Source organism: Lissotriton vulgaris, chromosome 1_1 (assembly GCF_964263255.1).
Source record: "Lissotriton vulgaris chromosome 1_1, aLisVul1.2, whole genome shotgun sequence".
NCBI classification, from domain to species: domain Eukaryota; kingdom Metazoa; phylum Chordata; class Amphibia; order Caudata; family Salamandridae; genus Lissotriton; species Lissotriton vulgaris.
In genome coordinates this window covers 226,374,401-226,500,482 of record NC_141685.1, presented here as the reverse complement: position 1 = coordinate 226,500,482, position 126,082 = coordinate 226,374,401, and the positions used below count along the sequence as shown (strand labels likewise).

At 46.5% G+C, this 126,082-nt stretch overlaps 6 non-coding genes across 6 annotated transcripts; 2 read left to right on the top strand and 4 right to left on the bottom strand.

Moving 5' to 3' along the window:
- Positions 1-4,708: 4,708 nt before the first annotated feature.
- Positions 4,709-4,780, top strand: TRNAC-GCA (transfer RNA cysteine (anticodon GCA)). Its single transcript has one exon. It is a non-coding gene; the product is annotated as a tRNA-Cys (tRNA).
- Positions 4,781-17,484: 12,704 nt separating this feature from the next.
- TRNAR-UCU (transfer RNA arginine (anticodon UCU)) lies at positions 17,485-17,573 on the bottom strand. The gene is given in 2 exon segments: positions 17,485-17,520; positions 17,537-17,573. It is a non-coding gene; the product is annotated as a tRNA-Arg (tRNA).
- An 18,191-nt stretch (positions 17,574-35,764) lies between these two features.
- On the bottom strand, positions 35,765-35,836 carry TRNAQ-CUG (transfer RNA glutamine (anticodon CUG)). Its single transcript has one exon. It is a non-coding gene; the product is annotated as a tRNA-Gln (tRNA).
- Positions 35,837-55,894: 20,058 nt separating this feature from the next.
- Positions 55,895-55,965, bottom strand: TRNAG-CCC (transfer RNA glycine (anticodon CCC)). The gene has a single exon. It is a non-coding gene; the product is annotated as a tRNA-Gly (tRNA).
- Positions 55,966-56,759: 794 nt separating this feature from the next.
- TRNAK-UUU (transfer RNA lysine (anticodon UUU)) lies at positions 56,760-56,832 on the top strand. Its single transcript has one exon. It is a non-coding gene; the product is annotated as a tRNA-Lys (tRNA).
- A 54,237-nt stretch (positions 56,833-111,069) lies between these two features.
- On the bottom strand, positions 111,070-111,142 carry TRNAV-AAC (transfer RNA valine (anticodon AAC)). The gene has a single exon. It is a non-coding gene; the product is annotated as a tRNA-Val (tRNA).
- Positions 111,143-126,082: the final 14,940 nt, after the last annotated feature.

Below are 126,082 nucleotides of genomic sequence, written 5' to 3'. Positions count from 1 at the left end.
CGTGTGTGTGTGTGTGTATACATGCGTGTGTGCGATATATATAGGGTGACCATACAAAACGGGCACTTTCAGTGCTTAATTTGAGCCAGTGGTTTCCGGTGCCTGCACTTAATTGTCCCCACAGCTACTTATGAGCCCAGCCTCATGCTGGAGCAGTCTTTCTCTTTCTGAAATGATCACACCGATAGTCAGGGCACACGTCCTAAACAAGCAGTGAAAATGCAATAGGTCTCACCTTTTATTAAGTTAAAGCTGTTTGCTTTGCTGTACAATACCATTAGCAAAGCAAACGGCTTTAACTTAATCAAAGGCGAGACCTATTGCATTTTCAATGCTTGTTTTGGGGAGGATAGGGCTTGGGGGTGGGATGGGGTGCAAAAGTGCCTTGTAGGTACTTCTCGGCAGAAGCCCCCGCCCCTTCAAGGCCCGCTCCCTCCTCACGCTGTGAGATTGCTCTTCCGGTTGGCAGGTATGAATCTTATGGATCGTCTCCGGAACCCTCAGGTAATATACAGCGCTCTGTTGGTTTATAGCTAGGTTCGTCCTATACCCATATATACATACATAAATTACTAAAAGAAACAAGACACTTGTAGTGCAAAGGTATACGGGACACTTTGGGAATGTTAACTCGTATTCAGTTGTTAAACTGATATCAATGAGGCGAAAGGTTGCCCAGACAGTATTAATACTCCTATTTGGTGGACTAGAACTCAACCTTTCCATAATTAAATACAGTTCAAACAGAGTAGAAATAATATCATGGTAATGTTTTGTTTCATTACTTGTGCACATTTTCTTTTATTATTAAAGTCTTGTGTCTTGAATCTTCCAACGCTTTCTAGCAAGACACTAACATTAAACATAAATAATGTACCCTCCTGCTCTGCACCTCGTGACTCAATTTGACACCTTTTGAAAAGGCTGGATATTGAGAGTAAGAAACCAGTGATCAGGCCAGGAATGAAATAATAGTCCATTCTGACCTTTGGCTCTTTATGTCAATCAATCAAAATTACTATATTTTGCAAGATTTCAATTGCATATAAAGTACAGAAGTATAAACAAAATTATCATAGATATCAGTTCTCCACTCGTTGTATCGTCCTCAGAACCAGGATTTGAACATGTGACCATGAGGGTGAAGGGAGGCACTTGGAATGGATGCATTTGTCCACTGAGCCATCATAACCTACTGAGAGATTGATGGCCATGGGCAGTCCTTGAAATGGAATCAGAGAAGTGCAGGTACTCTGTACCAGAGAACCTGCTTGTTTCTGAGAAGTGCCGGTACTCTCCAATGAAAAGTATAGCATTTCTCTTGAGAAGTGCCGGTACTCTCTCTCTCAAAATTAACAAGCATTGGCATAGCCAATAGGTCTCGCCTTTGGGACCTTATGTGTTTAGCCAGAGATATTGACTTTGTCTATGTTTTTCAGCTGTGCTGTACATTAGTTTGTAGAATGCTGCAAAGTTATAATAAAGAAGTGTTTAAAGAATTTTTGTTATTGAGAGAGAGAGTCCATGAGAGATAGCAAGTGAGTTAGAGATTTAGTTTGGAGAGAGAGAATCCGTGAGAGAGAGATGGTTCGAATTAGTGTTTTTAAAGTGAGTTAGATAGTGGGAGTGTTAGTGAGGGGGACTGAGTTAGTTAGTGAGAGAGTAAGTTAGTTAGTGAGAGAGTGAATTAGTGAGAGAGAGAGTGTGAGAGTTAGTGAGTTAGTTAGAGGAAGGAACATAGACCAGACCTCTTGTGACGAACATAACTCTGCAGTACACTACACATTTGATTTTATTGTTAACCGTTCGATTATTTAAAATCATTACAGTAAAAAAGCTAAAATTTAAACCGATCCCAGCCCTTGCCTGCCCACCTCTGCCACCCCCCTCCCTTGCCAACCTGTGAACTTTAAAAACCTAAATTCTGACAGTCAATCTTGTATTGCAAAGTCCCTTTTGCCATTAACTCCGGCAACCTAATTGTATTTCGGCAAAGTTCCAACCAAAGTACATGGAAAGACGGGCAAGCTCCTCTTTGCCCATGAATGTTGCAGGAGAACCTTGTTTGCCCATTAAGCAGTCTATGTGTCTCAAGGGCTCATGGTCAGACGTTTATGCACTTGCGTCTAAGGCCTGTCTAATATGGTGAGTTAATGTTGACGCTCTTGCGAGGAGGTAGGTTTTTATTTCCGAGAAGCACCAATCTGATGCCTCCCTGCATGTTCTATTGCCAAGATACCATAAGATGGGACGGAGCATCCTTTGTCGCTCACTGGTCAGTTTGGGGCAGCAACATAATAGGTGGAGCCAGGATTCCTTTTGGTAATTGCATAGGCAACAAGAGGTGGCGCCATCTGCACGTGCCCATGCTGGATTGAAGTCCACAGTTTTGAGCGCCATTATCCTCATAAAAAGGATTTTCCTGCGGTCCTGGGCCCATAGTGCTTCGCTTAGGTATGGTTGAGCTTTCCCCATAATGTAAGATTCATCCAATGCCTTGGTGAGGGTATTATGGCCAAGTGCGGATAGATCCAATTCAAATATAATAGAGTGGACCTACCATCTCATGATGTTTAACCAGGTATTGTGTGGGATGTTTGTAAGGGACAAGCTTTGGGGTTCGATGTTGAGGGTCTCTATTGCTTTGCTCAGTTTGATGTGCCAGTTTTTTGTGATCTTCTCTAAAGATTGTTACCAGGTGGTGTTTGGGAGCATTATACAAAGCTTTAATTACTCTAATATAATACTTAATTAGGTCCCCCTGGAGGGTCAGTTCAGGTCTGCCGAGCCATAAAGCCAGCTGTAGCCTGGTGTTCCTTGCATACCTAGGTGCTTGTAGCACGATTTTTTGGGCTTTGACCTGCGCTGCTGATATGAGTTAATCTAAGGCTCCTGGAAATGCCAAGTGACCATAGTTGATGGCCGAGATTCATTTTGCCCTGAGGACCTTCAGCATGGGATCAGCTGTTGGGCTGGTCAAGCGTTGATTTAGGCGTCTCATTGATAGAATTACACTCTTGGTTTTGGCATTTACGTGTTTTGTATGAGTTGCCAATGTTGCCCTCTCATGTAGCCAAACCCCAAGGTAATTATAGGCTGTGGTGGTACCAATTTGGAGATCTCCCAAATTCCAGCATGCTTGTTTCTTGTGGGGATATCTACCGAATATCATTATCTTTGTTTTACTCTGGTTGACAGTCTGGTGTTTTTCCTTGTTATACTTCCCCAGCTCTTTTAGTGCTCTTTGGAGGCCCACCCTTGTGTGATCCATCACTACAGTATCGTCTGCATACTGAAGAATTGCCAGTCTCGCCGTGTCAAATTTAGGTGGAACTAGGCTTGCCTCTTTTAGAGCCCCCCTCATGTCGGCTGTATAGAGGTTGAATAATGGGGCCAAGACCAGCCCTGCTTCAGTCCGGTGATGGTTTCGACTCTTGCTGATAACGATGTAGGGCTTATCTTCCCTTGTACCCTGGTCCCCTCGTGTAGGGATTTGATGGTTTTCAGTAGCTTTGATGGAACTCCCCAGACTGTCAGTTTTCCCCAAAGTTTGCCTCTATCAACTCTATCAAAGGCTGTGCTGTAGTCGATAAAACAGCAAAAAAGCGGCAGGTGCCTGTCTTTCACCGCTCGTTTTGAGAGATAGGCCAGGGCCATGATGTTGTCCGTTGTTGCGCTGTTTGTCCTGAAGCCGGTCTGATAGAATAGTAATATTTCGTTGTTACTAGCCCAGGCCTCTAATTCGCGGGAACCACACGGAGCAGCTCAGCGGCTCTGTTGTGGCTCAGCGGGCCTGTTTCTGCTCTGTTGCGGCAGCAACGGCCCAATGCCGATGCGGGCGGGCGAGCACGAAGTGCTGGGAGTCGAGCAGTGCTAACGCCAGGCATTAGTAAGCGAGCGAGCGGGGCTGTCCTGCTCAACTTCAAGCTTCCAGCTCAATCTCTCGACACTGTGCTCCGATCTCTGAACCTGCCAGCTGATAAAGGAACATAAAGGGTTTGAGAGGATAAGAGCAGAACACTACACATGAACATTGCAGTATGCACAGATGTCATGGGCACACAATTACAACTGAAGATCACTTCTAACTGTTACTCTATGTGGACATGGGGACGTTGCAACATGCCAGTAGCGAAGGGCAGTCAAGCATGCACGGCAGCTCCTCAGCAGTGAACTCGATGGATGACACACTCACAATGCACCACAAGTCATGCTTGGTACATGATGAATGTCCACATTGTGTCAAGGTGGCATTTCAGATGTCTGGTACATCTGCATTGACTGTATGTCTCTCATGGTTCGAGCTGCCACGTGACTGCTGGCCCGTGCCTAATATCAATGGCAGCCCACTTTGTGTCATTAAAACGGGTGCTATCTCCTTCTCTTCCTCCCACACGCCCCCTTTGCCCTCCAATACCCCCTCGCCCCCACCCTGTTAATCGTAAATGTGCACTGTGGTCCAGTCTCGTTTCTTTTCATACATGTCCTGTCTTCATTTAGCCGGATTTCAAGAGCTTCCAGCCTTCGCACAGGATTATATTCAAAAAGTCATTGTGAAAGAAAAATCAACATTGGCTACTTCTTGTTCTTCCACAATTCTGCACGGGTTACTCTCAACTTGAAGTGAATCTCTAAATGTGAGATGTAGGAGTGCAGGTGTACATAGAGGGTATGGTTTACTAAGATAAATGTATAGAAGTAAACAGCTGGGGATATAGCTCAGTGGTAGAGCATTTGACTGCAGATCAAGAGGTCCCTGGTTCAAATCCGGGTGTCCCCTTCAACATTTTTTTAAATGGTATACTTCACATTATTTCTTAATTCTAAAAAACACAGTGGGTTCCCTGCTTTTAAGCATTTCAAGTAAAATTTATTTTCAACAAATTAAAAGTGGAAACGAATCTGGCATATCACCTATCCGTGTTACCAATGTCGACATGTTAGTGGATTTTACGAGACAATATCATGCATAGCAACAGATCCAATGATAATGGTATAACGCGACTATAGGTGAAAGCCCGATTCTTGCGGCAGGCGCCTTGAATAGCCCGAGTTGTTAACAATATTAATGCATGGTTATTCCGCGCGGACACGTGGCGCGGCAGATCTCACGCGCACCTGGCGCTGTTTGGGAAAGCGCCTTGTATGGGAGTTAGGCGCTTTATGATCTGATCGGCTGTGATTGGAGGGGAGAGAGCTCGATCCAGACTGGTGAACCTGTGGACGTACTGAGTGTAACTTAGATTCAGTTTATAATCTAAAGCATCCACGTCAAACCCTTTCAATAATGACACGTCACTCTTATCTCCGTAGTGCTTCGCTTTCTTAACACTAAAGAAATGAAGCAGGGGCGTTAAATAACACAACTCTGAATATTTGACCAGTTGTTGGAAAATGTCATCAGAAACGCGGGTGTCTCTTTGAGAGACTGAATGAAAAAACTAAACTACTATTTAAATTCAGGTTTTCTTTTTGTTGCAAGGAAGTTTCAAAACAAGCATTGGCATAGCCAATAGGTCTCTACTTTGGAACCTTATAAGTATTTAGTTAAGCAGTACAATATCCTAGGTGCAACAACATCAACTGTTGCCTATCCGTCACTTATAAGGTCCCCAAGGTGAGACCTATTGGCTATGCCAATGCTTGTTCTTTTCTTGTAAGCACTCCACGAGAGTTCTTGTGTTCTCCTTAGTGTGCTTCTCATCAATTGGTTTGCTTTGCTTAAATTCTTGAGAAGGATTTATGGAACTTTAAAAAAAAATACAAATGTTAGGTTTTTAGATCAAAGGATGAGCAATACCTTGGGTGGCCAGGATGGGCAGTGCTGAGCTTTGCAGCTGCAAGGACAACATTTCCATTAATCATTAGCTTCGGAATAAAAACTTAATTTGTATAATTCACTGGTGCAAGAAAGTAGGGGTGGAATTTAGACAGGTGGGTCCACATTGCTTTTTTGAAGAGGGTCTGCAATATTTCTTCGACTTAGCTTAAGGCACGGAGGATTCCATTTGAAAACTTTGGTGGTAATAGTTCAATACATTTGCTTCATTTATAAACAGAATTTTGATCAGCACACAAGAAAAGTATACATTGAATAAGCATTCAAAACAATTTTTTCTCCTATTGTTGGAATTGCTTTTTTTGATTTCTTTATTTAATTTCTTTTCTTCCAAGACACCACAGTAGCCAACGCGTTTCGTCCTACTTTAGCCTATCGGGCTCCTTCCGTAAGGATAATTATGCCTTTTGATTTTGATCTAACGGATGAAGATATCACACACTCCTGTTTATATTAGGATTGATCATAACAAAATCCCCTTACTGAATACTGTTAAACAACGCAGGATTTGAAATTAATAATTGGAGGTACATTGAGAAATGTCAGGAAGTGTTGAGCTGTACAGAAGCCAAACTTGAGATTTAAGCCCTGAAGTCAAATTATTATTATTTATATTATTATTATTATTATTATTATAGCAAAAAGTTACAATGCATGGAGACCTCTCTCCCTACCACACACTGCATCATCAGCTTGGGGGGTGGCACCAGTTGGCATGGTTTTGTCACTAAGCCCAAGGTTTGGGGCCTTGCAGCTAAGAGGGGGTGCTTAAATGTGAAGAACGGGTGGGAGGAGAGTGGGTGAGTGGCATCTATGGGTGGGGAATGTAGAAGAGACAGATAGATATATCAATTAACTTGTTACGCCCAGACCTTGTAACTCCAACTTAGCCTCTCATAACATGAAGTCCATTTTCATTTCAAAACCCCACCCCATTAATCTGTTCCCACCTGCCTCTTCCTCTTTCAGGGAGGGGTTGAAGAGGGGCCAAAGTGGGTCTTACGTTAACTGCTTATATTGTTTACTTCTTCATCACAGTATTCAACATATGAGCTCTGGTCACTATGGAAGGTGCACTCTCATTCCTGACAGGCAGCCGAAATAGCTCAGTTGGGAGAGTGTTACACTGAAGATCTAAAGGTCCCGGGTTTCGGCAAGAAGCGTTTTTCTTTATCTACTTTTTCTGTAATTTAAATTTATTCCCCACTTTGCCAGTCTTTTCCCTGCTTTTTTTTCTTCCCTTCTTCGCACCTCTCTCAAACCTACATTCCTCCCTCTCTCACCCTCTGTCCCTTGTGTCAACCCTCCTCCCTCATTTATCCCTTCCTTAGTCACACCTCTGGACTTTTCTTCTTCATCCGTGCATCGCAAGAGATGTTTTCCTCCCGCTCCTGTTCTGCACTCGTCTTTATCAATAACGCACAGCAATATCATGTGTAACCCACCTCTTCCTATCCCTGCTCCACCCTGGTTTCCAATCCCCCATCAAGTAGTTGTGATACATTTTGGAGATGGGCAACAGGTTAAATTAAAAACTTCCCTTACCGGGTCCCACTTCACCTCCACTCCTGGCTGGGTCCCGCGTCAGGAAGCAGGCATTCTCCCTCCCCTCCCCTAAGCCAATAAAAATGCTGCGAGGGCAGCGTTGTGATTGGAGTAGATGGTGCCCAGCTGGATGCCCGTAGGGAGGCCATTTTCTCTATGTAGGCAGCAGCCTACATAGAGAACAAGCATTTGCAATGCAATTGGTCTTGCATTAGGAAAGTTTGAGCTATTGGTATTGTAAATGACAAATATTTTATTTATGTGTTGGTTTTGAAAATAGCGAAATTAACAGCTTTGTCATTTGCAATGCCAATAGTTTTAACTTTTGCAAATGTGACACCTATAGCATTTGTAATGCAATATGTGTTGTATTAACGTCCTTTAGAGGTATTGATATTACAAATAACAATGGCTTTTCATTTTTTAAAATAATTAATACTTAAATAAAAGTTATTGTAATTTATAATGGCAATAGCTTTAACTTTTGTAAAGAACTTTAGTGAACTTGTTCAGTGTATTTTATTGTGACGAAAATCCAAGAACAGAAGTGAAATATTAACATCTTTTTGTGACATTTGTAATAAAGCTTGAAACATTGAGAGAACTTATTTGAACCAGTTGTTGAATAGTTGCACAGATTGATGCTGTGATGGCGCTGAGTGATGTTGTGGTGGCGACGAGTGATGCTGTGGCGTTCAGTAATGCTGTTGTAGCGCATAGTGATTCTGTGGTGCCCCTGAGTCATTCTGTGGTGGTGCTGAGTGATGCTGTGGTGATGCGATAGATGGATAGAGTGAGTGCGATAGACAGATAGAGTGACGGCGATAACTAGATAAGTAGAGTGAGGGCGATAGGTAGATAGACAGATGAGTGAGGGCGATAGATAGATAGATAGATAGATAGATAGATAGATAGATAGATAGATAGATAGATAGATAGATAGATAGATAGATAGATAGATAGATAGATAGATGGTTGTATGTGTTGTGGTTGTGTGTGTGTGGGTTTGGGCGTGTGGGGTTGTGTATGTGGTGTTCTGTGTGTGGGGTTGTGTGTGTGGTTGTGTGTGTGGTTGTGTGTGTTGTGTGTGGTTGTGTGTGTTGTGTTTGGAGTTGTGTGTGGTTGTGGGGTTGTGTGTGTGGTTGTGTGTCTGTGGTTGTGGGTGTGTGGTTCTGGGTGTGAGGTTGTGGGTGTGGTTGTGGGTGTGTGTGTGTTTGGTTGTGTGTGTGTGGTTGTGTGTGTGTAGTTGTGTGTGGGGGGTTGTGTGTGTGGGGTTGTATGTGTGTGGGGTTGTGCCTTTGAGGGGTTGTGTGTGTGTGGGGGTGTGGTGTGTGGGGTTGTGTGTGTGGGGGGTGTTGTGTGTGTGTTTGGTTGTGTGTGTGTGTTTGCTCAGCGAGACCTAAAAAAGTAGACACTACATGTAAATTGTTTTTTCCGTTCTTCAATCCGAGATAAAAAATCCAAACTCCAATTTGTGGGGTAATGCTTGCTGGGTGAAAATAGAGTACCCTTTCCTCCCTGAAAAAAACGACGAATGGTAGGATTCTATTGTTAGATACAGTAAAATAATCAGAGGAACAGGAAGGATTACTTCCAATAAAGCGAGAAGGGCAGACGGACTAAGTGTTGACATGAAAAGAAGGCTCTTTGGCAGATGGTCAACGCCTTTAAAAAAATCCAGGTCAAAGAATGAGATAGGCACTCACAATACACGACGGGCATGTATCTGAAGGGAGGCTCTCTTGGAGGGGGAGGGTAGGAGTAGAGAAGATGTGAGCGGTAAAGCTCCATAATTGATACGTTTTATTCTGGCAGTGCAATAGTGTGCACATTCTTTCAGAAAGACATGCTCCAATATAACAAACTAAACTCAAGCATTATCTCAACAAGAGAGGGGCATACAATGGACCTGTCTAGTGCCTTATATCCACTGATGGCACTATAAAAATACAACTAACATCTGTATTAGGCATGCTTGTAAATTGTATAATAGCTCACAAAACAAAGGAGTGCTATCTGACACCTTCAGACTCATTCTAGCACTTTGTAGTTTTGTATTTTCTGTTGCAGGAATAGGCCTTTAAATACATGTTCTATTGGGTTAAAGAAAACAGGTCTGTCTGCATGTGTCTCACCTGTCAGGGAGCACTTGACATCAATGCAGAAAGAGGCATGAAGCAGCAGAAAGAAATACTACAAAAAAGAAGCTTGGAAGAGGGAAAGAAAGCAATGCAAGGAAGTGAGAACAACAAAAGAAAGGAGACGGGGAGAAAAAGAAGAGAGAGAAAGAGGAATAGTGAGAGATAGGCAAAAAGAGAACTGGAGAGTGAGAATAAGGATCTAGGGACAGGAGCAAAGGAGAGAAGTAAAGGGAGGTACACGGGAGAATGAAGACAGTGCGGACACTAGGGAAAGAGAAAGGAAAATAAAAACGGAACACAATGTGGAAGGTATGGGAAAACACCGAGCCAAAAAATAAATGGGGGCATGGAAAAGGAGAAAGAAGCATAGCGAGGCTAGTGAGAAGAAAGTGAGAAGTTGGGGAGTGAGAAATAAACTAGCGTAGGAGCAAAAGCAAACTACAACACTGGGCGGAAGAGAAACAACATACATAGAAAGAAGGACAAGCATGGCAAGGTGGTGGAAGCAAAATAAAGCAATTAAGACAATTGGGGAAAGAAAGAGCAGGAAGGCCAAAATGTCCATTGATCCAATCGGAAGAAAAATGTGAGGAGTAAGAAGAAAGAGACTGAGGGTGGGCCATGAGATGGGGAAAAAAGAGGATTTAAGGAAGAGATGTGGTGCAATAGGTAGAGGGGGATGAGAGCAAAATACAAATTGGAAGATGGTGGAAACTGAAAGAGAATATAGAAAGACAGACTCAAAATGGAAGAGAGTACGATCGCTAGAAAAGAGAAGATAAGGAATGGAAATAGTGAGGGATAGTGAGCAGGCGAGACAGCGCTTGCGCACTGTAATCGCCAGGTGCGACACCTAAAAATGGAAGCCTCGGAAGCCTGAAGCAAATCAAGCCTAGCCGGGGTTCACATTAAACATTGTACATAATTATATTAAGTTAATTGGGGAGAGGGGGGCTTGTTACGCACTACTTTCCATACTCATTGAAGCCACATAGCACTTAAAACGTATTTCTATATGAATGCAGCTTTCTTGACCCTGCTCACTTCCGCCTGCATTGTCCATTGCCACTGTCAGTGCTGCCAACTACAGTAACACAGCTACTAACCATCACACTCCTTCAGTCGTGAACATACCGTAACAGCGTATATTAACTCTCGCTCCTACTAATGTATTTAGATAAATTCAAGAGAAACATCCGCAAAACCCGTCTACCCCATGACGAAGTCGATGATTCACTCGCATGGATTAAAGTAGTCTTGCAAAATGTTGACATCATTAGATCATATCAAAAACTCAATTTTACAAACAGAAGGTTTCGTGCCCATGAAGTATGCGGAAAACTCATCCTACGAAACTACTTTCAACGTACACAGTTCAGTGCTGTACTCAGACGCCGGCCATGTGAATCTCTAAAGTGCCCATGCTTGCTTGTTAAAGAAATTAAAGTATTAGCATGGCATTAATTACTCGGATATGGTACTACTAGAAACTTTTCTATAGAAACACCGTGTTGTTTATCATAAAAGTACAAACATGACGCGCGCTGCTACTCTGACAGCAGACCAGTATTAATGTCCGTAATGTATAGAACTTTCTTATCGTGGCTGCTGTTGCGCCCATATTTACATTAAATAAAGAACTATATTTTTCTTTTTATCGAACACGGTCATGTGCTTAGACACAGAAGGTACACTAGTGCACACAATGTAACTAAGTGCATACAAGTGGCATGAACCAGGTTCCAATTAAAAATTCAGAAGTGAAAGCAAGCAGCAGCATGGCCATGTCAACCAGCACAGCGTGGAGCTCGGAAACGTCATAAGCTCCTGTGGTGTATTTACCTTGCAGCCTTAGCTGGCCCTCTCAAGCCCTTGGTTTCACCGCCACTGTCAAGAGAATGAACAGAGACGCTGGCCAGGGCTGCAGACCTTGCACAAGCACACCAGTACCAGTTTTTCAGTTGATCGCGCTCGGCCATCCGACACACACATGACTGAAGTGTAAACTCTGTGCCTCCCCTGCCTTGGGGCATACTTCTGGCGCATGAACCCAACATGTTGAACTAACCCACATGCTGCAAACAGAACTCACGTCTGTCAAGTGCTTCACAAAGTAATGGGCTTCCACCGACGGTCAAACTTGAAGCAGTTTTTACAAAAAGCGAGGGCTGCTGAAAATGTTAAAAACAAATTACAGTTAAATAAATCCTAGGTCAGATTTTAAAAACCACAACTTTGGTAGCATGTTCGGCAATATGAGATATCTGCATTCTGCAGCGGAAGACAAGAACATACAGCTGCATGAGGAGTCTTTACGTAATCGTGACAGCGTACCATTCGTAGGTGTCAAGCGGAGAGATGCCTATGTTGCTGAGCGGATTGTATGCCTTGAGCGCCCTACAGGCATCATTGAGGCCCAGGCGAGGAGGAATTGGCTGAAAACACAGGGGGTCTTGGCAACAAGAAGCTCTGCGGGGCACGAGACACAGCTGTGTGTCCAAGAAGGCCTTGGCCTCGCTCACCATAGGAGAACCCCTCATGTGTCCTGAGCCCGGTGATAAATAGAAAGAGAGTACCAAAACTCCGGCATATGGAAGTCCGTGAGCCCTCCCTGGTTCCGGTGCCTGAGCCACAACAGCAGGGCAGAAGCCATATGCAAATGTAGAGCTAGGGGAGAAGGAATCGCGCTAGCTGTCGCAGAGGAGACACTGATCAAAAGGTGCAGGACTATTGCGCCTCGAAGCAGAAGCGACATGCCGCGGAAACTGCAGATTTTTCCTAAACACGTTAACACAAGGCTGTGCCTGCGCAAGATCGCATGCTTTACTTTGTAATATAGTTTGAAGTTACAAAAGGCAGACGTTTTTACATAGCGACGCGTGGCACCATCGTTCTACTTTTAGAGCACAACGGGAGGTTTATAACAGATAGATAGAAAACAAGCATAAACGAGTCACGTTAGAGGGAGCAGAGCAGGAGGGGGGTGGGGAACAGAGCCTTTGAAGAGCGGAGAAGCAGATTGCCTTCAAGGCAAGTGTGAAGCAGTGGGCGGGGAAGCACGGGAGCAATGGTAAGGTCGGGTCTGATGCAATTATGGCAAGCGCGCTGGGGAAGCCTGTGGGAGGGAGGCTGAGGCTTTGATGTGAGGAAATGCGCGTGCTTGTGGTCACGTGATTTCACGTGAACTGTTGGAAATACGCACTCACAATCCGCCTGGTTTAACTTTCTGGTTTCATCCCAATAGGTCTCTCTGCGAGACCTAAAAAGGAGAGTGCGCATGACTGGTGTAGTCCGCCCCAGCATTGGGCTAGCCACTCCTCCCTGACACGCCCACCCGCCCGCACGCACCCAACCAGGCAAATGTTCTGCTTTCTCGCAGTGCGAGACGCAGTAACATAAAATGGTATTTAAAATGCCATTTTATTTTTCTGCTTCTTGCACTGCAAGAAAGCCGTGGGGCGACGCTCCTCCGCCCCAATGGAGGAGCCGTCCGTGGGTGACAGTGATGGGTTAACTATCCATGGGGCAGCCCTGAATATCATCTTGATCAATCATTTGCACCATTAAGTATCATCATTAATATGCACCATGATGCAGGATTTTGCGGCGCAATAGAGACAATGGTCGAAATTAGCAGTTACGTCCACAGCTTTGTCCCTGGTCAAGAGTCTGGAGGGGGCACAGGACACTGGCATCAGTAGAGACGGCAGAGGAGGCGGGCATCATATCCAACAGGACTGAAGATGCCAGAGGTTTAGCACTGGAGGGTCATTGGGCGGAGAATGAGTTTGAGGTATCTGGTGGAGGTTCAGGAGAACAGGACAGGATTCTTTGGACATTGGTCAGTCCCTGGAGGGTCAGTGCATGCGCTTCCCTTCCCTAAGTTCTCTTTTTAATGTAAGTCTCTGCAGGCTTTTCTTCATCTCTGCTGGACATGCAAGGATTGGGAGTGTTTGTGCCAGGCATTAAGTGTAAAGTGGCTTGACTTCCAGATCTGGGCACGCAAAGGGTATCACTCTTTGGGAGTTGACTACTGTCAAGTGTCCTGGTTGTGGAAGGTTGGTGAGGGTGGCAGCATGCTGACTGTAGGTGAAGAGCAAATTCATTCCTGAGACCTTCAATGAAAGGTGTACACGGGCACCCTCGGTTTAAATTGATCTTACAACGCGTTCACCTGCCCTTCATCTACATCTGTGTGAGACATAGGTGGTAAGCGCGTGTGTATACTGCATACATGTGGTAGGATTAGCATTGTGGGGAGTGTGTAATCCTGGCTCCTTGGGGGAAGAAATCCATTCTGGAACACTGTGTGCAAGTGGCCACCACGATGGAGATTAATAGTGTGCCTTGCCAGGCAGGGATGTGGATTGGAAGAAGCTTGGGCATCTTTCTGAGGTCCATTTGGAATGAACCTTGATCCAACGAAGGATGGGTGGGGTCAACCTGTCCAATCTAGAATCCAGCTTAGGGAAAAAGGATTTGAGGGACCATTTAGGGAGGCCGTTGTATTGACTCTGAAGGATTCTGTTTCTTTTGACTGGCGCCACCGTGGTGTGTGGTGTAGCCACAACTGAGAAACTAGTAATATTAGTTCCTAAAACCATCCTGCACTCTCTGTCCATCTCGAGAATAGTTACCAAATCCAGAACCTGTCTGGACCCCACTCTACCATCCCTGACCCGGCCCAGTGCACCCTCTACAGATAAGCTATTGTGCTTCTCTGGTGAAACCGCCCAAATGTCAAAAGACTACAGAGTGGAACCCTGTGTGCACAAAGTGCACAGACTCCCTCACTCATGTACAGCAAGGAGTGGATGACGCCCCTCCCTGCCCAGTGCACTCTACCCACCCAGCGCGCGGGCATATGTCCTGTATGTGAAGAGGAGTCAAACTTATGACAATCTGCCTTTCGTGAATCTGAATCTCAATAGCACTAGAATACGGGTCTAAACAATGATTTAAATTGAATACTTCGCTTTGGATACACCATAACTCACAAGGGGTCGCTGATCGTATTCCAATAATCCAAGTATATCCAGGTTCCCCCCAAAAACTTCACGGGGTCTCTTCATAGAACGTTTAGAGCTATTGCCCTAGGAATACATCATTTGAGCTTTGAAAAAGTCGTATTCACACGACGAAACACGTGTCGGCTGTGTGCTTTTCCAAAATTGCACTTCGAGCCAACGCCATCAAGACTCACAAGACGTCTAAAGACTGCTTGAGTTTTTTGTTGCAATTACCATCAACATCTGTTTTTTATTGATTCTCTTTGTGCATTGTTAATGAATTTGGGTTTATTAAAATCACACTGACTACTACGTCAGACATAAGACATGCAAGTGGTTGGGCTATGTTACATTTTGATATGTGAGGAGACCTCTGGCTGCGACTACACGATAGTGCACAAAGGAAAGATAGCACTGCATTCTGGCAGACCATAAGATCACCCCTCCTGGCCAACAACAGCGACCCTGACCATCTTAATGTGGCAATAACTGAGGAGGACTGGGTCTCCCACTTCTCAAAAATTTTCGGAACACCAACAGATGCCGTACCAATCATCCAAACACAGGAAGCCGAACTGGCGAAGAACAACATCTACCCGATCAATCTACATTTTACCCTAAATGAAGTCATAAAGGCAATCAAGGCCTCAAAAACAGGCAAGGCCCCTGGCCCAGACGGGGTTCCAATGGACTTGTTCCTACATGACGTCGACTACTGGTCGAAAATAATCACACGGGTCATGGTAGCAGTAGCCTCAACCGGACTTTTCCATTCATGGTCAACCTCGACATTATTACCCATCTTCAAAAAAGGTGACCGCAACGACCCTGCTTGCTACAGACCGATTTCCCTTCTGGACTCCACGGGCAAGATTGCAGGTCGACTGCAATCTTGGGCCCGGGAGAATAACATCATTACTGACCTGCAATATGGTTTCCAGAAGGGGCTCGGTAACGTGGAACAGGCCCTAAATCTCGTCCTTCTGGCTGGAAAATACGCTCGCGCTAAAGGAGGCAACATCTTTCTGGTCTATGTAGACTTAAGCGCGGCATTCGACTGCGTCCAGCATGCAAGGCTTTGGCAAATCCTAGCTCACCTTGGCGTAGACCCTCCCATACTAGCCTTTTTAAGAGAGCTCTACACCAACGCAGAAGGTCGAGTACGATTTGGCACCAGCGGTGAACTATCACGACCCTTTCAAATCTCGAGAGGAGTAAGGCAGGGATGTGTACTGGCTCCCTTCCTGTTCAACCTGTACACAAACGGGCTTGAACAGGCGATGTTGGAAGGGAGCCAGGACCTTCCCCAGATAAACCACCGCCCGATACCTATTCTCCTGTATGCCGACGACTCTGTAATCCTGGCACGGACCTCAAACCAACTCCAGCGGCAGCTTAATAAATACGTGACATTTATGGACTCACTTGGCCTTAAAGTTAACATCAAAAAAACTTTCACAATGAACATTGGCCCAAGGATAAAAGTCTCCAAGCCCATACTGATTAACAACAACAGACTAGAAAAAACCCCGGTGTACCCATATTTGGGCATCCTAGTGGATGACACAATGAACTGGCGCAAGGCAGTGGAAGCCAGAAATCTCTATTTCCGCCGTGCAACCTCTGCACTAATTGCTTTTTCGAGGAAACTAGGCAAACCAGCCCCTCCGGAACTGTTAGCCATATATTATGCAAAATGCCACAGTGTGGCCACTTATGGAGCTGGTATCTGGGGCCACGGATGTATAGACCAGCTTCAGGTCACCGAAAACGCTTTTATCAAATACATCCTAGCTCTTCCCCAAAGTTCCCCGATTCTAGCCTCGCACCGGGAGCTTGGCATGGAATACATTATCGACACCATCCGATGCCAGCCAATCCTACTGTGGCATCGAATATGGTGTAATCCTGAAAGTCATATAACCCGCTCCCTTATCACTGACTGTCTTGGCCTTTCAAATTGGCGGAAAATCCCGTGGCTCAATTATATTCATAAATTCTTTAAAGATCTGGACTGTGAGCGCTATTTCCTCGAACCACCCTCAACTGAAGATATCTCAAAGAAACAGCTAAAGCAAATATGTATGGGCCATTTAAGAGAACTCCGAAACCAAGCAGAGATCACCAAAACACAAAACGAGAAAACTTGCTTATTGCAGCCAGGAAAACTCATTCAGCCCTACCTGACATATTTCTTATCGAACTATGAAAAGTTTTTAATCACAAGACTCCGCTTCGATCTCTTTTACAGTTTGGTCTCATTCCCGGAAACGAAGAACTGGTCCCGTAATTTGATGAGTTGTCCCTGTGATGGAGTTTCCGTACAATCTACGATTCATGTCGTCCTCTTTTGCAAATATTACAGACTAGCAAGGAAAACATGGATCATTCCCATCCTCCGATCCAGTGAACTCAGACAATCGTACCCAGCACTCTCCCACTTACAATCCCCGAAATCCCCGCATGAAGCCAAACTGATAGCAATTTTTCTCAAAACAGTAATATCAACACGTCGCAATGTTTCTACCTAAATCAGTATTTCTCCAATTTTCAGAAACCACATCACCATTTCAAAAGTTTCTCTGTACAGTGATTTAAATTTTCGTGATTCGATTGCTTTATGTTTTTACCTTTTGTTCTATGTTTAAAAAGCTCTTTTTAAAATGTACTTTTTATGATTATATGAACTTATAATCGAATAAAAGTTGATGAAACTGAAACTGATATGTGAGGAGGAGTCTCTGACCACGCGTTTTGGCCCATGTGTGATGCCAACAGAGGGGGGAGGTTCAGGAGGGCTTCATAGGGGCTTCCAGGAACAGCATAGAGCCCCAGGGTTGGGCTGGGGAAACAAATCCAGCTCTGGAAAAACATGCAAAAACCAATCCTGATCCTTGTGCTCTTTCTCAAAAAGAATTCTTGAAGTCTTCTGCCACCATTTGTATCAAAACGACTCTGGTGGGACTCGAACCCACAACCTTTGAATGCCTTCACAGCCAGCCTAGAAGTCCAACGCGCTATCCATTGCGCCACAGAGCCACCTGTAGGAACACGCGCCTCTGTGTGAATTACAGATAGAATTGAGAAATACTGACGCTCGAGTTTGATCGCTTTCCCTTTAGTGAAAGTGCAAACACATCTCTAAGCACGAGAGGGACGAGGACTGCTCCATGTCCGGTCACAGGGTCGGGACGGGCGGGGCGGGGGCGTGGCGGCGACGGGGGGGGGGGGGTACTTTGAGGTATTTTAGGTCGGGTTACATTTACCTTCCGCCAGAAGTTTCTCATTGCTGGAGATTACTGTTAGCCTTCCAAACAGGATATGAACTCATGTTTACATGTATCATGATGTTGAGCCCGCCCCCCCTGTTGCTGTCAGTCACCATTACTGAGCGTTAAAACTTTGGCCCCGCCGACTCCTCCCTGCTTCAGGGGAGGCCACGTGGCCGCGAGGCGAGCGGTCTCACCGGAGCCTCCTGCTGCGCTCTCTGCTGGTTTTATTTCTGATAGTGAATTACTAACACACACAGTGCATCCGCGTTAGTGATCCGATTAATACGAAGGTCACGTGACACATCTTCCACAACCTGCTGCTCCTGCTAGACTAACGTGTGCCCGGGTTGGAAAGGCCAGTGCATTGTAAGCACTTTTCGTTTTCGTCGCATTACCCGCATAAAAATATTCCCTGTCATTCTTTCATGCGTCTTCTTTCCTTCTCAGCCTCAGCAAGTCCTTCTTTCCCAGCCACTGCCTCCCTCTCCCATTCTCTTTGTTCCCCCACTTTACCTCCCCCCCCCCTTTCCCGCCGGTCAATGGCATGACTCCTTATTTATACCTGTGGCTGCAAGAGTCGGAACCGACGTGAAACCAGCAGCAAAAGGCAACTAAGGCTGGAAATAAATAAAAACATCTATTTGTTTCAGAATCGGCAGAAGGCGGTTGCTGAGAAATGCGAGATAGCAGAGACTGAGGGAGACCCCCACGATACTCTGCAGGGGGGGGGGGGGGCATTTTCTGTCACGCCACTGGGGGTGGTTGCTCATGGTTCGACTGACTAGCTCTGAAATGGTTGATGTTGCAGGGGCGGCTCTAGGCTCATGGCGGCCCTGGGCAGGGAGCGTAGGTAGGGGGCCCCGGAAGAGGGGGTCCGGGCAGAGCACGGAGGCCAGTGAAGAGGGGGAGGTCAGGGTGTTTGGAAGTGGAACAGAGCCGCAGGCCGCCAAATCTCTGCCAGGGGCCGCCACACAAATATGTATCTATCCTCAGAGGATTATTACATTAAGGATATTTATTGGCGTGGTGGCCCCTGGGGTTTGGTGGCCCTGTGCAGGTGCACAGCTTGCACATGCCTACGGCCGCCCCTGTTGTTCTGTTTGGCTGAGAAGGGGCATTTGTGATATTTTGAGGTGGATCGTGTTTTTTCCTTTTGAAAACACCAAATGGGGGCGACAGCCCACGAAAGAGAGCCACATGAAGGGGGGCAGGATTGTTGGGTTGTAGGGGTGAGTTGGATGAGGTTTCCAGCAAGCTTCAGGAGGCTACCATTTTCCCCAACCTCCCGGACGTCGAAGTAACTCCATGCTGTGTTTGCCACTGACAAGGCTTGTTCGTGGTCAGGTCAGCTACAACGGCCTTTGTTCGACGCTGCACCTTGAGGGAACACCGCAGCACCTCCAACATACCTCACCAGTCATCCCGTTGTCAAGTTGTGAAATCCGTTACCTCGCCAGCACCGTCTAAGCAGTAAAAACTGCTCCCCTCAGCTCTCGGTTCAGTTCACCGGCACCACTCTGCACCCGGGCCCTACGAGCAGGGCCGGAATGGGAACCGCAACCGGCCCTGGCAAAGTGCTCGGCCCCACCCTCCCCACTCGGGGGTGTTGAAGGTGCCGCTGAGCTCTTTGCCGGGGCCGGTTTTCGGCCGATTTTGGTACAGGGCCGATTTTACAGCTATGTTGCAAAAACGCCCCTGTAACAAAAACGGCCTGCAGGAGTACAAAACCGGCCCCACCCGTGCAGCGCACCGGGGGATTGCCAGGTGCCCGCTATGGCCAGTCCAGCCCTGCCTACGAGGCAGGTAAAATTCAACTGACTGGCGTGGCCTGGTCCTGGGACCTGCACCACCTTATCCCCCTTTGGACTCGACCTGCAAGTGGCCGATTGTCGCAAGTGTTTCTCAATTGACTGCAACGTTAAAGTTTTGTTTTTGGGAATTGCACAGATTTATTTTTCCTTCTAAAATCCATAGCTCCAGTTATATTGATCCGATTATGCTCTTTTGGTGTGAGGAACTTTTATAAAAATCTGCTTATTACTTATAAATTAGTGTCGGACTTCTTTTGAGTCGTGTCAATTACTTATCGTCCATGTTGGTACTCTGGAACACTCAACACATGTTCCTCTAGTAAAGCCTGACTGCTCTGTGCCACACTACCAGAGCTAAGCTAAGGATTTATTAGTGCGAATCCAAAGGACCCCCTATGGGGCATTGTGAGAGCATTGCACAGTGAAGCCCTACTAGCCTCAATACATAGTGCTCCACTCCTCTACAGTTGAGTATTGATTGTGAACTATCAGCTTCTTATTAGTGGCAAAAGTGCACAGCTCCTGCCAAATTTATTTGGGGTTCTGGACGTCTTGGATTTATATTGGATATTTGATGCAGGCACATACACTTAACTTCCACTAGAAGGGGCTGTTTGCAGCATTTTCAAATGTTTTATACTGATCAGGATGCAAATGTAAATATAGAATGTGTTGAACTAATTCTGCATAGCTTGACTATACTTTCCAACTCTACTGCCGCAAATGGTGGGATACTGCTTTTTCAGCCAAACTGCAGCCTAGCTGTTGGAGACATCCTGGTTAAATTCAGGAAACTTCAGATTAAAGCTGGTAAGGGATCAAAAACAATTCCTTGAGCAAGGAGAGAATTACCGACCTCTGGTGTGATGTCTTTAAATGCTAGGCTTGAGCAGTCATTGCAGTTACTGGCTGAGAACTCTGCCTCGCTCTGGAATCTTTGCTAATGAAGATCTGTGTGAGTGGGATTAAGTGATATTACCGCTCCGCACAGTGCTCAAAGGGCATCATTTATGTTGAGTCATTTATTAGGTCTGCCTTTAGATCGATTTAGCTGTCTGCCTGGAACATGCCATCAACACACAAAAAGCACAGCATTGGCGGATGAGTCAGGTCCTTTGGCCAACATTAAAGAGTTATTCAGAGTCAGCACTACCCTAAGGTACAGCCATGCCGCGTTGCAGGCATCATTCATAGAGTCCAGACCTCGAACCTTGAAGGGATGACCAAGAAAAACTGGATTCTATTCTATTCTATTCTGGATTTGGTGAAGCGCAACAGCTACCCCGGCAAAGGGGTGTCCCGGCGCTAAGAACAGACAAACTACTCTGAGGTGGGGGGGAGGGGGAAACTAGGCGGCGGGGAAGAGGTGAGTCTTGATTGCTTTACGGAAAGCAGGGAGGGAGTCGATAGTGCGAATGCTAAGGGGGAGATCGTTCCACAGTTTGGGGCCAAGGACCCCAAAGGAGCGGCCTCCAGTTCGGCAGAGTCGAAACCTAGGGATTGACAGGAGGAGTTGGTTGGCAGAGCGAAGAGCACGACCAGGAACGTAAGGTTGGACAAGGCTTCGAAGCAGAGGGGGGCTTCCCAGTTTCACGATCTTAAAGATCATGACTAAGGCCTTGAATTGGATTCTGTGGTCCACGGGTAGCCAGTGGAGCTTGCGGATGGTGGCTCTGGCTGAGCACCTCCGTGGATGACTCACTAGTGGCATTTTCCATATTAAATCCTAAAGGATTTTGTGGTCCTCAGTGCGGAAAACAAAGGATGAATGGAATTACCCTAAATTATGCATCAATCAATTAGGGAATTTCGAGCGTGCTACTCACCCTTGAGGGTCTCAAGGCGCTGGGGGTAGAACTTTATTCAAAGACTGCGCTATTGTTGGCTTGGTGTAAATCCGTTGAGTATTTTGATAAATTATCACTTAAAAATGTGATATCCGGACCGTTAATTCGTAAAAGCCCCTTGAAGCTTGCCAAAGATAAGCAATTTGGTGCTTTGCCCCACACAATGAAGACCAAACAGAACTGGGGTTGGGCACCCACGAAGGTTGGAGTACAGGGCCTCAAGGAAACTGGGATACCAGGCCTCGTGTCCACCCTGCTGCACACAGCCATAGGCAGTGTGTAGTGGGGGTCTGATGACTGCCAAGGGTGGGGTGCAGGCCATGTGCAACACCCCGCTGCGCCTGGGTGATGGGTAGTAGGGCCGGACCTCCGCCAAATGTTGAGTTCAGTGGGGTTTGTACACCTGCGGAAGGTGGAGTGCAGGAAGGTGGAGTGTTGGAAGGTGGAGTGTAGGAAGGTGGAGAGTAGGAAGGTGGAGTGGAGGAAGGTTGAGTGCAGGAAGGTGGAGTGCAGGAAGGTGGAGTGGAGAAAGGTGGAGTGGAGGAAGGTGGAGTGGAGGAAGATGGAGTGCAGGAAGGTGGAGTGCAGGAAGGTGGAGTGGAGGAAGGTGGACTGGAGGAAGGTGGAGTGGAGGAAGGTGGAGTGCAGGAAGGTGGAGTGGAGGAAGGTGGAGTGCAGTGAGGTGGAGTGGAGGAAGGTGGACTGGAGGAAGGTGGAGTGGAGGAAGGTGGAGTGCAGAAAGGTGGACTATAGGAAGGTGGAGTGTAGGAAGGTGGAGTGTAGGTAGTTGGAGTGCAGGAAGGTGGAGTGGAGGAAGGTGGAGTGCAGGAAGGTGGAGTGGAGGAAGGTGGAGTGCAGGAAGGTGGAGTAGAGGAAGGTGGAGTGGAGGAAGGTGGAGTGCAGGAAGGTGGAGTGCAGGAAGGTGGAGTGGAGGAAGGTGGAGTGGAGGAAGGTGGAGTGGAGGAAGGTGGAGTGCAGGAAGGTGGAGAGCAGGAAGGTGGAGTGGAGGACCAGGCCTCTGGACAGGTCCTGCGCTCCACCCCTCGCTGCTCACGGCCAAAGGCCATGTGAATGGCGGTCACACGCCTACATTAGTCCTGCACTGCCTGCAAGACTTACCTGGTCTGTAACACCAGTGCAACCTCGCTCTCCCATTTTAGCCTGTTAGGGATTTGTGAACCACGTTTTCTGGCAGAGACCCTTGAAGCATGTCAAATGCTAAACCTTTTGGTGCCTGTGGTCCACACTGCACACAGCCGAAGGCCACACACAATTGGAATCAGACCCCTGCACAGGGCGAGGCACAGGTGCTGGTTGGAAGCCAGAGAACAGGCCCTGGCCCCTCTTCACTGAACATGGATGAAAGCTGTGTGGAGCTAGGGAGAGATACCTCAACAGCCGCCTCAACTTCTACGCTCCCAAACGCCAGCTTCGTTCGTCCAGCCACGCCCTCGCCGCCGTCCCCCGCATCCGCAGAGCCACCACAGGGGAACGGTCCTTCTCCTACCTCGCCGCCAAGACATGGAACTCCCACTCCACCCTCCTCCGCCTGACCCAGGACCACCTCGCCTTCAGGAAGCAACTCAAGACCTGGTTGTTCGAGCAGTAGCAGATCCCCCCCCCCCCCCCCCCAGCGCCTTGAGACCCTCTGGGTAAGTAGTGCGCTATATAAATACGATGATTGATTGATTGATTGATTGACCCTCACAGGTATGCCCTTCATGCCTTTATAGATACAGAAAGACTAACCCCATGACATACTTCTCGGTTCTGGAGAAAGGTAGTTAAACCATAAACATACAATAAAACTCCTGATCATCTGTCTTCTTTCTGAACAGCAAACTGCCTTAAATGATCTATGACACACACATTAAATCTTAAATGAATATTCATTTTATTTTCTATATACAAATTCTCTTAATAGTTAATTTATATAACTTAAAAAAACGTAAATCATATCAATTCATAATTTAACATTCATCTAGTCCTTCAATATTACTTTACAAACCACTCAAATTACCATTTTGTACTATTAAGCCCTACCCCTTACAGTATTCATGCTCTCCTTCACACCCTAACATCCTCCTTAAAATTGCTCAGTCTTTTCCAGAGCTCTGCATCCCACCCTGCCAGCACGCAGTCAAAGGTTGAGTGCAGAAGGGTTTGGATGGACACAGAGGGAGCAGTGCAGGCCCTGGTCTGCACTTCACACAGCCAAGGGCCGTTTGTCGCGGGGTTGAAGTATACGAAGAGTAAAGTGAAGGGACAGGCCAGAAGCCAAGCCCCACACAGTGGCATAACGAAACTTGAGGGGGCTCCCCAGCAAAGTACATGGATCAGCCCCCCAAGTTCCGGACCCAGTCAGGAGCTCTCAGGCCAGGGGCCCATGCACTGTGCGGGAGGGGGCCCCTGGAGCTTGAGGACCCTCTGCACCACAATTTACACCACTGGCCCCACACTCCATCTTATTCCCTTCTGATGTCAAATGCACTCCATCTCTTTGGGAAATTACAGGCATTTGGAACAGGATGCTATTTTGGCAGCTGGAGCCCACCTCATGGCCCCTGAGGTATGCAGAAATCACCTTGTTGGCATGTTTCTTGGATTTGTCTGATTGTAGACTAAACCAACCACAGACCATTTCCTCATCTGCCTTTCCTTTCTTTCTGGCAGACTTTCCAAAGGCTTCATTCATTTCAGATGAAAAGCAATGCCAGTTGCTTTGCCTCTATCACTCCTTTGGAATGCACAATCATTGCATACGCTGCACACATGTTGAAATGCCTTCCACAAAAGACAGAAGCTGATGCCTTTCGGTTCCATGGATCCCAATCCAAGTAATGTCCGCATTCGGGGCACCCATACCCTTGACAGCACCAGAGGGTCTCCCATTCTCACAAGCCCAATGGACAACGCGGTAACCAAAAATACAAACAGCTTCATCTTATCAACGTTGCAAGAGGACACCATATACTGCAAAGAATCCTCTTTGCACTAAGAGGTTTGGTGTTCTCCCAAAATACTGTGTCTTAAAAATTGCATTGTCAAGAAAACTTAGAAGAGAATACTGCAGGAAGCATGTCAAAATTCTTACTATTTACTAATATTGTTAAAAATATTGTGTATTATAATGCATCCTATGTCACTTTTAACTGCATATGTTGTAATTTTTTATATACGGTATTTTATAATGTATGTAATTTTTAGAAAAATAATTTTAGTACCGGGATCTTGAATTTTTAGGGGGAATAGATTTGGGAATAAATGTAATATTTTTTTATAAGTCTATTATATGTAAAATAATTGTACATTACTATTTACATTTTGTTAGTCAATGAGTGAATGTAAATGCATATATTTTTTATGCAGTTGAAGTTTTTTGCATATAAATAGTTTTTTAAATTTCGATACAGTTTTTGAGTAGTTTTTTAAACATTGTGGGAGCATGCTTTTGTTAATGTATTTTTTTTAATTCTTTTTTATTTCCAATCAAAATGCTTAGTGTTTATTTGAAATTGTCAATTATAATTAGATTTATTTCACTATTTTATATAAAACATATTTATGATAATGGTGTTCTAGTATATATTTTTTACATTTTTTGCATATTTAAAATGCAAATATTTTTTATTTGATTATTGCAAAAATAAATTGTGTACTATTCTGTTTTAATGTGTTTTACAATTTCCACTGTAGCACACTTCATTAATGTAACATAGAATCCTCCAAAGTATTATTTTTCAGCAGAATATGCATTAGAATTTGTTGGGAGAAATTATTTACAACACTTTCCCAAAAATGATCAGGTTTTGAATGTTATGTTATGTTATGTTATTCACACTTATACCGCGCACAGCTGCCCCAGCAAAGGGCCTTCCTGGCGCTTAACAAGGTACACAAAACACAACTTAGTTAAAAGCCAAAAAGAGGAAACAGCAAAGTATAAATAAAAAAGCTAGACAAATAAAATAGTCTTAATGGTACGTCTAAACTGCAGGAGATGTTCAAGAGCCCAAGTGTGGGGGGGGAGGAGAGTTCCACCACTTCGCCGCTAACACCCGGAAGGAGCGGTCACCGGCTCTACTCAGCCTGAAGTGCGGAACAGCTGCCAGGTTTTGGCCCAGAGATCTGAGGGTTCGCGAGGGTACATATGGTACCAACAAGTTCTCCAGTATCAGAACAGTAAATCCCCCTAATCACACCCCACCCCAAAACAAACAAAAAAAAAGCACGTTTCCCAGTGTGGTTAAATTTGAAGTGAAATTGTGAATCTAAAAAACCCCAAAGTCCAGCGCTTTCCTCAGAATGGTTACATTTGGAGTGAGCATTGTAATCCTGAGCCCCCCAAAAGTCTATCACTTTCCATAATGCTGTTAAGTCTAAAGTGGGAATAGTAAATGTGACCCCACTTCCCCTTAAGTCCAACATGTCCCCTCAAAGTGGTTAAGTTTGGAGTGCGCACAGTAAATCTGGCCCCTCCAAAGTCCAACACTTTCTTCATATAGTCAACTAAATCGGGATAAACTGGTCGTAGGTTGTTTGTGTTCCAGTTCAGGGAGAACCTGGGATGGCAGTCCAAGATGGACCGTTCCCAAGAGGAGCAGGGTAAAGACTGATTTGCATAATGGTGGGTCCAAACTGAAGTGGCATTGTGGGCGAAAAAAATTATGAATTAGGAGGCAACCCCAAGGGATTGCCAGTGGTTGAGATTCATTCAAGCATTCCATCCATCACCTTGTTGTTTTTGCTTTTGACGCATTAAGCGCACAGTGGGTATGCCCAGACGTGGGTCCGGGGCTCACTTTGCCACTAGAATAAAACCATGCCCAGCCGAGGAGCCCATAACAAGGGCGAAACCAGGCCTGTGCTGTTCGGGCTGGACTGTTCCCGTGATGAGCAGGGTCGAGACTGATTTACATATGGCTGGGTCCAAACTGAGGTAGCATTGTGGGTCAAAAACGATGGGTTGGGAAGCGGCCCGAACAATTGCTAGTGGCTGAGTTAAATTCAGGCACTCCATCCATCCATTCAATAAATAAAATAATGTTTTTATTACATTGACTCTAATTGGATAAGGACTTTTTTTTAATTTTCATGTTTCCGTAGTAAGCACTCTCCAAACCAAATGAGTTCTACAATCTCTTAATCTTTGCACCATTTATGATGTCAGTCAATAATACTTTTATTTGATTTTGTTAAAAATCATAAAAGAGTGGATAAAAACACTTAGAACAAAATGGTTAAAAAATGGGGGTTAAAAAGGTACAAAACGCAATGCTATCATGAACTAAATCATGGTGTCAGCTGTGGGTAAGAGAAGTGCAAGGTGGCACTGTGCTGGCCGTGCTACTCTCGATGGTGGGGTTGCGTGGTTTTTCTATAGGTGTGTCTGTATGGAAGGGGACGGCATGGCATGGACCCAAGCATTGTGTGCAATCAATGCTTGCCACTTGTTAGTTTATAGGCTGAGGGTGCTTAGTCAGTTGTGTCTTGTCACTTTCAGACTTCTTGATGGTGAACACTGCCCTGGAAAACATGCGGGAAAGGAGGTGGAAAGAAAGCTGGTAAGGAAGGTAAAAAAGAAGGGAAAGGGGGGTCATCACAGGGGGTGGAGGGAAGGAGAGAACCAGATAGGAAGAGAGGGAGGCAAGTACTGAGGAGGAAGAGAGGGGAAAGGGAGAAGAAAGAATGAGAGGAAGGAAGTCAGGAGGGAAAGGAGGAGAGAAAGGAAGGCAGGAAGAGAGGAAACCAAGAAGGAGGTGCCATTTTGAGAGGCGAGAAGGGACGGGCATTGCCGTAGGGACGGGAGAGAAGACAAGAGCCACTTGAGGCTGGCTTTTAAAGTCCCAGGGTGGCTGGGGTCTGGGTAATTCTCTTGTGTCCTTCCCGGGGTTTCTTATAGCAGACACTGCTAGGGGTACCATGTGGCTGCTTTTTTACTGGCCTGGACTGTATTTCAAGTGCAGCCCTGGGATTAATAATGGGAAAAGCAGCCAGATCCGGAATTGTATTCCTTTATGAAGCATTAACCAACAATTGCAAACACATTAATAAATGAAGTTAAAAAACGTGTGAGTGCCCTCTAAATTATTTTCAATTATTATTACAGTAAAGAAAGGGATAATTGCCATGTTATAAAGGAACCCTGACACTGTTACACAAATTAATATTCACCTACCAACTCTTGGCTATCCCAGAGGAGGAAACCGTAAATAAATGTCTGGTATGTTTTTTAGGACTCGCCTGAGACAGCGCATACGCTCTCTCTTCAAGACAGTTAGTAAGTGGCTTTTAAAAGTGCCACCTGAGGCTTTTGCTGGCCTACAGCTTGCGTTCGCGAGCTTGTGCACGTGCACAGCTGCCATCTGTGTTTTTATTGCTGTAATCAGGCTCCTCTGCTTGCACTACCCCCTCCCTTTCCCCCTCCCTCCTGGTCAGCTTCATTTGTGTCTTCTAGCTGTGAATCATGCTCTTCTGCTTGCACTCCCCCTCCCTTCTCCCCTCCTCTTCTTCAGTTTCATTTGTGTCTACTATCCCTGTGAATGCTCCTGCTTCCACCAGGCACACACACCATCAGTCGTCCACACGCTTTCACCAGGCACACACACCACGAGCCGTCAGTGCATGCTTCCACCAGGCACACACACCACCAGCCGTCAGTGCATGCTTCCACCAGGCACACACACCACCAGCCATCAGTGCAAGCTTCCACCAGGCACACACACCACGAGCCGTCAGTAAACGCTTCCACCAGACACACACACCACCAGCCGTCAGTGCAACTTCCACCAGGCATACACACCACCAGTCGTCAGTGCCCGCTTCTACCAGGCATACACACCACCAGCCATCAGTGCACACTTCCACCAGGCATACACACCACCAGCCGTCAGTGCATGCTTCCACCAGGTACACACACCACCATCCGTCAGTGCACGCTTCCACCAGGCATACATACCACCAGCCATCAGTGCACACTTCCACCAGACACACACACCACCAGCCGTCAGTGCACCCTTCCACCAGGCACACACACCGCCAGCCTTCAGTGCAAACTTCCACCAGGCACACACACCACCAGCCATCAGTGCACGCTTCCACCTGGCACACACACCACCAACCATCAGTGCACACTTCCACCAGGCACACACACCAGCAGCAGTCAGTGCACGCTTCCACCAGGCACACACACCAGCAGCCGTCAGTGCATGCTTCAACAGGCACACACACCACCAGGCATCAGTGCACGCTTCCACCAGGCACACACACCACCAGCCATCAGTGCACACTTCCACCAGGCGCACACACCACCAGCCGTCAGTAAACGCTTCCACCAGACACACACACCACCAGCCGTCAGTGCAAGCTTCCACCAGGCATACACACCACCAGTCGTCAGTGCCCGCTTCTACCAGGCATACACACCACCAGCCATCAGTGCATGCTTCCACCAGGCACACACCACCAGCCATCAGTGCATGCTTCCACAAGGCACATACAACACCAGCTATCAGTGCACACTTCCACCAGGCATACACACCACCAGCCGTCAGTGCATGCTTCCACCAGGTACACACACCACCATCCGTCAGTGCACGCTTCCACCAGGCATACATACCACCAGCCATCAGTGCACACTTCCACCAGACACACACACCACCAGCCGTCAGTGCACCCTTCCACCAGGCACACACACCGCCAGCCGTCAGTGCAAACTTCCACCAGGCAGACACACCACCAGCCATCAGTGCACGCTTCCACCTGGCACACACACAACCAACCATCAGTGCACACTTCCACCAGGCACACACACCAGCAGCCGTCAGTGCACGCTTCCACCAGGCACACACACCAGCAGCCGTCAGTGCATGCTTCAACAGGCACACACACCACCAGGCATCAGTGCACGCTTCCACCAGGCACACACACCACCAGCCGTCAGTGCACACTTCCACCAGGCGCACACACCACCATCAGTCAGTGCACGCTTCCACCAGGCACACACACTATCAACCATCAGTTCACGCTTCCAGCAGGCACACACACCACCAGCCATCAGTGCACACTTCCACCAGGCACACACACCACCAACCGTCAGTGCACGCTTCCACCAGGCACACACACCACCAGCTATCAGTACACGCTTCCACCAGGCATACACACCACCAGCGATCAGTGCATGCTTTCACCAGGCACACACACTACCAGGTGTCACACACTACCAGCTGTCGGTGCACGCTTCCACCAGACACACACCACCAGATGTCAATGCACGCTTTCACCAGGTGCACACACCACCAGCTGTCAGTGCACGCTTTCACCAGGCACACACACCACCAGCCGTCAGTGCACGCTTTCACCAGGCACACACACCACTAGCCGTCAGTGCAGCAGGCAGGCTCTTCTCAGAGTTTCTTGGTAAATATGTGTTTGATGCCTGGGAGGGAGTGGGCTGAGTTTCCTTAAACCATGCTCAGCATGCAGGTGCAGTGCATGAACTCCTGTGTGAGTAAGTCATGCTGCCTGGGGCTCACTCATTCTACACTTGTAAATTGCGCCTGCACAGGCGTTTTCTCATTTGCAAAGTTCGGCGCATGTGCACAGCTAGGCAGCCCCCACACCCCCAGGAATGACTGCTTCCTACAACCAGAATGGAAACAACATTCAGAGCAATGAAAACAAGTTCAATTGATGCCAAAAACTGTTAACAAAAACCATGTCCAGCTATTGTAGATCTGGCAACTTAATCAAAACAAAAAACAAACAAGATTTGGCATAGCCCATAGTTCTCGCTTTTTGGACCCTATAAGTATTTAGTTATGCAGCAGAATATCCTTGGTGCAACAGCACCAACTGTTGCATGGCTAAACACTTATCAGGTCCCAAATGCAAGACCTATTGGCTATGCCAAAGCTTGTTTTTTTTTTAATGGCAAATCTAGGCAGAGCAGAGGCATACGCAGACATAGAGAGGGGCGTATAAAAGAAATTAAGATGAGACAAAGCCAGCCAAGGAAAGTGTGTGGGAGGAGAGAATATAGAGCGGGGAGAAGGCGAGAGCTGAATATGGATGCACAAGAGAGAAGACAGGAAGGAGCGGCGGTTTTGAACAGTTTCGCCAATGTTGCTTTTGGTTCCTTGTCCAGCCCTGAGGATGGAGAGAGTGGGGGAGAAGAGAGATGTAAGAAGAAAGAACAGAGGAAGTCAATATGCAAGTGGATGAAATGATAAATTATAAAATCCAGTAACCTGCCTAAACCCAGAGCTCAGTTAGAGGCCGCTGTTGTGAGGCTCTGTCAGCTGAGGTGTCTCAGCGGATGAACCGGCTTGGCCATAATAAACAAGCACTGTCGTAGCCAATTGGTCTTTATTTTGGGACCTTATAAGTGTTTACCCATGCAACAGTTGATGTTGTTGCACCAAGGATATTGTGCTTGATAACTAAACACTTAGAAGGTCCCAAAAGCGAGACCTATTGGCTGTGTCAATGCTGGTCTTTAGAAATACAGGGAACCAGGGAACCTTTTGTTGTTTTTGTGTCTTATGTGCATAAATTGTATATGTTTCTCACACTGGAGAACTGCATTGCCTGCACTTGTGTTATTAACTAGAATATTATATGCATATATAATTCTTTGAAAAATAATAAAAATTCAAAGGTCAATTTATTGCACTTGCTTTTGTATGAAAGACTACCAAAGTGTGTAGGTACCACTTGGTGTATACAAGTAAATTAATTGAGTGTTCACTTCACCAAACGGATGGGAGAGGGTTGCTCATTTTTTCTAAAAAGAGTCCCACGGTGGATGCTGTTTGCATAAAAATAGTTTCCATCACTGGCATGTCACGCATACCAGAGGAAGGAGATGGCCATCCTGGGGACCTGCAGAAGCTCCTAGATAAGTTAAGGTTCATTGTGAGAATGATCCTGGCAGGGAGGGTGTTAGCGAGATGCCTCAACTACTTAACAAGGGAGTTGAAAAAGAAGCTCCTCCACACATGGTTAGGGAAGTGGTGAAACAGAACCTCAAATCCTGGATGGAACTTTAATGCAGTGCTCCATGTAGGGAAGTATGTGTGTCTGACAGTGCAAATAGTACTGTACACAGACGCATCTGGCAGCTTCGGGCAATTCTAGGGGCCAGCTAGTGCACAAAGAAGTGGCCCCAGGAATGTGGGTCCCAGCAGGACTGACTAAGAACATTACAGTTTTGCACTATTCCCCATAATAGTCATGTTGACAGTATTGCAGTGAAGGCTGAAAGACATGAAGCTAACATTGAGGTCTGACAACCAAGCAGTAGCGAATGCAATCAAAAGTGGGGCTGCCAGGTGCCCGTGGGTGCAGAGGCTCCTATGGTATATGGTAATGGTAACAAGCAACCTTAAGCTAAAAGTGAGGAATGCCCAAGGAGTCATCAAATAACTCTCAAGCAGATGCGGTCTCTTGGTTCCAGATTAACTAACTCTGGAGGCTGGCCCCCGTGGCAGAGTGAGTGATAATCCCCTTTCTGGGTGAGCTCTGGGCATTGGCAGATGCGACCGTCTACAGCTGATAGAGAATGCCATGGCCCCCACAACAGAACAACAAAATGCGGCATATGCTAGAACAGTAAGAAGGGTCTCTGGGATGGAATCTTTCAAGGGGCTGGGGGCAGATGAGCAGCAGGGATAGAAGAACAGTTTGTGCAAAAAATAGGCCTTCAAGCAGAAAAAAAGTAAATCCTGGGTCCAGGCTCACTTAGCATTGATATAGCACCAATAGCGAATTTCTCGAAGCTCGCCACCAGGGAGGACTCCACTGGCTCCCATTGCCTGAGGGCAGTGATGAAGGGCTTGTGGTGACTGGAAGGGAAAAGGCGAGACAGAAGGCTAGAAAAATATTGTGGGGAGGGTCAACAGGGCATGTTTAACGACCAAAACCACTTACGCCCTTACTATAACTGGCAAAACAAAAGGAAGTAGCCTGGTCCAAATGACTGTAGGTGTGCCGTATTGAATCTAGAACCATGAGTCCATTAGTAGCACTAGAGTGATAGCACTGGGCTGGAAAAAATTCCCATCAGCCCACCCATCTGGTGGAGTCTCGTCACGTGGGAGATGTATCATCAATCCAAATCTCAACCAATGCACCTAGTAATGATGCGGAGATGGATAATAGTGATGTGAACTCAGACCACAGTGCTTCACTGGTGATGCTAATGGGGTGCAGTGCAAGTGAGAAATTGTGTGAGGAAAGTGAGGATAAAATTGACTCCAAGGACCAAAAATAAGTTTAATAGGTATGGTACTAGGGTCAAAATTAAAAATGCCAAAATAGTTTTAAATAATAACTATATAAAGGCAAAGTGTGTGGAGGTCGACATGTTTCAGCTAGATGGACTATTGGTCCAAGCTTTCTTCAGGACCAAGTGAAAACTGCGACTGCAAATCAAAAAATAAAAATAGTGACTGTGCACACTACATACTGGATAAATCCTACCAGCTCCTCTGAGCCCAGATGTGTACTGGTGGTAATCCAGGTCTTGCAGTGTCTCCTAAAGAGAAAAGAGAAGTGTACATCAGAAAAGAATATAGTGTCTAACGGTATCACGGATACAGGAAACAAACACTAAGCACACAAACAGTGCGGTGGAGAAAATGTCTCCCCGCTAGCACAGTAGACAATAAGTTCTACCGGTTTTGACGTGTCTACAATCACAAACAAATAAAAACGGACTGACTCACCCAGCGTTGTGTGGGATTATACCTCACCTCACCCGGCACCCACTCGGGAAGAAGGAGGCCCCGCTCTGTTAGGATGGAAATGTAATAAAGACCTCAGAGAAATATCAGAGGTACTTATATGCAGATAATTACACATTTCCAATATTCTCCTAGCAAAAACTAGTTGTGTAAAAAAAGAGACTCAACCTCATTTGAGCAAATGACTAAGACCATGCAGGGAAAGGTCAAGAGAGATTCAAGACTAAAAAGACTCGGCTTGGCAGTATGATGACTACGAAAAAGGGGCAACACAATGAAATGCCCTACCTGTCCGTCTGTACCTCTACACCAACATCCGAGAGGGAGTGGAGGTAACTGGCTGCTGAACGCGCATGTCCTTTTATACCCGTATTGATAGAATAATTGCCTACGGCTGTGGCAGGTGTTGTTAATCGACATTTGCGCTGAATCTGTCGCTAGTGTGCGCTTGCGCCGTGTAAGATGCTATATCGGCTGCGCATGCGTAAACCAAGGGACAAACAAGTGTGTCAACTCCACGCATGCACCATGGAGTTATTGTCCATGCAGCTCTTCACCGAGGGCGTCAATTTAAGAGCGATGTATGTAGCTCATTAGAGAGATGTGAAACGACTCATATAGTTTGGAAATGTAAGGTTCTAAATCCCAATGAAATTATTGTTTGAAAAAATTATTGTCTGAAAAAAGACACTCATGAACAACGATATACCGAGACTAGGTATTTACAGTGATGTCCACGGTATATCGTCATTGAGGCCCTGAATGTGGCTTTTCAAAAGAAAAACCCACTTCTGTTCCTTCTTGAATAGAAACTTAGACACATCACTAATGTGAGGGGGAATGTATGGCTGTTCAAGGATAACCCACTTCATTTCGTCAGTCGTGTGTCTGTGATCTAAGAAATGGTTTGTTAGTTTGGTGGCCTGTTTACGACATCTAATAGTACTTTTGTGTTCCCCGATTCTCAATTTGATTTTACGAGTGGTGTAGCCGATGTATCTTAAGGAACATGGACAGGTAATCTTATAAATGACGTTGTCGGTGTTACAGTTTGTGTGTTTTTTAAGACAGAAGGCTATACACACTGAACACGACACACTAGCACAGCTGGTGAGGGCCCTGGAATAAATGACTGTGCATACCCTTAAAGTCAATTCTATGTAACCCACCTTTACACTGGTATTCTTCGGGGCGTTCAGGGTTTTTGCGCTGGTAGCCCCATCCAAACTCAAGGCAGGAGAAGCCTGTCTACAGGCACAGGACACACAGGTGGTCCCAAGTAACGAGATACTACTGAGTAAGTCCGAAACAGACCAACAGGGTGAGGCGACACCAATAAAGCTGCAGTGCCTTTCGAACCGGAACCTATGCCCAGTGTGGTAGATGCACGAACAATGAGCGACGTGCTCCACCGGGGAGTGGCCCCTCTTTAGACATCGAAGCGGGGAATGCCTGAACAGATTCCAATTCTAGGCACTGCTTGAAGACGCTAGGGAACAGGGCAGTCAGCAGCAGGTTTCAGCACACATTCTGTTCACGTAGGGGAAGTGACAACAGCTGCGTGGCTGGAGGTCACAGCAGAGAGGTTCAAGCCTTTAGGGAGGTGGTGCTCCATGGCTGAAAGAGCTTTGTCAGAGTCCAATAGGAGGAGGGGTTTTAACACAAGAACCCCCCCACCCCATGCCTGGAACAAAACGCGCAGTGGGCAGGAAGCAGCAAAAGCTAAATATTTGAAAAGGCTTCCCATGGCAACAGGACTCAGGCGTCAGACAATGGGATACTATGTGCAATCAAAAGAAAGTTCAAAAAACAGTTCTTCACCCCCCATGACCACGTGAATCGTACCCTCAACTGAAACAACTTGATATTAAAAGGCTAAATAGCATTAACCGTCCATGTTCAGCCTCCTGTTTGCCAGCTGTGAATGGTGGAGCAGCGCCCCCCAGTGGCTGCAACGCCTTATGGCATCATGGCAGCACGAAGTAAGATAAAGTGAAAAACAGGTGCTTTTTGCTGAAAACAAACAATTCTCTGCCAAATGTCTGTAACAGGTTGCAAAAGTGAAAGCGGTTCACTTGCGAGAGCAAGCAGCGCCAGGAGCGATAATTGCTACCATATGGTGCCGTGCGCTCCCGCAAGTGAATCGCCACACGGGCATGCGTTGCCATTGAAGGCAATGGGACGCGTGCATGTTTTTGGCTGAGAAGCCAATCAATTGCTAAAGGTCTTTTTGCCTAAACAGCCCATGCGCTGCGTAGACAAGACCTAAAAAGGCAAGAGCCAGCACGAGGCTCGGTGTCCAGGAAGAAAGTAAGAAATCAGAGACTCCGTGGAAGCCAAAAGCAATTCATATCTGTCTCAAATCACACATGGCGGCCTAGAAATTCCTTTCACACCATTTCATAAAACTCTCTCTTTTAAAAATATGCGCTCAGCTTCCAGCGAGATTAAAAATAGACCAGATCACACATTAACAGGGCTGTCACTATTTGCCGATTATTTTCCAACACTAAAGTCAGATAAAGTGCAATTTATTAATGAACAAATAAAAACTTCAGGTCCCACCGAGATTTGAACTCGGATCGCTGGATTCAGAGTCCAGAGTGCTAACCATTACACCATGGAACCGGCTGGAAGCTCCTCCCCCACGCGGAGGTTTTCTTGCTGGGCTGGGGGCGCACGGGCATTCTTTCAATTTTCCACTTCTGACTTCGCTCATTTGAAGTCTCCCCCACCAGTCACTCCAGGCTGTCAGTCACTGCCCCCTCCAGACATAATATGGTATATTCAGAGTCGTGACCCTCATCATTGGGAGATAAATAATTTGCCTCCCTGCCCAGAGGGAGGCAGCTCTCGCCAGCTGCCGTCGTTATTTCACCGATGCTGAGATGGCTTCAACTAATCGCAAACCTCCTTGTGTTTTTTTCCCAACTTTTTGGCTGTGTGGGAAAGGAGGCAGGGGGTTTATTGCCGCGCTAATAGCAGGAAAGAGAGCGAGAGTGGGACGCCCAGAGACACAATAATCTTCAGCTGCCCTGGGTAAATAAATGTAAATAAATACAGTTTCAGCACTGAGGCGCTCGGCCTGGCTCATGGAAGCAGGCCTCAAGGCGCTGCACCCCTCAGGCTTCTGTGTGTTGACGGAGCCGCCGTTAACGAGAGACGCGTATGAGGCATTGAGGGCGATCCCCTGTCTCAAGCAGAGCCCCTCCCCCAACTCATTGAGAGAGAGACGACATCCCCCGCCCCCTCCAAACGAGAGAGCACGGGGGCTCTGAGAGGACCCCTTTACTGGGACGCTCGAGGCGCCAGCTGGGGGCTTTGGATCCCCCGCGCCTGCTGTGCTCACTGCAGGCTGCTCACCCCTTGGGTGGGCGGGGTTTGCTCTTCCACAGGGCACCTCTTTGTTCTGTGCATGGGGGTATCTGTTTCGGGGGAGCGTTCATGTTTGCACATTATCAGCGCCTTGAGTACATTTGCAATGCAATTTGAAAGTCCCCCCTCCCCCCTGTTAAACCTTTGAACGCCCCCCTTCAGAATCTTTAAACTACTCACAGAGTAGGCCTCTGCGTGCTTTCGTAGTGCGCCCCCTACTGCCAAGGAGCAGAGTCGCTGCAGAGGGTGGCCAGGGAAGGATTAAATCCAGAGCACTTTTCGAGAGACACATTGAAGTGTTTTGATTACAGTTGATTGGGAGAAACACTAAAGGTGGAAAACCACAAATTATAGGTTGTTTTCAACTTTATACTACTGCCAAGCAGCTCAAAGTCTTGAGGTGGGCCATCCGCCTTTCCTACATTTTCAGCCAATGTTGCATCATCAGGGGTTTAGTGTTGCATTTAAGGCAGCCAATAAGATAAACAAATCGTAAACTTCACCTTGATAGAAGGTAAAAAGCAAGGACGAACCAGGTCCCGGAGTCTGAGCCACACTCTACTGACTTTGACCCGATCTAGCGTGGCCAGATACTCAGCCGCTGCTTGGCGCTTTTATGACGCTATAAACCACAAAGAGCTTGAAAAATCATCTCTCCTGCTCCGTTTTTGTCCCTTTCGTGTCTATTTGAATATTCATTTTCACTATTTTATTATTAGTACTGTCTTTTTTATTTCTTTGTTTTTTCTGCTAAATAACTGGTACTAATAATTGTTTTACACTTGTTTCTCCTAAGTCAAACTTGTCTGTCCTGTGCTACTGCTACCAATGGTTGAGCTCATGTTTAAATTACTGAGACCCAGCTGGGCCCAGTGAGGAATAGTGCCATTATTACTTCAAGAGGACAACAATCCCCTTCAACGAAAAATCCACCATCTCACAGAGTTAAAATGTTGGCTAAAATACTCTCAGATAATCATCATCTACAAAAACAGACTTTAGACAAATGGGATTTTTTTCTAATCCAAGTATGTGAAAATCTTAGAATTTGTTTTTTTTTAAAACAAAAATGACGTGTGTTTATGGGGGCAGAGAAGGTTTTTTTTTGTGTGAAAATTGTGTGCAAGATATGCCTTTGCGCACATATCCACGCGCAAGTTTAACTATATTGGCTGAAACCAAATCTCTTGCACGCAAAAATAACAGGTAAGTGTTCACAAAGCAGAAATTATTTAACATGTGGAAAGCATGCTAATCTGGAATTCTACTTTAATTATGCTTTAAAATTCAAATTTTTTCTACACACAATCTAAACTATACATAAGTACACAAAACAACAATTTTAATTATAAAATTATGGATATATTTTTCTCCCAGGGGTTCTGGGTGGCCTTAAATAGTCAACAAGAGTGAAACACGAGTTGTCCATGATGTTGTTCAGAATCCAGAGGTGAAAAACATCCCTGTAATCACTTTCTATTCATCTATAATTGTATGTCATGTATGGACTCCAAAATCAAGCCGGAGTCTGCTTTCAACTGCTACGCAGTGACGAGGAGTAATGGGGGAGCCACATATAGCACGGCCTCTGGTATGTATCCCTGTCGCAAAAGAAAAAACAAAAAAAATCCTTACCTGCCATCCTTGACCAGTCCCCACCACTGTCTCTGCCTACTCCCCCCTCCTGCTGTTGGGCTTTCTGCTTTCATTCAATGCAGAGTAGCAGAGGTGGGCTGACAGGCACTCAGAGAGGGCCGTCAGCCTGGAAGGCACAACAGTGGGTATCCAGTTTTGCTATAAACTGTTGTGATTTCCTAGATTATGAGATACCGAAACTGAAATAAATCATAGAGGCTCACAATGAGAGCCATACATAACAAAAGGAATGTGAAATAGTGGTAGGTGAACTCTAAATAGTCTTTGGCAGTGTGTCTACTCTTAACCTGTGGTCCAACGATCCGTGCGGCTTTGCAACACCTACTCCGGGGTCCACAACTGCTCAGAAAATTAAATAAGATTAACAGATTGCTATGGTGTATATAAATAAGGATGCTAAATATAAGACTCAAAATGTTAAAATGTTCTGTAAATGAGAAGGAATTTGAATTGGAGACTACAAATAAAGCTTGCATCCTCAGCTTAATACTGTGGAAGATGAGTGTTTAGAAATGCTCCAACCTTCCCATTGAAAATTACATATTTGATTTTTTATATCTGTTTGTGAAATAAATAAAATATTTAAGTACTTGTGTATTTATTTGATGAATGCTTATTTATATATGTTTGTGCATTGTTTTATGGTTCAAATCCACAAAATTGTTTAGGCTTGGGTCACTGGATTCCCCAAATTACTCTTGGGGTGGTGGTGGCCGACACAGACAAATACAAGTGGGGCTTGTGGAGAGGGTGCCAGGGCCAGTAGGAGGAAAATGGGGGTAGTGTACAGAAAGGGAATTAATAAGAATAATCTAAAAAAAGACACTTCACTGGTGCTGCTGGCTGCCTCACGCTCCTCTGCTGCCAGTTCTCGGTCCCAGAAGTCCCTGGGACAGCATCGAGGACTTCCCATCCAATCCCCGCACTGCTCCAAACATGAGAGCAGCGTGCGGACTGGCCTGAGCGGGTTGGATCAATGCTCGCTCAGGCACAGGGAGTCTGTGTTGTTTTTCCCACCCGGCGAAATCTGGCAAAAATATCCACTGTGATTGGCACCCTTCATCTCCTTGCTAATTCCCACTCCTCTTCTTTAGCCTGAATGTCTCTGTGGAGTAGCTTAAAATTGTCCAAATTCTGTTTTCTCTTTGGTCCGAAACATGTGACCCTAAGGCCATAGCCAAACCCATATATGGCAACTTCTTTGTCTGATTAGCGTCCTCCTTCTCCTCATCTCCCTTTTTAACCCCCCTTTCCCTTTATCCATCATGCCATCACATTGTAGTTCCCTATCACACCTACATCCTTCCTTTGTTTTCTTTGTCCCAACTGTATGGTCCTCGTTCATTGTGTCTTTTTCCCTTACCACCTTATCTTTCCTATCAATATTGATTACACATTCACCAACCCCCACTGATTTTGTTGTGAATTTAACAGGTTCTTGTTAGAAATGGGATCCCTGGCTGGCCAGGGCTTGCGCCAAAGTCAGTCAGAGACCACCACTCCTAAGTCAGGGCAAGGTAGTTACACGCCAAGATTACCCCTGCTCACCCTCTAGGTAACATGGCGCAAGCAGCAAGGCTAAACTTGGAGGCGATGTGAGTTAAGTATTTGCGCACGCACCCCAGCAACAAAACCCAAGGCCCACCACAAAGGAAACTCCACACAAGGTTATATATAAAAATAGCCTTTGTATTACACCAAAACACATTAGATAGAAACACACACTTTACAATGTGCCAACAGGCACGGGCAGAATTTACAGGGGATATGTACAAGGCAGGGCCACCTGGACCACTGTCAGGAATCAGCACTTTTAGAACTTAGAATACAATACTTGTCAGCCTAGAACTTGGAACATAGAGCCTATCGGACAGTACCTTCCGTCCTGGTTGCGCGGGATAATGCGAGTGATCTCCTTAGTAGGCTTGAGTGGGCGTCCGGCTAGCTACAAGCGTCTGTCTGGGGCGACCAATGTGTGCGGCTCAGAGGAGGAGGGGGAGGCAGGATGCGGGCGGCCCAGCGAAGCGGCGCGGCTCAGGGGAGAGCGGCGCGGCTCGAGGCTTGGACGGGCGGCCGGCACGAGCTGCCGAGGGGAGTGAGCGAGGCACACTTCAGCGAGGCCCCAGTGGCCCAAGGAGATCCGACAAGTCCCAGCAATTTGTCAGGGAAGGCACCATAGAGTCCACTGGTCCTGGGACTCTGGTCAGGGAGCGAGCTCAGTATCAAGCCCTTGGAATATCACTTAGAACCAGTGGTCGAAGTGGGGAAAAAAAAGTAGGGGAACTGTGGGTAGAGAATCTGGGGGCGGGAATAACGAAGATTAGATCATTGGGCGGAGTCAGGGGCGTGGCTTGAAATAGCAAAACATACCAATTTTTAGTATGTTTAGCATTTCACTGACCAGTTACAGATTATAACGTTATTTAATTCAATATAAACATGTTTATTTGAGGTTTAATTCAGAAAAAAGCAAACACTCATACGGAATACAGAGTTATGTAAAGCGTGCAAAATATAAGCAGGAACAACATGTTACCTTAATAATGCTTTTACTCTCATTGTTCAGAAATCCATGAGTATTTTTGTCTCAAACATTGAGGACATGAATACAGGGCTCCTCCTGTACACATGTGTTAAGCAGGGCTTAGAAGAGAAAGGGACACTTCAGGAAAATCTAGACTCACGGAAATCCACAAAGGCTCCTTCATATTCCTGTCAGCCAGCTAGCTGCTCAATCATAATATAGCAAAAAGAAGAACTGGTGGACAGAATGCAGAACAATGTCATACATTCACCCCAGTACAGAGATCTGGGCCTAAATCAATCGTTTTTTTGCTCACCATGTCATTCCAGTTTGTACCCAGCCATATGCAAATCAGTCTTGATCCTGCGCCCAATGGGAACAGTCCAGCCCGAACTGCCAAGCCAGGTCCTCCCTGGACTGGAAACAAGCATCCTAGGACCAGTTATGGGGCTTCACTCTTCATCAGCCAGGATAGCTTGACTCCAGTGGCATGGAGAGCACGGGACCGAAGTCTGGGCATACCCGTCCCCCTCGGGGTGACAAAAGCAAAGAAAAAATACTGATGGACAGAATGCAAAATAATGTCATACATTCACCCAAGTACAGAGATCTGGCCCTAAATCCATAGTTTTTTTGTTCACCACTCCTGTCCGTTCACCTCTCCTGTCCGTTCACCGCTCCTGTCCGTTCACCGCTCCTGTCGGTCTACTGCTCCTGCCCAGTCACTGCTCCTGCCCAATCACTGCTTCTGCCCCGTCACCGCTCCTGCCCCGTCACCACTCCTGCCCGGTCACCTCTCCTGCCCGGTCACTTCTCCTGCCCAGTCACCTCTCCTGCCCAGTCACCTCTCCTGCCCCGTCACCTCTCCTGCCCCGTCACTTCTCCTGCCCCGTCACTTCACCTGCCTGGTCACCTCTCCTGCCCGGTCACCTCTCCTGCCCGGTCACCTCTCCTGCCCGGTCACCTCTCCTGCCCAGTCACCTCTCCTGCCCAGTCACTGGTCCTGCCTCTGCCCCATCACTTTTCCTACCCCGTCACTTTTCCTGCCCCATCACCGCTCCTGCCCATTCACAGCTCCTGCCTGTTAACTGATCCTGTCTGGTAAGCACTCCTGAACGACCACCCCTCCTGTCCCATCACTTCTCCTGTCCCATCAGTTCTCCTGCCCCGTTTACTGCTCCTATCCGTTCACTGCTCCTATCCGCTCACTGCACCTGCCCGGTTACCGCTCCTGCTCATGCCTAATCATCTCTCCTGCCCTATCACTTCTCCTGCCCCGTCACTACTCCTGCCTATTACTTCTCATGCCCGGTCACCTTTCCTGCCCCATCACCTCTCCTTTCCTGTCGCCTCTTTTGTCCCAACGCTGCTCCTGCCCTGTTCACTCTGTGTACAACATTGACAAATTACACAAGGGGGCAAAGTCCCCGCAGTACTCTGGTTAGGGCATGGGTACTCACAAACTTTCTCTCGGGGCCAAATTTACGGTGTGGTTTGTGTCCGAGGGCCGCACCGGTGGGGGCAGGGTCAGTGGGGGAGGGGCGGGGCTAGAGCAACAAAAGAAAACTGTGACCATGAGGTTGATCACAGGTCCCTGCAGCGGACGCCTTCGTCCACTGAGCCACCAGACCCGGCATACACACATCTCTCTCTGTCTCTTTCTCTATCTCTCTCTCGGTCTCCCTCCCTCTCTCTAGCTCGCTCTCTCCCCCTCCCTCCCTCCCTCCCTCCCTGTCTCACTCACTCTGACTGTCTCAATCCCTCGCACTCCCTCTCTCCCCCTCTCTCTCCCTCTCTGTCTCCCTTTGTCTCACTCCCTCCCCATCCCCCTCTCTCTGTCTCCTGTCTCCCTCTCCCTCCCTCTGTCTCCCTCCTTGTCTCCCTCCCCCTGTCTCCCTCTGTCTCCGTCCCTCTCCCTCTCACTCCCGCTCCCTTCCTCTCCCTTGCTCTGTCTCCCCCTCCCTTCCTCTGTCGCCCCCTGACTCCCTTTGTCTCCCTTCCTCTGTCTCCGTTCCTCTGTCCACCTCCCTCTGTCTCCCTCTCTCTGTCTCCCTCTCTCTGTCTACCTCTCTCTGTCCCCCTCCCTTCCTCTGTCTCCCCTTCCGGTCTCCTCCTCCCTTCCTCTGTCTCCCCCTCCCTTCCTCTGTCTCCTCCTGTCTCCATCTCTCCCTCTCTTTGTCTCCCTCCTCCCTCTCTCTGTCTCCCTCCCTCCCTCCGTCTCCCTCCCTCCATCTGTCTGTCTCCCTCCCTCCATCTGTCTGTCTCCCTCCCTCTGTCTCTATCTGTCTGTCTCCCTCTGTCTGTCACCCACTGCCCACTAGTCTAACATTACGTGTTTTTATTATTTACACTTTTGCATTCGAGAAATGTGAGGGGCACGAGAGGGACCATGCGCCTGTCAACTCACCCGCTTTTTAATTATGTTCATCCACTTGGCAAGCAAAGGGGCCTCTGTAAATATTAATGCAATCCCCAACTTTTCAAACCCATATCACCCTCCAAAAAAGTGTTGAATTCCCCGTGAAACTTAATCGGATCACCTCTTAAACCTCATTTTGAATCAAGCGGCTGGCAGGTACAGAGATATTTTTTTAAGTAATATAGTGAACAAGAGTTATTTGTGCTGTATGAATTAGTATTGTTAATGCTGCAAGTGTCAGCAATTCAACTTGTTGAAAAGGCTTATAAAGTTGTTCATCTGCCCACGCTGCAGACGGTCGAGCCAGGAGAATTGGACTCGAAGCCCCTGTCCCCAAATATCCTGGAAACTCACTCCTTTTCACCTGCCGCTTCTCCTTTATTTAAACCGGGGGCACACAGAGGCGTTTGTTTTCCCAATATTTTATTAGGGGAAAAAAAATTAATTTCGTTTTTTACTAAAACTGGATTTGTTGCAGAGTGTAGCAATATACTACATACAAAGTTACAAGCAAGGCTGGCCCCTCCGCTACCAGCAGGCCCGGCTCCAGGAATTTTTATTTGGGTGGGCCACGGGTGCATTTGGGTGGGCCTCTGTGGGCTTGATTTGTTGCATATATGTCTAGGAAGGCCTGCTTCCGGGCCCTCCTTTATCTCTTCTTAGTCTTACAAGGCCCAGTAAAACTCACTCTTTTCCAAATCTCTTTTTAATGTTATCACTCTCAAAAAGTGTTTTTCCATGTAATGTTACTTTGATGGGTAGAGGAGGTTTCTGAGGTGGGAGTTTCAGGCAAGTGACACTCCTCGGGCTCTCTCTGTGCGAGCCTTCAGGGAGAATCCCTCTTCATTACTACCTCCACCTGACCCCGGACTCTGCAACGCACTCCCTTACAGGCTTGATTATACTCACTCCTCTCCAGTGCACCTTATCGCACACCGGACCTTGGGCCCCAGCCCCATATCAGGCACCATCGGGCTCCACTTTCATTTTTTCCGGTATAAACATTAGTAAAATCACCTTCATACTTAAAACATTGAATATAGCAGTAAATATAATTAGCAGGCACTTTAAAGTATATTCCACAGTAGCCCTTATGGCCCAACTGCTAATTAAATAAACAAAAACAGAAAAGCCATGACAGGGCCGGCTTTAGCGCTGATGCGAAAGTCTTTTTTGGTGCCGCACCAATAACATCTTTCTCCGTAAATTCCTTTACTACCACCTTCCAACAGTGCCCCTCATCCCTCCATGGCCCCCCCATTGACCTCTTCCTCGGATTCCCTCAATGCCACACGCCACAAGTGCCCCTCATCTCCCCATAGCCCCTCCCCCTTATGACCTCCTCCTCGGATTCCCTCAGTGCCACCCTCCACCAGTGTCCCTCATCTCTCTGTAGCCTCTCCCCTCATGACCTCCTCCTCAGACTCCCTCACTACCACCCTCCATCAGTGCCCGTTCATCACTCCCTAGCTCCTCCCTCCACCCCATGACCTCTTCCTCAGATTCCCTCAGTGCCACCCTCCACGAGTGCCCCTCATCTCTCTGTAGCCCTCCCCCCTCATGACCTCCTCCTCAGACTCCCTCACTACCACCCTCCATCCTCCAACAAAAAAAGCAAAGTTCTAACTATACCATTCATGTTTGTATGCAGCTCTTTGGTGACAGTTCATTGGTCACTGTCCTATGTTAGGATTGTAACTTCTGAACTGCAAGCAACACAAGGATCTCTGTGAGGGAGGCAGTAACCCACTGAGCTATCCACATAAAATACAGTTCATCTGCATTTAAAAACTATTAACAGACAAATGATTGCTCTCCAGAAGGATCATTAATCACCAGCATTTTGTAGTGTCTTATTGCTGTCCTGCATTGGCCATGATAATGATAAAAACTGTTTAAATGAAGCACACACGAAGGTGCTGGGCCTGTGCAGATTAAAAAAAAATATATATAGTAACACATTCTCTTACCTACTAAATGACTCACCTTTGTGTCACAGCCTGATGTGATAAGCCGCTACAGGGGTCAGGAAAGGTGACTAGGAATAAACAAACTTATTTTTTCCTGCACTGCATAGTTAAAGAAATATCAACGCAGCAGGACAGTAGGTAAAGGTTACCAAAGGTTATCATTGTCAAAGAAAGGATTTGTCGCCTATCACCATGCAGAGATGAAGGGGTGAAAAAATAAACAAAGCCTCATTCACATTTAAATGGTCTTTAAAGACCTGTGAAGTACTCGGGTGCGGCTGCAATCATCTGTAAAACGGTCTCGGTGTGTGTTTGCCCGGTAAAACACGACCTGTGCCTTGCGCGCCTTCCTTCAAGCCCTCACTGCGAGGGCCAAGGCTCCTGTTTGGCTAGAACCGGGCCTGGCTCCCAGTAGTAAAAGTTTCTAAGATCCTCACCTCCTCCCAAAAAATCGAATGAGGGAAAGCTTCTCGGAAATCACTAACTAAGATCTAACTGGCACACGATATGCTAAAGGCAGGGAGGGCGCATTGTCATTCGAAAGGGGGTCTGCCCTCCGTCTGTGCGAGCTCAGGGAGGGGCGGCTGCAGCCTCTGGAGTCAAGAGAAGTGCGAGCCACAGCAGGAAGCCAAATGAAAAAGATATTGTTTTAAAGTAGAAATATTCATGCCGTCCCAGGATGCCTTTTTTGGAAGACAGAAGTAGGGGAACGGACTAGAATATTTTTTTAAAGTAGGGGCACGCCGTGCCCTTCCGTCCCCGCCCACTTCTACCACTGCTTAGAACATAACAGAAAATCACTGTAGCACAAAATAGCACACAACCAGTAACTACTGGTAATCAGGTAAGTACCACCTATGCAATCCTAACCACCTTAGGAACAGGTCACGTAGGGAACCAGGACCTCACTAGCTCCACCTGTACTAGCAAGAACAACCACCTAAGTATCACAATACAAGTAGGGGAATAGGCACATTACACATGATGCATCATTATACATTCAGCGGTGTAGGGGAGGAAAACACATGATGCAGAACCTACATTCAGCGGTGTAAGGACAAGGCACATGATGCATCTACAACACATTCAGAGGTGCAGCAAAAAACACTTCGCATAAATTACATTAGCACAGAACTTACATCAAAGTCCAGGGTCCAGATTGCGCAACTGCGCCAAAACCTAAACGTAGCAGCTGCCCACAAAGTGCTGGGTAGCTGGATATGATGGGGCAAACACGATGTGGGAGCCTCACAGGCTCTGTAGAAATGACTGTCCCCTTTTTGGAGCCTCGCTGGGCTCTGAGTAAATAAATGGCCCCTGAGCCTCTCTGGGCTCTTAAAGATACTTGTGGCGCCTGAGCCCCTCGTGGGCTCTCAGTAAATCAAAATGCCCCCTGCAGCCTTTCAGGCTCAAACACAAAATGCGGCCGTCTCTGGAGCCTCTCCGGGCTCTTGAACGAAGGAAATGCTGCTTTGAGCCTCTCTCAGGGCTCTAAGGGCAAATGGCGCCGCGAGCTCTGCTTAAATATGGCCCCAATAACGCTGGCGTCCCGCTCGGGGGACTCAGAAGACAAATACTGCCCCCGGAGCCTTGCAGGCTCTAAGATAACTGTGGGGCCCTGGAGCCTCTCAGGGCTCATAGTGCAAATGGCGCCTTCCTTGGAGTCCCTCCCAGACTCGAGACAGCCAGAGAATGCCCCAGAGAGCCACCAAGGCGAAGCCCCACTCACCGGCTTCCTTGGTGCGGCGGCTCTCCTCTCATCGGCAGCTGCAGGGCTCCTCTATGCCGGTTACCACGGCTCTCCCTCACTCCTGGGAGCCTCGTGAAAGGCGCCGGCAGCAGGACTCTCCCTCCCTCCTTCTCAGGGCGAGTGAACCGGGGCGCAGGGTAGGCTCCTGCCTGCTCCGGTGCTCAAAACAGCCGCGGCTCTTCCGTGGGAGGCGGGGTAGGCTCCCGCCCTCCTACTTCCGGTTTCCGGTTGTCCCGCCCGGCCTGCCTGACTTCCTGGTCGCAGGCCGGAGGCGATGTTCGGTTTGTCCCGGGCTGCGGCGGTGATGCGGGGGACACACGAGGGGTAGGCTCCCTCCAGAATTTAATTATAAAGCGAGGTGACACTCGCTACAAGTGGAAATACGCCGCAATTTGGGCCAAATGCCGGGTGGGCACCGGCTTGGAGCACCAAGCGCTTCAACGGCAAACACAGCGCTCTCAAGCGCTAAGGAGGCAAATCCCGCGGCCAATGCCGGGTGGGCACCGGCCTCCTGCAACAAAGCGCTCCCAGGCGCTTCAGGGAAATGAAGTGCTCCCAAGCGCTATAAAAGGTGAATACAGCGCTCCCAAGTGCTATAAAAGGGAAACAAACAGTCCAGCAAAGTCCAGGCAAAGTCCTTCAGGTGGGCAGGGGGCAAGGCTGGGCCCAGAGTCAGCTCACTGGGTCTCCAGGCAGGGATACAGTCCAAGTGGCAGGATCCTGGAAGAGAACTATTTGTGTGGGGACACAGCCCCATTTTTATACACCACATTCCTTTGTCTGTAGGCGCAGGGTGGGGGAGAAACCAGTCGCAACTGGTTTTGGAGCACCCTTGATGTGCTCATCACCTCACTCTATTCACTGGCAGGGCTAGGGTCATCAGTCGCACCACAGGGGGCGGAGCCAGCATTGTGTGGGGAAAACCCAGCCTCATTCAGGACACAGGTGCACTCCTCCCCAGCCATCAACATGCTAATCTCCCACTCACCACCGGGCAGACCCATCCAGCCTTCCTGGAGCCAGGCTCACCAGCCAGCTCCAGCCAATCACACGCCAGGCATATTTTACATTAATATGCCAACTCCTAGAAGTGGCACTTCCGCACAAGACACACTCATGCCACATACATCATTGCGAAGCATTCATTCTCATGAGTTCGCACATACCAAATTCGAGCATGCACACCTCACACATCAGGAACTACTAGGGACACAGACATTCCCCATGCATTCCTATGGGAGGGCAGGCCAACCTCACTCCACGCACTCAGAGTGTGCACGCACCTTCCACTGGGACACACTGAAAGGGCGCAGAACCCAAAAATCACCATCACCAGGTCACCATTAAAAGCAAAAAGTTTAGGGGTGAACCTGCCAGAAGGGCCAAGTCCAACAGTTCTTTATCATGGACATTCCATACCGACCACCAAGAAAGTTTCTTTCTTTGCTCAGAAGGCACTTCCCTGCTCGCTGACCAACTCCCTCCTGCCACTCCTCCGCAATAAGTGGTGTTCCTGACGTCAGCTCCTGATTACTGAAATGCACCAAATCTTCCTCTGTACACCGTTAAACTTTAAGTCCCTTCAGTCATAATCTTCTTCCTCACCTCTCCCCACATATTACCACTTTCCTTCAATACACCTTCTTCCCATGCATAACTGTCATCCCATAATCCATTTCTAAAACATCATCTCCCTCTCTGCCGTACTCACCCCTCTTTCCCGGCACTGCTACGTCTCGTACACCACCACCATATAAACTCCACGCTCTCATTGATATGGGCTGTGGTGAGTCAACTTATTCCCCCATAGCAGGGTCAGCAGCCTCAGGCTCGCCCTGGGCTTCATGCTAATGTCCAGGAGCTTTATTCTACTCCATTGGTCTGTGAATACAGTCTCCAGACCTATCCGCTGGTAGCAGATCCGTCCATATAAAGCCTCCAGAAGTCTCCGCTCCGACACACTACATCTGGGAGAAGTGCCCAGACTCAAGAGAACCAGAAACGGGGGTAGACTTTTTTTAAACAATGCTGCCAAACTTTGGAATGCTCTCCCGCTTCACCTTCTCAGTGAACCCATCCATTCTATCTTCTGGAAACACTTGAAGACCTGACTTTTTTCTTAATCTCTGGCTTGCTCCCTCTGGTTTTTCCGCTCAGAGCTGGGTTTGCTCCTGAGTAGCCATGCGCTTTATAAAAAGCCATTCATTCATTCATTTAGTGCAGATGACACACAAATATTCCCTCAACTGGATTGCACCAATTTTCAGTTATCTCAGAGCCATGGATCAATGGATGACGTGGAGCCATCTTAAATTGAGTGCTTCCAAAATGGAAATAATCACATGTGGTGATTGGAAAAATTATGACCTCCTCGCCACCTGCGGTACAAAAGGGGGTGGTAATGGACGGAGCATCTGAACCAATCAAACACACACACCCAGTCAAAAGATCTGGGTTTAATCCATCACTGTTCTTTAGCCCACTCTGCCACCCCAGTTCAGACATGGCTATATGCAAATCAGTCTGACCCTGTGCCTCATGGGAACAGTCCAGCCCGAACTGCCAAGCCATACCTACCCTGGACCGGAAACAAGCTTCCAAGGACCGGTTTCTGGCATTCCAGCCGTCTTCAGCCCGGCTTGCTTGAATCCAGTGGCAAAGTGAGCAAGGGACTCACGCCTGAGCATACCCTGCCACACTTATGGTGGTCAAAAGCGGTACAAAAGGGGGTGGTAATGGACGGAGCATCTGAACCAATAAAACACTCACACCCAGTCAAAAGATCTGGGTTTAATCCATCACCGTTCTTTAGCCCACTCTACCACCCCAGTTCAGACATGGCTATATGCAAATCAGTCTGACCCTGTGCCTCATGGGAACAGTTCAGCCCGAACTGCCAAGCCATACCTTCCCTGGACCGGAAACAAGCTTCCAAGGACCGGTTTCTGGCATTCCAGCCGTCTTCAGCCCGGCTTGCTTGAATCCAGTGGCAAAGTGAGCAAGGGACTCACGTCTGAGCATACCCTGCCACACTTATGGTGGCCAAAAGCGGTACAAAAGGGGATGGTAATGACGGAGCATCTGAACCAATCAAACACTCACACCCAGTCAAAAGATCTGGGTTTAATCCATCACCGTTCTTTAGCCCACTCTGCCACTCCAGTTCAGACAAGGCCATATGCAAATCAGTCTCACCCTGTGCCTCATGGGAACAGTCCAGCCCGAACTGCCAAGCCATGCCTTCCCTGGACCGGAAAAAAAGCTTCCTAGGACCGGTTTCTGGCATTTCAGCCGTCTTCAGCCAGGCTTTCTTGAATCCAGTGGCACATTTAGCCATGAAATACATTCTGTGCCAACCTCATAAGCCTAAACATATTAGACCATCACCTCCTAAGCATAACTCACATTAGGGGCATAACACACAGTAGAAAATAATCTCTCTAGCATAAACCACAGTATACAAATAACCTCATACACATAAACCACAGTTAGAGGCATAAAATAGGGTGCGTAAATCATAGTATATGAATCACATTTCCTAGCACCACATAAATCACATTAGGGCCTGGTGCCCTACAAACCTAACAACCCCCCAGGCCAACTGGCCTTCTCAGAGGGGCTCAAATGCCCTATGTCCAAAAAGTCAGGGCGGCTGCCAATGCAGCAGAATTCGCAAGTGTACTAATGCGCAGACCTAAACGTTGCAGCTGACACTAATTGCTATGTAGCTGGGAAAGGCACTGGCATGACTGTGCCCTGAGTCCTCCACTGGAATCTACACAAATGGCTCTCGGACTAATATGCACAAAACGTTGCAGCTGCCAGCGCTGGTGCGGCGCAGCTGTGATTAAATCAAGTAAAGGGGCCTGTCACATCTATGCCTCTTCAGCCCAACTGGGCCTCTCAAAACCAAATTGCAGCTGCCCTCTAGCAAGTGGGGCAGCTGTAGAAACTGGTTAAACTGGTAGGGGCACGGGCCCGTTTGGGCCCTCTTAAAACAAATATGCCCCTCGTAGGAGCGGCCCACAACGGTGGGTCCGCTCAGAAAATCGGCACTGTCCCTGTGCCTGGAAATAAAGTGCCCATCATTGGAGCGGCCCTCCATCAGGCGGGGCAGCTCGGGAACTAGGACTGGCACTGTGCCTCGATCAGCACAAACACTAGCACAATGGAGAATCCCCCACTCACCCGGTCTGCGGGGGCAACTCCTCCTCTGGTACCTTCTCCTTTAAAGCACGCTGGCTGCCCCGCACCGTGGGAGAGCCCCCACTCCTTGGTGGCTTTCTCCTCTCGTGCTCCTCTTCGCAGCATGCAAGGCTCTCTCCAGGCATAAGAGCCCTGCCAACATTGGACCGGGCATCTTCTCACTTCACCTGGGCCCCCACCTGGGCCCCGGGACTTTTCTGGGCATACGCGGGCCTTCCCTCTGCTCACGAGAACCCCATGAGGAATTGACGGTCTTTCCGATCGTCTTCTCCCAGATGGGGGGGGGGGAGAGGAGAGGTGGAAGTGACGCTCGCAAGTCCACCCACAGTCAGGCGGACGCGCCTGTCTTCCTGGTCGCACTGGGACGCGGCAGTTATTTCCCAAAAGTAGAACGTGGGGTGGGCTCCACCTAAGGCAACAAACGCGGGGTGGGCACCCGCATTAACAACAAACAAAAAGCGTCCATGTGGGGTTGGCACCCACTACTCACACAGGCAATGCGAGGGAATCCCTACATCGGGGATTCCTTCCTCCATGGGCAGCTCAGCGCTGCGGAGCCCTCGTGCTCCCTCTGAAGGGGAATTTAAAACAAAGCGCTCACAGGGTGGAAAAATGCAGCAAAAAGGTCCAGGCATATAAAAAAACAAAGTGCTCACAGGGCGCAAAAGGTCCCAGCAATTTCTTCAGGTCCATGGGGCATAGCTGGGCCCAGGGAGGCCAGCACTCAGGGCCCTCCAGCGGGAGGTAAGCCCCTGTGTTGGTACCTCCTGGGCCCCAGCAGCAGCAAGCCCCCAGCACAGAACAGAAGCAGAACAACTTCATGGGGTCACAGCCACTATACTTATACTCAGATTCTCTTTGTCTGTAGTGCAGGGCATGGGGAAACCAGATGTAAATGGTTCAGGGGAGAGTTGGAGCACTTTGTTTTGCAAGCTACTCTTCCCCTTTGTCAGGTGGGGGCTAGGTGATCAGCCGCACCACAGGGGCGGAGCCAGCATTGTGCAGACTGGGCACAGGCCTATTCAGGGTTAGGGGATTACTCCTCCCACTCCTCCCAGCCCAGATGTCCCATGCAGACTAGCGCTGACTCACCCTGCCCCTCCTGGAGCCACACACACCTTCCAGCCCCTGTCACTCACAAGGCAGACGTGCAATTAACATCAGGTAGGCAGACACACAGCACACAGAAATGCCAATTTCTAAAAGTGGCATTACTAAAATAGCTTAAATAAATCTGCGCACACCATTGCGCACCATTTATTCTCACAATTTCACACATACTAAACATGACCACGCTGCCCCTCCCATTCCAGGATTTACCACAGTCACACTTAGTCAGGGAATCCCCAATGCATTCCTATGGGAGGGCAGGCCAACCTTACCAGATGCACACAAAGAGCGCACGCTCTTTACACTGGACCACAGCGCTAAAGTGCCCAGAGGCCTAAAACCACCAACACCATGTCAGAGCTAAGGCAAAAAGTTAAGAGGTGAACCTGCCAAAAAGGGCCACGTCCAACAACCACTAATCCTTTATGAGTTTTGGAATAGCGTGATACTCGCCTGAAAACTGATTTGACGCCTAGTCAGGGGTAATAAGCGCTATACAAATGCAATTGCAATACAATACAAGTGTATTAAGTTATGTGTATATTTTTTGCGATAACCCTTAATGTGATTTGCCAGAAACCGCCACTGCTTCTGCCCCTTGAAGATGAGTACGCCAGAACAGCAGCAGCTACTCCATTTGCCATCAGCCTTTAGGGCTGAACCATACCTACCCAAGCCTGCTCGAGAGCAAAGGGCCTTATAAAGTCGGACCTCCTGGCTGTAATCCTGTTTCTGGTGCAAATGAAAGTTTGCACCTATGAAGGAAGTGCCTAAAATGTAGGGTAGTCAAGGCACAGCCTGCAATGGGGCTTTTTTGATCATACTACAGGGTTGTGACTCAAGGAAAGGAAATACACATCTTAGAATCTGAGAAAACAGTTGCTCAACCCAGTTAGTATTAGCTTTTCTATTTAGTTGTAACCCAGAAACCAGACGTACATGAGCAGAGAAACTGTAAAGACCTCAGCCCTAACCAGAGAGCCATCATCTTGTGTGACATGTACAGCATCTACAGTGAACACAGCACATGTACAGTTCACTCCCAACACGCCGGTCACATGTAAGTATAGTCGAACCACATATATTCAGGGTATGAGAAGAAGCTCAGTTACCGAGGAATGATCGGATTTTTAAACAAGCATTTGCAATGCAATAGGTCTCGCATTATTAAAAGTTTGAGCTGTTGGCATTGCAAATGGCGTTGGGGAGAGGATGTAGCCTAATGGCTACAGCGGTTGACCTCAAAGTGGGGAACCAGGTTTGAGTCTTGGCTACAATGCGCAACATCCTGTGAATCTGGGCAAATCACTTAATCTACCTGTGCCTAACAAAAAATGAATGTGTCGTTATGTAACTAAACTGGTGCTCAGGTAAAGCGCTCTGATATACAATACACAAAAGAACAGACCAGGTCTAGGAACAATGTGTGGCTATACCAGTCACCGTGGCCACACGTAGTGCATGTGCAAGTGGAGGTTGCTGTCTGCATAAATTCATTGAGAACACATTTAACAACAATTGTTAAACAGAAGCTAAAGCATTCCCATCAGACCACCCAATTTGAGCCAGGTTACTTCACACTGGTTTGCAAAGATTCGGTATGTCAGTTTTCAAAGCGTATTTCCCTTTGATCACAATAGCGTTATGTATTGACGCTACAGCTGGGCGTCTACGTTTTACTGCGCATGTGCGATGCAACAGCGTTTTTTTGCCATCGCGCATGCACGAAAAAGTAGTGCTCTTTCTTGCACTCGCTTCCGCTGAATTTCCTCACAACAACATGCATCCAATTACCGGTTGCTACTTAAGGGGACAGGGCGGCACCACCCACACCTCCACTTCCGCTCGCTGCAAGACGGGAGGCACCGACGGATAGGTGAGCCGCCTGCTGTCCCGTTTGTTACCTCTTTTTTTACTGGTCTCTATTTTTTACATGTTGGGTCCTATGAAGGAGATAGGGCCAATACATTTACTTTTAGGGAATAGGACGTGTAGCAGAGATAGGGTCAGCACATTAACTGTAAGGTAATGGGATGTGTAGTAGCTAGTATGCCCTGTAACTCCTATTCTGTCTCTATTCGGATTGTTCTGTCGTTTATGCTCCTTAGTAATGAAGGAACAATGTGACTATGGGTGTCATAGTTGGCCACCCATTGGTGCCTTATAGTACCCCCCACTAATGTCGATGCACAGTGGCCTCAGGTCAGTGCACAGACCTTCTGTGTCACTGAAGGATAAGCTATCTAGATATGCACACAAGTGCTTATACGATACCCTGTGAAATGAAAAACATTGCAAGATGCATGGTCTCCATATGTTTTATGGGACCCCCTTGGGTGTCAGTTCTCTTGTTAGGCAGATGGATTGCTTTCACACATCTGTTGGGATATAAGTGTAGAGTTATTGGACTGGGTACTGGGAAGGTGTGTGCTTACTGTAACCCTTTTTCTACACTACAGAGCGGGGCCTCATACTCCCGAGCGGTCGCCGGGTGAGGTGAGGTCTTCACCCACACAAAGCTGGGTGAGTATCATCGTGAGGAAATGCCTCAGGGTGATGAAGCTAGTATGCTTGTTTAAAAATGTTTAAAAATGCAGAATGCAAATTATTCTTGCAGTTGTGGCCAATCGGTCTCTGTGTACATATGTGGTTGTTTGTGTATAGTTTAGTGTTGTCTGACCAAATGTTTTCATGTCTTTTGATAGGAAGAAAACACATTGATCTCCCTCCAGTGGACACTTAAGTATTGAAGTTCCTGGTAGACAAATAATTAATATATTGTTTTGTAGTACACTTTGCATATCTTCCACTTTAAGGTAGGTGCAGTAGCCAATTTATGTTTAAAGGTCCTGAAGAAAGCCGGGGTAATTGCCCCTATGGCTGAAACATGTTGACCGCTCTGCACTGTGCCAGTAGGTAGTCTTACTACTTGGCACATTTTTAACCTCTGGCACATGGACTTCTGTTTAAACCCTTTTCTGAGTCTGTGTAGTCATTTTTTCCCATCACCATCACTTTAGCACTGCACTTTTTCACCAACACCACACTAGGATGTTTATTATGACTACATTACTGTTATCCATTCCCACACCGGCACTACATGGTCGGACGGAATGTTCAGCAATCCCCACATGACGTCAATTCCACCAAAAAGGGTGGTCTGATGGGAATTGCTTTAGCTTCTGTTTAACAATTGTTGTTAAATGTGTTCTCAATGAATTTATGCAGACAGCAACCTCCACTTGCACATGCACTACGTGTGGCCACGGTGACTGGTATAGCCACACATTGTTCCTAGACCTGGTCTGTTCTTTTGTGTATTGTATATTGGCATAAGGGGTATGAGCAGACAGGTCGTTAAAGATTCCCCTCGACCCTCCACACACCTGTTTTGTTTTTTAAAGCGCTCTGATAGCCAATGTCTCAAAAAATAAAATAAAATAAATAATAATGCAACGTCTATTGCAAATGCCTGGGCTACTTGCTTGAAGATGGGAAGGGGGTTGGGAAATCCGGGAGATGGGCTGTTAGTCCTGCATTCTTTTCCCCATAGCGCTCCCGCGCTCCCCCCACCCCACCAAAAGAAAAATGCTCCAAAATAGCATATATCTCTCCACCTTGGTCTTCACTGAAATATTCGTCCTAAAACATTGAGTATTTTCAAGCAAAACATACATGCGCCAGCCGGGAATCGAACCCGGGTCGCAAGAATGGGAATCTTGCATGATACCACTACACTACTGGCGCGGCTGGCATACTCAGATAGTCTGTGTATCTTATACTGGACTGAAACATAGCGCTCCCAGAGGGAGGTCACCTTGTACCTGCAGCCCTCTTCTGGACACCCAGGGTTAACATAGAAATGTAGGAATAAACCCCGGCTTCAGGTAGAACCACAAGACACGTATAAACGCTCTTCGCGAGGAAAGGGCAGCGCCGTCGAGGAGCCGTGCGCCCCGTGAGCAGGGACCCGCGCTCTGTGGCATAACGAAGGTTTCCGGATCACTCCGGAGAGACACGAAAGGCGCCGAGTCCTGTCTACTACACAGCGCTTGGATAACATCTCACCTGCTTCTTACTGCACGTTCAGGTTCAGCAGCTTCCGCAGAAGCCCGCAGAGAGACAATAAGACAGTTTGATTCAGCGACTTCACAGAGGGGGTTTAACTACCACACCCCCCTCCCGCACATGACTTGCTAAGCACCCCCTCCCCACCCCCAGTGGTATACTCAACGCCAGCAGAGGAGCTCTCGCAGGAAGTAACTCATACAACACACGGTCCCCGGACAAAATCGGCGCAGCAGTATCACCGTGTGTGAGTGCTGTGCTGTAACATAGCGCCTGGAGCCCAGGCAGGAAAGAAACTCGAAGAGACGAGAGCCCCGCCCGGCTCTGTGCGCCACTGAACAGGTGAATGGTGCAGCCCTGGGAGCGTGGGAAGCGAGGGCGAGGAGGGCTTCTGAGCACTGATCTTGCAATACGGTAGTGACATCATGTCTCCCATACAATATCAGATCTTTAGAACACTGTGGAGCTCAGAAGCCCGGATAGCTCAGTCGGTAGAGCATCAGACTTTTAATCTGAGGGTCCAGGGTTCAAGTCCCTGTTCGGGCGGGTCAGATCTTTTTTCTTTTTTAAATGCAGTTATCTGTATTTTATATTTTCTTTGCAATTGAGACAATTTTCTTTTGTCTCCTTATCAGCAATAATCAGTCCGTGTTTCGCTCTTTGGTGCTCTCAATCTGTGTTTGTGCTTTGATGTTACCAGGTGTTTGATAAAGACTCAGGGGCGCCACCTGCTGCCTGCTCGAAATTATCAGTTTCTCAGATGACTTTCCGGAAGCACTTTGTGGAGGACTGGGAAACTGTGGTGAACTTGTGATAGTCACTGATTGACACATTTTAAAACATCAGACAGTTACCAAGCTTCATAAGAATGCAATAATTAGGAAACTACTGCATCACATCATAAAAAAACCTACCAAATATTGAATAAATGAGTGCATTTCCGATAAGGTGAACCTATTTTTTTAAACCAGAAAATGGGACAATGAACAAACATAGAGGCAGGAGTAAAGTTTAGCATCTACATATGGGCACAGAACTTAGGAAGCAGAAACAACGAGGCATTTAGGGTAATTAGAGGCAGCTTTCACACACAATATTATCTGTGAATTGCATTATTTTCAGGTAAGAGTTGCTGGCTAATTCTGCATCAGGTCACTTGCTTTACACCGGAGTTAACTCGACCCTCTCTGCAAACCGGGACACACGAAGGCCAGATATATCAATATTTAACCTGCTGCGTCAAACGGAGCGGGGTCTCCCTCTGTGCTGGCGCACTAGTGTCTGACAAGCAGACACTCAGGCACCCTTGCACCATGGTATAAGGGTGTCTGTGTTGCAGGCAGGGTGGTTTTTGTGCAGGAATGGACCCTTTCCTACACAAAAATAATCATCTGAGGAATTTCCCTCTTTTTATGTGTGCTGCATGGTGCAAAGAGGACAAAACAAGGAGAAATACACATATTTCTCCTTGTTACGCCTCCCCTGGAAAGCTTAGCATTTTGACGTATTCTCCGGTTCACTAGTGTGAGTAAATCTGGGAATGTGCGGAAAACACCCACGCTCCACCCATGGAACGCCGTCCTAGGGCAGATTAAACCAAGGCAGCTTGTTTCCTCCTGCCCTTGCGGCTTCCGTCGCATTACTCTAGATTCGCTGAGTCATGCCGGTCCTCACAAGGTGGTCTTGCGTGGCTAGGTACATCTGACAAAGATTGCGTTGCTCTTGCATTACCCTGCGTGACGCAATGGTGACGCAAGCCCTTAGTCAATCTTGGCCTTAATTTATTAAAATTTCTCTAAGAAAAAGAATGACTCTTCTGGAAAACTCAAAAACTCTTAGTCACTCTGATCTCCACCCACTGCTCCTCATCCAGCCATCATGCCTGCCGCGAGATGGAGGTGGAAACGGCTCATGTATGGTGTGTTACTTCCTTCTTGGGGCTGGTTCCAAAACGTCAACATGCAGGAGAGGTGCAATGTGCCTGGCACTTGTGGTCCTTGCAGCACTTGTGATGTTGCAATGCAGCATCGCAGTGCTTTCTGCATCAGTTCAATGGAGAGTTACCCCTACATCACACACACTCTAAACCACCAATGGACTCTGGGAAAGGGCTGCCAACTTATTGTTCATATCTTGTTGTTCCTTTTTCAATGTATTTGCGGCTCACATTCTCCTGGGACACAATATCATGTTAGAATGCCCTTCTTTGACCAGGAGTGTTAATGCTACCCCTTAGAAGTGAAATGTTCCTATTGGCATTTTAAAGGCTCTCTCTGCCCTTTCACTCACTAGATCGTTAACCCTCAAGTCAAAAGACAAAAAGTCACAAACCAACGCCCTATCCACAGGCCATCAGATAGTCCATCGGGCACACAACATGATGTCCATTATCCGCCAAGAGAGAATACTAGCTTTGTTCATGCCAGACCATTTCCTAGACAAGCTCAGAGATGCCACTAAAGCCCTAGACCCCATCGATTGAAGGTGCAAAGATTCTAATTGCGCCCATGATGGGTGTTCTTATTATAATAAACATAGATACTCTCCAGCTCCTGGGTTAAGGGCAAAGGTAGTACAGGTGCCATTCATCTTCTTTAGCAGGCCACCCAGGAGAACAAAAAAACTAAGGGCTAGATGTAGGTAATTCTAATTTACAGATTCAAAAATATCGATTTTTCTCGATTCGGTATTTTGGAATCGGTTAATGCAATGTAGATAAATAGTCGCTAAAAAATACCGAATCGTTAAGATTCGGTATTTACCGAATCAGTATTTACTGATTTGGTAATTGACATTCATTCCTATGGGCCTGGAGGCCCATAGGAATGAATGTCAATTACCGAATCGGTAAATACTGTTTCGGTAAAATTGTGAAAGAGTCAAGGGTGGCAGGGTGTCACTTTGATACCCTGTTGCACCCCTGAATAGTGCTGGTGTGCACATGTGGCACCCATATATGCCCTAAGGGCATGTATGTCTGTCACATGGCACAGGTTAAATGCACAGATTTGCATTTACACAGTTATTCGTTATTTACCACCAACGAATAGTTGGTGGTAAATAACGAATCCTTAAAGCACAAAAGCACTCTTTAAAGTGCTTCCTACATCTCATTTACCATTCGGTAAATACCGAATCAGTAAATGATGATTTGGTAAATACTGATTCGGTAAAATTGTGAAAGAGTCAAGGGTGGCAGGGTGGCACTTTGACACTCTGTTGCACCCCTGAATAGTGCTGGTGTGCACATGTGGCACACATACATGCCCTAAGGGCATGTATATCTGTCACAGGGCACAGGTGTAAATGCACAGATTTGAATTTACACAGGTATTCGTTATTTACCACCAACGAATAGTTGGTGGTAAATAACAAATCCTTAAAGCACAAAAGCACTCTTTAAAGTGCTTCCTACATCTCATTTACCAATTCGGTAAATACCGAATCAGTAAATGATGATTCGGTAAATACTGAATCGGTAAAAACAGATTTGTTATTTACTGAATCAGTAAATATACCACCTACATCTGAAAAGGCTATTACCGGTCGGTAACGGTCGATTTCGGTCCGCTCATGGAAATTTATAAAGCCCAGGCAAGAGGGGGAGCTTTATGGTTCAGATTTATGGGGTCAAGTCAGTGCTGCCTCCCTATCACTCACTGAGAATAGTTTTATCAGGCGTCTTCTGAGACTCCCTATGAGTACCCCCTGACCACCCTTTGGCTGGATTTAGGTTTGGTTCCTATCGAGGAGATTGTCTCAAATCGTCCTCTCCTGTATTGGACACGTCTATGGTCAACCCCTGAGCTCTTGAGCTATAGGGAGTATCTGGGGGATCTTTTGTCCAGGGGGAGCTTGGGGAAAATTCATTGGTTAAACCACATCAAGCATCTTTGCCACTCTCTAGGTAGGGGGGACATGTGGTCGTCCCCCGATGAGACCTGTGCCCTGTATTCCAAAAAATCATTGAGTGTGGCTCTCAAGCGCTACCGAATGGAACTCATAATGATAGGCTCTTCCATGTGTCGGATGACTAACACCTTCCTGGATATCAAGGTCCACCCTCACTTTGAGAAATTTTTGGATGATATCCAGCCTCCCCTGGCTAAGAAACTATTTATCCAGTTTAGACATGGTTCATTGCCTCTTAGGGGCGTAACACAAGTGGTCAAATGCCCTATATACTGCGAGTTCCTGCCCAGGGTGTGCGAGTAGCAGAGAGACAGATCTCCACGTTCTGCTCTTCTGCCCCTTCTAAGCCAAGGCAAGAGCGAAATGGATCATTCAACTTTGTAAGTCCAGTGGCCTTAGGGACTACAGGGAGGCATTCAGAATCCTTATATATGATACCACCCACCTGAAAGTGTTTGCAACTGCTAGATTTCTTTTGTCCATGTGGTACTCGAGGTGTGCAAAATTAAAAACTGAATGTCCACGAATCACTATTCCTGCGGTAGTATAAACATTGTAAGGAATGTGGTTCCTTATATGCACTGTGGCTAGGGTTTGCTCACTGGGAGAGCTAGTTCTTTTTTAACATAGTCAATCAAATTTTATGATTCTCTTTTAACTACTCTATGAATTTTCTGCGTGCTAGGACTGTAAGATATGATCTTTTAAACATCCTTATTTTTTAGCTGGAATTGTGTATTTTATGTCTGTAATTATGTATATATGTCTTTTTATGGTATTTTACCGATAATAAAAGCTTTTGACTGACTGACTGACAATAACGGTTCTTAGGGACTGACCTTTTACACTGCATTCAGAACGAGGGATTTTTCCAGGTAAAAAAAACTCATATATTATGCATGAGGATTCTTGGAAGCACAGCAGGGCAAACTTCTCCTGTATAATATTTATGTACAAAGTTCATTCTCGACATCAGCTTAAGACCGACAAAGTAATAGAGTGAAGTGGATTGAGCTTGATTTTCTCCTTCCGCGTCGTCTTTTATTATGCCTCTGCCGATTTTTCTGTTTCTTGGGCATAGAATTTGTCTTCTGTCCTGGTGTAAAAAATCAAGTTCCTCAGCTAAAGATAATTTTTTTTTTTTTTTTTTATCCTCATTTGTGTGCATAGCTCCAATCTATCAAAACCGAGAGAAAAAATCCACCACAGAGCGAATAGTCAAAAGGTCATGTACTGTGCCAACTCAGCCATATAGCTGGTGAGGGATTTGTCTATCGAGGGGTACGGCCAGTTCCCATTTGGCACTAAATACAGCGACCAGTCTTAGACTCGCTTAGGATGTTACCTCAGTTGATAGTGCCCGAGTCATCGAGACCCCCTTGGAATGTAGACATTAGTCTTGATAGCCAAGGTAGGCAATGCTCACATTAATCATCGGACCTAGGGAAAAAAAAAAAAACAAATAAAAAAAAAACCCCAGGTAAAGGTCGCAACTAACCAAGCATTGCCCAGTATGCTCTAGTGTTCGGGTTTCCTACCCTAGCTAAATCAAGTTTAGAAATTTGGAGGAGGGATGTTCGCCATTCATGCACTGTAGGTGGTAGCGCATCTTTCCAGTGCCTACATATCTCCCTACGTGCTGCAAGGATAGAGTAAAATATTAATCTTGATGCATCATGAGTTTTATTTCTTAAACCAAAAATCACAAGCTCGAGGTCTATTGTGATGTTTTCGCCCACAGAATGCGACAACTTGTTTTTAATGGCTTCCCAATATTCTGATAAACTTGGACATTCCAAGAACATATGTGTATCGGTGGCAGCAGCTAGCCCACATCTAGGACATGAAACTGGGCCAGTTAATGAGAATTTTGTTAACCTATGGGGGGAATAATATGCCCTATGCAAAGTAAAAAGGTGATTCTGACGAAGCCACGATGGTTCAAACTAAATCCCAAAGCAATGAGCAGGAAGCACTCCAGAGCTCTTCCACTTCAAGCCCCGGCATTAGTTCTGCCCATAAATTTGTTGGTAGTTGAAAGCTAACATCTATTTCATCTAATATTTTGTTATACCATCGGGAAATTTCTTTTTTCGCCACTGAGTTGTCTAGTAAGGAAGTTATCAAGTCACTGATGCCACCTATAGGCTGCTTGCTACGTCTCATAGACTGACCATAATATGTCTGAGCCCAGCTAGAAATCTGAATATATTTAAATCTTGACAACTCAGGGCCGACTTTGTTAATAAGATAGTCCCATGGGAGTAAAGCCCCATCCATGAACAAATCGTCCCAACACTCAATACCAGCTTCTAGTAAAGGTTTATTAAGGGCGTCTGTTGTCCATAGGGGGGGGGGCAGGTAAGTTCCATATCGGTGCCCTAGCTGAATAGTAGCCAATCTTTATCGCTTGTCTTATTTTGTACCAAGTAGATACACAACCTTTTAGAATTTTCAATTTGATTTTTTTTAAAGAATTTGGGGTCGCTGAACTTAAACAAGAAACCGGAATGATTAACTCCCTCACTGAGCAATAGGGTAGAAAAAAGAGGGCCCATCCCAGTAGATAACGGAGTTTTGAGCAACATACGCATGTGCGATAGTTGAAAGGCCCATGCGTATATTTGAAGGTCTGGTCCAGCTAGGCCTCCCTTCTCTCTCCGTCGTCTAATTTTTTTCCACGAAATTCTGGCACTTTTGTTATTCCAAATAAAACTAGTAATAGCACTCTGTAGTTTAGAATCAAAATTAAGTGGAATTGAATTAAATAAAAAAGAGACTTTCGGTAGGATACTCATCTTCACCAGATTAAGCTTTCCCAGAACAGAAAGCGGGAGATGAGACCAATCTCTCATGAGTTTCCTGCACTCTGCAGCGACTTTATTGAAATTGAGAGAGGCGATTGCATTGATATCCTCAACTATATTCACCCCTAAATATCGAATTTGACTTTTAGATGTCCCGTTATTGTTAGTTCTGTTGCAGTTCCAGGACATTGATTCTGTCTTAAGAGCATTGATCTCATACCCTGAAACTTTCCCAAATGTATGAGCCTGTTCAATTATTTCTGGGTACGCCTCTTCGTAATCTGTGGAAAAAATCATAATATCGTCCGCATAAAGTGCCACCTTCTTATCCCAGCCACCAAAAGTAAAAGGTTTAATGAGTGTATTATCCCTTAGGATCTGAGCGAATGGCTCTATATATATGTCAAAAAGAAGGGGGGACAGGGGGCAACCCTGTCTGGTTCCTCTCTTGATCTTAAAAGGTTCTGTCAGGCCTCCATTAATTAGTAGGGAAGCAGAAGGGTTACGATATAGAAGCTGAACTGTCCTCCGAAATCCATCTCCTATGCCAAAGCTCTTCAAGGCCTCCGATAGGTACAACCAATTCACCCTATCGAAGGCCTTGGTAGCATCTAGAGTGAGAACAACCAGTGGAATTTCCTCCTTTAAAGCAATATCGATTGAACCAATCAATTCGTATGTAAGCTCACAGAGCTGTCTCCCTTTTATAAAGCCCTTTTGGTTCGGAGCAATTATATCCGGAGCTACCTGCCCCAGCCGGTTTGCTAAAATTGATGTAAAAATTTTATAGTCGGCATTTAGTATAGAGATGGGCCTATATGAGCCACAGTCTGAGGCGGTTTTACCAGGTTTCAGAATTAGGGTTATAACGGCACTGTTCCATGACTCCGGTGGTGTTTTGCCCTCTCTAAGAATTTGGTTAAACAAAGTGACTAGCACTGGTGAGAGTTCCGAGATAAGTTTTTTATAAATCTCGCTAGGCATACCATCTGTACCAACCGCCTTTCCGTTTTTTGATTTCTTTATAGCCTCCTCCACCTCCGCTATAGTAATTTCCCCTTCTAAGTAGCGAGACTGTTCTACTGTTAGGGAGGGAAGAGGTATGCCCCCCAGCCAATTAATTACGTCACCACGATTCGGCTTGAGATCATCTTGATATATAGTTTCGAAGAACTCTCTAAAAACTGCTCTGATTTCCTCATCTCTGGAGAAAGTACCTTCCGCTGAAATAACTGAACAGATGTTATTTCGTGTCCGGTCAGATTTTGCTTTCCAGGCTAGTAATTTACCTGCCCCCTCTCCATATTGAAAATGGGCAAGCTTACTTGCTTCCCATCTCTGCATGACCCGCTTCTCCAAAACTGCTGACAATAAAAGTTTCAGCCTACTCAATTCTGCTTGTTTAAGATCAAAGGTTGGATTTTCTATGGGATCAGTGTTATCCATATCATTTTGTACTCTCGAAATGTCTCTCTCAATAGAGGTGACTTCTTCTATATATTGTCTACTGCGGAAGGCTACTTTACTCTTAATAAGGCCTCTTAGAGTACACTTGAATGCGTCCCAAGTAATCCCTATTGGAGCAGAATCTTTATTAGTGCTAAAAAAATGCTTTGTCTCTGATTGTAAAAATACAATATCCTCTGTTGAGGAGAGAAGAGATCTATCAAAGGACCATGTTTTAGTGGGTGATGTTGTGGCTAATTTTAGTACTAATTCAATTGCAGAGTGGTCAGAAAGATGTATTGGGGTGTATTGTGTTGAAATAGTATTTTCAGCAAAAGCTCTACTTATAAGAATGAAATCAATTGTAGACCTGTGTCTATATTTATGATTTCTGAATGAAAATTCTTGCCTTTGACCCTCTTTAAACCGCCAAATATCTAAATAGTCATATTGACGCATCAAACCTAACAGGCAGTTTCTAGATTTAGAAGTTGTTTTCTGCCTGCTGTTGGGGGTTTTATCTAAAAGCGGATTCAGAGTAATATTAAAGTCCCCTGCTATTATCACTGGGTCTGGGAAACTAAGCAAGTTGTTAAATAAAGTTTCCAGTGTTGAGGGATCATCTATGTTAGGACCATAGTATCCCACGAGTGTTAACTTTGTGTCCCCGAATTCTATTGCCGCAATAACCCATCTACCTCCGGTATCTACTTTCTGCTGCTTAACTTTGAATATGACAGATTTTCTAAAAAAATATCGAGACCCCCCGTGTGTTAGAGCCTTGTGTTGTTGAGATTGATGATTCTATCCATCTGTTCCTACGGACCAAGTCGAGTATTTCACTCTCTACTAAGTGAGTCTCCTGGAGGATAATGATTCCCGCATCAGTGTCCCGAAGGTACTGCATGATTTTATTAGCTCGTGGTTTGGTGCGGAGGCCATTGACATTCCAGGACAACATTTTTAATTTACTCATTAGATTGTACAGTTATGACGTTTATTAGGGGTGGCTGTGACAGGAAGATGATAGAAGATTCAAACAGATTGTTACTTTGTGTCTTAAGATGAGAAAAAAACATTGTGTTGAAGAAAAAGCTATTTACATATAAGGATTGCAGCTCTTTACTAAAAGTGTGATTTTGCCCCCTTACCCCCCCGTGCCCACCCCGACTCCCACCCTGGGAAAACCCCGTACTCACCACCCGGAAAACTTCCGGAAGTAAGTGCTCCTAGCTCTTCCCCGTCTCATCACCTCGTGCCCATACTATTTAAAAGTGACTCGCTGAACGTGGCTGTGTAAAACGTATATTTGTGTTCGTTAGTTATATATATATATATTTTTTTTTTATCACACTTTCCACCCATTTTTTATTTTTTTTTCCCTTGGTCATTCCCCTTATGACTCGCTGAACGTGGCTGTGTAAAACGTATATTTGTGTTCGTTAGTTATATATATATATATTTTTTTTATCACACTTTCCACCCATTTTTTTTTTTTTTTTTTTTTTTCCCTTGGTCATTCCCCTTATCCCTTCCTTCCCTTCCTTCCCGTTTTTTTTTTATATTCCTTGTATTTATTTATTTATTCTTTTTTTTTTTTTTTATCTTTCATTTCTACTTTTTTTTTTTTTTTTTTTGACTTTCGACCACACACACAACACTATTGGGCGGGGAAAACATGGCGGCAGTCGGCTGACTGCGGCAAGTGCTCCGCTCCGTCTCGCCCTCGCAGATGCCTGTCCGCTAGCAATCTGCACCTGACTCGGCTTTAAACCATCTACGTTATCTACACGGCTGTTTAGCGAGGGTAAATACCTTTTCTTGCCCAATGTGCCGAGTTTATTGGATTTCTGGCAGCATCCAGCAAGGGCGCAGTAACCTCGGTAACCTCGGTAACGCCAGCGGGGACGAATGCGGAAGTATTCACGGAAGAACTCGCCCTTCGTGCAAGTTGCTCTCGACAAACACCAGCAACCGCGAAGACGAGGGTGAAGGAAGAAACCGTTCTCCGAGTGGGCTGCTCCCGATTGTGAGGCTTCAGCCCTGGAAACTAGCCGCTTTCGAGTTGCACAGGGTAAAACACCTTCAGTGCTTTCTAGGCGTAGGAAGCACCAGGAAACTTAATGGAGCCTCTGGTATGTGCAGTTTGAAAGTTGGATACACCGCGCAAGGAGCAAACAAGGTACATGGTGATAACTCTTCCCTGCACGTGAGTACTATATCGATTGGTACACCAGAAGGCGGGTCCCCCGGGGGTTCTGAGACTTCCACAGTAAGTACTGTGTGCGTTTTGAATGTAATAAAGGGTGTTGATGTGCTGACCAACTGCAAAGCATCCAGTGCGCCCTTCAGCCAGAATTTGGCACACATGAGTGCTTCAGACCCTGTCAGAAAGTTAAGGGGAAAGAGCGTAGCAAGAAATACAGCAGGTGTTAGTGCATCTCGAAAAAAGAAAGCAAAGAGTGCACTTCAAGCTATTGAGGAGGAGGTTGTTAAAAAAGTGTCTAAACCAGAAAAAAGTCCACAAGTAGATCGGGAAGCATCTTCATATCTCTCGGTTGAGGTGAAAGCTAAAAGGGGAAGAAAACGTGCCAAAGCAACCCCCGCTACAGCCCTCCCCCCTAGAGTCACCCCCTCGCTGCGTTCATATTTTAAGGCGATACCTCAAATCTTGAACCTAGGTAAAGAACAAGTTCAATCTGGTAATAGCAATAGCATTTTCAAGTTTGGCTCTGAGACTATGGAAACCAACCAGCTAGAGGATAATCAAGCCGCTAATCTTGATTTGCCCCATACATCACAACCAGAGGGGAGTACATTAAGCTCACAGAGAGAGTCTGAGGCGGAGATTTCAGTCCACCAAGCCACAGCAGACTCATTAGACGGAGATACTTTAAAAGCAGGGGGTGATTCGTTATTTTCTATTTTTCCGGTAGATGGCACAAATTCTCTCGAGAGTCCTAACGCCAATGCTAACACTGCAGACAACTATGAGGCTGATATATTCGCTGAAGCCCCTCGGGAAACTCCTCAAGATCAAGATTTATGCGATGCGGCTGGCTCAAGTGCGGACACAATCTCAGTTGCCTCAGTGCAAAGAATGTTTGCGGAACTGTCTGCAGAAATTAAGCAAGGCTTCGCTGAGTCAGCCTCTAATCAGAAAGAGATAAGGTCCTTCTGTGAATCTCTCGACGAGAGATTAGGTAACTTGACTCTAAGAACACAAGCCCTAGAAGAGACGGTGGGGCAAATATCAATGAGAGCTGAGGGCACCACGGAGGACATTGTTAAACTAAGGAAAGAAAACCAGGCCATCTCAGAAAGAATGGAGGTTTTAGAAAATAATGCAAGGCGGAGTAACATACGCATTTTGAATATTCCGGAGGGGTCTGAAGGTGCAGACATCAAGAGTTACGTAATCACTCTTTTGAAAGAAACCTTAAATCTAACTCAATCCAATGAGGAGCTAGCAGTGGATATTCAACGTATACACCGGGATCCTTTCAGGCGCAATATCCAACGGTCTAAACCTAGGAAAATTCTCGTAAACTTTCACACTTATACACTTAAAGAACATATCTTGAACCAGGCTCTTAAACTTAAGTCACAAACATACAAAGGCTACAGCTTCCAGATCCGTTCAGACCTGTCCCACTTCACTCTGGACAAACAATGGGAACTTGGTAAAAGAATGGACGCTTTTCGAAAATTTGGTGCCACAGTACAAATGGGGTTCCCTGCATCTCTTAAAGTCATGTTGGACAATAAAATGCACAATATCAGATCAGTGCAAGCTGCAGACGAACTCTTGTTAGCCTTTGGCAATAAGAAACAAGGAGAGTGACAATAGATTTCATAATTGAGGAAAAGAAGTACTGCCATTGACCCTTAAACTTAGACTTAGAGGTGGCAAAGAACTGGAAAAGAATATTGAAACGGCTAAAGATAATTCTTGTTTAAATTTGGCTGTCTCCTTCTCGGTTTGTTTCTGGCTCCGACTCGCTCTCCAAAGCGGAGCTCAGATCTGAGGCTGTTGTTGTGGCTTGCGAGACCTTGTTGCTAGTTAATTAGAGAGTTTCTTAGAGATTCATATTTCCTTGAGAAGGTGAAAATGTGTTTATTCTCATAATCAGCTTTGTCTCACTGGAATTTGTGCGTTTCGCTGTCCTTGATTTTATCCTCTTCTCTCCGCAATCTGCCCATCATCTCTTCCCACAATTTGAATAGAGTTTGAGTGGACCACATTTTTTCATTAAGTGCACCAATTTGTTTTTAGAGTTCAATACGGTCGGTCTCAGTGTATTTGATCAGAATTTGGACAAGCCTCCTGGACGATTCTAGATTACATTCCGCCCATTCTTCCATCATTTTGGAGTTCAGATTCTCATAGCTAGGCTCTATCATAATTCTTAAACCCCTTGGGATCCTGCCCACTTCTAGATACCGTTATAAGGACTTGTGATCCCACCATTTTGATTGTTCATGTTTCATTAATTTTTCTACTTTAAAAAATGCATCCTTTGCATTGCCAGGATTTTCTCTCAATCCCGCAGCATGCCCACTGAAATGTTTGTATTTCTGAATGAGTGATTAAAACCCCCCACCTGTCGCACAGCCCACAACCTGACTTAGCTTGATTTATGCTTCGGACCTCTCCATACATTGGCATCTTCGGGTTCTTCAACTCGAGTCACGCTGCACACCATGGAGGAAACAGGTTTCGTGTTGTCAGGGGCCACTGCAGTATTTTCTCCCAAAAACACCACCACTTCCGATACGCCGCCTGAGCCGCCAAGGGACCCAGAGCTGTTGGTCGGATTTCAACTCCTGTCCACAGGGTATGCTTTAGGGATTATGATGTACTTTTCCACCAACCTTTTCATGGCGTGTAACCTGCCATGCAAAGGGGATAGAAAGGGACTTCCCCCTTGCCCTGAGTTGTGGTGGGCGCCTGTGGTGCTCCTCTACAGATCCCTGCACAATGTTGCCTGCCACGTATTGCAGGGATATGTAATGTCTCCCCTTTTGCACCCGCCGCAATGCAAAAGATAGGCATTGCAACCGCCGTGGTGGCGGTCGCATCGTAATGCCTATCGGGCAGTCCCATTTACTATAGGGTGGCGTGCGGACAAAGTCCGCCCACCATCATAATCAGCCACACCATTTTTTAAATAATTTAATTAAAAGATTTTACAAATAAAAACATTAATAATTCTAAATACTATTATTTTATAAAATAGTGTATTGCAGAGCACTACAATTAATAGAACAGTAGAAAAACGTTTATATTGCAGAGATATAACATTTATCATTCCCACTTGTATTGTATTGCATTGTTGTTGAATTTATAGGGCGCACAGCTACACACAGGGGGTCTCCCGGCGCCAAAGAAGTAGGGATTACACATCGCAGTTGTTATTGAGAAAAGAGCCCGGTTTTAAGGTCTCTGCAGAATTTCAACAAAGAAGATTCGAGCTTCAATGTAGCCTGAAGAGAGTTCCATAGCCTGGGGGCAGCACAGGAGAAAGAGCGTCCGCCCATTCTCGTCAATTTAAAGCGTGGAATCAGAAAGTTGCCATGACCTGATGATCTAAGATGACGGGGTGGAGAATATTGTTGGACGAGGGCCTGGAGGTAGACTGGAGCTGACCCTTGCCTGATTTTATGCATAAGGCAGAGGGCCTTGAATTTGACTCGGTTGGCAATGCGGAGCCAGTGAAGGTCTCTAAGAAAGGGGGAGATTGGGGATCTCCATGGGAGCTTGCCGAGGAGGCGAGCAGCTGAATTCTGAACCAGCTGAAGTCTCCTCTGAAGCTCCAGGGTGGCTCCGAGGTAGAGTACATTGCCGTAGTCCAGGCGAGAGGTGATTAAAGCCTGGACCACCGAGCGTCTAGTCCCCACTGGCAGCATCTATAGGATTTCTCGAAGCCACCCCAGGATGGAGAAGCACGTGGCTGCCACCTTGACCACTTGATGCCGCATGGAGAGCGAGTCATCCTGGACAAAGCCAAGGTTGCGAACCTGGGTCACTGGAAGGAGTGGTGGGCCCATTTCTGAAGGCCAGTGTGCAGGGCTCCAGAGGGCTTCTGCTTGCCCAGAATGAGCACCTCCGTCTTATCTCCATTCAGCTTCAGGAGATTCGCCTGCATCCACTCTGCCACTCGGCTAAGTCCAAGTTTAAGAGCGGATGGAGCGTTTGCTGCGGCTGAGGAGAGAGAGAAAAGGATCTGGGTGTCGTCAGCGTATGAGTAGAGGGATAGGCCAGCGTCTTCCACAATGGTGGCCAGCGTTCTCACGTAGATATTAAAGAGCATAGGGCTCAGTGAGGACCCCTGCGGGACTCCATACGCAGATGAACGGACAGAGGAGGAGGAACTGGAAGAGACAACTTGAAAAGTGCGATTATTCAAGAACGAGGCCAGCCAGGCAACAGCAGGGCCGGTCACTCCAGCCATTCTCAGAGCTCTCAAGAGAATGGGGCATGAGACCTTGTTGAATGCGGCGCTTATATCTAGAAGAATAAGCGCCGCGGTCTCATCATGAGCGAGACGAGAGCGTAGGTTCTCAGTCACCCCCGAGAGGGTTGTTTCGGTGGAAAAATGGGGTCGAAATCCCAACTGGGATGGATGTAAAAAACCTGTAGTCTCCACATAGGAGGAGAGATGGATGTTAACATGCCTCTCCAGGATTTTAGAGAACATAGGCAGCAGGGAGATGGGCCGAAAGTTGGCAAGCATCTTGGGGTCTGCACCGGGTTTTTTTAAAAAAGTGGCACTACCAAGACTCTTTTCCATTCATCCAGGACTGTAGATTCCCGCAATGAGGAGTTCAGGAGCTCTTGGATGACTAATAGAGCGTCAGGAGAGAGCTGGCGGAGGATGTTCATAGGAATTGGGTCCAGGGGGATCCTGAATTGACCTTCGTCATGTGGGCGAGCAGCGTGATGGAGTCTAACAGGGGCCATTCCGAGATCTGTGTTTTCTGAGGTAGTAGGCTCAGTGAGTCCGGGGTGGGGGGGTCAGGAGGTGGTTTAGGGGGAACTGAGGACAGGGTATTGTAGGTGGTTTCAACTTTAGATATAAAGAAGTCCGCAATTTCATTGCATTCCACTTCCCCAAGCATGGGTGGAGTGGGGGCGGTATTTGAGCCTGCTAGCTTTTTAACCATAGAAAAAAGGGCTTCCGGCCGGTTAATGGCTTTTCGATAGACTCTGAGACAAAGAGGGCTTTAGCCTTTCTACAGGCTCGATGGTATAGCCTGAGTGCTGAACGATAGGTTAATTTGTCCTTCAGGGCGTACGTTTTTCGCCAGGATCTCTCCAGATGTTTGCATTCAGATTTAATAGCTTTCAGATGGTCCGCAAACCATGGGGCTGGGGCAGGATGAGGGATTGGACGTCTGGGACGTAGCGGCAGGTGATGATTGATGTTAGAGGTAAGCCAGTAGGATACTTCCTGAGTCAGGGAGGTGCACCCAAGTTCGGTATCAGGGCGGGTGGCAGAAAGAGAGGCATTAAATGCAGAGACATTCAGTTTAGACCAGGCTCTGTGATTGCCCATAGTGCCAGGAAAGGGCATGCCCTTAGTAGTATCCGCAGGCGGGGTGAAATAAATGGCGAAATGATCGGATCAATCAAGGGGGAGGGCAGGGGAGGTGCAGTCAAACAGGATATTAGAGATGATAGGATCAAGAAAATGGCCGGCCTGATGGGTGGGTCCTCGGTTACGCAGTATTAGATTGATGGCCTCGCAGTCGGATAAAAACGTTCTGCTTAAGCCATTCTGCGTGTCCTCTAGATGGAGATTTAGGTCTCCCAAGATCGTAAAATTAGCTGCCTTTATAACGTGGGGAGCAACGTGCTCAGCGAATGAGGCCAGCCACTACGTGGGCTTGTCAGGGGGACGGTAGATGAGAATGCCCGATAGCGTCAGTCGGGGGGAGACCGCTATCTTGAATAATGCAGCTTCAAAATTAGGAAAAGGAACAGCGTTCAGAGAGCAGGAATAGATGTCCTTAAAAATGATCGCTGTCCCCCCACCTTTCCCGGTGGTTCGATCCTGCCTAACTATGACATATCCAGGTTGCAGGGCACTAGCCACGTCTGGGCCGGAGCTCGCATGGAGCCAGTTTTCCGTTAGGAACAGAGCATCTGGCTGGGTGGAGGTTAATAAGTCGAATATATGGTCTCTGTTTTTAGGCAGAGATTGACAATTGATACTCAAGAACTTGTAGGGGGGGTTTAGAGGCGCTAAAGGTGTGGTGTTGCAGGGGTATGCAAAGTTGCACTGTAGGCATTTAGATGGCTATTTGAGCGAGCAATCAAAAGAAGTGCAAGAGGGGAGTGTGTAATTCAGGCGATGAAGCTCCTCAGAAGAGTAAGTGATTGAGCTGCGGAGTATTGGCCCAGGGTGGGCAGAGTTTCTGGCTGCCGGGTGCCTCAGGGCACGAACGGAAGCAGACGGGCTTGCCTTTGGCGCGCCCGCTGCGCCCGCCCGCTGCGCGGACGGGAAGTGGTGTGTATTATATGGGGCGGAAGAGGGCGGGGCTCATCTCAGCACAGGTGGGCGGAAAGAGTCAAACCCCAACAGCGGCAAGCCCTGCCTCCAACGCGTCAGATTCAAATCGTCTGCGCGAGGAGTGGCTGGGCAGGGTGAGTGAAAGCTAGTATTTTAAAATGACACAAATCAAATCACAAGTTTTTTAAAGTGCAGCAAAAGTAATTCCCACTTAAGTGTAACAGTAGGGTGGTGTATTGCAGAGTGGTCAAATTTACTATTCCCACTCCATTGAGTGTAACAGTTGGGAAGGTGTAAGATTGTGGAGGGATACAATTTGCTATTCCCACTCCAATGAATGCAAAAGTTGAGAAAGTGTTGGATTGCAGAGAGGTCAAATTTAATATTCCCACTCCAGTCAGTGCAACAGTAGGGAAAGGGTCGAATTGCGGATCAATAAGGGGTCATTTGGACTGGTGCCCACTAGAATAGTGGACAGCATATGCCAGGCCAACTTCTCACAACGCCTGCCCTCGGGTCGGTTGTGACAACGGCAATCCCTCACCTGGAATGGCTGCACTGGAGAATCTACTTCTTTCCTCAGTAGAGGAAATGTGGAGCGTTGTCTCAGTCGGGGCCTCACTCTGCTCCTTTGTCCTCTCCGGCGTCAGCATTGCCCAGCAGTGTGGGGCTCTGGTCCAGGGCTTCCATCACATCCCCGCAGCAGAGGCAGCTCACACCATTGGTGGAGGAGTGGGGAGATCACTTCCATCTCCAATCTCTTCCCTCCGCTTCCCTCTCACACCAGGGACAGGGCAGCGCTTCACACACTCCAGCAGCAGGGATGGCAGACTGCGCTCTCCACACTCAGGGTAGCAGGATAAAGGGCTCTAGATGCCCTGTTTCTATTAGAGTGCTCCTGGGAGACAGGGAAAGAACTCTCCATGTTGGTGTCACAAAGGAGCGCTCAACCCATGCTTTATTTCCAAACACAAGGGTGAAGGACAGTCCAGTCCTTTTTCTGCTCCAGACAGGAGCAGCAACTGCAGGTCAACCTACCCCACACACCAGGGGCAGCATTCCTCACACAGTTCCAAGCCCTCATTCCAGGCAGGTTACTCTAGGATCCTGCAAGGATCTGTCTTGAAATCTTTTAACTCCTTAAAATTTCCAACCGGAGGAAAGCACACACAAGCCCTTGGAGATTTTTCCCAAGCAGGATACCATTGCAGGGCAAAAAGGGTCAGTCCTTTTCCTCCATCACAGACTCAAATGCAGGTCAAGCCACCCGTCACTCAAAAAAAGAAGCACTTCTCACACGGTCATTCCAATCTTCTTCTTGGCAGGGTACTCTAGTTCCTGAAAATAATCTGAAGTACTGGGGTTTTAAGTGAAATACTTATACCCTATTTTGTTATTGTTGTCCTTGTGGCAAGGGTCTCTGGACCCAGTCCAAACCAGTCCTGTCCTCCTTGGTGCAGCATGACCACAGGGGGTGAAGACAGCATTGTGAAAAGGAGACACAGCCTTTTCAGGTGTACGCAAAACCACTCTCACCACATTAAATGCAGACTAGGGCTATTCAGCCCAGAGATGAGTCACCCAGGCAAAGCAGGTACACCTCAATGCCCACTACCTCCCCAGTGACTGTCTAGAGTGAATGCACATCCTCAGCTCCTGTCACTCAAACACCAGATGCTGAATACACAAACAGCCAGAGGCACACAGGATGGTAAAGTAAAAAAATGTCCACGTTTTAAAAGTGTAATTTCCAAACACATAATTTAAAAACCACCAGCCGTCAAAAACCTCACCACTCCACCAGCACTGACAGATTTGCCCTAAGCAAACCCCCCAAACCCAACAGATCCTGCAAACAAGCCAACTGGTACACCTCGGAACTGAGAACCTTGAAACACAACTGCAAACAACTGAGAAGGAGATGGCGTACCACCAAGGAGCCCACCAACCAGACTACCTTCAAGACAGATCTCAGCCAGTACCACAGACGTCTGAAAGACACCAGAAGGAACACCCTTTAGCCAACCATTTCAAAGCCAGCTCCAACCACAACAAAGTACTCTTCATCCTCATCAAGGAGTTCTCAAACCCCTCACCCACTGAAAACATCATCATCTCATCCCAGGAACTCTGCGGCACCATTGCTGGCATCTTTCATGACAAGATATCCACATCTACAGAAACTTCAAAACCCAACCCACCACCATCAACACCCTCAGCCTCCTAGTCTCAACATATGCCACTGCCAACAAAAGGATCACCATCTGGAACCAGTTCACCATGCAGAACACCACTGACATCATGCACTCCATTCACTCTTGAGCACCCATGGACCCTGGCCCACACCACATGTTCAGCCTCAGTAACAACACCATCAACATCAAGCTCACAGGCATCTTCAACGGATCCATCCCCTCAGCCACCAACCTGGGCAATTATAAACATGCCGAGATCAAACACCTCCTCAAGAAACCTACCGCTGACCCTAAAAAGTTGAAAACTACAAGCCCATCTCCCTGCTCCCCTTTCCTTCCAAAGTCCTAGAAAAGGCCATCAACCAGCAACTCACGGAATACCTCAAGGAAAATGATCTTCTGGACACATCTCAATCTGGTTTCTGCTCCAACCACAGCATAGAAACCCTGGTCACTGCCACGGATGACATCAGAATCATCCTTGACAAGGCAGAATCAGCTGGCCCGATCCTCCTCAAACTGTCAGTGTTGTTCAACATTTTTTTCCACCACACCCTGATCAAAAGACTTAATCAGATCGGCATCCAAGAAGATGCTCTCAAATGGATCATATCCTTCCTCTCTGGAAGAACTCAAAGCGTCTACCTTCCTCCTTTCATCTCAGAGCCCAAGAAGATCATCTATGTCATCCCTCATGGCTCATCCCTCTGCCCCATCCTTTTGAACACCTACATAAACCCCTTAGAAACCATGAACTGAACATCTTCTCCTATGCGGATGACACCCAGCTCATCCTCTCACTTTCCGAAGACCCCTTCACCAAAAAGGCCAACTTTCACCTCTGTATGACCAGCGTCACCAGACAATTGCCTCAAACTCAATGCAGACAAAACAGAAGCTCTTATCTTCGGGAACACTGACTCACATGCAATGGTGCATGTTGGGCCATTGATCTGGGATCCCTCTATCCCCAAGGACCAAACCTGGAACCTTTGCATTAACTTGGAGAGTGAATTCACTATAAAAAGCCAGATAAACACAATCTCCTCACCCTCCGCATGCTGCGAAATATCTTTAAATGGATCCCAGTCTTCATCAAATGAACTGTCACTCAAGCCCTCATCCCCATCCACTTGGACTATGTCAACACACTATATGCTGGAATCATATCACACTTCGTGAAGAGACTAGAGACCATCCAAACTCAGCAGCTGGATTATTTCTTGACCTACCCAGATGGACCCACAACACCCCTCACCCGAAGAAACTCCACTGGCTCCCCATCCACAGAAGATGCCAATTCAGGTTTCTGACCCTCGCCGAAAAAGCAGTGAACAACCACGGACCAGCTTATATCAACCACCATCTGAGCTTCCACCTTCCCCCAGACTCCTGTGCTTTACCTTGCTCACACCCCGCATCTGCCACAGCAACAGTGGAGGTCATACCTTCTCCTGCCTTGCCGTGAAATCCTGGAACAACCTCCCCATCCACCTTCGACCTCAACCTCCCTTCAGGAGTTAAGAAAGGGACTCAAGCTCTAGCTTTTCGACTGCAGCCCCCAAGCTGCCCGAACCCAGCACAGGTGTTTAGCACACTCTATAAATCCTGATTGATTGATTGATTGATTGATTGACTGGATTTGAAAGCAAGCTTTCTAGCAGGAGAATAAAGAGGGTAGGCCCAGGTGTCAGTCTCACCTGCCAGTGACAGGGGAGGACCTTTTGAAGTTAATCAGCAACTGGGGCATCCTGTCAAGGAGAGAAACTCCTTCCACACACCAAGGGCCCTTTGTCCCCTGTCTGGGAGCAACACACATCTCCTAAAGGGAATCCACCCGCAGTCATGTGACAATGAACACTGGCACAGTGGCACTTTGGTTTTAGGCAGGAAAGAGAAAAATGTCTAAAGGAGTAATTTCTAAAATAGCAAATTAATATCAGACTAGCCCAATATTTCCTATGGAAGCAGGCAGCCTTGCTGCAGTGACTTGCTTTTTGGTGATATTTTACCAAAAGGACTTGTACCACATTAATTTCTACATGTCCTACTTTTAAATATCATGCACACTGCTTTAATGGGAAATAAGGCCAAATTAAGGGTGACTTATTAAAATTTAGAAGAAGGTATTATACTGTCAAAAAGGGTTATATTGATAGGTTGAATTTGGCATTTTGACTAACATGAACACTCTACATTAGTATACAGGAAAAGCCTAAAATGTCCTTATTTTGGCAAGAGAAAACTCAAAGCACATAGGGCACATTTTTTATTTTTTGTTCTTGAAGGGAGGCCTTTTGCTTCAAATGTCTTTCTTTGAATAAAAAGTAAAAATGTATATATCATGTGATCAAGCCCAGTGCAGTGGGCGAAACGCGTCATCCTGTCATGAGAAGGCAATAAAAGGAATGTCAGCACTAAACTGGTTACCGCATCCCGTTATCAGCTGCCAAGCGATGTGGAAATTGTGTCTTGATATATATATAGTCCAAGGGAAGGGGGGGTTGGGGGGGGCAGCCGACCGGAGGGAGGTCCCCCCCCGGGGTGTTTGGGAGGGGCACATGGGGGGGGGTTTGGGAGCAGGCTCTTTTTGGGTTTATTTTGGGCTAGTTTTGGGCTAGTTTTGGGCTTCCCGGTTTTCCTACTGAGGGAGCCCAAATATATAGTTTCCTGTCTCCTCCTCCCGGCCACCATTTTAGGCTAGGTGACCTGGTGGCCGGGAGTCCGTTTAGCTTAGTTATAAAACATTTTTTCTGAGTGTAGTTTTAGTGTGTTCTGTCGACATGTCGGGTGAAGACTATCGTGTGTTGGAAGCCATTCGGCTTTTGAGCGAGGCGGGACGTCTAGACCTTGTTATAGGTGACGCAGCTGGGCCGTCGTGTCCTCAGCGACAGGCCTCAGCTGGTGTTTCCGCAGTGGTCGCGGCTTGTATGTCTCCGAAGCGGTCTCGCCGGGAAGCGGTAAGTGAAAGGGGCCGCCCGCGCTCTAAGAGAGCGGCCCCTGGAGCTGTGCCGCATTTAGACGCTGGAGCGACTTTACTGCGTCAGGCAGGAGTGGGGGAAGGAGAGGCGTTGCCGTGTTGCCCGCGGTTCGTTCGCTTTCGGTCCCCGCTGCGAGAGGCAAGCGGGCTGTTAAGCGTGGAGGCAGGAAGCGCTCTGTTTCTGCCTCCGTTTTTCCAACTAATGAGCCGGCTGGAGGAGCGCTGGCGGTTGACGCGCATGCGCAGGAGGCACTTGAATTACCGGCTGAAACGCCGGTGGGGCTTTTGTACGACCAGCTTGCACTGGGGGCCCCTGGTGTTTTAAAAAATGTGGAATTGTTGCCAGCACAGGGGGGGGCTGGGGGAGCATGTTTTTCGACGCCAGTTCGCGTTTCAAGTGCGCATTTGTGTGGGGCTGATGGCATTAACAATAAGTTAGAGGCTGGGCGCTTGGTTTCTGGGGGTGATTTTGTCCCTTTTAGCCCCCTGTTATTTTCGCCTCCTGTATCTACTCGTGGGGAGGTGTTTTCTGTGCTCAGTGGCTCTGTGGGTGAGGGAGAGTGGGCGCAGATGGAAGGGTTGGCTGGGGAGTTTTCACATGGACAGGATTCTTCTCATGCTATGTTGTGTACTCCTTCGCATACTTCTGGGTCAGTTAAGGGGCTAGTTGAGAGTGCTGTGGGAGGTGATGCTTTTTCATCTTTGCATGGGAGTGGCAGTAAGCAGGTGGGTGCTAGGTCGTGGGAGGGTCTGGATGTGTTTCCTTCTTGGGCAGAGGGGGTTCGCAATGCGGGCGCTGTTAAACCTATTAAGGGGACTGATATGTTGAGTGGTTTTGGGGCACTTTGAATTTTCCAGGCTTGCCTGTTAGCGGTAGACCTACTGGGAGGGTGGAGAAATCTTTGTCTGCTAAACAGCAGGAGGGCCAGAGTGGGCAGGTTTTAGGTCCTGCGTCTCGGATTATTCAGGAGTTATTGGATTGGAGTAGTAATGGTGAGGAGGTGGAGCCGTCTCCTCCTCTGCAGGTGTTGTCCATGCGGCCTAAGGGGTCTGTTTTGCGGCAGGATGGTCAAGCACAAATTCAGGAGTCTAGGTCTTGTGTAGCTAGTGGTATTGATATGTTTGGAGGTTATGGTGGTAAGGGCCCCGACACATCAGTCCAGCCATTTTCTTCACAGGTCAGAGAGTGTCGTGGAGCGGCGGACTCGGTAGGGCAAAGTGCGACCCAAGGGCACCGAGGAGAAGGGAGGGTGGAGCCTGGCGCGGCATACCCCGTACCGGCGAGGGATCCCGGCGCGGTCAACATAAGCAGGTCCGCCGCGGCCTCGTTGGCCCCAACATCTTCATCTCAGGATCTCGGGGCGGTCAGCAGAAACAGGTCAGGCGCGTCCTCGCTGGCCCAAAGTTCTTTTTCTCAAGATCTCGGCGGGGTCAGCAGAAGCAGGCCCGGCGCGTCCTCGCTGGCCACAACGTTTTTTCCTCAAGATCTCGGTGGGGTCGGCAGAAGCAGGTCCGGCGCGTCCTCGCTGGCCCCAGAGTCTTTATCTCATCATAAACGAGATTTGTCATTGGATAAGGTGCGCAAAAGTGGCCAACGTTTGGGGGAGTACAGACAGGTCCAGCCGGCTCCCCCGCCTAGTGTTTCAGTCAGGGCTGGTAAGGCCCAGGTTCGTTTTCAAAATCCGTCAGTGGTGTTTGCCCCTCCTAGGTTGGAGGAATCTTTAGTGCTGGATTATGCTGATGACAGCCCTGAGGAGGGCGAGTTACGTGCTGAGGGCGCAAGGGGGGGCATTTTCATGTTTCTGATAATGTTTTACAGGCACCAGTGGTGGTGTGTCCGCAAACTGCAGTTTCCAGACCTACTCGAGAGAGCGGCCCCTCGTTGAGGGTTCCTCGGACGGTCGACGATGTGGAGCATCTGGCATGGAGAGTGCGGCCGGCTCAAGTTCCTTTATTAAAACCAGGTGAGCGTTCTGTGCCACGGGCCAAACCAACAATGGTGTCTGTGGGGACGGGTGGCGAACCAGTTTCAGAAGGTTTGGACATTAAGCTCCACAAAGGTCGTTATGTCAAAGATCAAGGGGTGGGTACGAGTGATGCAGGTGTGGGTTCCAAGGTTGATTCTAGCACTGGTACTGAGCCCATGGAGGTAGGTAGAGATCCCCCACATAGCAAGGAGCTTAAGATAAAGAAATTACCTTACATGGGCGTTACGAAACCTTTGGGCGCTCATTTAATGTTAGCTACTAAAGAAAGAATTTGGAAGGGTGAGTATGTAGAAATTTTAAAGCTATTGCACAGGGAGGTTCGCTCCAAGGAGGGGTCTAAGGAAGAGGAATATGAGCTGGCTAAGCGCCCAAAGGTTCCTTTGACGATAGAAAACTGGACGGCGGCATTTCTGATATATGCTAGCGTCTACTGCGAAAAATTTCCCGAGCGCTGCGTTGCCATTTTTAAGTATATGGATGTGATTAGAAAAGCGCAGATAACTGGCAGTGGTTTTGCATGGGCGCAGTATGATGAGGAATTCAGAGCACGGTTGGCTTGGGATCCTGAGGCGAAATGGGAAGAGTTGGACACAGATTTATGGCAACACACTATGGGGGCATCGGCGGGTGGAAAAAACATTTTTACAGCTAGCGGTTTGCCGTTAATTTACCGGCCCTTTCAGGGGAAGCCCACCCGGGGAGGGGTGGGTACAGCAGCGTCAACACAATATGCCAATGGGACCTGTTGGGATTTTAACAAGGGTTACTGCCCCAGAGATTATTGTAAGTTCAGGCATGAATGTTCTCAATATGGAAGGAAACATCCATTGGCCAGGTGTTGGGGTCCTCGGATACCAGGGAATCAACAATGGCCACAACAGCCTACCAACGCCCCTGGTCCTGCACAGCAGCCTCAGCCTTATAGGGGAGGAAAAAGCACTCCGGGAGCTGGGCCCAAAGGCTCGTACTCCGGTTAAAGTTTTTCAGCTAGCAGTGGCCCTGAGTGATTATGGTAATGCGGATGCTTGTAAGTTATTGCTGGATGGTTTTTGGGAGGGTTTTCGGCTTGGCTATACAGGACCGCGACTGCGGCGGTGGTCCAAAAATCTATTGTCAGCCGATGAACATAAAGCTGTAGTGCAAGACAAATTGGATAAAGAAGTGCGAGAGGGGCGGATGGCAGGCCCCTTTGATGATTGGCCTTTGGAGAATCTTATTGTTTCCCCCATTGGTGTAGTCCCAAAAAAGGAGTCTGGGCAATTTCGTTTAATTCAACACTTGTCATGGCCGGAGGGCTCTTCGGTTAATGACTTTATTGATGAAGAAGCTGCTTGAGTATCGTATTCTTCAGTGGATGTGGCCATGGCCCTGGTTGTGTCTGGCGGCCCTGATGTGCAAATGGCTAAGTGCGATATAAAATCTGCATTCCGTTTGCTACCAGTACATCCCGGGGATTGGGATCTTTTGGGGATTCAATTTCATGGGAAATGGTATGTTGATAAAGCTTTACCAATGGGTTGTTCCATCTCCTGCGCACTATTTGAGACTTTCAGCACTTTTCTCCAATGGTTTTTCACTGATCGTTCAGGACACCAGCTAGTAACACACTACTTGGACGATTTCTTTTTTGTGGGCGCTCCCAATTCCCCGGCATGTCAGAATGCTTTGCGGACAATCCAGATTCTGATGGATTTCCTAGGTGTGCCGTTGGCACCGGAAAAGACAATGGGCCCCTGCGCGACCATGTCTTTTTTGGGTATTGAGATAGATTCTCATGCTATGGAGGCACGTTTACCAGTGGAAAAGAAGGCTAAGATGTTGGAACTCTTACATTCCATGCTGATTAAGTCAAAAGTGACGGTAAAAGAGATCCAAGTGCTGTTAGGCCATCTTAATTTTGCCTGTAGAGTGGTCAGGGCAGGTAGAACCTTTTGTAGGCGTCTGGGTAGGGCTCTATCAGGACACTATTTACCTCACCATCACGTTCAGGGGTTAAGGAAGATCTGCGAATGTGGGTAGCCTTTTTAAATTCTTTCAATGGAATTCCTCTGCATAGAGAAGAAGATTGGGTCTGGGATGTCCAAATTTTTTCTGATGCTGCAGGCTGTGATGGTTTTGGTCTTTACTGGCAGGGCAGATGGTGTGCAGAAAAGTGGCCTGCTCAGTGGAAGAATGGAGGCAGGAGCATTGCATTTCTAGAGCTGTTCCCGGTGGTGTTTTTCCCTTGACTTTGTGGGGTCATGAGCTTGCTCACAAAAAAGTCCTGTTTCGCATTGACAATAAGGCTGTGGTGGACATTATAAATAGGCAGTCGGCCAGGGATGCCCAGATTTTGAAGCTCTTGCGGGTGTTGTGTTGGGGTGCCTGAAGTACGACATCAGTTATAAGGCCTTGCACATTCCTGGTGTGGACAATGACATTGCGGATGCTTTGTCTCGTTCACAGTGGGAGAGATTCCATGGGCTAGCCTCGGAGGCAGACAGGACGCCGACCCCCATGCCAGAACATCTTTGGACTGAAGGCGAGACAGGGTCTTTCAGCTGGTGGTAGGTTCACTGGCAGTTTCCACTAGGGCAGCATATGAATTAGCCTGGAAAGAGTTTTTGGAGTCTGGGGCTTGCTGGCGCGTACCTGGTTGGAGACGTTCTGAGGATGTGGTTCAGTTTATTCTTTACTTGATGGATAAAGGTCTGACTCGTGTGACAATTGCAGGAAAATTGGCTGGTGTTGCGTTCATGGGCAAGTTATTTTGAGGCTATTCTCCTTCTGCAGGGGAGGTTGGTAAACGCATGCTGGAGGGTTGGTCCAGGGAGCTGGGAAGGGAGCAGATGGTCCGACAACCTTTGTCCTGGCAGACCCTGGCCCGTGTTTTGCAAGCATTGCCATCTGTTTGTTTGGATGAGTTTGAGGTTTGTCTCTTTTCGACTCTCATGGTATGGATGTTTTTCGGTGCTTTTAGAGTGTCGGAATTGTTGGGATCTAAAGTTACTGTTGGGGTGGGGTGGGGGGATGTTCAATTGTCCGAGACGGGATTGCATATTTGGCTGGCTCGCGCGAAAACTGATCAGAGAAGCAAAGGGAAGGGTATTTGGCTGGAGGCGTCTTCTCCTCCGGAGACGTGTCCTTTGCGGTGGGGTAGGGGTTTGAGGGCCTGTTCGGGGGCGGCCATTGAGGGCTCTGTTTTTCAACATTTGGATGGTTCTAGGGTGACTGAATATCAACTGCGCATGGTGCTGCGGAAAGCGCTGCGTTTTCTTGGTTTGGATGAAAGACATTATGGTACACATTCCTTCAGGATTGGGGCGGCAACGGAGGCTCATAATAGGGGTTGGTCGCAGCAGGATATTATGTCTTTGGGGAGATGGTCTTCCAACTGCTTTCAGCGCTATGTGCGGAAGGATCATGGTGCTGCGCTTGCGTCTGCTAATTTTCCTTAAAATTTGATGCTGCTTTTATTTTTGCAGGTTCTGTGGCCGGCCCCGTTCAGCTGTTATGACGATCTGGATTGTGGGGCATTCCTTCATAAGGCGTGCGGCAGCTCAAGCTCAAGAAAGTTATTTTGGTCCTATGCTTGGTTTTAATGTTCGGTTGTTTAATGTTGTGTGGAAGGGTAAAGGGGGTATGATTTGGAGGGAGCTTATTCCTGCTTTGAATTCCTGGTTGGTAGGAGGTATTTGTCCGGATGTCTTGCTTTTACACCTCAGTGAAAATGATCTTTGCGGGGTGAAAGGGGTTGTTCTTTTGAGAACTATGAAGAAAGATCGTTCCCTCATAAAACAACAGTGGCCAGGCTGTCATGTTTTGTGGACAGAATTGGTCCCCCGTAGAACTTGGAGGGGTGCGATTAAGCCTAGGGCAGTTGATAAGGCGCGCAGGAAACTGAATTTAGAGGTCTCTCGTTTTTGCAGAGATCTAGGTTTTGGGCGGGTGTCCCATAAGGACATTCGTTATGACACTTTGGAGTTTTTTTCGCAGTGATGGAGTTCATTTGTCTCGAATTGGGATGGATTTATACTTACTGGAATTGAGAGAGGTACTTTCCAGGTGCTTGAAGATTCAGAATTTTCTTGGTTGAAGCTTAGGTGGTCGTTTTGTTTAGTTCTTGGGGGGCAGAAAGAGAGGGGTGTAATTCTTTCCCCCTCTTTTCTGGGTGGCGGAAATTGGGAGTTTCTTTGCCAGCAGGGACATGAAGGTTGTTGGGATTTTGTTAAAATGGGGCTATGGCTGGAGAAGTTGAAATAGATGTTTTGTGAGGTGGTTACACTGTTTTGGTTAACGTAAGTTGTTGGTGGGCAATTTGGGAATGGGCGTTATGCTTTTGGGATGGGATGATGTTTAAATGATTATGCAGGTTTTGTATTTGTTTGAATTGTAATTATGTTGTGCAGGGTGGGGGCGGGGATTGTGACGTATTAGGGGCGGGCCTGACGTTTGGGGTTTTAAGGTAATAATTTAATTAGTGAGGATTAGTTTTGTAAGGCGTTTGCCAGGGTTGTATTGTTGTGAATATGCACCTCTTTCAATAAAGCGGCCTTTTTCACACTCTCAATTGGTTTGTTGGTCTGCTCACCCCCCTCACCCCTCCCTCCCAAGGGGGGTTTGGAGGGGGCAGCCGACCGGAGGGAGGTCCCCCCCCCCGGGCTGTTTGGAAATGGCACGTGGGGGGGGGTTTGGGAGCAGGCTCCTTTTGGGCTTATTTTGGGCTAGTTTTGGGCTTCCCGGTTTTCCTACTGAGGGAGCCCAAATATAGAGTTTCCTGTCTCCTCCTCCCGGCCACCATTTTAGGCTAGGTGACCTGGTGGCCGGGAGTCCATTTAGCTTAGTTATAAAAAAAATTCCCCCCCTTTTTTTTTATAAAACTTTTTTCTAGCTTAATTTTATTCAGTTCTATTCGGGGTTTTTTATATTCTTTTATTTTCAATTTTGGTGGTCGTCTGTTGGAACAGGTGGATATGGGTTATATTTTGTACTTTGTCGCTTGGAACAGGTGCTGTGCGGAAATTGGGGGTTTCTTTGCCAGCAGGGACATGAAGGTTGTTGAGATTTTGTTAAAATGGGGCTATGGCTGGAGAAGTTGAAATAGATGTTTCGTGGGGTGGTTACACTGTTTTGGTTAACGTAAGTTGTTGGTGGGCAATTTGGGAATTTGGCGTTATGCTTTTGGGATGGGATGATGTTTAAATGATTATGCAGGTTTTGTATTTGTTTGAATTGTAATTATGTTGTGCAAGGTGGGGGCGGGGATTGTGACGTATTAGGGGCGGGCCTGACGTTTGGGTTTTTAAGGTAATAATTTAATTAGTGTGGATTAGTTTTGTAAGGCGTTTGCCAGGGTTGTATTGTTGTGAATATGCACCTGTTTCAATAAAGCAGCCTTTTTCACACTCTCAATTGGTTTGTTGGTCTGCTCACCCCCCCTCACCCCTCCCTCCCAAATCCAATACAGGTACAGATTTCATCCAGGCTGCAAACACAGACACGGACCCAAAGTAGGCACAAGTGAATTGTATTGTTCTTTTGTGTTCTCAATCGCCATGACGCGTTTTTGCGCTACCCGAGCGCTTGATCACATGACACAGCTTACTTAAGACATTGGTTTAACTACATTTGTTTGTTGGTCACATGTTATAGCCTCTAACTACAATAAAAACAGAAGAGTTCCGCAGTTAAAAACTACAAACACATTTCCTAATGTTTGTCTAATGCAGTATAAAGTGCATATTTCATGATGTGGCTAAGAACATGTGAAAATGAACCTATTTTTATATATCAAACCATGTCCTAACAAAAACGGCAACTAGTGCAACACAAGTGTGTGAACTTAAAATTGACATAGAATTGTAAAAAGTGCAGCGTTACAGATCGCAAACATTTTGATTTAGGCAGATAGTGCAGTTTTGACCCATTGGTATCAAATTGGGTACAGTTTAACAAAATATGTCTCAGAATGCCAGAAAAGAAACCATCTGGGTGTCAATGGAACCCCATTGTCATTCGTGTCTCTGTTTTCCAAATTTACTGAGACAGCGTTAAAGTGCAGCGTGCTTAAAGCCCTAAGTTGGGGAGTTTAACAATAGGGTTGAATATCGGTATGAATACCAGTTTTAACCCGTACGTCATGGTAATCCCCTCCCAAGTAATGAGTGGACACTTCTTGAATAATATCGGTATGAATACCAGTTTGGAGTCCCCTCTGGTGAAACCTAAGTTTGGCCAGGCCTAGGAGGTTATTCTTGAGTTTATGCGATAGGCTACATTGTGGCATGAAAAACGTAAACTTTCCATAATGAACACACAACCCTTAGATATATATACATAAGCAATCAATGTTTCATAAATACGCCAATCAATTAAAACCTTAAAATGGTTAAATAGTGACTAAAAAGATGAATTCATTGTTATAGTATATAAATCACAAACAGTTGAAATGTGTAAAAACGGGTAAAAGTTTAAAATGTAAATAAATATTAATTAATAAATATTTATCTAAAAAGCCCATAAAAAGATATTAAACTCAATACATCTCCTGTAAGCATTGTCAATTTATCAACTGTGGCCCTTAGGGAAATGACCCATTACAAGCATGTGTACAGATCCTCTGTGATGTTAAGACCAGAGGGATGCTTGGTGCTAAGCTCTAATATGTAACGGGTCTCGAGGCGGCGCAATTTGTCCTCCCTGTTGTCTTCCCGTCGACTCGCCGGAACACAGTCAATTACAAAATATTTTAAATCTTGACTTCTGGAACCAAGTTTGGCTTTAAAATGCCTTGCCACAGTTGGTACCACCGGGTGGTCATTTTTCAGTAACTTGTGTTCTTGTCCTGTTATGAGGCCTTCCGATTTCCATTTCGCTAGTTTTCTGTAGCAGTTGGCATACATTATCTTCAATTCTATCCCAGTAAATTTGGTATAACATTGTTTGTTGTTCAATTGTGCATAGGCTTCTTTTAAGTACATGTCTCTGTGCATCAGAACAATATTCCCTCCTTTGTCTGAGGCTCGGATCATCACTTTTTTGTTTTTCTGCAGCTTTGTTATCAGGGTTCTGTAGTTAGCCGATTCTTTGTTGTACTTTTTTCTACCCCTATGCACTTTGATGTTAAGATCTTTTAGTTGACTGGTTACTTGGTCATGAAAAAAGATCAATGGCATCTTTCAACAGTAGATTTTGCTCGAAATTGCGTTAATGGTTGTTTTGTCTGGGAAGTAGACGGGATAGCTCCTATTGAGCTGGCTCTAGGCTGATTTTGGTCTATACCACTATCATTTATCGACTCCGCCTCCCATAGCTCATTTATTTCTTCCATTAGCATTTCCGTGGTTTGAGAGCATTCACCCACCCTCATGTTAGTACTGATCCGTGGTTGCGTTTGGTCTTTGCCATGTTTGTTAAGAATGAAATAATTTTGAGTTTAAGTTTGCGTGTACTTTTGAAAATGTCCAATCTTGTAGTTACATAGTTAAAGTCCCTCCTGGGGCAGTATGTCAAGCCTAGACTCAGTATTTCTTTTTCATTTTGGTCCAGGTCTATCCCAAATGGATTGACAATGGTTTTGTTCACATCTATGCAGCCATTACTTTCCTCTTCCCCAACCCCCTCTTTTCTTGCGTATTGCCCCCACGTTTGTTTGCTTTCCTCCGTTCTCGCCGCTTCTGGTGAGAGTTTGTTGTTTCATCAGAGGGCGCAGCGTTTGCCTTCGGTCCTCACAAAAAAGGGTAAGTTCCTCATCAAGGGAATTTTTTGGACCTGCTCCCGAGCTTGCTCTTCTCTTTCCGAGTCACTGTCCGGACTCGAGCTTACTTCCGAGACAGATGTACCTGATGAGGCAGTATCCGGTCGTGTTACTTTGGCCTTTGCAGCAGGTTGCTTGCTGGTTTGTTTGTTTTTTCTCAATGCCTCATATTTTTTTGAGAAGGTAAAAATTTTTCCCGTCTCATAATCCGTTTAATCTCGGAAAAATTTGTAGGTTTTTCTGTCCTTTATTCATAATATATAATATATATTACATCACGGAGGCACGGAGACAGTTAGCTGATGGATCATGCTACCAAAAAAACACATTTAAGGAGTATAATTTGGCAAGGGAGAACATCAGAAAAATGTTGTATCGATGGATAAGGGAAGGAATGATTTCCTTACAAAAATTCAAATTCCTCGATGTGGAAAATCCAGTCATTACAAGATTATATCTTATTCCTAAAGTGCACAAAACCACAATACCGGTTCCCGGAAGACCAATCATCTCCGCCATCGACAGTGTTGCTAAACAGATCACACAATATGTGGATTATTTTCTACAGGATCTAGTGAGCAGTTTACCCACGTACATCAAAGACACTGGTGACTTTTTGAGAAAGATAGACAATATTCCATGGATAGCTGATTCGATATTCATCACTTTGGATATCAAATCCCTTTACACTAGCATTGAACACTCCACAGTATTAAGGGCATTGGAATACTTTTTGGGTACCAGACCTTTGCAATGCTACAGCCACAACAAAATGACCATGGAACTGGCAACGTGGTGTCTAAACAACAATTTCTTTCTCTTTGGAAATGACATCTTCCTGCAGAAGAGGGGAGTGGCAATGGGGCCTGCTTTTCTCCCAGCTACGCGTGGTTGCACGTAGGCTGGTGGGAACAGCAGGTCCTCATGGGGAGACACAGTGATGTTTTTTCTAAGCACGTTGTGCAATGGATGCGTTACATAGATGACGTTTTTTTGATATGGAGAGGCAGTGAGAAGAGTGCGATTGAGTTCATTAATCAAATTAACATAAATCAGGAAAATCTAAGGTTTACTTATGACATCTGTAAACACACTTTCTGGATGTTAAAGTATTCATCAGAAATGGCAAAATCGCAACTACCCTCCATAGAAAGAGTACGGCAGGGAATTCAATGCTCCATGCCCGTAGCGTAGATCCCAAACACATCATTGACAACATCCCATTTGGTGAGCTACTCCGTTTAAAAAGGATCTGCAGCACTGAAGAGGATCTAGCTATATGCACCACTGAGGCCCTAGCAAGGTTCAAACTGAGAGGCTATAGCGATAGGATCCTTAAACAAGCTGTGAACATGAGACAGACCGAGGGAATCATTGATTAAAACATCAGAAGTGTCTACATCAGACACCACTGTTATGGAGAATGAACCTATTCCTCGGTTCATTACCATGTTCAATTACCAGGAAAGAAATATCAGGGCAATTCTGACTAAAAGTTGACCCATCCTGCTAACCGATGGGGTGTTGGCACCACAACTTCCTAGTAGTCCCACCATTACATATCGTAAAGGACCTTCGACACGTACATACATTTCCAACACATTTCTGGAATTAGGAAAAGGAAACACGTGATCACAGCCCCAGTCGGGGTTTGTTAAGTGTTCCAACTGCAGGGCTTGCAGGTTTGGAATAAACAACACAAAATATGCTACCCTGTTCAACCCTGAACCGGTCCCCATAAAGGGCAGTTTCAATTGTAAGACTGATTACGCTGTCTATGTTCTGACATGCACCTGCGGCCTTAGGTACGTGGGAAGTACCAAGCTGTAGGTGCATGTCAGAATTCTTCAGCATCTGCGAGCTATTGTCAACAACGACAGTGCCTATCCTGTCGCAAGACATTTTAAATCAGTACATAACAACAACTTACAATGTCTTAATTACTATGTACTTGACGCCGTCCCCAAACCCCGTAGAGGGGGAGACAGGGATAAGATGCTGAGATAATTGGAATCCAGGATGATTCTGGAATTAGACAGTGAAGTACCTAACGGGTTAAACACCACAGGAGATTGATATAATTTCCTTTAAATTAATTCCAGTAGGAGGCATTATGCCACTTTAAACAATTATAACTCATGAATTTAGGTGTCCGATGGCCGCCCGCCATGCGATATATTCTAACTGTTCTTTGCTACATTTTTTGCTTACCCTATTTTTTTAATATGAATACAATTATGAATTACTTTTGTTTTTCTTTTTACGAAATAATTTTCACTTAATTTGGGTACCTTAATCACTGAGTCACATTTAATACTGGCATACAAATATGAGTTGTATTTGCCATTTATGATGACATTTGCTTGAGCGATTGTATGGTTGTAGCGCTTATTTGAAACCTAAGTCCGCTGTGTGATTGAACTAGAAAATTTCACCTGAGTATTTTTAAAATTGGAAGCCTGTTCTACGGACACTCCCCAATGACATGCGCTGAAACGACTGAATGTTTATAGCGCAATCTGTGAAATTTTTTAAACAGCACTGTGTCGATTGATTTTAAAAATTGCACAGTGTACCCTGTTAAACTGCACTTTGTATAGCACTCACCACTGAGGCACTTGTCGCCCCTGCAGCCCCGGTCCACCGCAGGCGCTAGGCTTGCTTGTGTGGAGGGTGCAGTGCGGTACCTTCTTCCGGCTTCCCTCCCGGGGCAGGCACTGATTGGGCGAGTGTGTGGAGGCGGAGCTGATGACTAGCCCATCCTCTACATAAACCTGATGCCCTCTACGACGCGCAGCGAGTAAGCGCTGCGCCCGCATCAAATACGCAGCAAAGACCAGCCTAAGACCAGCCCGTCTGGGCCCGTACGGGTCAGGACGGGGCACGGGCCAGGGAACTATGCCTTGCTGGCCCTGCTAAACCCAGGTATGACCTCTGAGAAGTTAAGGGCCTTACGTCCTGCTAAACACGGCAACTGTACTACACTTAGGCCTTCGCTCATAGGAAACACCACCTGCCCAAATTGCAAATTGACTCTCACTAACTTCCAACCCTACCCTGACCAAAGAGACTGTAATTCAAAGCAGAAACAGCTCCCCAGGCCTAAGGCTCAAGATTTTTCCTTTTATAGCATTAACTGTCGATCTCTACCGCAATACAAACTAGACATTTTTAATCTACTGCTTGACAATAAACCCAGTGCACTTTTCCTGACAGAAACTTGGCTACATGACTGCGCTGGTCCCGATGTATCAACTGCTCTCCCGCCTAATTATGCTATTGCCAGGAGGGATAGAGCGGGTAAAATAGGCGGTGGTATTGCAATTATCTTCTGCAGAGAACTCACATGTAGCCTTGAGTCGGTCAACATCCCTGAATGTGAAGCTGCCTTTTTTAAAATCACCCTTAATCCCAATTTCACGTTCTCCGGTCTTCTGATATACAGGCCCCCCGGGAATGCTAACATGTGGGCTGCAAATCTAGCGAACCACATCACACCGTTTCATCGTGCCTCCAACAACTTCTCACTGATTGGAGACCTAAACCTGCACTTTGACGATCCAGCTAATGCCTCATGCACAAACCTGCTGGATGATCTGACCTGACCTGGTCAGAGCCGGTCGCTCCACCCGCGGCGTGGCCCATCCTCGTGTGCCCGGTCTCCATTGCCGCCGCCGGTATTGTATCCACTTTTGTGCCCCTGATCTCGCTGTTGTGCCAGTAATTGTTTTCTTTCTACTGTTGTGCCCCTGATCTCGCTGTTGTGCCAGTAATTGTTTTTCTTTCTACTGTTGTGCCCCTGATCTCGCCGTTGTGCCAGTAATTGTTTTCCTTCTCAACTGTTGTGCCCCTGATTGTTTTTGTGCCCATACCACCGTTTACCCCCGCTGCTCCACCCCGCTCCCCGCTCCCTGCCGCTGCTCCCCCGCGACCTCACCCCCGTTCCCTCCAGCATCACCGCACCGCTCCCCTCCCCACTCGCCACCCCGCTCCCACCTCCCAGCTGCTCCTCCCTCGCTACTCCCCCCCACTCTCCATTTATGGCAGAGTCCGCGAGTACACGCAGCAATCACGCGCAGCGGGTGCGCCGATTGTGCACCGAAGGCGCGCCAAAGGCAAGCCCATCAGCGCACGTCCATGCCTGGCCCGCGCTTAGCGCTAGGACCCCTGACCCCTGCCATCGCCAGACCACACGACGGACATACAACGCCGCCACCCTCAACGCACTCAACACCGGCCGATCGCCAGCATGCTACCGAGCCACCCCGAAACGCACCCACGGACCCTTCACCTGCCAAGCCTGCAAATTCACCGGCCTCCAGACTTGCACCGCACCCACCAAGCCAAACACCAACAGCAACCACCTCAAGTGCATCCTGCTCAACATCCGCTCCATCCACAGACACGCCATTGAACTCTGGAACCTGCTTGACACTACATCACCAGACGTCGCCTTCCTCACGGAAACCTGGATGAACGCCTCCTCAGCGCCCGACATCGCCATCGCCATCCCGGACGGATACAAGATCACCCGGAGGGACCGCGTCAACCGGACTGGAGGAGGCATCGCCATCGTGCACAAAAACACCATCCGCATCACGACCAGCTCTAACGACACTTTCACTGCCGCCGAACACCTCCACTTCCAGATACACACCGACCCAAAGACCACACTCAGAGGCACCCTCATCTACAGACCCCCAGGACCACACACACGTTTCAGCGAAGACATCACAGACTTCATCAGCCCGCACGCCCTCTCCTCCGTTGACTACATCCTCCTAGGGGACCTCAACTTCCACCTGGAGAACAACAAAGACAGCAACACCACCACCCTGCTGGACAACCTCGCCAACCTCGGCCTTAAACAACTGATGAACACCCCCACTAACTACGCCGACCACACGCTCGACCCAGTCTTCTCTTCCAGCAAGCACATCTCCTTCAGCCACTCCACCGGACTTCATTGGACTGACCACAGCTGTGTCCACTTCAGCTTCAGAAGAACCATGAACCACCACCTCCCGCAACAGGTTCCCCGCAGGAACTGGAACAAGATCACCACTGACCAGCTCACCACCTCCCTCAGCCAGAACCCACCTGCCAGCACAACAGACCCCACCGAAGCAGCCAACAACCTCACACAATGGATCACCAACTGCGCAGACGTCCTCGCACCACTGAAGACCCCTCCCAGCAGACACAGCAGCAAGAAAGCCTCTTGGTTCAAGGATGAACTCATGAACTCCAAGAAGAACTGCCGCACCCTCGAGAAAGTCTGGCGCAACGACCAGACCACAGTCAACTGGACTGCCCTCAAGCACGCCACCGGCAAACACCACCAGCTGATCCGCACCACCAAGAAGACAGCATTCAAAGAAAGACTGGACAACAATGCCCACAACAGCAAGGAACTCTTCAGCATTGTCAAAGAGCTCTCCAACCCCAACGCCGGAAACAACGACATCACTCCCCTTGCAAGACCTCTGCGAATCACTCGCCTCATTCTTCCACTGCAAGATCGCCGAAGTACACAACAGCTTCGGCGCTCCGACTACGCTCCCTACCACCAAACCATCGCCCCCCACCACCACCCTCAGAACCTGGACCCCGGTCAGCACCGAAGACACCATCCGCACGATGAACGCCATCCACTCCGGATCCCCAACTGACCCCTGCCCCACCACGTCTTCAACAAAGCCAACTCCATCACGCACCCCAACTCAGAGACATCATCAACCCCTCCTTCAACACCTCCACCTTCCCGGAAAGCTGGAAGCACGCCGAGCTCAGCGCCCTCCTGAAGAAACCAATATCGGACCCCACCGACCTCAAGAACTTCTGACCCATCTCGCTCCTCCCTTTTCCTGCCAAAGTCATTGAGAAGTCCGTCAACAGACAGCGTTCCACCTTCCTCGAGACAAACGTATCCCTCGACCACTTGCAGTCCGGCTTCCGAGCCAACCACAGCACCGAGACCGCCCTCATCGCAGCCACGGACGACATCAGATCCTTGCTCGGCAACAGGGAAACAGCGGCCCTCATCCTCCTGGACCTCTCCGCAGCGTTCGACACCATCTGCAACCGCACCCTAGTGCAGCGCCTCAGGAACACCGGTATCCAAGAGAAGGCGCTAGAGTGGATCATCTCGTTCCTCGCCGGTAGAACCCAGAGAGTCCGCCTCCCCCCGTTCAGGTCCGAGGCCACCGAAGTCATCTGCGGCGTACCACAAGGATCTTCACTCAGCCCCACCCTCTTCAACGTATACACGAGCCCCCTCGCAGCCATTGCACGCCAACATAACCTCAACATCATCTCCTACGCAAACGACACCCAGCTGATCCTCTCCCTCACCAATGACCCAGCCTCTGTCAGAACCAGCCTACACAAAGGGATGAAAGACGTCGCCGAATGGATGAAGAACAGCCGCCTAAAACTGAACTCAGACAAGAAGGAAGTCCTCATCCTGGGACCATCTCCCTCCGCCTGGGACGACTCCTGGTGGCCCGCCGCCCTGGGCTCCACTCCCAAGCCAATGGACCACGCATGTAACCTGGGCTTCATCCTGGACTCCTCCCTCTCGATGACCAGACAAGTCAACGCCGTATCGTCATCATGCTTCAACACCCTGCGCATGCTCCGAAAGATCTTCCGTTGGATCCCCACTGAAACCAGGAAGACGGTCACCCAGGCACTCGTCACCAGCCGACTGGACTACGGGAACGCCCTCTACGCCGGTACCACGGCCAAACTTCAGAAAAGACTCCAACGCAGCCAGAACGCCTCCGCACGGCTCGTCCTGCACATCCCCTGACACAGCCACATCTCCAGCCACCTAAGAGACCTGCACTGGCTCCCCGTCAGCAAGAGGATCACGTTCAGACTCCTCACCCACGAACACAAGGCTCTCCACGACCTGGGCCCCAAGTACCTCAACGACCGCCTCTCCTTCTACACGCCCACCCGCCAGCTACGGTCGACTAGCCACGCCCTCGCCGCCGTGCCACGCATCTGCTGAGCCACCGCCGGTGGAAGATCCTTCTCCTACCTGGCTGCCAAGACATGGAACTCCCTCCCCATCCACCTCCGGCTAACCCAGGACCATCTCTCCTTCAAGAAGCAACTCAAGACCTGGTTTTTCGAGCAGTGGCGGCCCCCCCTTCACCAGCGCCTTGAGACCGCCCCGGGTGAGTAGTGCGCTATACAAATGTCATGATTGGTTGATTGATTATGATCTAGCGGCATTGAACGTGAGACTACTTAACTTTGGCCCCACGCACAAGGCAGGACACCTGCTGGACCCTATTTTTTCTAACATTCCAGAATTTAGATGGCGAAATATTACTCCCATCTGCTGGTCAGATCACCATCTTATTCCTTTAGTCTAACACTATCAACACCTACCCAGCTGAATCCTGTATGGCCAGCTACTTCAATGAGAAATTGGAAGTCGCTTGACCTTGAAAAACTGAATGAAACTCTAGCCACAAATCCCCCAACTCCTGGCCTCGATATGGAAAGCATTGCGAACACGACACACACTTGGCTTGGAAACGCCACAGATGGCTGTTTCCCTTCCTTTCACACAAAGGGAACGTTCACTGCCCCCCAGCCCCCTGGTTTAACGAACTCCTAAAAGTGGAAAATCGAAGTGCAAAGCGCTTGAAAGACAGTGGAGCAAAGATCACGCACACAAACAAAAAGAGACATACCATAAAGCCAGGAATAAATACCACTCTACCTGTATTAAAGCTCGAGCCCTTTATGTATCAAATACGATCAATACAGCACCAAATAGGGCAAGAACGCTCTTCAACTAGCGGGTGCGCAAACTACCACAACTGCCTGCCCTCTTAACATGCAACAATGTCAAGATCTCGCTATTTTCTTCACTGAAAAAATCGACAAGCTCATTATTGACATAAATAAGAACACCACTGCAAATGACCCACAAGATGACATGGTTCCCATGCCGGCTAAAATGAACACTTAGAACACTGGCCTCCTATTACCCTTGAGTCACTAAGGTCCACCCTCAAGACCATCAAGTCAGGCTCCCCCCGTGATCCGATACCCATTAGTGTCTTGAAAAAACTGGACGCTCCATCCCTGAACATCATCGTCGACACTCAAAACTCTTCCCTCCAACTCTCCACAGTCCCTACACTCTGGAAACACGCCATGGTCTGTCCACTTCTGAAAAAACCCACAGCCAACCCCGAATTACTAGCCAATTACCGACCCATATCTCTTTTCCCAGCTTTCTCGAAACTTCTAGAAAGACACACCCACTCCGCCCTCACCCTTTTCACTAAAGAAAGTTCCCTCCTTCACCCGTCACTGTCCGGTTTTAGAGCAAGTTTCTCTACCGAAACTGCTCTACTAGGAGTAACCAAAATCATCAGGAAACTCCTAGATGAGGGTCAAACAGTCGCACTCATTCTGTTAGACCTGAGTGCGGCCTTTGATACCATCTCACACAATAAACTACTTGCCACGCTCAGTAGAAATGGTATCTGTGGTGCCGCACTTAAGTGGATCAGGTCTTTCCTGACACAAAGGACGTTTCAGATCACATCTTCCCTCGCTTGCTCAGAAACATTCCACGCCCCGAATGGAGTACCCCAGGGCTCTATCTTGAGCCCACTGTTTTTTAACCTTTACCTCCGACCCCTGTAAATGTAAATGTATAGGCATTTATATAGCGCACTACTTACCCGGAGGGTCCCAAGGCGCTTCGACCGCTGCGAAACCCTTCTTGGCTTCCCTGAGAGATGGTCCCTTAATGGGTATCTCCAGGGTGAGACCAGGCATCCCCGGCGGTCTGGTGGGGCCGTTAGTGAAGAGGAGGCAAGCTAATGCCCAGAGTTGCCGAGTGTGAACGCTGATCAGAGTGGGCACCGAGGCGAGAGAATTATCGAGTCTGCTGACGCTGGTCCAGAAACCTGCCTCGCCGGGAATCGAACCCTGGTCCCGGGCCGTCCTCTGCTCTCGGGTCTGCCGCCTCTAACCAGTGAGCCACACTACTTCACCCCTGGCCGACTTAGCAGACAGATCAGGACTCACCCTCATGACTTATGTGGATGACTCGCAGATCATCTTCTCACTGTCTGAATCTAATCTCCTAGCCCCATCCCTTCTCAGACAAGGGCTCCACAATATCTTCAGCTGGATGTCTACCAACCAGCTGTAATTAAATGGTGAGAAAACGGAGATCCTCCTTCTGGGGAAAAACAAACACCTATGGAACTCCTCCCACTGGCCCTTTGAGTTAGGAAACCTCCCCATACCTGCCACCCAAGTAAGAAACCTGGGGGTCACTATCGACAATGCCCTCTCCATGAAACAACAAGCCAACAAAGTCATAGGCCTCTGTTTCACCATCATGAAGTGGCTGAGGAAAATCCTCTGGATGCTGCCCTCTGCGACCCAAAAGACCGTAGTCAATGCACTTATTATGCAAAATTCCGAAAACCGCCAGTGTATCGAAACACCTGAAGGACCTGCATTGGCTCAGGGTTGAAAACCGCATCAGGTTCAAAGCCCTGAGCTACATGTTCAGGATCAAAGCCGGTACGGCACCGAAATACCTGCAAGCACTGGCCTGCCCTTACGTTCCTGGACGGAATTTGCGCTCTCAAACTGCAGCAAATTTTGGGGTACCTAGGTTCAAACTGGCGAGAATGGGAGGGAGGTCCTTTTCATTCCTAGGGCCCACTCTATGGAACACACTCCCTCCTCACATTCGCAAGGAAGACAACTATGCCAGGTTCAGGAAAAGCATCAAGACCTGGCTTTCCGAGAAATAACTTGAATGATCAGCTCATCTCATACCTCCATTCAGTGATATGTCTCGCCGCCAGGAAACCCTTTTACGGTAGCTGTGCGCCATACAAGTGTAAAAAATAATAAATAATATTAACTTAGAGGTGCTGTCGTCATTTTTTTCGTACTCCAGATGAGGCCAATAGTGAGAAGTTGTATCTAGTACAAGTTGTCCCTTTTTTTCCAATACATTTAGCAGACATATGATTTGTAGTCCTTGAATATAGATCCATACTAGAATTCATATCATCATCTTCTGTATAGGGCCAACTTTCATCAGTACCCCTATTTTTTGATACAATATACTAAAAACAAATACAAACCTTTTTTGAACATACATATATTTGCGATATTTTGCACAGAATGGTAATTCATGGTCAGGACATATATTTTACATATTTATACTGACACCAATTATAGTGGATGTCAGGTTAATCACCTTAGATTAGGAATGTAATTTGTCCTGGTATGACTATTACTTGCATATTTTGCACATAGTGATTGTTTACACATAAGAATGCTGATTTGCACAGGTACAGCCGCCTGCAACAGAGTATGTGCCGCGTGAAGTACAAACCTATGTTTATAAAGGTTGAATCTTTATGTTGTATATATGGTCAGTATGAAATAGAAAATGTCAGCATACATGGACTTGGGTTTGCTATATGTATATGTTTTATAAGGACAGAGCTCTTGACGTGTTAATTGAAGATACCGTACAAGCATTTATGCTGGTATTCACTGTGCCACACTAAAAATGGTTCAAATAGTCATTTATTTTCAATCTGGAACATTGTTTGGTTATGAGTTTTTAACTTCATGAATTTATTCAGGAAAGGTTTTTTTAAACGATGTTGTTTTGACAGTTAAATTGTATCACCTCTAATTTCTGCACATACTGATGACAAGGTATGCAGTATTTCTTTTGTGTTCACTATCACATGGTGTTACCATTAGCATATATAAAAAATGGCATTTAACATGTACGACGATCTGTGAGCAAGGGCAACTGCCCGAAACGCGTCAGACCGGGAGTTTCTGTTAACTTGGCTGAATAAATAAGATCTTGCCTGAAATTTTGGGATTCTGAGTGATCTCTGTTCACCGTGCTGCTGCAGGAGGTGCAGGGACTGTTCAAACCAGATTGATATATCAGTTATGCCTGTCTCCATATGGGCTACTGGGAGGAACAGGTCCTCCTACCATCTTACCCGCACATATTTGCTACCAAGGTCGTCAAATGGCTTCGCTCTATCGACGACCTCCTGATTATTTGGAATGGTTCTGAGGAGGAGGCATCTACCTTTATCACTGATTTAAATTGTAACACTTTGAATTTGGGCTTTACTAGTCAGATGAGTTGTACCTCGATATGTTTTTTGCTTGTGGAAATTTACATTCACAATCTGGAAGTACGCACTAGACTCTTTAGAAAGCCGACTGCCGGCAACGCTGTGCTTCACGCATCTAGCTATCATCCAGCCCATCTGATATGCAGCATCCCATATGGTGAGATGCTGCGTATTAGAATGATATTTAGCTCAGATCTGGATTGTAGATTAGCCCAGAATGAGTGCAGGGCTAGGTTTTTGAGGAGGAGATATCGGTCAGAGATTGTGGAGAAAGCCATGTGTCGAGCAAATACTGTGGGAAGGGTGCAATTAGATCAGTTGCCCGCACAGACACCTCCCACATCTCATGATGAGAGCAGACTGATTTTGACATATAGCAGGCAACATCAGGCTATACGTAAAATTATACGAAAATATTGGCCCTTGATTTCCAGTGACAATGTCCTGGGGCTTCACTTGCGCACCCCTCCTAGTATCACATTTAGAAAGGCTAGATCTATGCGTGATAGTCTGGTTTCGAGTAGTCCTGAAGTCAGAGTAGCAGGAAATTGGCTATCTGGCCGCAAAGGGTTTCTCAAGTGCCTGGTGTGCAAGGCATGCAAAAATGGTATTAACAAAAGCGAGTACTTGATTCCCTTCAGTGATAAACCAGTTCGTATCCGATCCAAATTGACTTGCAAAACCGAGTACGCGGTGTATGTGCTGGAGTGTCCGTGCGGCCTACGTTATGTGGGCAGCACCACACTACCAGCACATAAGAGGATACTCCAGCACCTCCGAGCCATTACCAACGGCGACACTGCGTACCCGGTTGCAAGACATTTCGAGGAAGTGCATAACAAGAATCCAGAGCGGTTGAAATATTTTTTAATCAATACAGTTCCTCGGCTTAGAAAAGGGGGTGACCGAGAGGCACTCCTACGCAAATTGGAGACACGCCATATAATACTGTTCGATTGTAAGATCCCCAATGGTATGAACTCTAGTGAAGACTTTTTTACCTGCTTGTAAATATTCCTGAAATTTGTAGAATTTATTGCTGACATATCTGTATTTTTGCTGCTCTTCCAACCAATTGAATTGAATTGAATTGAATTGAAAATTCCATTTATATAGCGCATAACCACCCGAAGGCCTCGCAGCGCTAGGGACTGAATTCTGTGTGCGACTGCAGGGAGAGATTAATGCGCTTTTGAGAACAGATGGGTTTTCAATTCTCTCCTAAATGACATCAGGTTGCTGTTTTCCCTGAGGGACAGGGGTAGGTTTTTAAACTTTTTTATGCATTTTTGGTATTAGATGTGACACTTTTTTAAAAGTAATTTTACACTTGGTTTTGATATTAGCGTGCTAGTATTCATTTGCAAAGTTTGCACACATACATTGCACTAGATTGCTATTTGCACATTAGATATAGCCCACATGGGCTTTATTCTTTTTGAAAAATGCAATGATTTATATAGGCGAGTAGGACGGGAACGAATAAAGGTGGAGGAGACATGAGAAAGGGTTCAATTTTATTTATAAGCTGGGCCATGTTCTCCACCTATGTCCATGTTGAGCTTTTTGCATGATGGATAATAACACAGTAGCGAAATGATTGGACATGTTATGTTATGTTATGTTAACACTATTTATATAGTGCACAGCTGCCCCAGCAAAGGGGCGTCCTGGCGCTTAGACAGATACTATTACATAACACGCAGGAAGAGAGGAAAAAAAGGGGAAGCGACTACTCAAGAACAGGAAACAAAAAAGTTTTAATAGCACGCCTGAAGGTGGACAGGTCATTCAGAGCTCGGATGTGCACCGGGAGCGAGTTCCACAGCCCCGCGGCAAGCACCCGGTAAGAGCGGCCACCCATTCTACTGAGTTTGAAACGGGGGCAGACCGCCAGATGAAGAGCCTCCGATCTCAAAGATCTCGAAGGGATGTAGGGGGTGAGCAAGTTGGCAAGAGCCGGCGGCGAGGAGAGCTTCATGATTTTAAAGGCCAGACAGAGCTCTTTAAACTTAATCCTCTGTCTGACCGGCAACCAGTGAAGGGCAGAGATAGTGCCGGAAACAGAGCAATGTCTGGGAAGACTAACAATGGCCCATGCCGCAGCATTCTGTACCCTTTGAAGCCTGGATGCCTCAGCCTGTTTTACCCCTAACATCAGCGCACTTCCGTAGTCCAGCCGAGATAGAACCGAGGCTTGGACCACGAGGTGCCGGGTGGGAGGGTCGAAGAACTTAAGGACCGGTCTTATGCCTCGCAAGATACCGTAGCAGGTGGCTGCAACCTTCTTCGTGTGACCTGTGAAGGTGAGCGCTGGATCTAGCCAGATCCCTAAGTTTTTCACTTCGGAAGCTGGGATGGGAGTAATGCCCAACTCTGGAGGCCACCACTGGTCTCCCCATAGCTCAGCATGTTTCCCCAAGACCAAAACTTCAGTTTTAGTGGCATTCAATTGTAAGCAATTGGTTCGCAACCAACTTGCTACTGCCACAAGTCCAGCTCGGAATCTGGGGGCCTCCACTTCCGGGTCTCCACTCAGTGTCACCGCCAGCTGCGTATCGTCAGCATATGAGGTCATCGTCAAACCCCACTGTTTGACGATTGCAGCTAGCGGTTTCACATAAAGGTTGAACAAGGTGGGGCTCAACGAGGAGCCCTGTGGGACCCCCAGGTCCAAAGGATGAAGAGTGGACTGGCAGGGTGGTATAGCCACCTTAAAGGTTCGATCTGAGAGGAAAGATCGAAACCACTAAAGGGCGGTTCCTGCTACTCCAGCTTCCTCCAGACGCTGAATCAGTATGCGGTGGGACACAGTATCGAAAGCAGCGCTCAGATCCAATAGCAGGAGCGCTGCCGTACGTCCGGAGTCAAGCACCAGGCGTAGATGCTCGGTCATGTAGAGCAGAGCGGTCTCGGTACTGTGTCCTGGCCGGAAGCCATTTTGGCTAGGTTCCATTATCTGATTACGGGCAAGGTGATCAGACAAGATAGAATTAACATGGGCTTCGGTGACTTTAGCAGTCCACGGGAGAAGAGATATAGGGCGGTAGTTCTCAGGCAAGAGAGGGTCTGAATTTGCCTTCTACAAGACTGGGGTAACTACCGCCTGTTTCCACGAGGAAGAGACCGTCCCAGTTGACAACGACAGGTTGATTAAAGTGAGTATCGGAACTCTACACAGCGGTGAAAGTGTACTGATGAGAGCTGGCTTCAGCGGGTCCAGAGGAGAGCCTGATTTAACGCTGAGGCTCAGTTTGTCAAAAGCCTCTGTAGACAGATCAGGCAAGAAGGTCATGTATATATTGAATTTAACTAGAAACTGAATTTATTCATGAACTAGTTTTTACATGTTTTTATCGATTGCACTGTTCTTTAAATCATGCATATCAACAGCCGTTTTATAATTGTATTTTACAGTTATTGTCCCTTTCATTGCATTGAATTCAAGTGTATATTTCATAATACAGAGAGGGAGACGTTAGTCTGTCTTCCATGCTTATGCATTTTTACTAGCACGCTAGCACTTTAAAAGGGTCACCTTACCTTTTCAGCGTTTGTCATGTGATCAAGGCCCTTCGCGGGCTGAAACGCGTCATGGTCGACTTGGTGTTTGGGCTCGAATAAATAATTTATGCACCAGCTAAGGGTTCGTCTCGTCTTTTGCCCAGCAGCTTTTAAGACGTTGTGTGCCTTATATATATGTGTATGTATATATATATATATATATATTTGCTTTTGTTTTTTTTACCAACACAGCTCCTGCCACCATGGTGGGCATCCTTTAAGCCTGTGGGCAGGTGAAGGGAGTCTATCTTTAAATGAGTCTTAATATTTACTGTTTGACTAATCTCTCTCCCTTGCCCACACCCTTCATCAGGGTCGGATTGGGATCGCAATTTGGCCTGGGCACTGACGAAAAAAGTGGCCCACATTCGCGGGCGAGGCCCACATTCACAGGCGTACCCTTTCATGAAACACACAAGGAATGTAAGTGGGAGCATATTGTTCTTAGGAAGGACACAGGACCATGGTGACAATGTCCTACCAGCTGAACACCTGAAAAACAGCCAGACCCCTTTCTATTACCAAATTATTCCCTGCCCTCCAGCGCAGGGGCATCTGATAACAGCGAGGCCCCTTTCTTTAAAAAAATTATCTCCCTGCCCTCCAGCGTAGGAGCATCTGAAAACAGCGAGGCTCCTGTCTTTTACAAAATTATTCCTCAGCCCTCCAGCGCAGGAGCACCTGAAAAACAGTGAGCCCCCTTCTCGTAAAAAATGATTCCCCAGCCCTGTAGTGCAGGAGCACCTGAAAAACAGCGAGGCCCCAGCTATTTGTAAATTACTCAGCCCTCTCCAGCCCATCAGTGCCTCAGGGCAATGGCGTGGCAGGAGAGGGGCTAAAGCAAAAACACAGCTTCTGAGCCATCCATAGGGGTGGGGGGAGGCTAAGGTGAAGATGGTGTGAGTTCCCCACATAACCTGGCCCCCATAGTGAGACCCATTCTTTCTCTCCCACCATGCCCTGAATGAGAAGGGCTGTAGGCGAGGACTAATGCCAGCACTGTTTCTGCGCTTGTGTGGGCCCCAGGGGGGCCGAGGTGAAAATGGCTCATAGGCCTGAGCAACACCTGGCCCCCTGGAAGGCCTATTCTGGCACACAATCTCCCCTCCACAGCCCACCATCAGCATGATTGCTTGGCAGGGGGTCAAGGAGAGGCCACAGCTGATCATCACTGAACGGCCAGCCGCACAGCGAAGCTGCTTTCCTATCCCTGTCAGTGCTCTCTGTGGACTGGTAAAGGGGGAAAAAAACGGCCCACAGAGTGCATTGAGACACCGGCCCTTCGGGCCATGCCCGAGTGCCCGCAGTGCCAATCCACCCTTGCCCTTCATCCAGGAACACTGTTGACACCATTACAGTGTTCATATTGACCTGCAGTTCAGAAAAAGTTCAGTCTCTCCAGACATTAGCAAGCAGATGTTTGAAAGTTTTTACAAGTGAAAATAATGAGATGAGAGGGAACACGAGTACTAAGCACAGAAAAGAGCTAGACCTCGCTTATGATTTAAACCTTGCAAATGGTGACTTTGCGCACATCAAATTCCATAGTAAATTAGTTACCACTGTGGACTTTCATGTAACTCAGTGATTCCATGAGACCAAGTATTAACTTATTAAAAGTATCCTTATGCTTTACGTAGCGTAAAATAAACAATTTTATTTATTGTGTGATAGTCATTGTTTCCTAGTGTAATGTATCTGCTGTATAAGAATGTAACCTCAAAAGCAATAAAATGTGACTTACAATAGGCATCTTTAAGACTCTGGAGTTCATTACGATGTCGGGGATGAATTTCTCCGCCCAAAACCGTCGGCGGTTCAGACAGCCGGATTATGATGCAACTGAACACTGTTTTGTTGGATTCCCATTGTTTCCTGTGGGAGCTCATGTTATGCTCGAGAACCGGCCATAACACAGGGTCCTATGGGGAAATCAGGTGTGTGTAAAACCCTGTACCCTGTTGCAGGCACCCTATGGTGCCTCCCACGTAGTACAGGGTTTTACAGGGGGTACCTTAGGTACCCCCTTGGACACCAACCGTTGGCTGCGGGGCTAGGGAGCCCTGCCATAGTCACTTTCCGATAGCCTTTCTGTTTTGGAAAGGCTGGTACGGAAAACTTGTTGGAAACCGACATCGTAATCCCGACAGCAGAAGCGCCATCCATAGGGGGTTACGGTGCGGTTCCGACTGACAGGAATACACCACAAGTTGGTCAGAACCGAGTCGGAATGACCGAATTTCAATTGCGCCAGAGTAATTGTAGTATTTTTGGTAATTTTGCATTACTCCTTGATGCGGAATTTCCGATAATGATGCAATTACTCCTCCTTCTGTACCTAAGAGTAATTTGGGAGAAAAACATCCTAACTCAAGAGTACATTTAGCGAGTTCGAGGGTCCACTCACGCTTTGCTATTCATGTTCTGCTGCGTTTAGCGCTATTTCCTGGTACAAAATGCATCCTCCCATCTATTTTGGACACAAGGGGGCATTGTTGTGCTGAGAAGCAGCGCTAAATGCAGAATTAGTCTTCTTGCACAATTCAAGCAGAACCTTGAGGAAATCTACGGTAATTCTATGTCAGGACAGGAGGCTCCGATTATGCTTTCTCATTTCTTTAATGAAATGCTCAGCAGCCAATAAAAACAACCAAAAAACTACATTTCCCATGAACACCAGGGAGTAACCATAGAGAGTAGTGTATAAAAGGTCCCACCATTAGTCTGTCTTCCTCTTTCTTTGCTGCTCCGCAGCCAGTTAAGTGCATATTTTTCTCTTCTAAGCATATTGTTACTCTGTTGACTTTGTTGCTTTTTCTTACCTGTTGTGCTTTGCGCATTTGAGGTTCACGTGTTTGGGGCTTTGTCTCCGTGTTACTTACGTGGTTTTTCTCAGCTGTTGTTCAGCTTTTCCTTCTGTTTGGAGCGTGTGGCCACCTCCGTTTGTTCCGTGCGCTATCTCGCGCTCGTGTACTCTTGTGGAGTGGGAGCAGGGGTTTCCGTTTTCCTTAGGGGAGCGCGAGCGCTCTCGAGACGGTGTTTGGTGACAGGTGACAGTCGCGCATGCGCACTGTCCTATTTCCGGTCTCAGGGTTTCTCCTCAGAACTGGTTGAGTGACGACGTCCTTGGCGTTCTGCCCACGACCTGTCTCCAGACTTTAACCCCGTCAGACACCGAGGTTTCTTGAGGACTTCGGTTGCAACATTGTGGCATAGGCTCTGCCTAGAGTGTTGGTGCTGTGCAGGCTTTGGCTCCCTCCACGCTTGAATACTTTTTCTTGAAGTCCGGACCCAGTCCTGCTTCATTCAAAGCCTGCTTTGGGGTCTACACACTCCCCCTTGACTGGTGTTTTGACACTTTGGATTTTTAGTCGTCTTGTGGGCATTTACTTTTCTACCTGGTAGAATGGCTGAATATTATGACGCTGATGACGACTACTACTATGATGTCGAGGAGGAGGACTCCTTAGAACAAAATTTGGTGGAGCAGTTGGATAAGGGGGTCCAACAATCAGTTAACAAGGCACTGGTGCGTGCTATTAACCCCTTGAAGCGTCACCTGAATCTTTACGCCCAACAACAGGGTTGGCTACCTGCTGCCAAGAAAGCGGCTAAGTCGCCGGTTAATCCTCATAAGGCGGACTTTCAACGCCTGGCGAAGAGTTTAGCGGCAACTCCTTCCGCTTCTTCAGCTCCTCAAGAGTCGGAGTCGGATAATGCCCACTCTTCCGCGTCTTCAGATCATGCTTCACCTCCTCCTCGCAAGAGGGTCTGTAAGGAACATTTTGTAGACGCCCCTGAGCGTCCTTCAGTCCTTAATTTCGAGCCGGCGGACATTGTCCACCCGAACTCTTCCTCGTGGACGCCTTCACCTGCAGTGGCGGCGTATATAGAGTCTCATATTCGCCAACCTTTTGAGGCCTCAGTTCGGGCACGGTTGCGCTCCGAGTGCCCGAGACCAGACTTGGCGGACCATCTAGCCGACACCCCGGAGGTTGACCCCATGATGGTCACGTACTTGAAAAAGTACGCAAAGGACCCTAAAAAAGGCCTGGACAGATCTTGGCGGTCCTGTCAAGACAAGATGCTCGACTTGCTGGCTCCTCTCACCAAACTCTTGGACCTTGGTTATAAGGCTGATGAGGCTTCTGCTCTTGTGAATCCAAAGGAATTGATCGAATGGGCCCAACGGGCGATTTGTTATCTGGGCAATGCTAATTGCGCGATGTCGACTGAACGTCGCAGGTCCATACTCTTAAAGTTGGATCCGAAACTTTCGGAGTTAGCAACTTCCGAATCTGGCCCTGAGGCTCAAGGACTGTTATTCGGTCAGCCGTTCCTGAAGGAACTCACTCGTTTTGTCTCTACGTTCAGCGGGATTGACAAGGCGCAGGCCTCCTTGAGACGGGCCATGCGCCCGGTTTTTGCTAAGGCCGGACGTGGAAGGGGACGCTCGTTCGGCCGAGGCTCTGCGAACCAGTCCCAGAAGGGAAATTCCTCTCAGCAGAGAGGTTCCTATGATTCCGGCTACTCCACAAGAGCCAACTTCTATCCTTCGAGAAAGGGAAAAGGCCAGTATGGTAAAGGCCGATCTGGTGGTCAGCAAGGACAATACCATGATGCCTCCTCTACAGGTGAGCCTAATTCATGCATGCGATGTAATGTTGGGGGGTCGCATTCAATTTTTCCTGCACAATTGGCGCATGATCTCAAGCGATGCATGGGTTCTGCAAACTGTTCAAGGGTTCAGAATAGAGTTTTATCATCCAGTGCATCAAACCCGTCCTCCCCCTTGTTTGCATTTTCCTCTGAAAGACCAGGCTTGTCTCTCCGAGGAAATTGCCACCCTCCTCAAGAAAGGGGCGATTGTTCCCACGACTCGTCATCCCTTGGGGTTTGCCAGTTCAGTCTTTCTGGTCGAGAAAAAAGGAGGCGGCTCTCGCCTTGTTCTCAATCTGAAAGACTTCAACGGGGTGGTAGTCTACCGTCATTTCAAGATGGAGGGCATCCATCTGTTGAGAGATCTCTTACGAGAGGGGGACTGGATGGTCCGTCTGGATCTCAAGGATGCGTACCTCTCGATTCCAATTTTCCAACCTCATCGCCGTTTTCTTCAGTTTCTATGGCAGGGAGTTTGGTACGAGTATCAGGTTCTCCCCTTCGGTCTGTCGTCGGCACCATGGTGCTTCACGAAACTGTTGAGACCAGTTGTGGAACATCTTCGATCTCGGGGTGTACGGTTGATTATTTATCTGGACGATATTCTCCTTATGGCGGATTGTCCTCTTCAACTCCTACGTCATCTGGAATGGTCCGTCGATCTGTTACAATCTCTAGGCTTTCTGATCAATGTTCAGAAGTCGGTTTTGGTTCCTTCCCAGTCTATAGACTTCCTGGGCTTCCAGATAGATTCGGTGGCTTGTCAACTTCTCTTACCCAAGCAAAAGATGCGTTACATCAAGAGAGAGTTGACATCTGTTATTTCCAGACCGACTGTGTCATTGAGGTCGTTGGCGCGTGTAGTGGGTCTACTAGCGTCGTCCATTCAAGCGATATTTCCAGGCCCTCTGCATTACAGGGCAATGCAACGCCTGAAAATTCTGCATCTCCGGAAAGGCCTCGGATACTCGGACCAGATCCCTCTTACGGAGGAGGTCCGTTGGGAAATGCAGTGGTGGTTGGACCACATGGAGGCCTGGAATGGTCGAGCCCTCTTCGGGGCGTCCCCGGATCTAGTGATAGAATCCGATGCCAGCCGGTGGGGTTGGGGAGCCCGTTGCGGGTCTGTCTCGACAGGGGGTCGTTGTCGCCTCAGGAGTTGACTCTGCATATCAACTGTCTGGAACTCCTGGCGGGTTCCTTTGCGATCAAGTGTTTCTCTCCCCTACAACCGAGTTGTTGTGTCCTTCTCCGGATGGACAATGTGTCGGCAGTCCGCTATGTGAACAAACTAGGCGGGACCAGGTCCAAAGTGTTGGCGGAGATCGCCAAAGATTTCTCGCACTTTTGTCTACAGAAGAAGATCACTGTTATTGCGGAGTATCTTCCGGGATGCCACAATCAGATAGCGGACTGGCACTCCAGACATCTCCGGGATTACAGCGATTGGAGGCTTCATCCTCGAGTCTTCCGTGCTCTCCAACGGCGTTGGGGTCCTTGTCAGCTGGATCTGTTTGCCTCTCGCCTCAATGCACAACTTCCGCGCTTTTACAGTTGGAGGCCGGACCCTCAGGCTCTGGCCACGGATGCTTTTCTCCAGCAGTGGCCATCGACCCTTTGTTATGCCTTTCCTCCGTTTCTAATGATTCCCAGGGTATTGGCTTACTCCAAACGGTTTCAGACGGATCTGATTCTGATTGCCCCTCTCTGGAGGGCTCAAGCTTGGTTTCCGGTGCTTCTGGAAATGTGTTCCGCTTCGCCGTTTCTCCTTCCCCCATTGTGGAATCTCTTGTTGGATCCTCTCGGAGATCCTCATCCCCTGATCACCTCAGGCTCCCTACATCTGCTAGCGTGGAAGATCTCGGGGATCGTTGGGCGATCCCAGGCATTTCGAGCGACGCTTCCAAATACCTTCGTGAGGCATGGGCTCCCAATACTCACAAACGATATAAGGGGTCTTGGAAACGATGGTGCGATTGGTGTGATCAACAACAAGTTAATCCCGTTTCGGCAGATGTCAGTGTGATTGTTAACTTCTTGGCTTCTTTAGCCACCTCGGGGCTTGCTTACTCGACTGTCAATGGCTTCCGCTCGGCTATTTCAGCAGGTCATGCTCACATAGATGGGAAACCAGCGGGTGAACATCCTTTTGTTTCCAGGGTCCTTAAGGGGATTCGTTTTGCGAAACCTCCCAATCCAAAGTATGTTACATTATGGGATGTTTCGGTTGTTCTCCGTTTCTTGGAGGCTTGGCCTTCGAATTCCTTGCTTTCCCGCAAGCAGTTGTCTGCGAAATTGACTATGTTGCTATGTTTAGTTTCCTGTAAGCGTGTGTCAGATGTCCACGCTTTGGATCTTGCTGGTCGTAGTTTTACTCCTGAGGGGGTTTCTTTTCGTCTTTCCAGGCGTACAAAATCTAATACGCCTTCTATATTTTACCCTTCTTTTCCTTCTCATCCCAACCTTTGCGTTGTGCAATGCCTAAAAGATTACGAGGTGAGTACCGCTTCTTTGCGATCTGACATGCAGGGTCAATTGCTGATTGCTTTGCAAAAGCCTTTTTGCCCCGTCACTCCAGCTACTTTGGCGCGCTGGGTGCGGGGGCTTATGTCTGAAGCAGGTATTGATGTTTCTGTGTTTGGCGCACATTCTGCACGTGGGGCTATGGCGTCCAAAGCCTTCTCCATGGGTGTTACTTTGTTTGACATAATGAAAGCTGCAGATTGGTCATCTGATTCTGTCTTTAAAACGTTTTATTACAAACCGATTGATTGTGTTGCTTCTGTAGTGGTGGATCAGCTTTAAAAAAGCATAATCGGAGCCTCCTGTCCTGACATAGAATTCAAAATTTGCAAACATTCGTGACAAGAATTTTCAATTCTATTAAGGACAAGGAGGCGAGGATTATCCCACCCAGGTTTTCATATTTGTATGCTAATGTATTATGACTGTATACATGCATTTGCAAATATTTCTCTCCTTGTTCCCTCCCTGGATGACTCCTGACAGTATTATTACTTTGGATATTATGGCTCTGTATCTTGTTTCAGGTTCAGACCAGAAGTGATGTCGTTTCTTCCTTATCGGGATCTGGTTCTCCTCCTGGCTTCTGGACCCATGGTTCTTCCGCTGCCTACTTCAGGATTCTGTGGATGACGGCGGCTTGTTTGGAATTGCTGTTCCTGTTGTATTTGGGATTTTACTTTAATTTGGACATATTTCCACAAAGAAAGAGGAAGACAGACTAATGTTGGGACCTTTTATACACTACTCTCTATGGTTACTCCCTGGTGTTCATGGGAAATGTAGTTTTTTGGTTGTTTTTATTGGCTGCTGAGCATTTCATTAAAGAAATGAGAAAGCATAATCCTCGCCTCCTTGTCCTTAATAGAATTGAAAATTCTTGTCACGAATGTTTGCAAATTTTGAATTCTGTGTGATTACGCTACACTGAATTGCGCAAGTCATACCCACCTCAAATTTTTGTTACCCATTACTGCCTTGAAATGAGTCATTTTTGTATCTGTCTAAATAAAGTACTATACTATGTTGTCTCATTTCTTTCCTATTTATGATACGTTGTCACTATATACAGTAAATTCCCTCCTAGCCTCCAGTAAGATTGTACAACCTCAAATCAATGCCATGTAGAGGACTCTTTCCAGTGCTTAGGGGGGTCCCTGCCCAGTACTTTCGTCCTTTCGCTTAATAAAGTATTACTACTAATGGTAGTTTTAGATAAAACAATTTTAGGAAAAAAAGAAGTTTTTATTTTAGTTCGACAACAGAAAATAAATAAATGAATGTTTCCGCCCGGTCTCGAACCGGGGACCTTTCGCGTGTTAGGCGAATGTGATAACCACTACACTACGGAAACTCATGTACGCCTTTCTCCGCATCTTTTTTCTCATGCCAAACGCTGTGCAGCAGGTCGCAAAGTGTGTGCACAGATCTGTTCCTCTTGTTGCTTTGTGAGAGAATCGTGCGCCTTCTCTTTTAATCTACATTCCCGTATTTCTTTAACCGGTCAACACAGTTGTTACAAGTTGTTTGTGCGGTAGATTTAAGGACCACACGGAATTCTTGAAGCATCAATTTCACCACTCATGGGGTTGTTGCCTGCCAAGGAGACTTGTTTCCTCCTGCCCTCGCGACTTTTCTTCCCTTACTGTTGCCACTTAAAGTCTGGTTAATACATTCCGTGTGTTCTACGTTTTTTACACCTTATATTTTAGTTTCATTTCTGCTCTTCTCATGATTAACTTTACTGCCTGCAGGAAGTTTGGGGTTCGGTTTACTTTTTTCGTGCCTTCGTAGAGGAGAGCGGGGAAGGTGGGGAGGCGGTGGCTGGGGGTGTTAAGAGGCAGAAGCGAGCCCGGAACGTTTATTAAAGCCCGTGCATTAGCCGAGTCCTGACTCCCGGAAATATTTGGAATGCAATCATAGGAGAAACATGTAAAACATGTCTTTAACCTATGGAAGCTTTGGCAGTACGTCAAATTATAGCACTGGGCTTAGAAGTACCTATTAAAAGTAATGTTTTCTAGACATGAACCCTTACTGAATGAACTAAGAGACAAGGAAGTTATCATGTAAACACATTATAGTCCATTAAATCAAACACAATAGTTTTTTTTGTGCAACTGGTATTCTGAACTCACCTATTTGAATGTGCTTTTGCTCATGATAATGAAAAAGAAGTATTTTTGGTCAAATGAAATGAGCCTAAGATCACACAATTAAAGGGAAGCTGCGATTTATCCTGGTTTTCTACTTCCACTTTGCATAAATCAGCTGCTACATGAGCATCTCTCTTTCCTTTTTTTATGTTAACGCCTTTCTTTGAACTTTTGTGCATCTTTTCTGCAGTTTTTCTATAGCATAAACTCGACCCGAGGAAGGGATTTGGCCAGGATCACAGGTTGTTGAGCTGACCTAAGACTGGAATCTGTTCCTCAGTTCCAAGGTCTGCATTTCTGGTTGTAACACTTTGTCTTGGATAGAGGGAGGCTGTTTATGGGCTCGAGGTTCCAACTGGAGCTTGAGCTGAGACAGAGCCAGGCTTCGAGCCTTCAGTGATTCGTCCACCTCTATTACCAAGCAAATTTGTTTCATTGTATGTTTCTTTGTATATTAAGCAGTCAGGGCCTCCCAGGACCCTCCGCATGGGCCTCTACTGGGGTGTGAGGTATCAGGACTTCTGGAGCCTTCTACACGGAAAAGTCTTTGTCAACATAGTGTTTTAACAGAGGTCCCAATATTCCTAGGTCCATGCATGAATACATATTTCAGCCCAGGTTTGTCCAGTCCGGCCCGCTTTCCTTGCATTCTGCAACATGTAGTTTTATAATGGAATAACCAGGACTACAAATCCCAGAATCCCATGTAACATCTGGACGGGGAGAGGTACTCTTGAATGCATATACGGGACTGTTATGCAGTATTGGTAGATTATGGTTGGGAATTGGGTAGCAAGAGGCATATCTTACGGTCAGTGTTTTAAATGGGAAAAGTAAGCAAAGGTGCTCTCAGAATGAGCTGGATGTGTGGCTAGTGGGCAGGGCTAGGGGTGAGGTGTGATAATACAAGAGCTGAGTATCCATTTTGCCCTTGCCTTGACCTTGTTCGTAGTATCAAGTTTCCTATATGTACAGATTCCCTCTGCACATGTGGCACAAGACAAATGTATGTATTTATTTATTTAAGAGTCTTATATAGTGCTGGCCAGAACCGAAGGTATTAGAGCGCTTGACAACATTTATCCTGATACAATCGGACATATATTATTCCAATAAATAGCATTGTTTTATGTAGAATCCTGTTAAGGCTTGGAGATAGGAGCGAGTCAAAAGGCAGGCGATATAAATGCCTTCTTATTGAACTCTGCCCCGTCGGGTGGAAGCTATTCATTCCGATGAGTTTGGTTGAGCAAGAGGTCATTGAGTTTTTTAAGTTTATGAAGGAGGGGTTAGTCCTGATATGGACTGGGAAGGAGTTCAAAATTTTAGGCACATTTCCAGAGAAGGCGCGTGATAAGATTTTTTGTTTGCGAGTTTTAGGATGATTAAGGAGTATAGTATTGGTACTCCTGAGATTCCTCATCTGGCCTGCCTTTTAGAGTTTGGAAGCCAGTTAGTCAGGTTTATTGGTGTGAAGATCTTTGAGTGTGAGTCGTGCAGTTCGGAAGTTGGAATGGCTTCAATTGGGAGCCATTTTAGTTCTCTTAGGGAAGGAGAGATGTGGTCATATTTCTTTACTCCAGTGACCACACTAGCAGCTGCCTTTAGAGTTGTTCGGAGAGGAGCTAAGTGAGATTTTGCCGTGCCTGTGAGGGTTGCATTCCCGTAGCTTAGGTTTAGACGGGGTCCAGATGGATTCCCAGGGATTTTACAGAGTCTGTCAGGGTAAGATTGCAGTTAATAGCATCAATGGATTTTAGCCATTCGGTGACTTTGGGGGTTCTGCTCATTGTTGGATATGAGAAAGATTTCCGTCTTATCTTAGATGAATTTTAGGTGGTTGTGAGATAGCCAGTGCTGAACTTCTCTTAGAGTGTCATTTAGTCTCTGTATGTCTCCAATTGAGGATGTCTCTAGGTAGTTCTGGGTTTTGTCCGCATAGAGATGGAAGGATATGTTGGCTTTTTTGAGTATGGTGGTGAGGGGCTCCATGTAGATATTGAACAGTGATGGGAGGAGAACTGATACTTGTGGGACACCCCTGGTAATGGGGAGTAGGTTGAATGTGAAGTTGTTCATTTTTATTCATTGGGAGCGGTTCTGTAGGAAGAAGGTAAACCATTGTAAGGCCACCTCACCTGCTCCAATCCTTTCTCGGAGTGCATTTATGAGCAGTTTGCGGTCAACCGTATCGAAGGCTGCCAATAGGTCGAGGAGTATGAGCAGGCAGCATCAGTCTGCATCCAGTGATTTGTAGACATCATCTTTGACATTCAGGATCACACCTCCCACCCTTCCCAATGCCTTGAGACCCTTACAGGTGAGTAGTTGCGCTCAACAAACCCATGATTGAGTGGTTGGTTGCCTCGGTGCTGCATCCTTTCCTGAAGCCCGATTGGTGAGTCTCCAGAATGTTGTTGCTATCAATGTGTTGGTTGAGTTGGATGAAAACACATTTTTCCAGGATTTTGGCTAAGAAGGGGAGATTGGAGACACGCCTGAACTTATTTGGGTTATTTGGTTCTGTGCCTGTTGCTTTTAGTAATGGCGTGACTTGGCCGATTTTAAGACAGTTTGGCATAACTCCGGTTCTCAGGGAGATATTCATAATCTTGGCCCAGAGAGGGGCTAGGGCAAGGTTGAGCTTTTTTGTCAGCTGAGCAGGAAAGGGGTCAGCTATGTGTGTAAAGAGGATTTGGACCTGTTAATCTTTTCAATGATATCTACTACAGAGATGTTGTTGAATATCTTCCACCTGATGAGGGGTGCATGGGGGGTGTTTCCTTCTTTGCTAGGGGTGGGTTTCCATCGGGTGACTGGAGGTGGTTATCAAGGGAGACTCAATCTACTTGATTTTCTCAAGAAATTGGCAAAGTTGTCACGTAGGACTTTGGACGCCTGCACAGTTATTGTGGGAGGCTTGGAAGTTTGTTGTTTAATGATATTGAAGAGTTCTTTGGAACCATTTTTAGGATTGTCTAATGCACTATGAAAGAAGGACGTTTTTCATTCTTGATGTGTTTTTTATATTTCCTGCATTCTGTTTTGAGCTGGTCAAGGGGGGGTTGCAGACGGGTTATTCCGCCAAAGTCTTTCAGGAGCTCTAAGTTGTCTTCTTTTAGAGTTTAGGTCTGTATTGAACCAAGATCTCAAGGGGTTGTTCCTTTCTCTTATTTGTTTCAAGGGGGCTACTTGGTCTAGTATGGTTGTCATCGTTGTGTGTAGTGTGTAGTAACTTTGGTTGTAAAGAAGTAACTCATAGTGGGGGGAAGTAGTGTCTTCACCCCTTCTCCCAGGTTGGCAAGGGGAATCTGTCTTACATTCCTCGGCCAATGAAGGGATTCCTGTGTACGGGGTTGGCATTGAGTCATTTGGTTAATGTGAAATAGAATGATGTGGTGAGCTATAATGGCGTCAAGAATGAGCCTCTGTTATGGGTTTGTTCTGTGCAGTGTTGGATAAGATTCTTATTGAGCAGAAGTTCATTTAAAGATTGTTTCAGAGTATTGTTTTCATCGTTCTAATGAAGGCTGAGGTCGCCTAGTATTAAGTTGTGGGAGTCCATGAGTGAGCAATGTGTTATCAGGTCGGAAAGGTGTTCACTGAATGTGAGTGTGTTGCCTGGTGGATGGTAGAGGTGATGGCAGTATAGCGTTTCATAGTCATTCTTCTTAATGGTGGAGGTCAGATATTCAAATGTGTTGTAAGTGAAGGTGTCAGTTTTAGTTATGGAAATGCTGCTCTTGTGGATGATTGCAATAACCCCACCATGATGGTTCTTTCTGTCTTTATTGATGATTGAGAACCCGGGGGGCACACACATGTCAATGATTGGGTAGGAGGTTTAATTCAACCAAGTTTCTGTAATGAACCTGATATCGATGTTATTGTTTAGGATGATTTCTTCCTGTTCTGTTACGCTTTTGGTTGCAGATCTGCAGTCTACAAGCACTCAGTTGGACGTTCCCTTTTTGTTGATCTTCTTCGGGGGTGGAGCCATATAGCAATTAACAACTGGTATGATGAGGGAGAGGATGGGGTGGAAGGGCCTGAGCTGCTGAAATTGGAGGATGGGAACAAGTTTCAAGTCTCTGAGCAACAGCATCAGGATCAACGTCCTGTCCCAGTGCCTGCAGTTCAACGCCTTGAGATCCTCCGTATTGATTTGTTGCGCTTTACAAGTCCTGGATGGATTGCTTGATGCCATGACCCTTTGAAATATGTATGTATTTCATTGCATATAAAGGGAAAGTGTAAGTTAGACCAGAGTTCTTCAGTCTGTGGGGCCTGCTCCCCTGGGAGGCATAACATCATCTCAGGGGGAGCACACACTCCACCCTTAGATCTCACCTTTCATGTTTTCCCAATTAATGGGGCCATACTTTTGTAATTTTGAAAGAAAGCTAATTTCTAGAGCTGAAATGCTTCACCTGCAGTGGGAGGCAGGGCGTCTCCTCTGCTATGAAATTGAAAGCGAACAGACAGTTTGTTCGCCTTTGGTTTTGGAATGAACCGACCCAGGATGGTTAGCTTTTCACATAAAGGGGGCAAAGTTTCTCTTTAAATTACACATAGCTAGCAAGGTTTCAGAGTGCTATATGTGACATTTCCATAATTGTTATTATAAGTCACATTTCAAGGACTATGAGTGACATTTTCTCGTGAGTAACACCAAGCAATGAAGTTGAGAGAAACATTAAAATATTTATGAAGTACACCCATTTGATCATCGAGAAACAGTGTCACTTTAGAGTAACTGTTGTAATGTGACACACACCGAATGATCAATACCCACTGACTGCAGGCAGCGGCCTGATCATGCGAAGCCAATAAATTTAATTGAGACACACACTCTGCCGCTGGTGTCTTAGTGCACTGTACACTGTCTCACTACTCACTTCACCTTTTGAGGAAGCCATTTTCCTCTATGCCTTGTGGTGTCTGGCTTCACTATTTTCTATAAGGCTCACAGTGATATACTAGGGGCCAGTATTGTCTGATGGAAGTGTTGAAGTTACTGCAAGAGTGAGATGGCCGGCATCAGCCCCTCTCGTAGCATAACAACTGCTCCAGGTTCTGAGTGGCCTGATGGTGAGTGGAGCCATGATTGTTGTAGAGAGCCTCCCCGTCAGTCAGCCAGTTTACTGGTCAAGGAGGGGAGACCTGTGGCTAAGAAGAACAAGGAGTTCTGATGAGGAGATTCATTTACCAAGAAATAAACAGATAAGAGCACAGACCGTCACCCGCTCTCCTAAGGCTCCACTGAGAAAAGAGAAACCAGAGGCAGTTGAACAACTGCAAGCGGGGGCTCAGCACCTCAACTCAGCACCCATTAACCTCTCTCTCCCACTGGCCACGAGTTGATAGAAATACAAATCTCACTGACCTGACTCAGAACAAGGATGGCAACGGGCATCAACTCCCCACTGGCAGCAAGCAGCAACTGTGCCTAGTACTGTCATTGACTGCCTCCCGCAGCAATCTCATACAGCCCTGTTGGCACTGGTGGGGCCGGGTCCCGGTAGCTGCCTCCGGATACAAGCTCTCCCAAAAGAAAGCAATAATTGTGTGCCCCAGCCAATGTGGACTCTAGTCCAACATAGCATGCATGTGAGCTGCGCTGCCTGTCATATATAAACCCATGATTTCCCGCAGCCAACTTTTAACTACGAGGTGGCACACCAGCTCTTGCCACTGGAAGCAGGAGCAAGACCGGCCTAAACTCAATTGTCAGTCAACTAACTCACACAGACACTCGGTAGTAATTGGGCTCTCATCCGTCCAGTCTCCTGTGACGTCAGTGATATCACAGTGCTGTCGGGTGTCCCTGTAACTTGTACAGCTGGGATGAGCTATAGATGAGCAAGAGTGCCCCCAAGCCTGCCGGAAGCAGCGTGCAGTGTGTGCTGACACTGCAGCTAGTATGGTACTTTATTGAACAGCGCTCCCAGCTTGAAACATGAGGGGGCAATATAATGTGTGACCTTGCCTTTAAGTGTGGTGATGCGGATCACCGCACTGAAAAGCTTTAGTCTAACGCTTGATGCGTGGTACTTGGCAGTGCTGATTACATACGTTTAGGCATGTCATACACTCACGGTTTTCTTTCAAAAATTACAAAAGTGTACATTTAATGTAGCCATTTTTTATTCTTGATTAATACATCATTCTCATAGGGAACATTTTTAAGACAGATCTTTCTGTATAATAGGCTGAAAACAAATGGCTTGGGGAACAAATGAGGGGATGTTGGCTCGCACGGTTTTGCAGCTGAGGTTCCTTCACATGAGAGAGTATAATCAATTAAGCAACTACCATTTCATTTTTACTAAGTGAATGGAATTCATGTGAAAATGCTGCTGGGAGCCTCAGACGGAAAATATGAACAAGTGAGAGCTATTAAGAATGCTGTTCTCATCAGTGACAAGGTTGACTTCCTTTGAGCATGTGTCCTTGAACCTAAATGATCAATATATATTTTTTTAGCATTTACATATACATATTGGGCCAAGCTAATTTTGTGCCAGTAGCAAATGGGCAGTTATGTGAATTGCCAGCGTGGCAAGTTGACACAATTTGCTGCTGTCTCATTTCGCTCCCAAATAAAAGCTTCATCATGATCCCGCAACAAAGTGCTTGAAAGGAAGGGCTTCTCCAGTCTTGCGGAAAGGCAGAAGAGAGCGTTTGATGATGGGAAATTTTGGCAGATTTCCCATTCCTGTGTCGAACAGAAGTTTTTCTTGCAATGTGAGCAACTCACCCCTCATTAAAGCGCCACTTGTCATGTGACTGAATAATATGTGCATTTTATGCGGTGTACAGTTGTATAGTGTTACAATCGGAAGCATAAAGGCAATAATCACAAATGACAACATGATTAACGTTGAAGCACGTAGGTGGCTGTGGCAACTGGGCCAAGGGTGGTTTTGGGGCAAAGGGATATCTTACGAACAGTGCTTCCAAGTTCCAACCAGTCCATTCCTGACCTGACTCCAAATGTGAGCAGTGCTTTCTTTATATCAGAGGTGGTAGGTGCTGGCCCCCAGTGCTTATTTTTAGGGACCAAGAATTTGTTTTTCAGCATCCAAATTTGAGCAAGAGAGAGCAAAGCAGAATAAGGGGAAAGAAAAAGGACAAGAAAGCAGTGAAAACAGAGACAAAGGGATAAAGCAGAGATAAAAAAAATCGCCTGGAAGAATGAAGCAGTGGAAGGAAAAACAGGGTAGAGGAAGAAGGAGGCGTGTGTTTGCTCATTCAAGACCCAACAGTCCTGGTATACTGCTGCCCTGGGAAGAGCCTGCCTGAGAGAAGTGTTGTAAAGACACGGGTTGACCCAGCAAGTCCCTGGGACCTGGGTGAATAATTGGTACAGACAAGATGGTCCCAGAAAGTAAAACAATCAAAATCACTTAAATGAATTCAATAGAAATTATAGCACCATTGTATTTAATCACAAAGTGTCATATAAACTTATTTACAAAAATGAGTACACAGTTTAAATATATACAATGCCCCTATTGGGTAGGACAGGGAAGGTAGTGTTGGAATGGTGACGGTATGGGGAATTATGATACAAGTCAATTGAGTCCAAGTAAATCAAAACATCATCATCAGTAAACACAATGGAGAAAAAATTCATCGGTCCATTAACACAAACATGCCTCAAATACAATAAAATCACAAATGATATGTTAGGGAAGAGGCTGAACAAAGAAACGGAATGTCTACGTTTCGACCCAGGTAGATGCAGGTATAACTGTGACCTTGCTAGAGGGTCTTTCATAGATTGCAGCACTTCCAGACCCGTTTGACTCATTCCGCCACAACGTTTTCCAACCAGTGACTTTTGAACCGGAACCCCTACTCGCCCAAGACGACTGTTTTTCTTATCCCAGTGTCTGACTGATCAACTGGGACACCCCGTCCACCTTCAGTGACACCATACCGTTTTAAGACATCACGCTTGGAATTGACTGTCATTTACCTGGGCTGCTCTGCGCTTTTTGAGCCACCATCTGTCGGCCGATTAAATATCCAGTCTGCACTCCACTCCACCAGCTTGTCCACTCATGTGACCTAAGACGCAGCCATATTTTGTATCCCACTGAGAGTGTCTGTGCACCCCACCGTGCCCCTTCGAACAACTACAGATCCTTTGCCCCGCCTTCCCTGCTCCACCGTCCTGATGAAGACCCTCTAGCAAGGTCACAGTTATACCTGCATCTACCTGGGTCGAAACGTCGACATTCCGTTTCTTTGTTTTACTTTCTGGGACCATCTTGTCTGTGCCTGAGAGAAGTGACGTGATAAATGCTTTGGCTCCTTTTTTTTTTTTTTTTTCTTAATTAAGCACTTCCTTTGGCATCCACCAAAAAACACTTTCAGCCTCTAACAAGCTTTTCTACTCACTGCCTAAAACCACTCCCTGGAGGCTCCCACATCAGTCGCGGCTGGTGCAGGTAACCGTGGTGGTGTGGTGGAGCAGGGCAGGGGGAGAGAGAAGGTTTCATTTATTTATTTAATTCAACCTATTCTGTTGTCTGTCGACTTCCCCACACCACTGCTGTCACTCCACCACACTTACCTGCGCCAGCCGCCACTGCATTTAAATGCACTGCAATGCTGCCAGTTCAATATGCAGCTGGACCCAGATCCATTTGCTCTCCTCAAAGTCTGTCAGACAACATTGCTCTGAAGTAAAATAAGCAACATCATTAATTTCTTATTAGTTCTATTTTTTTAAAAGATAAGTCTGATACGTGTCCTAAAGCCCCGCTCAGAGCACTAGTCCTAAACAAGCATTTGCAATGCAATTGGTCTCAGATTTACGAGATTTTGAGCTATTGGCATTGTAAATGACAATGCCTTTTATTTATGTGTTTAAAAAATCTGCACTAATAAAAGTCATTGTCATTTACAATACCAATAGGTCAAAGTTTTGAAAATGCGAGACTTATTGCATTACAAATGCTTATTTTACATGGTTTTATATATAGCAGAGCAGGCCTCCAGGGCGTCGGGGGCTATATAGAAGAGGTTTTACTGTAGGCAGAAGCAAGTCCTTAACACTGAAAAAAAGCAATTTACAGGCAGGCTGGAATCCAATAAAGTGTAATCCACAATTAATATTTTTAGAACAAAAACTAGATGAGTTTAAATTGAGAGGTACGTAACAGCTACAACTATAAACAAGTATGAAAAAATAACCTGGAACCGAAATGTTGATTTTTACATGCCCTTAAGTGTTTACGAAATGCAAATTATTAGCTGTAGTAAGTGTTACATTCTTGTGTACATCTTTATTCCTTTAAGAAATATGGGTAATGGTCGCATGCCATTGCATGCAACATGTTATTCTTTAATTGAGTTCCACATTCCACATGCTGGTGGAATTGTTAGGTTTTGCAGCTGTAGGACAGTTTACACTGGACCCTGATGTAACAAGATGTTTGCTGTGCTGCTAATAAAGAAGCATCATTTTTACTTTATTTGAGTGATTATTCAACAATTTTGGCGACGAGGGAAATCACCACTATGCAGCACGAGATTTAGTGGTGTTGGACCCAATATTTGACTTCGTTTTTAGTGATTTTCACTGGTATGTAGTTATTTAAATGTACTATGATTGTACCGGTGGCAGAGAGAGAATTCAGTACTGCTCTGATTGCACCTGTGGCTGTGTTTTACTTAAAGAGGATTTGCTTTAGAAAATTGGCCAACTGTAATACGTGCATCTCGTTTTTTTATACTCTGTTGGATTGTTTTTCTCCCGAAGCACATTTTTCTTGGCAAAAGTGGAAAGTATTTGTGTTATGCAATACTTTTGGATTGTTTTTTCTACGGAAGCAGATGTTTCTGGGAAAAAGTGGGAAGTATTTGTGTTACGTGATATGCGCAATATTTAAAAATAAATACCTGCAGTGCTGTGAACAATGTTTGAATCAGAGCTTCACAATCAACATTCCACTCAGAGCTTTGTCAAAGCAGTGACGTGTAGGCGTTCGTGTAACCACGTTCCCTACATCACGCGTACAACAGCCATTTTGTATTATATGTATTTCGGTTCCCATAGTTACGGAACAAAATTGTTTTCGATGATTTAGAAGAGCTACGCATTTCAGTTTTAAACTATTTTTGTATACACAAGATGCAAGAAGTAAGTTCCACGAATTTTTACTGTCTTTGCCAATTTTAAGAAATTTTTCAGCTCGCAATGGAATTTGAAGACTTTACCAAATGTTAAGGTGCTATGTTGTACCAATGACTCTTTCCAACTATTTCAAATACAATATACACGTTTTTTTTTATTAATACAGGACACTTTGTTCTCTCAAGATTAATTTGATTCAGAAGTTACTTGGTGGTTCCAGGTTGCTTTATTATTAATAAAATACCGACGTACGTTATTATATTCATCAGTCAACAAAGCTCAACTACTTTTTCTGTGTTTTAGTGCTATTGTGTAGTAAAACAAAATTTTAAAAAATGCAATTTGATCCTCCTGCTAAATTTCTGCAAGTCAAGGGTGATCCACCTATGCCATGGACAAGGTGGAAGGAAGAATTTATGAGTTAGGTGAAGGACATTGATGGTGAAAGGATGGGCTCTGAAGGAAAAAAAAATATTCTTTTACATTGCCTTGGTTCTGAAGGCCAGGTCATTTTTAGATCTTTATCTCAAATAAATTCTCAGAGTGACGGAGGAGGAGATTCTATGAATGTGTACACAGAGGCGTTAGCGAGACTTGAAAAGAGATTTAAGCCAAATGTTAGCATTGCCCTCAACCGTTTCAAGTTTTATACTAGGAAACAAAAGGAGGATGAATCATTTGATGACTTTCTAACATCATTAAGATCATTAAGTTTACATTGCAACTTTGGCATGATGACGGACGAAATGATACGAGATCAGATCATTGTACATGTCAAATGTAAAAAAATACAGGACAAGCTTTGGGTTATGGGTGATCCAAATTTAAGTGAGACTTTTGCCATTGCCAAAGCTCAGGAACAGTTTGATTTATGGATGAACACTATTAGAAGCAACACGAAAAAGAACATTTCTGACGAAGAAATTTGTGTTGTCAAAAGTAAACAGGATGCTAAACATGAGTCGGCTCAATCTACAGCGAAATACAATTCCCTTAGACCTTAATAATTTAGTACACAAAAAAACGAATGATTTTGGTAATGTACAGGGGATGTGTTTCAGATGTGGGAATAGGTCTCATTATGCTAAGTTTTCAGGTTGTCCAGCATTGAAAAGAGAATGTAATTTTTGCAAAAGGGTTGGTCGTTTTAGCAAAATGTGTAGAGACAGACGCCCTCAATTTCGCAATAAGGGTTCTGTTTCCTTACTATCACAAGAAAATGTAAGTGTTATTAATGATATTGAATGTAAAGCTGATAAGGGTTTTGTGGTATCAATTGTAGACAATCACACTATGTTACATTTTAAGTCACCAACTTGTATTTTCAGAGTGTGTGAATGTGAGTTGTCTCTTTTGGTGGATTCCGGTTCGCCATGGACCATCATATCGCAAGAATATTTCAGTAATACTTTAGCTAAGTCTAATATGTTGGATAATATGAAGGAATCTGATATTGTTGCTAAAAGTATTCGTGGCACAAGATTTGACATCATTGTTTTTTTTCAGGTGGTAATTTACGTTAAAAACAGAAAGGCTGATATCAAACTGTACATATCTCTCAAAGGAGTTAATGTGTTAGGATGGTTTGAACAATGGAAATTAGGGATCTAGTTAAATTCTCGTGCAAAAAATCCTGTTTCTCTTTGTGATGAAAGTTTAATGGGCACAGTTTCAGTAATTGATTCATTTAGGTGCAAAAACCTCACGGATATTGAGAGAGGACATAATCTGGTCAAATGTTTTAGTTCTGTGTTCAGTGAGAAGTTAGTTAAACTTAAAAATGTCTCACATAACATAGTACTTAAAAGGAATCACACACCGGTGGTACAAAAACTTGAAGGAGTTCCTATCAACATTAGAGAGGAACTTAGGGGTATGTTGAAGGAGTTACTTCATGAGGGCATCATTGAGCCGATAGAATCATCGGAATGGGTATCTCCCATAGTTTTGGTAAGAAAACCGGACCAAATATTGAGGGTATGTGTAGATCTAAGAGCTTTAAATGGCAATATTGTCATCAATTGTTACCCATTAGCAAACATTAATGAGTTAGTTTCACTGTTAGATGGGGCAAATATTTTTTCAACATTAGATCTCAGATCAGCATACCATCAAAGTGAATTGACAGAAGCATCTAGGAGACTCACAGCATTTATAACACCTCAGGGTTTATTTCAGTACATACGCATGCCGTTTGAATTGGCGTCAGCGGCGTCGGTTTTTCAAAGAACAATGTTTCATATTTTCAGAGATCTGGACATGTATGTTAAATGTTTTCAGGACAATATTTTAGTATTTTCAAAGGATTCTGTTGAACATGAGACACATTTACAGGAAGAGTGCAAGCGATTAGAGAGTAATGTTTTAACATTAAAGGCGCACAAATGCAAACTTTTCAAAGAATCAGTAGAATATTTGGGTCACACACTGTTGGGTGATGGGGTGATTCCCAAGAAATCGAACGTAGAAGCTATTATTAAAGCCCCCAATCCGACCAATAAAGATCAGCTCCTTTCCTTTGCTGGGATGTGCGAGTATTACAGCAAGTTTGTGATAAATTTTGCCACCAAAATGGAACCTTTAAGGAAAATATTAGGGCAAGGGGAAGAGTATATATGGACTGATTTACAACAACAGGCTTTTGAGATAGTTAAAGATGATATTATACACTCACCTACTCTTAAACCTTTTCGCATCAACAGGGAATGCATAATTACAGTGGATGCAAGTTAATATGGTCTAGGCAGTGTATTTTCACAGAAAGAAGGAAGTGACGAATGGAATGAAGCATTTGCATCTAGGACTCTGAATGAGTGTGAAAGGAAGTATGCAGTGATAGAAAGAGAACTGCTTGCCTGTGTTTGGGCAATTGAACATTTTAGATTATGCATGTGGGGTTCAAAATTTACACTCACGACAGATCACAAACCCTTAGTTAATATCTTGTCCGTGGGTGGTAGATGGAATTCTACAGCTAGGATTGCCAGACTTACTTCAAGATTACAGGAATATAATTTTGTCACTGTTTATGTTCCTGGTAAAAAAAATGTTACCCCTGATTGTTTGTCACGCCTTCCTTGTAGTCAAAATGAAGTTAGTGTGTTAAATGAAGGCGATTTTGTGCTGACTATTCAGGATGTTTTACAAGGGAAATTTCAGGGTATTTCTGAATCAATGTGGATGGAATGTGTACAGAAAGATGCCAAATGGGAAGAACTTATAAGTTATGGTAAAAACGGATGGCCAAGCAAAGATAAGATTAGGTCAGAATTGTTACCATTTTACAATGTAGTAGAGGAATTGGAGTTAGAATCTGGTTTTATCTTTAAGTCAGGGAAGTGTATTCCCCCGGAGGGTATGCAAGAGGTCATTCTTCAAATTGCACATAAAACTCATCCGGGCATATCTTCCATGAAACGTTTGGTTAGATCATATTTTTGATGGCCTGGAATTGACAGATTTATTGATAGAACAGTCAGAGAGTGTCAGGAATGTGTATCAAGTGAGAGAATGTTGAAGGTATTTACACCACCTCTCAAAATTGTCAACTGGCCATCTGAACCGTGGGAGAAAATTGCATTTGATATTTCTGGGCCTTTCCATATTTTACCAGAGTCTTCACGTTATGCATTGGTTATTGTAGATTATCATTCCAAGTGGCCGGAAGTAAAGTTTGTTCCCAAAGCTACCACTGAAGCAGTTATTGGGGTTTTCAAAGACATTTTCACTAGAGAAGGTTGTCCTTCGATAATGCACACTGATAATGGAGTGCAATTAACATCTGTAGAAATGGCTGCTTTTCTTAAAGAGTGTAATATTGTCCACAGGTTAACTTCTTTATGTGAACCACATGAGAATGGTCAGATGGAGAGATTCAATTGTGTGCTGAAGAATTTTGTTGTAGAATCTATAAGAAGTGGGAAAAATTGGGTAAGTGCGTTAAGAGAAAGTTTGTGGATTTATCGTATTACGCCTCAGTCCACTACCA